Below are 144179 nucleotides of genomic sequence, written 5' to 3' on the forward strand. Positions count from 1 at the left end.
CTGATCACAGATCACCATCATAAATAGAATAATAATGAAAAAGCTTGAAATATCACGAGAATTACCAAAATGTGACACAGAGACAAGGCATGAGCAAACGCTGTTGGAAAAGTGGCACTGAGAGACATGCTTGAGGCAGGATGGCCACAAACCTTTAATTTATAAAATACACAATAGCCGCAAAGCACAATAAAATGAGGGTGCCTGTGTTCAGCAGAACCTCTCCATATTGGCAACTGAGCCCTGAGAAGAGCTGAAAGTGGAACCTAAAGGGCTTGTTAAAGGCTTGTTTCCTTGAGAAACTCCAGGAGACTCTGAAGCACAAGAAGACTGTGCTTTGGTCCATGTATTATGTACTCATCAACTACGTGTTAACTGTTTAATGTAAGGTGGCAAAGTTTAACATCGCAGGGGGAGAGAGGAGGGCCTTCTCTCCACTTGTGCACGGGATACGGTGCCACTGTGGAACACTGAGGACTCCAGAGCAGCACCAATGTGGTGGCGCTTCTAGGCCAGCAGAAGGAGCACCCTCGGGCAATATCACAGCTGGCGGCTGTGGTGACCGTCACGAGACATGTTCTGATGGAGGCAGCGGACGGCCATTTTTTCCAGCAGTACCTCTCACAGAGGATGACCAAAGCAAGAATGAACTAAAAGGGTGGGTAATGTGGTCGCAGGCAGGACTTGTCCTTGTGCCCTTATGAGATGATCTTGAGGGCTTTCTGGGAATTCCTTGCAGGGGTGGGTAAAGACTATACAGGGAGGAAAAGACCCTGCGACAGGAAGATAAGAGCAAAAAGCAAGAAACATGGGCTACATTGAGGAGACCAAATTGATAGGACTTGCTGAAATTTGGATGTGGGCGATCAGGAAAAGGGAAGCCTGCCAGATGGAGCCAAGGCATCTGGTTTACATGGGGTTCCCCCAACGGAGGCGGAGCAATATTGGGATTTACAGCCCATCATTCCAGAAGAAAGTATGTCAGGCATAAAGAGAGACCAAGCCAACAGAGATGACGAGAATGAGGTGTAGCTAATTCACAGTAAGGGGATGGCAACCAAAGGCTAAAAAGCTGTCCAGGCTGTGGGTCAGGAACTGAGTTTCCAGGGCTCCTCATGGGGGCGTGGCTCCTCATGGGGGCGTGGTTTCTCATGTAACCCACACAGCAGGCTCACCCTCCTTTCCCATCACCTTCCACCTGTTCCTCTCTATTGGACCCCTCCCTGCAGTATTCACACATGGCCAAATATCTCCCATATTTAAGACAAAAACTTGCCTTTGACCTCATATCCTTCTCCAGCTACTTCCATCACCTTTTCTCTCCACTCTCCGTAATTGAGCATCTCTAAATTGTGACCTTGAGCTGCTGTCTCCAATTCCTCATCTCCCCACTCACTTCTGGCCTCTGCTCCTCTCACTTCTCCAATATTTCACCACCAATGACTTCTGTGTTGCTAACACCAAGGCGTCCTTTTCCGTCCTTACATTGTTTGACACTGCAGCTCTCATATCTTGGCTTCTGTGATAGCAGAGATTTAGCTGGTGTTAGGGGTCTGAGGGACTTTAGTTTGGATCAACATATGCGACAACACTTTTACCCTGCTCCCTATGCAAATGTGCCACTGAGCAGCGACCCAAAGTGAGGCCCTCTTGAAGCCCAAGTCAATGGCCTTCTGTCCCCAAGCTCTTAAAGTCTTAACCTAAATACAAGCCATAAATCAATGGCTGTTTTCAGTGCCGGTTTTGAACATCCACGGTCATGCATGAATGCTCACTACGCACAAGACAGTGGTCTAATCACCTCACACGACGTGACCAAATTAAATCTCACTGCAAGATTGAAGGCAAAGGGCGACAGTGCTACTGTTATCCCCATTTTATAGATGGGAAGACTGACACAGCTGCTAAGTGCAGAGCTGGGATTAAAAACCAAGGTCGGCTGACCGCAAAGTTCTCACTCCTAACCACAAGGTGGTAGCGTGAGAGGGGCGTCAAGCTGAGTGTGCAGAAGCCGGGCCTGCCCCTCACCTGTTACCCAGTCCAAGGTCAGTACTGCCCAGACTCAATCACTCACACAACACTCCTGGACAGGATTTTTCCAAATTAAGTTTTTTATTAATTTAAAAATCCAGAAATACAGTGACTACATAAATAAGTACCATATTTAGGTACATGTCCTGTGAGAAGAGTGAAAGGGTAATACTGCTATGTTACTCTTGTTTACACGAGTTAACTAGAAAATGGCTATAACTGCTAAATGGTGCTTATGGGCTTTGTTGTTCCGAGTGTTTATGGTATAAATAAATACACAAGAAGAACCACATCCATTCCTCTCTACTAACTGCAGGCGGCTGGGCCTCTTCTCTCTCGGTCCTACTCTGTACGCAACACTGAACACTGGAGGGATTCTACGTTGGCCTCACACAGCGCCATTCTACGTTGGCCTCACACAGCGCCCCAGCTCCTGCTTCACACAGCTTGGCAAAGGTGTGTCCCAGGGCCCGGGGGAAGGAGTCTATCTAGGGAAGCTCCCTGGGTGTTCCCTTAAGGTTGAGCTTTCAGAGAACACCTGGGTGGGAAGGCTTTGCGGTGAGTCATCCGCAAGGGGAAATCACTGCTTTGCTTTAGGATCCGGTGACTCTTTTCCACACTACGGGGAAATTGCCACCTCTGGGAGGAAGGCAGCAGCTACTCAATCACGCCCCCAACCCCCTCCTCCACCAATAAGGCTCTGTGGCCTTTCAGCCCTGGATGTCCTCCTTCCTTCCCTCCCCCCCCAACCCCCGCCCCAGGAGAATGTGTCTAAGAGGCTCGTCCCCTGAAGGCCTGACCACCAGGCCCCTACATCTCTTTTATGAGAATAGATTCCTTTATGCCAGCTTGCCATAAAGACTGGACCTTTTACATTTTTCCCTATTGGTGTCAAATAAGGAAAAAAATTTTCCTCTTACCTATGGTCACAAAGTAGGAAACATGGGACTTCTCGGTCCTTAATATTTAAGTACTCACTAGAGTTCATCCATGCCCCTTCAGAGGAGATAAATCTAGAAGGCAGGCTTGAGATCCCTGCTGTGGAAAAGGTATAGTTTTCCCACAAAGATGATTTCTAAAGCCAGGCCTCAGAATGGATCATCTGGGCTCTGGTATTAGGCTGCAAAGAGACATTTTCGGAGCAGCCTTCTCTGGGATCCACGATTCAGATCCATGGTTGGTGCATGAGGGGAGAATGGTAGGAAGGTTTAGATCATTATCAGAATCCCCATTTCCCCAAATAAGCAATAATTCTCCTAACTGAAGCTCCTGAGGACAGAACCCCTTTGCCAAGTAAAAACCAACTCCCATAAATGGAGAAGAAGGGAAACCACCCTCTTAAGAAGCTTCTAGAATTTTATCATCTAACCGAAATCTGTGGACTAGAGAACTATGACTTCAAGAGACTAAGCGAGGATCGAGCTGTTAATTGGTGAGTTTTGTTGACTTGAAAACATACGGCTGGCCTTGCTGACTTCTATCAACTCCTCTCTTCAATAACTATTTTGTCTTATATGGATTCCATTTCTGAAAAGTTTACCCAATTCTAACTTCTTTATGGAGGCCCCATAGGTTCAGGGAGAAAAGAGAAGTGTGTCATTATGGAAAAGTTCTTTCCCACCTCAAAGTGAAGGCAGCCAGGAAATGGTGTTCCTGCTCTTTCCCAGGGTTGATGCCATCAACAACCATACCACAGACCCAAGGGCACAGGCTTCTGTTCACAATTCCTTATTCATCCTCCAGGGTACCAACCGCCTCCAAGCTACTTCAGAGCCAGGCAAGGGAAAGAAGGGGAGAGTCTACACTGGCCTTGCCTCCGAATGAAGGCTGTAGTTCACTGTGCGTGCGTGTGTGTGTACGTGTGTGTGTGAAGATGGGGAGTTAATTTTTTTAAAACACAAGACATTCTAAAATTTGAAGAGCAGAATTTCATACAAATATTTTCTCTGTACTAAAAAACTCCTACTAAGCAATTCCCTTCTCTTTCTTTCACTGGAATAACTTTCTAGATAGAAACCCGGGGGTCTTGTTTACTCTTTAACCCGTAAAGAAACGTGAAATGCGATTCTCCCAGAAACTAGAGCAGGGTTGTGGTGGCGTTCTAGCCCTCTTCCTACCACAGAGAATTCAAGACTCTTCTAGTCTCTTTGGAGGAGATGTTTAAGGGCTGACACACCACTCCAATAAAGGAGCAAGTTATGCTGTGCATGGCGTGAATAACTGACTGCATTTGAGTTTGGGGTTTTAGGGCACTGTTGATTTAAGCAAAGTAAGCCTGCAGTCCAGCCGCAGCTTGAGTTTTCTTGCTTTACTCTATCCAATACTGTCTGTCTCATCTAACAGTGGCCCTTTTCAGACCTTTCCAGGTACAAAACTTTGACCAAATCTTCAAGCTCCGTTCGGCACACACGACTTGAACACATCTGGCTGATCTGGGCTTCTCCTTCAGTGAAGATCTTCCACTGGCCTAAAAGGCAAACACAGAGTGGCCCAGAGACGTGAGAGGAGGGCAGAGCCAACGAGGTGTAGAACCGATATACCCCACCCTTCCCCACGCACTCACGGACCTGCCAGGGGAGCTGGAAGATGAGCATCACGTGATTTCAGCAAAATAGCCCCTGAAACACTTTTCTGGGGACAGGTACGGAAAATGGGCCACGGAGTCTTCATTTCAACACACAGCATTTGTAAGAATCCCAAGAAGAATACAGAACTGCCTCCTCAGGAGTAAAACCTAAGTATTGGGTTGGCCAAAAAGTTTGTTCGGGTTTTCGTAAGATGTCACAGAAAAACCCGAACAAACTTTTTCCGCCAACCCAGTATTGTTCTTGGGATTTTTACAGTTGACTTAGCATTTGCGAATTGCTCCGCTATCAGGTCGTTAGCTATTAGGTGGCTCACTCGGCAGCTGGTCAAATAAGGCACTTTGGAGACCAGTACTTGGTACATTACTGGGGCTTTGCTTACTCTTTGAGGCCTGAATATTAGTTTGGGTTGCTTGATTATTTACTGCTCTTTTCCCTATTCCTGCCGCCCTTTGTTAAAAACCGCTCCCCTCTGCTTTGTCTTATGCCCACACGCTGGCCTCACACCACCTTCAGCGGCCCTTCCAGCCTCCTATGGCTCCGCAGAGAGTTCCAGCCTCACATCCGCCACGTGATCCCTCTCTGCTCCGGTTGAACACGGCCGCATCCCTTCCGTTCCTTGTCATCCCTGCTCCTGTCCCCCTCCACTCCCTGTTGTCTCTTCCCCCGCCCCCGGAACTGTCCATACTTCCAGCGTGTCCTCACCAACTTCTCTACTCCCCCTCCTGCCATGCTAACTGAGCAAGCGGTTTTGACTGCACACCCGTGCTCAGCACTGGAAACCACCTGATGTCTCTGGACCATCCCTTTCTAACTTTCCTGGTCCCTCAGTGGTAAGATCATCCTTCCCCAGCTATCATCTTGCTCTGTCGAATAGCGTTCCTAACAAAATGTCTACCCTGGATGCCCTCTTCAGCCTTTTCAATCCTGTGCTCATGGTGCTGCAACCTGGAGAATTCTGCGAGTCCAAGGTCAGCGAACGCCTCTTAATCCAGAACCGTTGCTGAACCTCTTTTCTTTCTCTCGCCACAGAAGACCATGCCCCACTTCCTTACGGCCTCCATTTCTCTGCTCCTTTCTCCCTTGGATTCTTCACTTTTCCCTATTCTCTTGGATTCGATGGGAAAGGAGAGATGGGTCGGGCAAGGAAGCAGCTTCTACCAAAGCCCTACGGTGTGCCAGGATCTGACAGGCACACTATATACAGGAGTCAGGCTTGCTCTGCTCTGTCCCCAGGTGACCCTGCGGGATCATCTCATTACCTACGTCCTTCAGAGGCACACATCATCTACCTCCATTATGCACCCTAAGTGCTAACTGTGACAGGAAGACTTTGTTTAAATCATCTTTCAAGTGCCCCAGTGCCTAGCACAGTGCCTGGCCCACAGTATGAACAACTATATGTTCTTTGAAATTAATTGGTAATTTCAAGTCACATTATTGATCCTATAGACTCTGCCTTTTTATTCCTTACAAGAACTTCCAGCTCCTCCATTTGAATTCTCCTACTGTCCAGTTGTCTACCTGTCTCCTGCAGAATGAACAACTGACCTCATCGACGCTATGTCCAGCTGCCTATTGGATAATGCTGCTCATATGGACTTCAAGCATCTTAATCTAAACGTGTTCCAAGTAAAGCTCATTTTTGTCACCAATGCCTGTTCATTCTCCAGAGTTTCCCACTGGTGAATGGCGTTACTATTCACCCAGTCCATAAAGTTGTTAATATTGGAGTCATTCTAAACTCATTTCTCTCTTTGATCCTGATCGTGACGGTTTAACCTCAGCCCCTCACAGGGACCCCTCCTCCCCTGTCTAACCGACTTAATACAGGTTAACAGCTTCCTGTTAGACTATCACCAGCTCTCTCACTAAAAGCCCACCTGCCACTGCATCCAGCAAGTACCACTTTCTAAAAAACAGATCTGAATGCATCGTTCGCTTGCTAAAACCCCCCACTGGGGTTCTCCGGTCTGGAGACCAAGTTCAACTTCTCAGCATGGCATACTGGTCTCTTTAGAATATGGCTTCTCAAAGTAGGTGCTTAATAAATGCATCTGACAGCCGAGAGACATCTTTCCAAAGCCCCATTTTGACGCCACTACACTGTGTGTAAGTTTGCAGCAAGCACCCATGCTCCTTCAGGGCCCTCTAACTACTTCCTACCTCCAACTCTTCTCAGATTTCTGTGCACCCTACGTGGCCTTTGTAATTCTTCCTCACCCACACCCACCCACCCACCTCCACATTTCTTGTTTGCTCCTGTCAAGTCTTCTCTTCGGCTGTACCTTCTCCCTAGACTGATTTCCTGACCTGTTGCCCAGTCACACCCTTCTCTTTCAAAACCCACCTCCTCCCTGAAGCCTTCCCCGACTAAGCCCACCTGGCTCTCATCTCATTGTTCTTTGCAGATTCCCCTGAGCACTTAGGTATTTAACTCTTCAGAAGTATACTAATTCATAATGAAGGCATTTCATGTTCTGTCTCGCCCATTAGAATTCCCTGTGGATAGAAATTCTGTGCCTTTTATTCCTTCAGAAGTGCTTACCCCCCACCCCCGCCACGCAGTGCCTAGCCGGATCTAGTCCCAGGCTCCATCTAGCGTAGAAAGTGGGAGAGCCACAAGTATGCTTGAGTGTCTGAGTGCTTTTAAAGAAACACGACCAACCGGGGCAGTTCCAAACAGTCAAACAGAGCTTTGATACAACACAAGAATCGATATGCAGTCATCTTCTCTCTTTCTCTCTCATCCCCACCACTGAGGACATAGCCTTCCAGATGTGAAGTCTCCACAGATAGACCAGACCTCCCACCCTCTTGAGACTCTGGGTTTAGTCACCCACAGGAGAGAGGGAGAATATCCTCTAATGCTGACATGGACCACTGCTCCTGTTCAGTGAGAGCACGGTGGGTACTTTATTTGGGGCTATGTGACACTGAAAACTGGATGTGTTTTCCAGGGAGGAGTAAAGAGAGTCACGACTTACTCAGGGTTGTCCTGGTCACCAGCTTGAAGTGATGGAGCTCCTCAAACATCCTCTTGGAGATCTTCTCAATATGGAAGTGCTGGAGGATGCCTGGGGCCAAGCACAAAGTGGGGCAGGTGGTCAGGCGCTCTCTATCTGGAACCACCAACCCCTTTTTCTGCTTGGGCTGAGCATATCATCTCACTACTGGGGCTTAGGAGTCTCGAGCGGGGCTGTGTAATGTGCTTAACCAGGAACTTGGACGGCTCGAGGGTTATAATTGACTCCATTTGTTTCCTTGGCTCACTGACCTCCCCCCTGGTTCTCTAGAGGACAGAGATAAGGGAGACAGAGCTGCTGACTGTGGGACCCGCTCCTGGGGAAAGCCACAGAGAATCAAGCATGGATGCCGGATGGAGTTTCTGCAGCCAAAGGCAGTATTAGACATTCTGCCCTTGCCCCTGGTCTGGGTAGACTATGTCCCTGCCAAGCCACCGGGCTACCCTCCTGGCTCGGCAGCGAGAACCAGCAGTGGGTCTTGCAGACAGGTTGTGTAAATGGAGAAGCCATCCTTATTCCTGAACTCACCAGATAGCATATTTTCCTTTGGGAAACAGTCACAGCTCCTTTCACTTTCCCTTATAAAAATGGGCAGAGTGAAGATAACGGGGCTCCCACAGTCTCAACCTTGCCTGAATAGCTTTTATCAGAATAACACGTGAACAACTGAAAACTGCCACTTAAATAATCCTCAAGAGGTCTACAAGGAGCGACGGACATGGAGCCTGGGTTTTCCTCTATCCACTATGCACAGATCTTGATTACCCAGTGCTGTGAACAAGAGCTTACTTAGAGGCGACACTAGCAAGTTGAAAAGCGTCCATGCATTTCTGTGAGGCGAGAGATGTGGGGCGATGGATGCCTAGTGAGGTCACCGCTAAGGAAGCCAACAGAACAGTGCTTAGTCCTGGTGACCAGTTACAGAGGAGCTAGGGAGTTAGGGATGGCAAATCAACATTCCTGGGTCTAGAGCAGAAACAAACAGGGATGAGCCTCATATGTGTGTTCTAGCATATTTTTAAAGGGGTAGAGAGGAACTTGTTCTTTTGAGAAAGAAAGAAGGGAGAGAAGAAAGGCCCACAAAATACTAGAGCAGTTGTTTCTCCAAGGATGGGTCCAAGGGCCACCTGTATCAGCATCACCTTGCTATTTGTTAGAAACACAAATGTTTAGACCCTACCGGAGGCTGACTGAATTCACACTTCTTGGATGGGGCCAGGTAACTGTTGTTTTTTTTTTTAATAAATTTATTTATTTATTTATCTTGGTTGCGTTGGGTCTTCATTGCTGTGCGCGGGCTTTCTCTAGTTGCGGTGAGCGGGGGCTACTCTTTGTTGCAGTGCGCGGGCTTCTCACTGTGGTGGCTTCTCTTGTAGCGGAGCACGGGCTCCAGGCGCGCGGGCTTCAGTAGTTGTGGCACATGGGCTCAGTAGTTGTGGCTCGTGGGCTCTAGAGCGCAGGCTCAGTAGTCGTGGCGCATGGGCTTAGTTGCTCCATGGCATGTGGGATCCTCCCGGACCAGGGATCAAACCCATGTCCCCTGCATTGGCAGGCAGATTCTTAACCACTGTGCCACCAGGGAAGTCCCGGTAACTGTGTTTTAAACCAGCTCCTTGTGTGATGCTGAAACTTACACAAGTTTGAGCACTCTCGAGCCTTATGCGGGAGCCAATTGAAAAAGGATGTGCGTTATTTCCCAATTCCTAGAAAACTTGACCAGACTAGATCAGCCCTAGTCTCGTAGCTATGGGATGGTGTGAACAGCTGCAGGGATGATGGTTTAAATTTGTCTTACTGCAGAGTCCCCAGCATGGTTCGAGAGACTCAGCTGTGCACTGAATGATTGCATTTTCATGTTTGTTGAGCTTCCTCTGGGAAACAATGGTAGACTACAGTTTGGGAGTTTAAAACCCTGGGTGTACATCAGAATCACCTGCAGAGCTTTCCGAACAAACCCTTAAGCCCAAGCCCCACCTGGCCAATTAGTCAGACCCTCTGCAGGTAGGCTCAGGGATTTGGTATTTAAAAACCTTCCCAGACGATTCTGGTGTGCAGCCAGGGTTAAGAAGCACTCCTCCAGCCTTGGTTGTGTGAGAAAGACAACAAAACCCAACAGTCAATACTTACTTTTTAGCCCAGGTCCTGGTTAAAGCTAAAGGCCACAACAGCAACGGTGGGAGTCATATGTTAGTTTCTAAGCAATCGGGAAATCTTCTGACCCAGAGGAACAGGTTGAAGCAAAATGAAGGTGAGTCTTCCATTCCTTCCCTGTGTCCCCCTTACAAAAATATTGACAAGAAATTAATGTCGTCTGGCTCACCCTTTCGAATGGTCCAAACGTGGACCTCTACCTGAGGCGGTCTCTCTGTCTCCAGCGCTATTTTTCTGGTGGTCTCCCCATCCTCCATGAACACAGACTCATACACGGGCATGGTTTCTTCTCCACAAAAGTAGCCTTTGCTGTCAAAGCTTTGGCCAGGAAGTTCTTCTGGAATCAGGAAGCAAGTAGAGATTTGTCATGGTTTTCCAAAACTAGGAGCGAACCTCTGTATTTATGCATCTCTTTGTTCATAGCACCACACAAGCATCAAAAGTGGACAATCTACAAGAACATTCCTACAGAGATAGAAATCCCACCCCTATTTCACTGGCTCAGCTGAGGCTGCCCCTGTAACAGCCACGAAATCACAAAGAAGCACATGACTTTTAAGTCCGCGTGATGACAGAACACTGGCCCCAAAGCTACACTGGATCCACCACCACCGCATGAGAAGTGGATCTTCACAAAGAGGAAGAATGTGACGAGGTACAAATCTGCTGGGCGCTTAAGGGAACACAGCATTTTCGATGCTGGGTCGGGATCATGGTTGGGCTAGCTCAGTGTTGCCAACAGAGACCCAAGGAATGGGCTGACAGAACGCCTCGGTTAGCTTCCCTGACGTCAATTAGGCATACTTAGAAAACATTTATGACGCTCATTTATGTGCGTATACTTGCCCAAAGGATCTATCCAAATTGGCTTGACATTTCTGAACGCTCTTTGATTTGTTTGTAAGCGGAATGCTAATACCGGATCAACACCAGTGCCAAAACCTAGACGTCAGATTAGTCATGTGTATGCTATGCCAAATGAACGGGTGGAAGACACAAAAAAATTGGTCAATCCCTCAACTATGGATCATTTAAAGTATAAACTAACTTGTTGGATTTCAGCTTCCAGGCATAAAGGTACCAGCCCCCTCTTACTCCCCATTCTGCTCCGCCCTCCCCTTTCCTCAGCCCGCTACTGAAAGAAGTTTCCCTTGGTTGGTTATCCGTGACTTAACTTGCTTTGCTGGCCTTGTCATCAGCACCCTCTTCAGCTGTGCACTTAAAGTGTAACACTCAAATCGGGAACAACAAAGACAAGCTGAGGACACCCTGAAAAATTCGGAATATGCGCAGAAGCCGTCTGTAAGCACATCTGATGAAAGCGGTGGGTGTTGAGTGCTTTGGGCCCGTGACTCTAATTAGGGGGATTCATTGTTAGCCAATCAGAGGCACTTGGACTAGAGGTTGTAATCAAATGGCTATTGCGTGTCTCTTGCTGACCTGATTAGCTCTCCCATCCCCACCACCATTTTGGCACCGGAAGGACAAAATCCTGGTCCTCTCTGGACGATTCCAGGTTGGATTACTCAATTCGTAGATTATCCTAGAGTCAAGCTTTCTTTCTCCTTGTGTCTTTCTTTTTAGTTATTTAAGTACTCGGTGGGCTGGTCTTTGTTGGCGATGCATTAGGTGATGAAGGGACTTGCACGAGCACTTTTCAGTAGGTGGAGGGGGGAGGAGGTCATGGAGCATAAAGGAACCTCTATGTATTTAATTACCACCTTTTGAATGAGAGCCGGGTTCCTGTGTTAAATCTTGCCCACCAGCTTAATACTAGCTATAGCTACCATAGCCATATGAAATCCATGATGGCACTGGAAGTACCTATCATACACTACAAGTTCTCCCAGTGTCCTGAAGAGTTATCCTGCCCCACCACCCCTCCCCTCCAAGAACTTAATTTACTCACCAGAAGGGATCTATAAACAACAAGATCCATTAGTGACTCACCCCTGGCTGGCGCATGAAAATATTAAGAGTAAATAAACAGAGCGTGTCTTTCGAACTACCTACTCGGCAACCTCTTCATTCCACATCGTCCACTTCAAGGTGCTTCCTGATCACTGCACGTGAACCTACTTTCATTTCCTTCTGGGGAAGTATGCCATACCTGAAGTAATTTCTGGGCATTCCCACTTCCCACGAGAATGCTCCTGTCCTGAGCCCTCCAGAACTAAGAAATTGAGAAACCACTCCATATGGAAGTGGGGATGACTGATGCAGGAGATGTAATATCCCAGCCCAGGAAACAAACTTGAAGTCTTACCAGGGGCTTTTTATGCTGTAACCCAAAAGGAGTGTGTCATTACGGGAATTCCAGGTATATTGGGGTGGTATGGTGGGGTGGAGAGGTGAGTTGGGGAACCTTCAGGGAGTAGAAGTCCTACACAACCCTGCAGATGGCCACTGACACATGAAGCAAGGCCAGCCTCCACCAGAGCAAAGATGAGAGAGAGAGAGAGAGAGAGAGAGAGGGAGGGAGGGAGGGAGGGAGAGAGGGAGGGAGGGGGAGAGAGAGAGAGAGAGAGAGAGGTGAAACTCACATCCTTTATTTTGGCCTTAGTTTGTTACTGGGGGGCCTGCAATCATTTGTTCTAATGAAACTTTTGGCTGGATCATCAGTGAATTTTATTTGTCTCTTTTCCCTTCTCAACGTGAATAACTGAATTTACCGTTCTTTTTTCTGTCGATCTTCTTCTCCTCTCACTCCTTTCTTCCTTTTCCTCTGTGTCCTGTGTCATTTTCTAAGAGGCTGAGAATGTCATGATCTTCCCTTTCTCACCCCTTCACATCACCCAGAACTCTACTCAAACATCGTTCTTCAGAGAAGCCAACCCTGACCAGCCTTTTGAAAGCACTTCACCCTGCCTGTGCCATTCACTATCGCCTGATCCTGTCTGTTTTCTCTTCTCAGTACTCATCACCACTGAAAATTACCTTATCGGTTTGTGTTCATTGCCTTTCCTCTCCCACTAGAATGTAAAGAGCATTACTGGCAAGTAGCCTGAGTCTGTCTGCTTTATCTCCCTATTCTCAACACCTACAACCATGTCTTGCACACAGAAGGCACATAACATGTGTTTCCAGGTTGCATGCTGCGCGAACAAGTGCACGCCCCTTGAGGATCTGAAGTTGCTGAGTACCCGGGCCTCCGTGGATAGCGACTCTTGTAAGGCAACGTGACTATTGGGAGACTTTCAATTTGCAGACATCCATGTGTGGCTTGCTGAGGGCAGGTGACAGAATGGGACAGACACTCTCTCCTTCCATGTTGCCCAGTAAGTCCTCTATATCTACACGTCTGAGCAGCATGGGAAAGTGGGAAAAGCCACTCTTCCAGAGAAACACATTGTCAATGATTGTTGAAAATTTAGAAAATACACATAAACAAAAAAGAAGAAAATAAGAACTACCCATCATTCAGTCACCCAAAGATGGCCACTGTTACCTTTTGCCATATGCCCTTCCAGTCTTTTTTTTTTTTGGCTAAGCATATTATCAACGTTTTCTCTATTAAAGAGAAGAAAACTGAGGTGTATAAAGTGAAGTGACTTGCCCAGAGTCACAGAAATAGATAATAAAACCAAGGTTTGGAACCCAGGTCACTTCCAGCCCATTGTTTTTTCCAGGCCAGCAGAAAATGTTGACTGATTTAAAAAAAAAAAAGGCAAATCAGTTACTTAAGTGTTGGTTTTGACACACGAGCCTGAGAAAAATACAGTCTGTAGTATTGGGGTGACAGAGTACTGGATTGATGATCCAGCATTCTAGCCCTGGTTCTGCCACTGGTTTTCTGTGTGACCTAGATCATAATATACATATTGTTTTCTAGCTTGAAGATTTTGTACTTAACAGATATATTGCAAGTATGTTTCTGTGCCATTCAATCTTGTTCTATAGTGATTTTTAATGGCTATATAATATGCCACAGTACAGATATACCATAATTTATTTAACCATTTCCATACTGGTAGACTTTCAGTTTGTTTCCAATCATTCACTATTGTAAACAGCACTGCAGCAAAAATCCTTGTTTGTATGTCTCTGTACGTCTCTGATCACTTTCTTTGGATTTCCAGGAGTAGAACTGCTTAGCCAAAGAGTATGAACATAAAGGTTTTAATAAACGCCACCACCTGAAAGGCGATGCCTGTCCTGTGTACTGTGCCCACACCTTTTTGATTCCTTCACTCTTATCTGAATCACGTACAGCAATACAATCCTAACCACACAAAGAAATGGGTTGTGGTCTGAAGGTGTGAGATTCAAACTGGAATATTATATAGTGGGAGGGTTTATCTTACCTGGGTAGTTTAGGTAACTATTAGTTTGTGTACGAAATTATCTTGTTGTATTACTTTTATGATGATAGGCATTAGACCCTTGACAGGAGAGAAAATTGTGTTGGTAGAACTACTTCCAAGTGACACTGAAAGGCCTGGGGATCCAGTGAGGTGGGAGACTTGGAAGTTACAATAGGTCATCATGGCTCGGTGGCTACCATGTTCATATCCTCAGAATGTGCTCTCTCCGTGCCCCTAGTGAGTACATTTCCTCAACAATTTTAATGCCTCAATTCTCCACTCCATATCAGATAGCTCCTGTCCGTCCTACCCACACTCTGCCCCTACTCTGGAAGACGAAGCTTGTAACATTAAGAAAGATTTTGTTTGTGCCATAAATCAGTGCTTCTCAAACTTTAATGTGCATTGCACTCACCTGGGGGACCTTGTTAAAATGCAGATTCTGATGCGGCAGGTCTGGGGTGGGACCTGAGAGTCTGGTTTTCTCACTAGCTCCCAGGTGCTGCCGGTCCATAAACCACACTTTGATTGGCAAAACCATGAACTACCCTGGGCCTACAGCAGTGGTTCCCAAACTTGTCTGCAAATTACTATTATGTGGGGATCTTCTAAAATAGGCCACAACTCAAATCAATTAAATCATAATCTCTGGGGATGAGACACAGGTTATTATTATTTTTTTTTTAGTTTTAAGAGTTTATTTGAGCAAAAATTGGTTCAAATTGGGCAGCATCTAGTCTAACAGATAGAAAGGAGCTCCAAGGAGCTGTACAAAATGAAAGACTTCTACAGGCAGAAGCGAACAGGAACAAGGAAGTTATATTTGGAAAAAAAGTGGATTGGTTATCGCCAGGGCGCTTTCCTTTAAGGGATGGCATGGGTCTACCAGGCAGGCGACCTCACTAGTGCTGATCAGGTGACTCCTGATTGATTGGTGTAGGATTTCATTTCTGGGAGAGTGAAAATTAATTGTCTCGATTTGGTGACATGGGGCTTAGCAAAATTGACTCCATGTTGGGCCTGTTGTCTTGTTTTTAGCAGAAGAGACCACCTGGTCCTCGTTTCCATCCTCTGTCCATCCTGGCATCCTTCCACACTGCCCTCTGGTCCTTGGTGGTCCAGCCACACCGACGGCCTACTCATCCCCGGGCCTGTCTAGTCCTCAGTTGTTGGTCCAAGAGACACAGGTATTTTTAGAAGCTCTCTGGGGGATTCCAATGTGCAGAGAAGTTTGGGAACCATTGGCCTACACGAAAATGCTCAAAACACATATATACTGAATACACTGACGAAGTTCGTGTCTGTCTGCTACTCATGAGGAATTGCCTAAATTGAATAAATGATTTAGCTCTCTGCCTACACTTAAACACATTTGTTTTTTTTAAAAAAATATTTATTTATTTGGCTGTCCCGGGTCTTAGATGTGGCACGCGGGATCTAGTTCCCTGACTAGGGATCGAACCCAGGGCCCCTGCCTTGGGAGCGTGGAGTCTTAACCACTGGACCACCAGGGCAGTCCCTAAAAACATTTGGGTTTTCATCTGTGTTTACAACAGTGCTTTGCAGGTAGATATAAGAAATGATAAACTCATGTGCCTGGAAGTGATTAATTCATTCAGTTCTTGAATGTTAGAGCTGGAAAGACCCTAAGAAATCTACTCTAACCCTCTCGTTTTGCAGAGAAGGAAACTGAGGCTCAGAGAGGTGAAGTGACTTGTTCTAGGTCACACAGGAAACCAGTGGCAGAGCCAGGGCTAGAATGCTTAGATATCAAGCCAGTACTCTGTCACCCCAATACTACGGACTGTATTTTTCTCTAGCTCGTGTGTCAAAACCAACATTTAAGTAACTGATTTGTCTTTTTTTTTTTTTTTTATCAGTCAACATTTTCTGCTGGCCTGGAAAAAACAATGGGCTGGCAGTGACCTGGGTTCCAAACCTTGGTTTTATTATCTATTTCTGTGACTCTGGGCAAGTCACTTCACTTTATACACCTCCGTTTTCTTGTCTTTAATAGAGAAATGATAATATCATTATAGCATTTTAGAATTGGAAGGAAGCTTAGATATCAACTATTCCAAACTTTTCATTGTATAGATGAGGATGATGCAGCCTAGAGAAGATCTGGCATATTTCCAAGGTCACCCAGCAAATTAGTTATTAGGACCAGAACCCACTCTCCTTCCACTATGCCTCACCTGTCTCTAGTCCTATCTGAAAGAGAAAACGAAGGTGATTGTGCTTTGATGAGTTAAACGGTGATATAAACAAAGGGTGCTATTGTCCTTCCTAATAATCACGATAACCTAATTTCTCTACTATTTAGAAAAGCAAGGCTTAAGTTCGGCCCTTAGGGCTACGTGGGACCAAAGGTGTGGAAGACACAAGCAAATCCCCAGCCTGTTTCTGAGAAGTCACTTTCTTCCAAGCAACCATCTTATCAGCCCTTCGAGAGAGGAGCGAACGTAGCTTGTTGTCAGTTATTAGAACTATTACCATTACAATTATATGGCAGGTTGTGGTTATGTTTCTGATACTCAAAGAACATTGAGAATGACTATGTGGGGATCTCAGTCAACCAACGGCAGGGCTTCCAACCAACGCACCTTTTGCCTTTTTACCTGGACACACCTTGCAGCACTTTCCACCTATTTTTTGAGGATACTTGCAGGGGTATCGACTGGGGCAGTGGATTTTCTTGCACTCTTGCTTGGTGACATTACAGGTGCACAGCACACACTCCACAATGCCAAATGCCCGGAGGTTTGGGTGCCAGGACTCGCCGTGGGAATAGGTCTTTCCATTGGAAACACACACTGGAAGAGAACACAGGACTGGGAATTAAAGGCTAGGGAGCGGAAATGGGCCCCGGTGCTCAGAGCCCAAGCCCTGAACCCCTTAAGACATCAAGCATCCTTTGTTCTTGTTGTGCCCGTGGAGGTGTGTTTACAGAGCAGCCTCTGTAACCGAAAAACAGCCTGTGCCTTGCTCTCCTGTCAGCAACTATTCAGGATCTTCAGCAGAGGCCCCACAAGGGCCTGACACATAGTAGGCCATCAAATAGTATGTTTTAAATGGAGGAATGAATGGATGCATGAAAGCAGAGTGCTAGCTGTCCAGGGTGTCTGAGAAGGAACCTCTGCTAGAATGTAGTGTTCAGACCTGTAGTTCCATAGAGGATTGGGACGGCCCAAGTGGATGTGCTTCTAGGCATGAAAATCTCCCAGGAAGGTTTGCTGTCCACGGAGACTAGTTGCAAAAACTACTGGTCTTCTCAAAGGGCCAAGTTTTTCCAGATTCTGAAGCAAATCCATTCAGAATGTCAAATGCTATGAGAATGTGATCTGCTAACACAGATGGGTACGGAGCTCAATGGTGCTGGCTTACTCTCTGGAGTGGGAAGGAAGGTGCTGAGACAAGACTGAGAAGGAAAGGACCCACCCCTCCCGGGTAAGTGGTGAAAGGTAGCCTTTTACGCCTCTAATCTTCTGGCAATGTCCTGTATCCTCATAGTAGCTGCAGAGATTTGGCTACAGCGAATCACTGACTGCTCTAGAGATACCCTTTGGTGGTCTCACATTTGCTGAGTGGAAGAGAAGTCACCGGCTCCATGTTTTCAGGGGGAGGGGTGCGGTTTGCAAGAGCAAGCATCTGGGCTGCAGGCTGAGGGGCCTATGAAGGGAAGGAGTCACAGGAACATCCTTCAGTGCAAACCAACCAAAACCTATCCGGCTTTGACTGTAAGGCACGGAGCTAAGCTCCAGTATAAGACCTGCACAGAGCCGCAAATAGGGAGGTCTGAGAATGAGTTCTCTCTTTTTTGAAAGTGCTGAGACATTCTGGAGATCTCCAGCCATGACGGGGACTGGGTGTGTTTCTCATTATTCCCATCACCTCATCATGCCCAGGGAGACCTGTCGGCATCCCAATCAACAACATCTCTAGGGTGGGTTGTATCACTTAAGGCGGGGCGAGGGTGGGAGGAGTAGCTCCGCTTGGGGCGTTTCTTAGGAACTGACTGATTTGGCTGCAAGACAATGGCCTCAGAAGGATGAATCATTGGGCTATTTCTCTCATCAAATCCACTGGGTCACATTAGGAAATATGGACGATGTCGGCTGCCTTTTCCTGTCCTCTGCAAGAGCTGCTAGAGTACTAGGCCCTCTAACAGGTCAATCCACGTAAAGATTTCCAAGAACCTAAGCCAGAGAAGCTCCTAATCGTACAGTGAGATAGAATAGGGGCTTGAAATCTAAACTGTTGATGGAATCACAGGACAAGATGGACCAGATGTGTTGTTCTCTCTCCCGCCAAGCCCTCTTCTCTCTCCTCCCCAGACAGTGACACACCCTTCTAGACAACGAGATCGTGTGGGGGCAGACTCTGCTTCAAGAAAGTTTAGGCTGGACTCAAGAATGGTGGGGTCCTGCTGCTTCTCCTCTTGAACTCTAGCAAGGGACAAAGTAGATGTATCACAGAAGAACACATTGTTAGCAGGAGGGCTAAGGAGCGGGGCAGGCAGGGCCCCCAGGGTTATATAGCCAGGTCCCCTGTCCCCTAGACATTTGGACTAAGGGAATAATCCAGACTGGGTAAGAGCCTACACTCTGAAGTGCAATAGGGTGAGATCAGCTCTCTAGGGGGAAACACAGCCTTCTCCCCACCAACAAATTCTCAAGATGATTTCGACCATCCAGCTGGGGCGCTGGGAGTCGGAGATCGGGACAAGTGACTCTCCAGTGAACTATAACAGAGAAAGGTCAGGAGAGAACAGCTGCATTCGAATCAATGGGGTCAATGAATAAATGAAAACCAGCTGGGGCTTTTGTAGGACATGGAGAAATCAAGGGATGAGCCTCTGCCCTGAAAATGAAGAGGCCTGTGGAAATTATGGGATTTAGGATTTTCAAAGACCATTTCCCCACACGTTTTTTAAGGCTTTAAAATACTTTCAGAGCAAATGGAATCTATTGAAGGCAATTTAGGATTGAAAACCAAACTGCATCTTTACCTAACTCCTCCTCCTCATTTCATAAATTCATATCAGAATGCCTTGGAATTTCAAAATAATAAATTTCAAATCAAACCCAGATCAATAGTAAATATTTCCAATTCTTCTAATACCTCACCATTTTTTATTAAGAGTTTTATTTTGAATGTTCTTTTTTTAAGCCTGTTAGTTTCAAAAGGAATTTAATTTTTTTATCTGTAATCTGAAATTTACATCTAACTAGTAACAGATGTGATCAACTGGCTTTGGCCTGACCAGCTTTGTTGAGATTTATAGTAGGAGTTCTTTGTAACGGATTGTTTTTCACCCATGTTATTCAATCATTTGGTTTAATAATTTATTACTTTTAACCCATTCAGAGAACTGCCTTTGATTTGTTTTTCCTTTAAAGGAAACAAAACATGTTTGTGGTTTCATAAAAAGGAACCAGCTGAGCTTTTGCTCTGAAGAGCTGGTTGACAGGATGCCTAAAGGAGTAAGAAGCAGTCAATTGTTTGATCGAATTTCTCCTCCCCCCACCACCCCCGACCCCCGCTACTGGCCGGGAGGCGGCGGGGGTGGGGTGCACGCGGTGGCTGGAGAACTCTGTGCAGGAAGGAACGGGCCGTGGACGTGCTTGGCCGAGTGGGTGCTCAGCCAGGAGGTTTCTGGATTTCTCACTGGATTACTCACTTCTAAGCATAATCTCCTCCTATGAATTAGAATCTCGGAGTGGGAAGCCTGGAATAAGCGCCTTTAACAAGAGCGCCAGGAGAAGCTGGGGCAATGAGGGGTGAGAATTGCTATCTCTACGGTTCAGATGAGAGCTTAAGAGGCGTTTAAAGCCGACTACCTCTGAATATTGGGTGTCCTGCTGGAAAACAAACCGCCTTTCGTTCTGTTAAAGCCCCAGCAAACTTTCCCGAATGACCTTCAACCCCCAGAGGCAACGGAGAAAATGCTGGAGGGTGCATCAGGTTCACTGCTTTCTCACCTTCGGTCCTTAATAAGGACAGATACTCCTGAAATATAAACTATGGTCTTTGGACTGTATTTAGGAAAGTCCTAACAGTCCACACTCGCTTGGTAGACCGGATGCTGAGCGATCCACATGGGAATGTCTGATATGTATGGGAGAAAGGGCCCTTTCCCAGCTCTCCAAAGACCAGGGCTGCTGAAGCCCCGACAGGGTGCAGTACCAAAGAAGCACGTCCCTTACCCTGGCCATGCTTGTGTTTGTTATTGATGACGATCTGCACGATGGTTCCTGACGCTTGCTGCGAATCCATGAGCGCTCCCCGGTGACTTCTGGCTCCGGGAAAGCGGGGCAGACCTCCAGCCTGTCGGCTTGGTGGGGGATCATAGTGCGAGCGGTGGTAAGAATGTCTCTGTGAAATGACAAAGGACAAATTCAGCCCCCCCGAATCTACCAATGAGAAGACTGAGACGGACTTAGCTACCTTAGAAGCTGTTTGATCGTTTTTAGTGACGAGCTCTGATCTTAACTGCATGTCCACCAAAACCAACAGAGAAACTGGGATGTGGCGGAAGAACAGCGCTGGCAGCATGCTGAGATTTCTCTCTCTTCTGGCAGGAGACTGGACTAGATTCACAGACAAGCTCCTGAGGGAGAAAAATAGCCCAAAAGGGTGAAGTATCTTTCCTGCTCCCAAGAATCTCACCTTCAGGTTTAAGAATTTACACAGTCACCTGCAAGGCAAGGCAGAGTGTGATAGAGGCCACAGAAGAAGGATAAAATGCTGTGCAAATTAGGACGAGACAGAGAGCTTCTAGTTGGGGAGGGTTTGTGACCTGGGCCATGAAGCATGAGTAGACTTTTTACAGGCAGACTTGGTGAGGAATATTCCAGGCAGAGATTTCCAAGTTGAGAAGGTGTAGCAGAGAACATAGAGTCCATAAAAGGGAACAGCCGAAGGATAACATTCCAAAAGTGGGTTAGAGCCAGATCATGGAGGACTTGCAATGACAGGCTAAGAGGCGAGGACTTTATTTGGTAGGCAACAGAGGTGAGGGTGTAGAAGCCTTTCAGGGATTTATTTTTTTTAAGTATGTAAAAAAATCAGAACTGTGTTTCAAAAGCATTGAGCCCTGACAATGTGTACGGTGAACCGGATAGGAGGAAGAGGTGGGAGGCGAGTCTGGTCTGGATAACAGATACTGAGACTCCAAACGCAGGCAACGGCATGAGGGCACAGAGCAGGGCACAGATACCCCAGACGTTTTATAGACAGAAGAATGGACTGTGCAGGATGGCACTAGAATGTCAGCTCCACAGAGGTGAGGACTTTTGTTGTGTTCACTGCTGTAACTCCAGTGCCTAGAACAGTGCCCAGCATCTAGAAGGTGCTCATCAAAGCCTTGTTGAATGGACGAAGGAAAGCTGCGGTGCCTCATGAAAGTTTAGAGTCTTGTAGTACAGACAACCCCATCATTGCTCTTTCAGCAAGGGTTCAAGACACACGATGAGCCCACTATTCTGCTACCCACCCCTCGCCCAGGAGATGAAGTAGAATGGGGTTAGAGGAGGATGGAACGGATGAAGAATAGAACCTCAAGGCTTAAAGCCCAATAACACTGTGTGTTAGGGGTAAGGGAAGGGGGTGGGTCCCACGAAAGAAGCTTTTGCAGGCAATTACAAAGGAATATCCTTATATTCAGTGATAGAAATAGCAAGGAACATTGAGAAGGTAGTTATGGGATCCCCTGACCCCACCATCCCCTAAAACATTTATTTGAGTTATGTTCCATAGACACACATGTCGCAAACTTAGCTTTGGGAATTATCATTACTCTCCTGGTTAGGGGGCGGGGAGGCATGGGTGAGAGAAGGCGAGAGCGAACAGGAGCTGAAGTAAGAGAAAGAGAACATTATCCTATATCTAAGGAGAGCCTATGCTGGTGCATTGCTATAAAAACTCACACAAACAAGAGTTTGCACCAATTTATTATCGTGCGCACAGACAGGATTCTCAGTGCAAATATTTTTCATTCCCACGATGGCTCATGTGTCTCTTTCTGCCACAGTCACTCACATTCCACAAAGGCCATTACAGATTGTTCTGTCCTTTCTGGAGTTTGGCAAAGTTTTGCCAAAGGAACCCAGAGAGGACAGTTCAGCTGGTGGGTGTCCTACTGATGCTGGAAGGAGGGGGTTCGACGGGGCTAGAATTTGAAAGGGAAGGTAGCTGACCCAGGATAAGCTGCGAGTACAAGGAGTTCTCTGATTCATGAGGGTGAACACGAATTGAAAAGCTGTTCTTCGGTACCGGGGACTCTGATCCTGGACATATGATAAGGGGAGAAAAATGATTCAAGACACACAAAAAAGGAACACAGGGCTTTTGATCAGAGGCCAACCCAGCCCTCCCCAAACCTCATCTAAGTCTTTTATTTTACAGACAGAGAAACTGAGGCCAAGAAGAAAAGGGGTTTTATTTGGGGTGAGAGTGATAGTTGAGCTTTTGGAGACGGCAGGAGAGTGGGAGAGCGGGAAAGGAGAGAGGAAGAGGACGACGTGGGAGAGATCACATCTGCTTAAGCTCAGGGATCCCCAAACATTTGCTTAAAAGCTGCTCCGAAGAAAAATCCTCTCCCATATAGAAGTCTGCTACAGTGTTCACAAGCACACACGCCACTGGTCGCCATCTCGGCTGCACACAGAATCACCTGGGGAGCCGTAAAAACGCTAACCCCACCCCAGGGATTCCGATGGAATTGGTCTGGGGTAAGGCCTGGGCATCAGGATTTTTATATACGCCTCAGGGGACCCTAATTTGAAGCCAAGGTTGAGAATAACTGACATAAAGGATCTTCTGTTTCAGCCCCAGGGTTGGGATGGTGGTGTGTGATTTTGACTTAGGAGTAATGGCTCTTTCAGAGTCGCTCCCCTGAACGGCCAGGGGCCGTTCTGACCTTGGAACTTAGAGCCAAGGAGAAAAAGGCATTAACGCCTTGGAGTTGTAAGTGAAATTGGAGCTTATCTTTAAAACCAGCTGTGAATAGGCTGTTTGAGAGAGCAGGTCAAAACCAGTTAGGTAGAAGCGATCACATGTCTAGGCTTTGTTTTCTTCTGCTCAATATTCTGGTATTATTTGATTTACTGACTTGAAGGACTGACAAATATCTCGGGCTTCTGACATGGCTGTTACACAGTTCTTTCCTGGTGTTGGAAAATCTCCGCCATTGAAGAAGTTACCCAGGAGTTTCTTCTTTACTTGTTCTAAGGTCTAAGATATAAGGGTTTTATCGGCAGAAACAGGAAAACATGAAAGTTTAGAAATGGCCTCAGAAGTGCCTTCCTCGTTTGATCCTACGCTACAGTTCTGCAAGATGTTACCATTGGGGGAAACTGGGTAAAGGGTGCATGCCATCTCTCTGTGTTCTCTCTTACAATTGCAAGTGAATCTACATTTACTCACAAAATTAAAAGTTTAATTTAGAAAATGTCTTCAGAATTCATTCGAATCCACACAGCCATGAGCACATTACACCTTAGTCATGAGTAACCTAGGACTATCCCTGTCTGGGAGATACTCAGGCCAGTTTCCTATCCAGAGCATTGTTCTGAAAATGTGAATGAGACATGGATTTTTATGTGTTTCATATTGTTTCTATGCCAAATTCTTTCACTTTTCTAATGGTAAATCTCTGAGTAATCTATTGGGGGCAAAATCGGAGTTTGGCTATTGTCCAGAACAAAATTATGCTTGCTTTCATGTTTTGGCTTTCCATCCTGTGCCTATTTCTTTCTCCTCACATTCCTCCCCCCCACCCCACCCCACCCCCGCACACTTCCCCCGATGGTACAGGGACCAGTTCATATGAAGTTATGATCTGGGAATCAAACAGAAACCATTTCAGGTTTTTACAAAGTAGTCATCATTAAACCACTGGTTCTCCTTTTTGTGCACTTCGTAAAACTTGGTTAAAATGATGGTTTTGAGCCCACTTGGCAAAATAAACCAATCAGCTGTGTTTCTGTTGACCCGAGGTTGTGATGGTTCCCTAGGAATAGGAACAGTCTACTGAAAGGGACACTCTACTGAATCAGAAATGTGTTTGTTTTTTTCTCCCATGTGGAAAGTTGGGCCTGCAAATGCTTTTCGGAAGGGATTCTCCTACCTTCTAATAAGTTGGAAGAATTTCTCTCTGATTTGGGACAAAGTCCTATGCATTAACATTAAGGAAAAGCCCCCCCCCCACCCCCGCCTTTGCAACACACACACATACATTTCACTCTACCTTCCACGCCCGTTCATTCAACACATATTTATTGGGTGCCAACTATGTGCCAGGTACATACTTTTCTGTTACTACAGATGCTATTTATTATTTAAATCATATCCCGCAATATCTATCCCTTGTAGAACAAAGGAAAATATTTATTTATAATAAAGTGGAACCATCTGGACATTTTGGCCTACCAGGCGCAAATGTTCATTTCTAAAGATAAGTCTTGAACTGCTTTGAAAATCTATAACTCTTTCAAGGCCCTGCCTTCTATATCTGACCTCTTTTGCTACGGGAAGTATCAGATTAAGTCCAGCCCTATGACCAGCAGTTCAGGAAGAACAACGAGGCTGAAAGACAATGATGGAGGTGGGGACAGCATGAGACAAAGTCAAGAAGAAAGACTAATTAATGGCATTACCAGCAAGACCACTGAGGGGCCATAGTGCTTAGTGTTGGGGGCTGAGGCACCCAGCTTAAGGTGACTGAGACCTAACTTTGGCTTAGAATGGCATCTGGTTGACAGCTACTAATTTAGCCACTCTCGACTTCCTACCATGATTAAAAAAAAAAGAATTGGGGCTGAGGAAATTCACAACACAGAACAGGGAGACTGACATCATCTCCCATCAGGATCTGGAAGGAATCTCACTTAGTATAAAGCAGATACACTGCTGGATGGAGAAAGTCTTTCCTCGGGGTCTATGTTAACCCACAAACTGGGAAGCCCACGCTCTCTTGCAGGAGTGCTGCTTTTTTGAGATATCCAGAGTATTATTCTCCACTCCATTCACAAATCCTTCTCCATTCATTTGGAAACAAGAATGTCTAGAAAAGAATATGACTAGACAATAAAACAAATACAAATCCTTTCATCTCCTTGCTGAGGGTGTTGGCAAGCTGGGGGCATGCAGGTCAGAAGTGGCATATGTGATGGCCTTAGCCACACTGTGATGTTGGTATTGATCATTTTATTAGGTCCGGATCAACACCTTCTTCCATACCCTCATGATTCTTGGACCTGACCTATAATTCCATAGACTCTTGCCCTAATATCCAATGTTTGTTGAGAACTAATTTCCAGGGTTTTAAAAATCATTTAAATTTGATTTATTACAAAACTAATTCATGCTCATTGAAAAATATCAAATAATACATAAGATACAAAATTAAAAATCAAACGTTACCTTTCCTCCTGCCCACTTGCACCCCTCTGAGAGTATCACAATTAATATATTGGTATGTGACCTTCTAGATCTTTTCATATGCATTTACTCACATGCACACACAATTTTTACATAAGGAAATGACAGTATAAATTGTATCCTGCACCTTGTTTTGTTTACATACTATATCTTGGCGATCCCTCCACTTTACTACATTTTGACGTACCACATTCTTTTTAACAAATGTATGGTGTCCTATAGATTGGGTGTGTTTAACCAAACCCCTATAGATAGCATTTAGGTTGTCTCCATTTGTCTTGCTTTTATGAAAATAATTCTACGTTGAATGCTCTGTATGCTTCTTTTGTATGAGGGTATGATGAATACCCATTTATTTGCAACGAATGCCTTGGTACATTTTGTACTTCTTGTACACTCTTTTTATTGGATGAAAGATTCTTTAAATTCTATAGTGTTTTACCATTTTCAAAAGTTTCACACTCATGATTTCATACAGTCCCATATGGACTCATATAAAGTCCCTTAATGTGATAGATCCTTTGAACCGGAACATCTTCTTTTTCTGATTTTTAGAGGTTTGAAGTGTTGCTCTATGTAGACATATATTTCTTGGAGGGATTCTCTTTTGTTAATTACTTCAAAATAAAAAGGAATAAGAGACGCTACTACTATACATAAAGAGATGCCCACTCATAAGCCTTATTCTGAGATTAGCACCAAGAAGAGAAATGAGAAGATGTTGCAGGTTGAGAAAGGGAATCTGGCTGCTACCTTTCCTTTCTTCCAGCTGTACGACTGAGAGCCTAAGGCTTAGAGGAGGTTTCTATGGACATGTCCAAGGTACCTGTGCCCAAAGGATGGGCTGACCTACCTTACGATCCCACAGAAGGTCCTCACTGTTGAGGCTGGGGGTGGTGACTTGCCTTCCTTACAGAAGACAAAGATTTGGCAAGTCATCCCGAAAGGGTACCAACTTCTAATCTAGATGAAGGGTGCCTAAGGGCTGGGCTATGATTTCTTCATGTTCATGTCCTGGCCCCAGTTACCAATTATACAATGCACTTAAATGGTTCCAGGTTGGTGATGATGGCATTCACACTTCTGAGGAAAGGGAAGAAAAATGGTGTCAGAGGTGGGCCCTTTTATGGCATTGCTGGGACAGTACCCATGGAGGGAGGGAAGTCTGGCCTGATGCTGTGAAGTATTGAATTATTTGAGCTATTCACACTTACTGCTTCTCTGTTGGCAGGTTGCCTGAAGATATCACCATCAGAATGTTCCCACGACAATTCTCCATCCCCTGTTTATTAAAAAGAAATAAAGAATTATAATACATAGAAGGGGAAAATATTAACCTGTGACCCAGTTAACATTTTGGGTTCTATGATCCCAAGGTTCTTTACATATTTTAGCTGTTGTGGCTGTCCTTCAAACAGCAATGTTGAAAGATTTCTCCCTGGGTGTGCCTCATTTTTCAAGACAACTCCGAAGAAAGTTGCCACTTTCTAAAACAGACCATCCAGCAATTTTACACAGAATTTGGAAAATAAAAGGGAAAATAATCACTTTCCACTGTAATATAGCCATCATTGTCACATTTGCTTATTTTATTCTGAAGATAGTTAAGTCTTTTACAGGTCATATTCAACTTGTGTTTAAACTACCCTTCAAAAGTGAGAGTTTTGAGGATTTAGTCTGTCATGGTTTGTTAAATTCACCATTATGCCTCTGAGAAGTTATGACTTGATCTGAAAGTTAAGGTAAAACTTGCTGTGGCTAAAGTGTTTACATAACCCATATCTTCTATTTTTGTCTGAGACACCTTTCTCTGGGTCTCCACAGCCCACTTTGTGAACAGCGAATCCCTATCGTTGCTGTCTTCCAGACTAACTGCTTTTGGGGGAAGATTTTACTTTCAGCCTTGAGAAAAGCAAACTCACAACAGATATGGACATTCCTCAGCTGATTAAAGATAAAAAATAAGAGGATAATCTCCAAAAATACTGCCTTGTATCATCTATGACCAAACAAGCAGATGGGAAGAGCTCGGTCTTAGAGATATTTGCACCACTCTAAATGAGTACTATTGTGTGTGTGTGTGTGTGTGTGTACCTGGTTGAGGATAACCCAATATCTGTTCAACCATATATTTCATGGGATAACGCGGAATACAAAAATGTATAAACATGAAGAATTTTCTATTCTAATTCATCTCCCAAGCTTTCAAAACCTAACTCTAACTAGTAATGTGTTACTGGTTCAAGTACTGTTACTGGTTTAGGGCTGGAAAAAGACCTCAAGATTAATTTGATACCAATATTATCATCGGGTAGTGACATAAAACATAGCATGGCTTTAACCTCCATGATTCAAAGATCATCTTATGGAAAAAAATTATGAATTTTGAAGATTTAACTATGATTGCTACATTCATCTTCCTAAAACACCACTTTGATTATATAATCGTATCATTTCCTGATCAAACAAAACCCTCAGTGGGTCCCCATCTAAGACTATCTATTATCAGCCCCCACCTCATCTTTACTGAGCACCTACCTCCGACCCAACTCTCTTAGCTACTCTACAATGGGAACCCTTTGACCTCTTTACTCTTCATTGAAACTGTGGCCCCCATTCTTGGTTCCATGTTTTTGCTCATGTTATTTTTCTTCTGAAATTACTTTCCCAGCTCCCACACTCTGTAGCTCCTGTATGACTATAAAAACCATGAAGGTTTTCCTCCTCTACAAAGTCTTCCTCAAGTTCTCTCACATATTTCTGATTGCCTCAAGGATTTAGCATTCTGTAGCCTTAGAGATGTACAGGACTTCAGGCATAATTTTGTCCAACTGTTCCATGTAACAGGTGGAGAAACCAAGGCTCAGAGAGAGCAAGGAGCCATTTACTCACATAGCGAGTTGATGAGAGCTTACAACCCAAATCTCAGATTTCCTGGTTCCCAAATAAGTATGTCTATTCTATAAGAGCAGAGTTTATTATTTGTGTTATTAATGGCTGTATCACCATGATCTATAACGGTGCCTGACACATAATAGTCACTCAATAAATACTCATCAAATGATAGATTTGGGAGGCCTTCTCTTATCACCTATCTAAAATTTCAAATCCCCTCTGATACTTCTTATCCCCCCTCTTTGCTTTTTGATCTTAGGACTCAACAGTATCTTACAGTTTATATATTTTATTTCTTGTCTTCTTTCTCCCACTAAAATTCTCCTATGAGAACGAGGATTTTTGTCTATCATGTTCACTGATGTAACCCGCAGCACCTAGAACAGTGCTGGGCACATAGTACTTATTCAAAATTTCTTGAATGAATGAATACTTAAACAGTTTACAATATTTTCTTCTGTTAAATGTTTCTTGAGCCTGCCTTGTCTCCCGAAAGAGACTGTAAATCCCTTGAAACCAAGGACCATGTCTTAGACCTCCCTCTGTGTCACCTACATCACTGGTTCTCAAAGTGTGGTCTCTGGACCAGCAACATCAGCATAAATTGGGAACTTGTTAGACATGCAAAATTTTGGACCCCACCCCATACCTAGTAAGTCAGAAACTCTGGGGTGGGGGGTCAGTGATCTGGGTACACATCAGGTACTCAGTATATGTACTGAGTTGAACTTCAGTAAAAAATACAGAATTAAGTACTTAGCCAATAGCATACTTGCCTCTTCCTGGTTATTCCATGTCTGAGTAAAGATGGTAGACAAAGATTACACTCAGACTATCTGGAAACCCTGACTAACTTTGTAAGAGTGAAGATGCTTTCACCTTTGTTTATGTCAAAAAATAATGCCCAAGTCATAATGGCCATCATTAAAAAGTCCACAAATACTAAATGTTGGAGAGGGTGTGGAGAAAAGGGAACCCTCTTACGCTGTTGATGGGGATGTAAATTGGTGTAGCCACTATGAAGAACAGTATGGAGGTTCCTCAAAAAGCTAAAAATAGAGTTGCCATATGACCCAGCAATCCCACTTCTGGGTATATACCCAGACAAAACTATGATTCGAAAAGACACATGCACCCCAATGTTCACAGCAGGACTATTTACAATAGCCAAGACACGGAAACAAACTAAATGTCCATCAACAGATGAATGGATAAAAATGATGTGGTACATATATACAATGGAATATTACTCAGCCATAATAAAGAAGGAAATTTGCAGCAACATGGATGGACCTAGAGATTATCATACTAAGTGAAGTAAGTCAGAAAGAGAAGTCTAGACAACTACCATATGATATCACTTATATGTGGAACCTAAAATACAACACGAAACAGAAACAGACTCACAGACACAGAGAACAGACTTGTGGTTGCCAAGAGGGAGGTGAGGTGGGGGAGGGAAAGATTGGGAGTTTGGGATTAGCAGATGCAAAACAGTATACACAGGATGGATAAACAACAAGATCCTACTGTATAGCACAGGGAACCATATTCAATATTCTGTGATAAACCATAATGGAAAGGAGTATGAAAAAGAATATATATATATATATATATATAACTGAGCTGCTTTGCTGCACAGCAGAAATTAACACAACATTGTAAATCAACTATACTTCAACAAAATTTTTTTAAAAGAAAATAATAATGCCCCAAAGTCAGTTAACACACATTGAACACTTCTTGGGTGGAAAACCTGATACTAAGGCAGAAGGAGAAGAGAAATCAGGGCTGGACCCTTGCCCTCAAGACATTTACAACCTGTTTGGAGGGACAGGAAATCAATATAGAAAAGAGCCTAAAAAACACACGCACAGAGTAGCAACTGGAAACACAAATGGAATATACGTGCTTAGGAGATATTGAATGTGTGGAGTGAGCAGTCAGATGTAATCGTGGAAAGCATCCCCAAAGAACTGTTAAGTCATGTTTTTAGAAGTAGATACTGCAGGGTATAAACAGTCGTATGGGCAGAAGGTATTGCCAACTGGAGGGAAAGGCATTTGCAAAGGACCAGAGCTTTGGAAATAGCAAGTCACACAGTGGACACAGCAAGCAAGGTGTGGCTTGAGTGGAAACTTCAGAAGTGAAACAAGAGAAAGGGGGCTGGTGGAGAGATAGAAAGGAAAGGAAGGAGGGTGGGAGGGAGCAAGGGAGGGGGACGGGTTGTTGAGATAACAGGGTGGTAAATAATTCCTGTGTGGACTTCGAAAAGAGGCTGAAGAATTCATATTTGATCCCGTTACCAATTTTTAGGTAGAGGTGCATATGGTATAAATGATATTTGTGGAAGCTTATCCCGGCAAGGGAGTGCTGACTGGTTGGGGAGTAATTGGAATCTGGGAGGCCAACCAGGAAGCTATTGTAGTAACATGTGATAGGCCATGAGAATCTAGATGGAGAAGAAGGGGTGAATCACACTACTGCAGATAACAAGAAAATGATAAGACCCTGACGGAATATTTGATAAAGGAGGAGGAAGGCAAAGGAGAAAGTATAAAATGACTCTAGGGTTGCAATCTGGAGAGCTGGGGAATGGCGCTGCCCTCGACAGTGACTGAGTGGGTATGGACTTGGATTTACTTGTTCCGTTTTAGCTGGCAGTGATGGGTCTAAGCTATGTCCTGAGCCAAATGAAAATATGGGACCAGAGAGAAGATTTGAAACCAGAAAAGATTTGCCAGCAAAATGGCAAAACAAAATGTAAACGCTATAGTGTGTGGTTTCAAGCCTAAGCAAAGTAGCCGAAAGAGAACAAATAACAAAAGAAAAATGAGACAATAGCTCTCCTCATGAAATGCCCTTTTTAAATGCAGATTTAATGATTGGTATTGACATGAAATGTTTATTCAGCATGACCTTCTAAGAAGCTCAATTTATTGCATTTAGACCCTAGAGTCTTAAAAGGGCTTTTAAAGAGTATCTTTAAATACTTAATAGTCCAGACAGAATCTTAAAGCAATACAGAAGCATACAGTCCCTGTTAAATAAGCAGAGAGGCAAGATAGCAAAGCAACGAGGCAAGTCAGTTACTGCACAGACTATTAAATACCCTGTAATACAAGTTCAGATGAATGTGTCATAACCACCTAAGCACTTGCAGACAGTTATGTGTACCTAAATTTGAACTATTTCACTTCATCAAAAACTACTGGAGCCATTACTTCCGTGTGCGTGTGTGTGTGTGTGTGTGTGTGTGTGTGTGTGTGTGTGTGTATTCTCTCAGTATTTTCATTGCCTTTGAGCTTCCAAAGTCTTCAAAATGGCATTCTCTAAGCTTGCATGTTCTATAAGTAGCCACTAAAGGTTTCAACATTTTAGTTATTTTATACATGAACCATAGTTAAACTTGAATTATCTTCTCAGATGTTCACATTAGTGGTTCTTTAGGCTGGGGCAGGGTCTATCTGGAGAGCTGAAAATAGGTTGGTCCGTTTACAATCTTATACCTTATACCTTAGATATTATAACTTAGATATACATACATAAAATACATAAAAGAAAAAAGTAGGCACCAAAGCCCTACAAAAAACCTGTATCTGTGCTTTTTTTCCTGATTCACTGGACAAATTATTTTGAGTGAGAGGAAGCCTCTTTTTTCAGCCAAGTCATTAAAAAAAAAGAAAAAAGAAAAACAATGATTCTAATGGAGACAGATGGATTCTAGCTAATTCCGAGAAGCAACAAGATGTAATTTTAACCAATTTTTAAAACCAAAATGAAAAACAACTCTAGTGTACTGTATGTCAAACAATATTCATTTAACCTTAAAAGCCACATGTGTTGTTTATTCAAACCTCAATTATACTCTGAGTGGTACCCTATGGAGATAGAATGGCTTGGCTTTCTGGTAATGGGAGAAATGGAGAACAAGTATTTGAAAAATGGTCAAGAGCTAGGCTAAAATTCAGACTGTTTATAACTCCCATTGCTCCCATTAATCTCTGGTTGGCCGGAGCAGGTCACAGAAGTAAACCCTGTTCTCTCAAGAAGACTAAGTGTACAATGAGATTATGAGATACCATGAAGATCAACCTCAGACAGCAAAACTACGCCAGCGTGTGGCCACTTCTGAACCACATACAACATCATAAATAGGGTGCCCATAGGTCCTGATTTATCTGGGACAGCCCAGTTTTATGCCCGTTTCTCTGACAGGCATAATTATTAAGATTGCCTCTCTCACTTTCAAAAGTGTCTCGGTTTGGACAATAAATTATATGGTTACTCTAATCATAAGGCAGGTAGAAATTTTAAATGAATCTCCGAGACAGGGGGAAGTGATCTCCGTGACAAGGGAAACTGATCTCTGTATTTTCAGAGGAACAAGTTGAAATCAGCAGAATCAAGGCAAATGGTTAAGGGTTTTTGAGGAAAAGTGGGAGAGGGCAGAGAGGAAGAAACTGATGGTGAAGTCTCCACCTACTACTTGCCAGGTTCCCTGGTGGGCCACTTTACAGCCAGTACTCAATACCCAAGCTGGAGACGAAAGAGGGGATGGAAGCAGATGGCTCTGGGGAGGCTTCCATCAAATATCTACTTCTACAAATTCTGTGGAGAGGGATCAAGCATGCTGAAATTTGAGGGAAGCTTTAAAGAACACTGGTATAAGGATTCGGCATTGGTAGACGTGTGAGCTCCCAATAATGATATATAGTATTGAAGATGCCCTCCAGTGTCTCATAAAGTGGACAGTCAATTTTTTTAGAAAATACCTTGTTGTCAAATAAATCACTTTATTGCCTGGGCTGCCAATACAAGCTCTTAGCATTTTAAACAAAATATCTGCTTGAGAAATACTAAGACACAGACAAGGGAGGTGGGGGGACTCCTGCCCACAGTGGCAAGCCAAATCCAAAGAAGAGTACTAAAGTATCTAGAAAAATCAGAAATGTGTGTTTTTTGAAAAGTGCATTGTGAGAGTGCATATGTTTGCAGGAAGGCATCACGGGAGAGGAAATAAAGCCACTTAGCCAGTGCCCACGACCCACATTCTGCTCTTTCAATGGAGATGTGGTTAAACAGATCCAAGTTCATGGTTAGAAATGGGGTCTTTGCGTCCCAGAGTGGTCCCAATGAATCTGCTGGAAGTGTTGCATATCTGGCCCCTGGGAGCACAGTCATCACAAAGTCTGCTCCTCCCGGTAGCCTCAGAGTTAAGAGTGCCGGAGGTTGCTTCACATCCCCAAGCTGAGAGGCATCATAGTAATAACGGCGAAGAAAACAGCCTGGAGCCAGACTGCGTGGGTCCAAATCCTGGCTCTGCCCCTTCTCACCTGTGTGGCTCTGGGCAAGTGAATGAACCTGTCTGTGCCTCAGTTGATAAAATGGAGACAATAATACATATCCCATAGGGTTGTGAAGAGAAAATGAATTAGAGCTTAGAAGAGCGCCTGGTACACTGTTATGTCAGTGTTAGCTATTATTCCCCCTCCCTCTTCTTCCCATCCTTTCCCTCCACTTCTTCCTTCTTCTCAAGAGTAGCTTACAAAGGGGAAAACCCAACTTAAGGGACCCTCACAAGGGTACTATGCATTTAACAAAGGAAAGCGTCTGTATTAAACAAACAAGTGAAGCCTAGCAGAAAGAGGAAATTTATGCCCACACCTAGAAAAGGAATAATATCATTTCTAAAGTCAGGGTCCTGGAGATACCCAAATAATTAAAACGGTTGCAGAGATTCCTTCAGCTCATTCCTTCTAAACTAATGATTAGACTTCTCATCATTATGCTAGTCCTCTCCTCCTTTTCATCTTTATTTAGAAAAGGAGTTTGTGTTTTAATTAAACCCCTTTTTCTCTCTTGGCTTAAAGTGATGCTTGAGAGGACAGATATCTGCTTCTTTGGGAGGCAGTGCAATTTACATACTCATAAAGTGGAGTGGTAAGACTCCAAGTACCCAAATAAAGTACAGTCCTGTGCTACCACATTCATAAATGGAAAAGAGCAAGCGGGATGGAAAAGGGAAACTCAGTGATCCACCAATGCTTACTGTCTTGTCAACCCGGAAATGAAAAGCAGTCAGTTTAAGGTCCTTCCTCTTTCCACTTTGGCTTCCTGGCCCCATCCAAAGAGGACTGGACTACTTGGTGGGAGAAGGAGACGTGGGTCTGGTTTTAATAGCCAAAGCTAAGGGAAAAGTGGATGTAGCTATTCCAGCAATTTGCTTAAACCAACTGGATAGTTATATCAATTTTCCACTTTGCCTGCGCCATGGAGACCTGGACTTTGTAAGTTCTTACGGTTATAATGTAGATAATATTCAAATATGATTCCTCTGCCTATCACTCTTCTTTCTCTTTTTCCTCTGTTTATACTGTCAGTCAAGAAATCAGATTAATTTCCATAAATGTTGAAGTCTAATTTCATGAAAACTATTCTAATAAGAGTAATGGGCATACCCAGCGGTGTGTTTCTGGGCAGTCGTGGCATCTCTTGAAGTAGTTAGAAGGACAAGGCTGAAAGAAGAGTGGCTTTAACCACCCGTGAAGAAATAATTGCTCTGAAATGCTTCACTGGGAATTTCTTATTTTTATTGTAGAGCCAGACTCATACACACATGAAAAACCCTCCAACCCAGCAACAGGATGGGGCATTATTGACCTTGACAGGATATCCCAGATGGCCAGTTAAGAATCATCACTCTTAATTTGTTAAACTAGTATGAAAGTCAATGCTGTCCCATCCACCGTCTGAGGGGTTTTCTGTCCAAGAAGAAACATTCTAGACATAAAAGACATGCCAGGAAGGAACATGATGACCTCAGAGGGGTGGGAGTCCTGTGATAGTCAGCAAGCATGTGGAGGTGAATTCTGAGTGCAAGGGATGGAAAGAGAACAAAAACCACCTGAAAGTTTCCACAGAAGGAGAAAGCTTCCAGTTGCGGTTTAGAAGAAGAGGAGAGGTAGACAAGGATAGAAAATCCCTAAGATGGTCCCTAAGATGAACATGAATGACTCACTTTTGAAAAGGAATTACTAGTCGTAGTCAGACTCTTCTATAGCTATGAAAAGATTGGAGTGTTTCAATACATTTTGAAGTTTAGGTGACACATACAAAGTAGTGTTTCTCATTAGCAATGTTTCCTTCCTATCATTATGACCAGGAGATGGTAGTGTTTCTGTAGAAAATGTGGGCAAAACCAAAAAGAGCTCTAGACTGATATGTGAGGATCTATATTTGGAGTGTTATTTTCTCTAGTTTCCTGTGATTTTGAAAACTTTGAAAAATTTGGTAGATTTCTGTGATGTTAAAAAAATCAAATATCTCACATACCACTTCCCTCGAGATCTCTGGGTTCCAGCCAAGATGGCGTCTGAGGTGTAATTTTGCTGCTTTTTGGAAAGAGAAATCAAGAGTCTTACATAAAATGGCAGTTGTCTTGAACACTGACAAACTGCCTTTAAACAGTTGCTTCCAGTTTCAGTCACCTTGAAGGAGTTAGCAAAAATATCCCAATTTCATAAAAAGAGATGCAATTTTCATGCTGGGCTCACTGGAGATGTTTTGGAGAAATGGGCTTGGGATGAGTAAATTGTGAGGTCAGTTATTTCTCCTGCCTCCCTCCCTAGCCAGGACTGCACTTGGAGTGCTTGTCAAAAGCTTTTCATAACTGTGGCTCTCTTTCCTTTTAACAAATCCATCACAAGCTATATACTTAATACTATGCTAGGGGAAACAGAGGAAGAAGATGGTCCTTTCCTTATAGAGCTTCCCAGTTGAGGAGCCAAGATCCGTAAAACAGTGAACAGTACAAGAAATATTTTTAAATGCTGTATTCTACAATCAGACCAAGCCCTGAAAGTGGTCAAACAAGGAGACCAATGAGGACGAGAGTGATCAGGTAAGGCTATTTAGAGGAGATGCAATGTCAGCTGGGGTCTTGAAAGATGGGTAGGATCCTAATTGGTAGAAGAGAGGTGGGAAACTATGCCAAGCTTGTGGGGAGTAAGAGTCAAGAGAGGCACACAACAGGAGGTAGGATCAAGATGGCAGCAGAAGAAGATCCTGAACTCACCTCCCATGGGCATACCAAAATTACAGCTACTCACAGAGCAGCCATCTCTGAGAGTGACCTGAAGACTAGCAGAAAAGATTTCCCATAACTAAAGATATAAAGAAGGAACCACAACGAGACAGGTAAGGGGGTGGAGATTCTGTCTAGTTGGGACCCACGCTCCTGGCAAGGTGATCCATAGGTGGGAGGGATATAAACACAAATGTCCTACCCAAGGAGTGAGGGCTCCACATTGGACTCCCCAGCCCAGGGTTCCCACACCAGGAAGACGAGCACTCAAAACATCTGGTTTTGAAAACCAGTGGGGCTTACATTTAGGAGAGCTGGAGGGCTGAAGGAAACTGAGACTCTGCTCTTAAAGGGTGTGTGCAAAAATTCATTCACTCCAAGTACCAGCACAGAGGGAGCAATTTGAAAGGCACCTGGGTCAGACCAACTTGCTGATCTTGGAGAGCCTCCCAGAGGAGCAGAAGACAACTGGGACTCCCCTGGAGACACAGATGCTGGTGGTAGCCCTTACTGTAAGCTCATTCTACTGTGCTGATACTGGCACTGGCAGATACCATTTTGGAATCCTCCCTTTAGCCTCTTAGCGCTGGGGACCGCCCAACCCACCAGTGCACCCATAGCGGTTGTGAGCTACCAGGTTGCACAACCAGCCATGCCTGAGGCCTGCCCTACCCACCAGTGTACCTGCAGCATTAAACACCACCAGATTGCACAGCCAGCCTGGCCAGGGTCCAACCACGCCTACCAGCGCACCAGTAGCAGTTAGCTTTGCCACAACTGCATGTAGCCCATACAGGGGACACCCCTGGATCATCTGGCTCTGGAGACCAGAGAGAACCATGCTGTTGGGTCCCATAAGACATCTTTTACATAAGGTCATTTCTCCAAGATCAGGAGAAAGTCCCTACCTAATACATAGAAATAAACACAGATAATTAGGCAAAATGAGGAGACAAAGGAATATGTTTCAAACAAAAGAACAAGACAAAAACTCAGAAAAAGAGTTAAATAAAATAGAGATAAACAATCTACCTGATAAAGAGTTCAAGGTAATAATCATAAAGATGTGCACTGAACTTGGGAAAAGAATGGAAGAACGCAGTGAGAACTTCAACAAAGAGTTTTAAAATATTAAAAAAAAAAACTATCAGAGCTCAAAACTACTGTGACAAAGCAAGAGAGAGGCATGGACATATATACACTACCAAATGTAAGGTAGATAGCTAGTGGGAAGCAGCCACATAGCACAGGGAGATCAGCTTGGTGCTTTGTGACCACCTGGAGGGGTGGGATAGGGAGGGTGGGAGGGAGGGAGACACAAGAGGGAAGAGATATCGGAACATATGTATATGTATAACTGATTCACTTTGTTATAAAGCAGAAACTAACACACCATTGTAAAGCAATTATACCCCAATAAAGATGTTTAAAAAATACAATAACTGAAATGAAAAATATGCTAGAGGAAATCAAGGGTAAATTAGATGATACAAAAGGATCAGTGACCTGGAAGAAAGAGCAGTAGTAATCAACCTAGCAGAACAGAAAAAGAAAAAACAATTTTTGTAAATGAGGATAGTTTAAGAGACCTTTGTTACAGCTTTAAGTATACTAAAATTCACATTAGAGGGGTCCCAGAAGGAGAAGAGAGTGAGAAAGGGGCAGAAAACTTATTTGAAGACATAATGGCTGAAAACTTCCCTAACCTGGGGAAGGAAACAGATATCCAGGTCCAGGAATCACAGAGAATCTCAAAAATGATGAATCCAATGAGAGCTACACCAAGACATATCATAATTAAAATGGAAAAAGTTAAAGAGAAAATTTTAAAGGTAGCAAAAGAAAAACAACTAGTCACAAGGGAAAGTTATCAGCTGAATTTTTAGCAAAATTTGCAACCCAGAAGTGGGTGGCAAGATATATTTAAAGTGCTGAAAGGAAAAACTTTACCACCAAGAATACTCTTCCTGGCAAGGTTATCATTCAGAATTGAGAGATAAAGCATTTCCCAGACAAGCAAAAACTAAGAGTTCATCATCACTAAACTGGATTTACAAGAAATGTTAAAGAGTCTTCTTTAAGTGGAAAAGAAAAGGCCACAACTAGAAATAAGAAAATACATAAAAGAAAAAAAAATCTCACTGGTAAAAGCAAATATATAGTAAAGACAGTGGATCAGCCACTTAGAAAGCTAGTATGAAGGTTAAAAGACAAAAGTTATAAAATCAACTATAACTAAAATTAGTTAATGGATACACAAAGTAAAAAGATGTAAAATATGACATCAAGAACATAAAACATGGTGGGGACAGTAAAAATGTATTGCTTTTAGAATGCATTGAAACTTAAGTGACTATCAGCTTAAAACAATCTGCTGTATATCTAGATCAATATATAAACCTCATAGTAATGACAAACCAAAAACCTACAATAGATACACAAAAAATAAAGAAAAAGGAACCCAAACACCACACTAAAGAAAATCATCAAAGCACAAGGGAAGAGATTAAAAGAAGAAAGGAACAGAGAGAACTACAAAAACAACGAAAAAAACAATTAACAAAATGGCAATTAAGTACGTACCTATCGATAATTCCTTTAAATGTAAATGGTTTAAATGCTCCAATCAAAATACATAAGGTGTCTGAATGGATGAGAAAATAGAACTCATCTATATGCTTCCTATAAGAGACTCACTTCAAACCTAAAAACACATAGGCTGAAAGTGAAAGAATGGAAAAAAGATATTCCATCCAAATGGAAACAAAAAGAAAGCTGGGGTAGCAATACTCATATAAGATAAAATAGCCTTTAAAACCAAGACTGTAAAAAAAGACAGAAAAGGCATTACGTATTGATAAAGGGGTCAATCCAACAAGAGGATATAACACCCACCAATATTTATGCTCCCAACATAGGAGCACCTGAACATGTAAAACAAATGTTAACAGACAAAAAAGGGAGAAATTGACAGTAATACAATAATAGTAGAGGACTTTAACACCCAATTTACGTCAATGGATAGATCAACCAGACAGAAAATCAATAATGAAACACTAGTGTTAAATAACACTTTAGTCCAGATGCACCTAATAGATATATACAGAACGTTTTATCCCACACCAGCAGAATACACGCTATTTTCAAATGCGCATGGAACATTCTCCAAGAGTGATCACATGCTAGGACACAAAACAAGTCTCAATAAATTTAAGAGGACTGAAATCATACCAAGCATCTTTTCTGACTAAGAGGTATGAAACTAGAAATCAATTAGACAAAGAAAAGTGGAAAAAAACACGAACATGTCGAGGCTAGACAACATGCTACTAAACAAAGAAAATCAAAGAGGAAATTTAAAAATACCTTGAGACAAATGAAACTGACAACACAACTTTCCAAAGTCTATGGGACACTTCAAAAGAAGTTCTAAGAGGTAACTTTATAGTGATACAGGCCTACCTCAAGAAACAAGAAAAATGTCAAATAAACAATCTAACCTTACACCTAAAGGAACTAGAAAACGAGGAACAAAGCCCAAAATTAGTAGAAGGAACGAATAAAGATCAGAGTGGGAATAAATGAAATAGAGACTTAAAAAAATAATAGAAAAGACCAATGAAACTAAGAGCTGGTTCCTTGAAAAGATAAACAAAATTAATAAATCTCAGCCAGACTCATCAAGGAAAAAAAAGAGAGGGCCCAAATAAATAAAATAAGAAAGAAAGAGGCAATGTTACAATTGACACCACAGAAATACAAAAGATCGTAAGAGATTACTGCGAACAATTATATGCCAGCAAATTGGACAACCTAGAAAAAATGGATAAATTCCTAGAGACACAAATCTCCCAAGACTGAATCCGGAAGAAACGGAAAATCTGAACAGACCCATCACTAGCAGTGAAACTGAATCAGTAATCAAAAAACTCCCAACAAACAAAAGTCCAGGACCAGACAGTTTCACAGATGAATTCTACCAAACATGTAAAGAAGACTTAATACCTATCTTCCTCAAACTATTCCAAAAAACTGAAGAGGAAGGAACACTCCCAAATTCATTCTATGAGGCTAGCATTAACCTGACACCAAAACCAGACAAAGACACCACAAGAAAAGAAAATTACAGGTCAATATCCCTGAAGAGCATAGATACAAAAATCCTCAACAAAATACAAAATGCCCACTCTTGCCACTTTTATTCAACATAGTAATGGAAGTCCTAACCACAGCAATAAGACAAGAAAGGGAGACTAAAAACATCCAAATTGGAAGGGAAGAAGTAAAACTGTCACTATTTCCAGATGACATGATACTATAAATAGAAAACCTTAAAGACTCCACCCAGAAACTCTTAGAACTATGGCATTTTTCACAGAACTAGAAAAAATAATCCTAAAACTTGTATGGAACCACAAAAGACCCAGTATAACCAAAGCAATCTTGAGAAAGAAGAACAAAGCTGGAGGCACCACACTCCCAGACTTGAGACTATACTACAAAGCTATAAGTAATCAAAATAGTATGGTACTGGCACAAAAACAGACACATAGATCAATGGAAAAAATAAAGAGTGCAGAAATAAACCCACACTTATATGGGCAATTAGTTTATGACAAAGGAGCCAAGAATATACAGTGGGGAAAGACAGTCTCTTCAATAAATGATGTTGGGAAAACTGGACAGCTACATGCATGAGAATGAAACTGGATCACTTCCTTACACCATATACAAAAGTAAACTCAAAATATATTAAAGACTTAAATTAAGACCTGCTACCATAAAACTCTTAGAAGAAAACATAGGCAGTATGCTCTTTGACATCAGTCTTAGCAATATTTTTTGGATCAGGCAAGGGCAACAAAAGCAAAAATAAACAAATGGGACTACACCAAACTAAAAAGCTTTTGCATAGAGAAGGGAACCATCAACAAAAAGAAAAGGCAAAAAAAAAAAAAAAAAAAAGAAAGAAAAGGCAGCCTACTGAATGGGAGAAGATATTTGCAAATGATATATCTGATATGGGTTTAATATCCAAAATATATAAAGAACTCACATATCTCAATATCAAAAAAAATAATCTGATTAAGAAATGAGCAAGGGACCTGAACAGGCATTTTTCCAAGGAAGACATACAGAAGGCCAACAGATACAGGAAAAGATGCTCAACATCACTAATCATCAGGGAAATGCAAATCAAACCACAACGAGATATTACCTGACACCTGTCAGGATAACTATTATGAAGAAGACAAGAAACAGTATGTGTCGGTGAGGATGTGGAGAAAAGGAAACCCTTGTGCACTGTTGGTGGGAACGTAAACTGGTGCAGCCACTATGGAAAACATATGGAGGTTCCTCAAAAAATTAAAAATAGAACTACCATACAATCCTGCAATTCCACTTGTGGGTATTTATCAGAAGAAAATGAAAACACTAATTAGAAAAGATACATGCCCCCTTATGTTCACTGCAGCATTATTTACAATAGCCAAGATATGGAAACAACTCAAATGTCCATCGACAGGTGAAGAGATAATGAAAACATGATACACACACACACACACACACACATACACAGAGGAATATTATTCAGCCATAAAAAAGAATGAAATCTTGCCATTTGTGACAACACGGATGGACCTTGAGGGCATTTTTCCAAGTGAAACAAGCCAGACAGAGAAAGACAAATGCCATATGATCTATTCTATGTGGAATCTAAAACACAAAACAAACAAAACAAAACAAAACAAAACAGAAGCTGACCCATAGATACAGAGAACAAACTAGTGGTCACCAGAGTGGAGGCGGGGTGGGGTATGGGTGAAATGGACGAAAGGGATGAAGGGGTACAAACTTCCAGTTATAAAATAAATAAGTCACGGAGATATAATATACAACATAGGGAATATAATCAATAATACTGTAATAACTTTGTATGGTGATAGATGGTTACTAAACTTATTGTGGTGATCAATTCATAAAGTGCATAAATGTTGAATTGCTATGTTGTACACTTGAAACATATAATATTTCATGTGAATAAAAAAGAGAGGCACATAACAGGGCTAAAGGTGGGGAGGAACATGGCATATTATAAAAAGAGGAGTGTCAGCCTAGTGGAGAAGGTGTGTGTGTTGGTGTCAGAGAAATGAGGATGGGTAGTGGGTGAAGGAAGGGTCCGACCGTTTGACAGAGGGCCTTTAAAAACAAGCTGCAGAACTGAGATTGGATAATATGGTAAGAAATGGTAGACACTGGCCAACATGATCAAGCAGTTCCTTAAGAAGTGAAGTCTGAACTTGAGTACATGCAGCGGGTGCAGTGTAGGAAGGACAGCATAGATACTCCTGCAACATAGAGTGGCTGGTTTCATGGTGGGATCAGAAGTCAAGGATCCTGGAGGATAGGACTGCCACCAGTTATCCCTCCAACTTTTGAGTCAATCCTCCTACACCCTGCGATGCAGAGAGCAAAGAGGAATATGGTGTGAGCTGAGGCCGGAGAGACGGTCGTCTTCAGAGTCCTCCTTCACCTCTCTGAGTAGATGGACCCCTGTCCATTACTGGCTTTTGTAACACCTTTCCTTTGCAGCATGTGGCACAGTTGCGATTTTATATTTACTTGTCTCGACATTTGATAAATGTCTGTCATTCCCACTAAACTCCGCAAGGACTGGTTCCAGTCCCGGTCTGTTTTGTTTACCACTGTATCTCCGGTACCAGCACAGTGCCAGGTACTCAATGGTTGCTCGACAAATGTTTGCTGAATGAAAGAAGGTAGACATTTATACTTGGGCCTCTCTGAGCCTAGAAAGAGAGAGTGTTCCCCTATGGTTGGGAATGGGTAGGTTGAGGCCTTGATGGGGAAAGGTGGGCAGTGTGGTTACTCTCTTGGGATTATCTGCCTATACCAGTGTGCCACGCATGCCCTCTCTTTCCCTTTAACCCCCTGCAGGAGGAGGGGCTCTTGTCACACTCCTCTGGATGGCTCCCACCAAACAGCATAAGAACCTGGGACTCCAGAGCCAGGCCAACAATGTTAAAATTCTAGCGCTGCCACTTATTACCATGTATCCTTGGGCAAATCACTTAACTTCTCTGCCTCAGTTTCCTCACCTGTAAAATGAGGAAAATAATAGTCCCTACTTTGTTGTGAGGAGCAAATGAGCTTAGACCACTGCTTAGCACAGAGTGACTGCCACATATGTACACTGTCTACCAAATGCAGGCTTGGCTCTCAATACAGCCGATAGCTTACCGAAATATGTCTCCCTTGCCGAGAGCCCAAGAACACAGCCTTCCCTTTGCTTTGGCAAGATAGGAAGAAGACAAGCAGAAATGATCAACGGTGGAGGGAAGCTGGGTGTGGGTTTGGGTGTGAGGCCTGCCTGCCCAGAATGTGGCCGTGGTACAGTCTCTGAAGAGATTTTCTTCTGATAAAGTTTCCCTTAAGGTTCCAGCGGCTGTTTGCACTATGCTTCCAGTCCAGATGAGGTTTGCTGAAATGCCAGCAATGACACACACCCTGCCAACACTCTCCTGACTGTCCTAGCCTCAAAGACATGTCTAAACAACTGAGGCTAGGGTTTAGATTCAACCCATGGCTAAGATTGCTGCCTGACCCAGGAAGAAAGGCACATATTAGTGTTTGGTGACAGTGCAGAGAGCCCGCTTCAATGGGGCCCTTTATATGAAGGTTTGCAAGTTCAGCACTCAAAAAGGTTATTTCTTCTGTGGTATTTTGCCTGCAATTAGGGCAGCCAGCATAGGGGAGAAGTGTGTCTGGGTTGTCTGCTGTATGAGTAATATGCTTATACAAGGTATACCTTTGTTAAAAATGTCATTTCAACAGAAAAAAAAATAACTAGGTGCTTCAGAAATAAGGACTTCAAAGGAGATTCAATCACATTATATACAACTGAAACATATAAAGAAATTAAAGACAGAGAAAAAAGCATCAATTTTATGAAAGTGTAGGATTTAGTCTTTAGAGGGAAAGATGAAAGAGAATGGTTTATTTAGGCTGGAGAAGAGAAGGCAAAGAGGGAACTTAATGAATTGTCAAGTATGTTGAAGGGGCAATACATGATCAATAACAACTAGCTTTTACCCGTTGCTTCTGAAGACATAACAAAAATAAAAGAAATTTAAATTGTGACAAGAGAACCGTTGAGCAGATGGTTAGTCCCAGGATGTGTTGCCATGAGAAGGACTAGAAATATAGTTCTTTATATGGAGATTAAGTAACTAAAAAGGCAAGACTATCAGAGATAGAGAAGGTACAATTCTACTTAACCCCAGGGTAATAAATAGAGTCATTATTATATAAAATATAATAATGATCACTTGTTAAGCAATAACTCTGTATTGGACTTTCTCCTAGCTTCTATGTCATCTCAGTTAATTTTTATCACCTTTCCATAGGTTGTAGATATTATAATTATCATCTTCACACCTGAGAGAACCGAGGTCCTGAATGGTTCAGTGTCTTGCCCAAGGTCACATCACTAGTGGACAGAAGCTCTGCCAGGTCAAATCTATGTCCTTCTGGCTTCAGAGCCTATCTCCTTTGCATTATATTGCCGATTGGATGCAATAATGTCTTTTTGCAGTTTCCTTTCTTTTATTAATTGCTCTTCAGTTTAGATTTCACATTATTTTTCCCCAAGCAAAATCACCTTAGCCCAACAAATGGATTGTAGCAATTATCTGGTTATAGGAGTAACTACGTGTACACCTCTGCTAAGAATGAACTCTCCTGGGTGTGGAGAAAAGGGAACCCTCGTGTACTGTGGATGGGAATGTAAATTGGTGCAGCCACTAGGGAGAGCAGTATGGAGGTTCCTCGGTATATATCTGGAAAAGACAAAAACTCTAATTCGAAAAAACATGTGCACTCCAGTAGCCAAGACATGGAAACAACCCAAGTGCCCATCAACAGAGGATTGGTTTAAAAATATGTGGCATATATATATATATATATACACACACACACACACATATATACAATTCCATTACGTATATGTAATGGAATATTACCCAGCCATAAAAAAGAATGAAATATTGCCATTTGCAGCAACATGGATGGACCTAGAGATTATCATAATAAGTGAAGTAAGTCAGACAGAGAAAGACAAATATTAAATGATATCACTTACCTGCAGAATCTAAAAAAATAATACAAATGAATCTATATACAAAACAGAAACAGACTCACAGACATAGAAAACAAACTTACGGTTACCAGAGGGGAAAGGGGGTGGGGAGGGATAAATTAGGAGTATGAGATTAACAGATACAAACTACTAACATAAAATAGATAAGCAACAAGGATTTACTATATAGTACAGGAAACTATATTCAATATCTTTAATAATAGCCTATAAGGGAAAATAATCTGAAAATTATATATATATATATAAAATATATAACTGAATCACTTTGCTGTACACCCGAAACTAACACAATATTGTAAATCAACTATACTTCAATTTTTAAAAACGGACTCTCTTCCTTTCGGAACAGACTCAAATTAAGTTGGGGCAAAGATTGAGAAAGGAGGCGAGGAACAAAATACCCAGCTTTACTGGCAGAAATGTCACAGCTGTACTGAGGGACAGTACACACACTGTGAGAAACAGGAATGGAAAGATCCAGGGCCTTAGTGAAGCATAAATCAAATTAGGCTGCAACTAAATCCACAGTGACTTGTGAGGGCTGGTACAAACAGCATAGTAAAAAGGATGGGCATGTACGGGTACTACGAATAAGGTAATTTCTTTCTAAAAGGAATATTAATTAGAGTGTGCTAACGTGAGGTAGGGAAGAAAAAACAATGTGGAGGATCGGGAATGACAACAGGTAATTTCCTACTGACCATGAACCAACGGATAGCCAGTACCATCTACTACAGTCAATCAGTAATTCAGAGGAAGAAAAAACACAAATAATATCCTATTTGAGTAGCATCTAATTTGTAGCATCTATTGCCAGTTTTCTGGCAATATTTCCAAGCTAGTGTGCATTCATTCAAATAACACCTACTCTGTGCCCGGTGCAGTGGGGGGAGAAAAGATGAGCCCAAAATAGTTTCTGCCTTACGGAGCTCACCCATTAGTAGTGATGATAAGACGTGGGCACGCATAATAAAAGACAAAATGTGCCCGGGTGATTAACTCTACTGAAGAAGCACAGGTGAGGCCCTGAAGAGTCAGAGAGATGAGGGAGTTTACTCCTAAATGATAGGATTAAAAAAAAAAAGCTTCCTGGAGGAGGTGGCATTCGAACTGGCCTCTGAAGGAGAAGCAGGATTTAGGGGTGGAGAAACTGGAATGAAGGTGGGAATGCAAAGAGACAAAGGCCTTCCCGCTAGTATTTATTCAAATGTAACCTGAGGACTACCTGTGTTAGGATCCGAGGAGGCTGCGTTTGAGCTAGGTCTTCAAGAACTGGCAGGATTTCTACAGGCAGAGATGGAGGAAAAGGATTTTCCAGAGAAAGGCAACATTCCCTCCTCACAGGGTTACTGTACATGTTAGATATAACCTAGGAAGCCGTTTTGTCTCCTTTTCCTCCCAGCCTTATCATGAAATGTCTGCTGTTCATTCACCCCAAACTGGCTTGCCATACGGTTGGAATTAGATGTTCTGACCAATCAGAGATTGACATTGGTTACTCTTCTATTGGCTTACTCAGGTTTCAGACTTTTAATAGGCTCAGTTTAAGTGTACTAAATTCAGATGTAAAGCCATCATTTCAGGCCACTCCCAGTCATCTATGTGGTCTTAGGAATGGTTTCTCAAAGTGAAAGTCTATTGACCACCTGCACCAGAATGGACAATGGGCCCCGTTTAAATGCACATCCCAGGGCCCCTTCCCAAGGCCACCAAAACAATCTCTGCAGTTGTGCTCCAGGGATCTGAATTTCAACAAGTTCTCCAGGTGATTCTGAAGCACACTAAAGTTTGAGAGATATTGAGGGGCAGAGGAGAGAGTAAAGGCACAAAGGTAAGAGAACACAAGAACAATGTGGGTAGAACCTGAGGTGCAAGAATGGAAGAATGTGGGCCTATAAAGGTAACTGGAGGCTAGAGCATGAAAGGCCTTTACTGTCAGAGTCGGGGGTTGACAAGTATGCTGCTGGCAACAGGGAACCATTCATTTTAGTGGCAGAGTGGAGTAGTTAAGAGCCTGGAGTCTGGAGCCAGACTTCCAGGGTTCAAATCTTAGCTCTTTGCCTCACCGGCTATATGACCTTGAACATATCTGGTCCTAGAGGATCCTAGAGGATCCTAACCTCTTTCTGCTTCAGTTTCATCATCTATAAAAAATGTGGATAACAATCATACTCCCCACACAGGGTTGTCATGGGATTAAATGAGTTCATATCTGTCAAGTGCACAGAATTGTGACCGGCATAGAGTAAGCACGATATGTGTCAGCATAAAGCCTTCTGAGTAGGAGTGTAGCACGCTTAAGGCTATCTCTTTGAAAGATTAAGCCGGCAGCAATGTATAGGAGTCAATTACCTATTTGCTACCAGCAAATCCTATAATCTTTTCCCTCTAACTCAGTGGCTCTCAACCTTGGCTGCACGTTGGAATCACCTCCCTCACCACCACCCCCATCCCCAGTCTGGACATAAATTTACCAAAATAATTCCAATATTCATCCATAGCCAAGAACCAATGCTCTAATACACAGTCTTCTCTCAGTATCTGCGAGGAGTTGGTTCCAGGACCTTCATGGATACCAAAATTTGAGGATGTTCAGTCTCTCATATAAAGTTGCATAGTATTTTCATATAGCTTACATGCATCCTCCCACATACTTAAATCATCTCTAGATTACTTATAATACCTAATAGAATGTTAACGCTATATGCATAGTTGGGAATACAACGTAAACACCATGTAAATAGTTACCATCACATGGCAAATTCAAGTTCTGCTGTTTGGAACTCTCTGGATTTATTTTTTTCTCCGATATGTTGGAACCATGGTTGGTTGAATCTGTGGACGTGGCACTTGCAGATATGCGGGGCCTACTGGATTTCAAATTTGTCCAATTTTCGTTACTAGTTCTCACTATATGCGAGACAGTGTCCTAGGTCCTTTTCCTGCATTATCTCATTTAAACCTCACAACCATTTGGAGGTAGGTGGTAACATTACTGTCACTGTAAAGATTGTTAGAAAGGTGAGTACATCCTGTCTCATGATCACCCAGCTAGAAAGTAGCAGGGCTGGGATTAGAATCAAGGCAGCCTGGTTCCAGAGGCCCCCAGTCTGAACCACTACCCTACACTGTGTCCCCAGACCAGAATCCCACTCTCTCATACCAGAGAGACTGCTAAACCCATCCTCCTGGTCTCTCCACTTGTCTTATTTCCTCCCTCCAATCTAGTCTGGACACAAAAACAAGTGAGATCTTTTAACACATCAACTAGATCATGTCTTGCCCTGTGCACAACCTTCCCGTGGGTTCCCAATGCACTTAAAAATGGAAATCCAAATTCCTTCCCGTGGCCTTGAAGGTCCTGCATGGTCTGACTCCTTCCTGTTCACCTCTCCAGTCTCATCGCATGCCAGTTATGACCACAATCACTATATTCCTACCACACTGGTCCCTAGGCTCCTTGAATGCTATAAGCTCTTCCCTGCCTGGACCTTTGAACTTTCTTTTCTTTCTGCCTGGAATGCTCTCCTCCCAGGACCTTTGCATGGATGACTCCTTTTCATCTTTCAAGTCTGAGCTTAAATGTCATCTCAGAGAGGCCTTTCCGACAATTCAACCTAAACGCCTTCACCTCTTATTTTCTATCTTGGTCCTTTGTTTATTTCCTTCACAGTACCCACACTGTTTATATTTAGGTATTTGTTTGCTTGTTTGTTTATTATTTGTCTTCTCAGGTAAAATGTGAGTTCCATAAGAGCAAAGAACATATCCTGGCTGCTATGTATGCCACATACGGTTGTACAGGTTGTGTCCTGCACAAGGGTGCCTCAGCTAAGGAGGTACATTCACAAGGATTTTCTGGTGAAATGGCAGTCAAGTATCTTAAGTAAGGGGATCCTTTCTGTAATTCACATAAAGATGCCATATAGTCTAGCAGTGCCCTGTATGTCTACTATATTTACCATTACGCATCCAGTTTCTAGCACAGTGCCAAGCATATAGTAGACATTCAATAAGCACATTGGATGGAAGGAAAGAAGACAAAATTAGGAGGGAAAGGGGGAAAAGGGGGGGATATAGAGGACTGCTGATAGATTTGGTAATTTGAGAAGAGGCAATAAAAGAGAAACTAAACGTGATTATGTTTGATCTTGGAAACCTAAAGAAAAAAAAATTGGTACTGTCATCAAAGAAATGAAACCCAAAGAAGAAAAAACTGGCTTGAGAAGATGATGATTCCATTTTGGATATAATTTGAGAAGACGATGCTTTCCATTTTGCTTTTATTAAGTTTGTCACCACTTTACTGTGGGATTTAAAAAGTACACCTACAGGGCTTCCCTGGTGGCGCAGTGGTTGAGAGTCCGCCTGCCGATGCAGGGGACACGGGTTCGTACCCCGGTCCGGGAAGATCCCACATGCCGCGGAGCAGCTGGGCCCATGAGCCATGGACGCTGAGCCTGCGCGTCCGGAGCCTGTGCTCCGCAACGGGAGAGGCCACAACAGTGAGAGGCCCGCGTATCGCAAAAAAAAAAAAAAAAAAAAATACACCTACATCTGCCCTGCCTAATCTTCAAAATGGTCACATCAGTGCTTTGGGAGGCCCATTCTTCCTTCTAAGGCTGTGTATGGAAATGCTCTTGTTTTACAATACAATAATGTAGGGGCCAAGCTAGAAGGGATTAAGGAAGGAGAGACAAAGATACTTTCACATTAGATGACTCTCACCCCTCTCCCCCGGCTGCACTCCAGCCCAGTGCAGTCTCTTTCAGGGAGTGACCCTTAAAAGCAGTGCTTTTATTTTTTCCTTTTGTGATTGAAAGCATCCTTAGAATCTAAGGCTACCATAGAAAATTCCCTTTCCCTAGGACACTGGACAGGTATTTTCCTCTTCTAAATCTTGCTACTCAGGATGGCGGGACCTGGGGTCTTGGGAAACAGGATACCTACCTCTGCACACCCGGCAGCAGGAATCAGGAACAGACACTGGGAATGCACAGGTTAACTTGGGGCAAGTCTTGAGACCACAGTACACATTGCCCTCCTGCCAAAGAGGAACAGAATTAAGGTCAGAAGGAGCTGCAGTACATGTAAAGGCTTTAGCTCAGTACCTGGGATGAGTAGGGGCTCAAACGTCCTTCCCCCATGCTCTTCCACAGTCAGTTATATGCACTTCCTAACTTTTATGATGCGTTATATTTTTTCTATTTACTACTTCTCCATGCCAGAGACTAAGTCACAGGAGATGGCAATTCTCATCAGGCATGCTGGTCTAAGATGAAACAAAGTAGTCAGCGTGAGGGCTGCCGTGAGACTCCAACCACCAAATACAGTCTTGCCCCTCTCTTCTCTGTCCATTCTGGTCCCTATCGTGCTTCAGCTGGATGTTGGGGCTTTGGGGGAATGCAGATTTGCACAATAGTGCCTTCCATAACACTCACTAGAGTTCTCCCTTCCAAAACAAGTAGACAAGCTCTTTGGGGTGATACAAAACTATAAAAGATCATCTGAATGGACAGCTCAGTCCAGCACAAGGCGAGGGAGAGGATCAAATGCACTTGCTGGTTATGTTTGTCCTTGCATAATATTCATTCCCTAAAATTCTATGTTCCAAACATCATTCCTTGAGCCTTGATCTTAGTTCTTAGAAGCATACTGTTCTGGAGCTAGGAGCGTTCCTGAAAGGTCATTAGGGAAGCATGGCTACGACCAAATTCTCCCAAACTACTGAGATGCTATATTTTTACTAAAAATCCCTAAGCAAAGAGATTCTTTAGCTTCCCTTGTCAATCCAGTGTTTCATACCCTTTATAGGCGGAAAAGTTGTTTCTACATCTAACTTCATCCCCTCATACTTCAGCTTAAACACCCATTTTACTCCATTTTTCTGGTTCTATTTATTACATTCTCTGGGCCGCACAATTAGATGATGATGTAATCAGTATACCTCATTCATGAAGTATACAATTCTTTTGACAAATAATGTCACAGGAATCATCATGATCAAGCATTTGTCTAGAGACTTTTCTCATTGCAGGGCACCAGGAACTGACTGGTTAGTGGAATATTTCAGAGATGGGAACCGAGAGACACCCCATTTTCTTGTGAATTGGACTGAGTGGCCCCAGATGGTGCCAGTGGCTTTTCCACCCATGGCATTTCCAAGGCTTATCAAATAACTGAGTTCTTCAGATGAAGGCTCTGGTGGTGTAAGTATTGTGAAAAGAAGTACAGATCAAGATTATCAACTCATTTTTGTCCTTTTAAGCAGTGCTAAAGTTTTAAGACCGGGATATGACTGGGTCTGACCTCTTCAACAGAGTTGATCAGGGTTGATTAAGGTCAGGAAGGCTCATGATTTAGATGCGATTCATCTTCCAATCAAGCACCCTACAGTGTAGGCTTAAACTAAAAGTACAAGTATGGAAGCGCTCTTATATTTGGGTAGGGGATAGCAGAGACATTAAGATACAGGGTCTTACCGAACAGCTGCACTGTGTGCATTGGTTGGGTTGCCGGTTCTGAAAGAGCCCTTCAGCCATGAACAGCTCACCGTGTTGGTAAGTGGTCCCGTTGTACTCACACGACTTGCTGGTCACCTTATTGTTCGCTGGGGGTAAGGAGTCTTCTGGGACAGGGTGGAGAAAAACCACACCGAGCATTGGCATCATTGCAAAGAATTTCACAAATCCCAACAGCAGATGGGGCTGTACCACACGGAGAGAGTTAAAAATAGTCCCTAATTCAGTGGCTGATGACTTCGATAATATTAAAGCAGCCAGACAGGAATAACAAGTGACATGTGACTATCCATCCATTCCTTCAAATTTGGGGCATTTATTGAGCACCTACTACGTACCAGGCACTGTGACAGGCACTAAAGAGATATCAGTGAAGAAGGACAAGGCCCCTGCCTTGATGGAGTTAACAGTGTTAGATGAATAAGGTATTAACTTGCCTGGAAGGAGGGAGTCTTTTCTGATAAGGAACCACCTATTATACCCACCTATTATAACTTTAACCCTTCCCATGTTTTATAACACTTGGTATATGCTTGTATGCTTGTTCTAGCCTCTGGAGTCTTTGCTTCTTTTTAGTCTCTCCACCAAGATTGCCCCCTCCTTGCCACTCTTTTCCACCTATTGAAGTCCTGTCTGATTCTGAAGGTTCAGCAAAAGTCCACTTTCCTCCATGAAGTAGTCCCTAACAGCTCCAGCCCACGATCTGCATCTCTCAAAGCATCTGATGTCTGAGGCACACCATTTGGCACTTGAATATTACTGTAACTCATATTTGCGAATTATAGTCACCTAGCCAACAATTTACAAAGAGCTTTCACATACATTATTACAATGGAGCCCCATAAGAACACTGTGAAGCAAGTAAGGCAGATTCTTATTTTCGTTTTTCATTTGAGGGTGACAAGTCTCTGATGTTGAATGACTTATCTGAAGTCACAAAGGTAGTGAGTGATGAAAAAGGGAATTGATATCTGGTCCTCTGTCTCTAAATTCCATTTTTTCCTACCAACCCATATATACATTTGTATATATTGCTTTTCGAAGACTTGGGACTCCGCCTTACACGTGTCTTTCTCCATGGAGTCTGGCACAGGGTTGCCATGTAGCAAAAAGGTCAATGCACTTGGTGAGCTGACTCTAAGTGAATGGTTTCGAGAAGTCTTTTCATTGGGCTTCCTTAAAGTACATGCTGTACACACACATACACACACATATACACACACCAAATATCAGTGAACAAGTGCCCAGGTTAAACTAACCATCAGTGTACAAATTAACAATAGATAATTGTTATTATCTACAAGCAGAGCTTCGAAAGTACATGCTGTGGGATAGTGGAAGAACAGAAGTTAGCGGAGTTGTGGGTTTCATTGGAGGGAGGCTTAAAAAGTTAGACCATCCTGGTAACTCTTCTACATTGTTGGTGGGAATGTAAATTGGTGCAGCCACTAGGGAAAACAGTATGGAGGTTCCTTAAAAAATTAAAAATAGAGTTACCATGTGATCCTGCAATCCCACTCCTGGGCAGATATCCAGAGAAAACTCTAATTTGAAAAGATACATGCACCCCAATGTTCATAGCAGCACTATTTACAATAGCCAAGATATGGAAACAACCCAAGTGCCCATCAACAGACAACTGGTTCAAGAAGATGTAGTATAGGGACTTCCCTGGTGGCGCAGTGGTTAAGAATCTGCCTGATGGGTTCGAGCCCTAGCCCGGGAAGATCCCACATGCCACAGAGCTACTAAGCCCACGAGCCACAACTACTGAGCCCGCGTGCCACAACTACTGAAGCCCATGCACCTAGTGCCCGTGCTCCGTAACAAGAGAAGCCACTGCAATGAGAAGCCCGCTCACCACAACGAAGAGTAGCTCCCGCTCGCCGCAACTTAGAGACAACCGGTGTGCAACAACAAAGACCCAACGCAGTCAAAAATTAATTAATTAATAATTAATTAATTTTAAAAAGATGTGGTATATATTTACAATGGAATATTACTCAGCCATAAAAAGAATTAAATATTGCCATTTGCAGCAAGATGGATGGACCTAGAGATTATCATACTAAGTGAAGTAAGTCAGGCAGAGAAAGACAAATATTATATGGTATTACTTATATGTGGAATCAAAAAAAAATTACTGTACAAATGAATCTATATACAAAACAGGAACAGACTAACAGACATAGAAAACAAATTTATGGTTACCAAAGGGGAAAGGTGGGGGGGAGGGATAAATTAGGAATATGGGATTAACAGATACAAACTACTATACATAAAGTAGATAAACAACAGGAATTATGGTATAACACAAGGAACTATGTTCAATATCTTGTAATAACCTATAATGGAAAATAACCTGAAATATAAATATATATATATATATACACACACACACACACATATATAACTGAATCAATTTGCTGTATACCTGAAAATGACACAATATTGTAAATCAACTATACTTCAATAAAAATTTTTTTAAAAAAGAGACCATTCTTTCTTTCCCATCACTCAAAACTATGATGAAAATGAGTCCATTTTATGGTGGGTAAACTATACCTCAATACAACTGTTTGAAAAAAAACAATGAAATTTTTCTCAGGATCTCATTGGAGTGCATTAATGTACTCAACAAGAGATGGAGAGAAAGCAAAAAAGAAGAAGACAAAACAGAATCAAAGAAAAGGAAACCAATTATGGTTATGCTTAATGCTAATTTTACACAAGAAATTTATCTTAACTTCTTCCTATTATTATTGCATTCTTCTAAGATCCCTAATGGGGTGAGGAGAGAATGATGAAAATGAGGCTACTGATACCTCAAAAGGTTTGGTCCATGTCACACAGCTATTAATAGAAGAGCCAACTAAGAAATATAGTTTTCCTGCCTTGAAGTTTCCTGTTCTTTTCACACAGTGGGTGTCAAAACTGGAGGGCAGAAAGGAAATGAACTCAGTCCCTGGAAGAGATATCTGCATTCTCATGTTTGTTGTATCCTATGTTTATTGCAGCATTATTCACAGTAGCCAAGATATGGAGACAACTTAAGTGTCCATCCCATCCCCTTAAAAGGACATCCTGCCATTTGCAACGACATGGTTGAACCTGAAGGACATTATGCTAAGTGAAGTAAGACAGTTACAGAAAGAAAAAAAACTGCATAATCTCACTTAAACGTGAAATCTAAAAAATTTGAATATATAGAAGCAGAGATTAGAATGGTGGTTACCAGGGGCAGGGAGGTGCGAGAAATGGGGAGATGTTGGTCAAAGGGTACGAGGTTGCAGTTATGTAGGATGAGTAAGTCTAGAGATCTAAAGTATAGCATGATGGCTATAGTTAATAATACTGCATTGTATACTGGAAATTTGCTAAGACAGTAGATTTCAGGTGCTCTCATCACAAAAATAGATGGTAACCAGGCGAGGAGGAGATGATGTTAATTAGCTTAACTGCAGTAATCATTTCAATCTGTGTATGTATATCAAATCAGCATGTTGTATACCTTAAATATATACAATTTTTACTAAAGAAAAGAAAGTTTTTAAAAACTGAGGGGGGCAGCATCACTGAGTCATAATCCCAGCTCAGGTACCCACCTCCCATAACCTTGAACAAGTCACTTTACCTCTTTGGGCCTTGACTTTTCTATCTAAGGATAGGATATGGAACTCAAATCTCCCCTTGCATCTTTGGAGGGCTAACAGCATGCAAGGAACTCCAGAGGCAAGAAAAGCCACCTCAGACTCTACACGCTCCCTTCCCAGATTTTCCAAGGTGGCTGGGCTTCTAACCAACAATCCTTGGAACACATTCTGTGTTCCTGGCCGAAATCTGGCAGAAAATCAGTCTGAAGCAAGGCTGGCTTCAGGAGCCCTCAGGGGAATGCTACAACAGAAGTGACCAGGTTGCATGGCTTCTAGCCTCTGCCATTTCCCATTTCCCATCAAATCCCACACAGCACTCCGAGGAGGAGTGGGGGAAGGACGCTGTCGGGTAAGCAGACCAGCACTCAGCCATCTGACTACAATTGTGTTACCAAAAGGAACTGTTCCTTCTCCTCCATGAGCGATGATCTTATATGTAAGCAGAACTATAATTTCTGGGGTGCTCAGAAAACACTCCCTTATCCTAAATGTCTCTTACCACCTTTTCTCTCATGGATGCCTAAAATGCCATCATTAGAAGTTCATTCTTTTGGATTAGTGATTGCCTTTCGGCAATCAGATTTTATAATCCCCAAACTTCTCTGAGAGGATACACATTGTCAGTAACATCTCAGTGTGAATAACCTTGTGACAGGCTTTCTTCCCCGCTTCAGAGCAACTGGCAAGTTTTACCAAAAAGTCTGTGGTCCTTTCCCACTTCCTTTGATACACCAATCTCTCCCTCCTAGTACTACCCCTCCTCCCACCCTCTGGAACCCAACATCCTCATGCTGGTGGCTCTCTTCTCCACTCTCCCTACCCTCAAATTTCTACTTCCTTAGTGGGCCAGTTCTGGGCTAGTCAGAAAGGCCACTTGTAAGTCAGCTCCCAGTGTTTATGAGATAAATGCAAACCTGTCCAGAGCTCCCAAGTATGGTTGCTAATCTCCTTGACTCCGAGCCCTCCCTTCTTTTGCCATTGCTATTGTTACTCAGGTTCCTATTTTATTCTTGACAGCTGAGCCTGATGCCAGTGTTTCCAGTCTGGTTCTCTCTCATTCTAGTGGTGTAGTCCCAGCACAGCCACAGTCCATTCTGGAGGTGGTGGTGGAGAGGGTAATATGGAGATGAAGGTAGAGGGCTTGGAAGAAGAGGTTATGTTCCCTTTAATTTCCTTGAGACAGACAGACAGACACACACACACACACACACACACACACACACACGAATACTATTCAGCCATAAAAAAGAGAATGAAATCTTGCCATTTGTGACAACATGGATGGACCTTGAGGGCATTATGCTAAGTGAAATAAGTCAGACTGAGAAAGACAAATACTATATGATCTCATTTATACACGGAATCTTAAAAAAAAAAAGCTTGTAGATATAGAGAACAGACTGGTGGTTGCCAGACACGGGGTGGGGGGGTGTTGGGAATGGAATGTACATCATGGTGAGTAGACTTAATAATATTGCACTGCATATTTTAAAGTTGCTAAGAGAATAAATCTTAAGAGTCCTCATCACAAGAAAAAAATTTGTAACTATATATGGGGACAGATGTTAACTAGACTTATTGAGTTGATCATTTTGCAATATAAACAGATATTGAACCATTATGTTGTACACCTGAAACGAATATAATATGTCAATTATACCTCAATTAAAAAAAACGACACCAAGATAACCATTTTTCTTATCAGATTTGCAAAAATCCTAAAGTTTGATTAATAAACTCTCTCAGCAAGGCTGTGGAGAATTGATACAAACACTATGGAGGCAATTTAGCAATATCATTCAATTTTAAAATATATGTATTTTCTGAATGTACATGTATATAACAAAAATTAAAAGGAGGTCCAAGGAAGAGTGTGAGGGATACATTTGTCTTTTAAATAAATGTTTCCAAAGCTTATCATTTCATCTAAAGTGAAAGTAAAAGTTACTCTTTTGACATGGATTCTGTCATAAATATGGCTTTAATATTCTCTCTGCTCATTATATGTAGATATATTTTATTTCTCCAAACCAGTTATAAACTATTTGAGGTTGTAGTTTATGGGCTCTGTTCTTTTCTCCACACCATAGTACCCAGCACAAAGCTAGGTGGAAAGAAGATATTTAACATAAGCCTTAAGAAGAACTAAGGTTTTGAAAACTAATCTACTTTTCATGCTTATACCTGAATTCTATGCGAGAAAATAAAGTTGTTGATGTGGCAAATAAAAAATATATATATGTGTATTTTTGACCCAGCAATCCTACTTTTAAGAATTCACGCTACAGATATACTTGCGTGTGCGTGAAAAATCTAAAAGTTATTCACTGCACCATTGTTCGTGATGGCAAAAGATTGGAAACAACTTCTGTGGCCATCAGTAGACATCTGGTTAAATATGTGGTGCTTCATTAATACAATGAAATAGTCTGTAGTCGTATAAAAGAATGCGTAAGCTCTCTATGCACTAATACAGAAAAACAGATTATTAAATGAAAAAAATCACAAAGTGCAAAATGATTTGGATAATATACTGCCTTTTATGTAAAGAGAATATAATTTTTTAAGAGTACGTATTCATATTTGCTTATATTTTCATAAAGAAAATCTGGAAGGATACATAGGAAAATACTAAAAGTTATAAGGGGAGACTGTGTTTTGAGGAGAAAGGTAAGAATTGAATGGATGTGGGACAGGGGTGAATTAGACATCTTACTGCATACTTTTACATATACCTTTATGAGCGTAAACATATATAATCATATATACACATACACACATATGCATTCATATTCTTGAATGATACAAATGTATTTCCCACTGAAAAATTAAATTTGAAGAGTGTATGTTTAAAAAAAACTCTAACTCAAGGCAAGGGGCTAAACTTGATGACCATTTTGGGTCCCTTCCAACCGTGGAAAATCAATCCTACAGAGCTGGTCATAGAAGCCAGCTCTATTCCTACTAGTGGGACAGACCCTAGCTAGGACTCTTGTGTTCCCAGTGTGACTACAATGAGACGGTTTTCTCTTACAGACACTATTTAGCCCCTTTGGGGAGAGTGGGGGGCTATTACACTGCTCTCTGAAACAAATTGTTTTAAATAAAGTCTGCAAATTTGAGCTGACATCTGGGCCTTGGCCCAGCTAGGAAGAAAGCAGGCAAAGAAGGGTGCTAATGGGAAACCTCCTGTGCTCCTCCAAGGAGGGAAGAACAGCTGGGCACTGCATCCTGGTCAAGCTAGGTCACAGCATACAGCAAGGATGTGACACATCTTGCAGAATTAATGCATCCGAAACAGTGGGTATGTATAGTTTCCCTCCAAGAACCTTGCTCACCCTCTGAGGTCATGTGGGTTCAGGTGAGTTCTTCTTTGGGATGCTCACTGAAATCAAAGGTATTGCTTCAAATGGGTCCATGAGCTAAAGCAATGATGCCTACCATTTAGATTGCTTCCTGTCAGCGCTCCAAACACTATCACTTCTTTTTGCCCTGGGTTGCTCAAAATGATGACTTATCTAGACCTGCTGTCCTTAGGCGGAGACCTATGATTTTCATATCTTCCCCAAACTCTCCTCCTCCATAAAAACTCTGTGTCCCATCACATTGAGGCCTTGATAGGGGAGCTTAGCACTCATCTTATTGACTAATTCATATCACGGTGAGAATGGAAGACAATGTTTGAAAATAGGTTTTTTGTTTTGTTTTTTTTTTTTTAAATATTTATTTATTTATTTATGGCTGTGTTGGGTCTTCGTTTCTGTGCGAGGGCTTTCTCTAGTTGTGGCAAGTGGGGGCCACTCCTCATCGCGGTGCGCAGGCCTCTCACTATTGCATCCTCTCTTGCTGCAGAGTACAGGCTCCAGACGCCGCGCAGGCTCAGTAATTGTGGCTCACGGGACTAGTTGCTCCGCGGCATGTGGGATCTTCCCAGACCAGGGCTTGAACCCATGTCCCCTGCATTGGCAGGCAGATTCTCAACCACTGCGCCACCAGGGAAGCCCTGAAAATAGGTTTTTTTTCTAGATAATTAAATTGTAACTTAGGCCTTTGATGCTTTATCTATAATGAGGTTGTAGAGCACAGGGCAAGGAGTGTGAAACATTCCAGAACTTAAGGCTCAATGTAGGGGCGTTTACTAAAAATACAGCCTCTGAGAGCTGTCCTAGTGGGAGGAAAGGCCTTATTTCAGGGTGTCCGAATTGTGTTCAAATTCCACCTCCACTAGTAATTAGATCCCACTTATTAGCTGAGCAGGTCATTTAACATTCTTGAGCCTCGGTTCACACATCGATAAAATGGGGCTGATAATAGTACCTACCTCACAGGTTGTTGTGAGGATCAAATGAGGTGAGACCCATAACGCGCTCAGCATAGTACCAGACGCATATTAGTGCTCAGTGAATGCTGTTACTGTTACATTACTATTAGCTGTAAAGGATAGAGTTTATGGAAGGCAGAAAGCAGGTTGGGGCTGCCTATTCCTTACAGTGCCTGTTATAGGCTGAATGTTTGTGTCCCCTTCACCAAATTCATATGTTGAAAACCTAATCCCCAATGTGATGGTACTTTGACGTGGGGGTCTTTGGGAGTCGGGGCCCTCATGAATGGGATTAATGCCCTTATAAGAAGAGACAACGGGGAGATGACCTCTGCTCTCAGCCATATGAGGACACAGGATGAAGATGACTATCCACAAGCCAGGAAGTGGTCTCTCACCAGACACCAGATCTGCTGGCACCTTGATCTTGGACTTTCTAGCCCCTAGGACTGTGAGAAATAAATGTTTGTTGTTTAAGCCATTAGTCTATGCTATTTTTGTTACAGCAGCCCAAACTGACTAAGACAACCGTCTTTCACTATCCTGTAGAACTTCTCAAGTATTGCCGGATTCTGAGTGGTGACTAGAGAGTCACTTCTGAGCCCATCACGTTCACTAAGAATCCTTATATAGCTCAACTTCCAGCTGACTCCATTTGCCCTATCCCCCTATCTCAGTGGGGAGCCCACCAGGAGTGATTTCTTTAGCCAAGCAGCTCAGTTCTGGCCAGAGCCATCTATTAAACCTATAGTCTCTGCTTTGGATTTCCTGAGGGTCCCAGAGAGGTGAATTTAGGAGTCAGAAGGGTCACGAGTGTATTTGTGATTGAGTGGTCTTGAAGGGCAAAGAAACCACCTTTCCCACTGCATTTTGGCCATCATTTCCAGCCTCCTCTCCTGTTGCACGCTTTCTAGAGCTGCTAAACAAAAGTCACTGTTGATTGGTTTGAGTTTCATCTTTGTTTTGGTTCAGTATCTGAGCTGTTCTTTGGAAAGCAGTTCATATTTTTCAGTTTAGAATGCTTCTCCCTTTCTCCCCTTCATCTATTTTCCTTCTGTCCACCCTTCACGGCCCAGCTGCAGTGTCACCTCTTCAGGGAAGACTTGTATAACTACTTCTGCACTCAAAGGTCGCTTTGGCGGAAGGGAAGATGATTGGTAGAGCAGACTGCTCGTGCCATGCTAGAGCTTCCAAAGGTGGCAAGTTCACTCTGTCCCTAAACTCTCTTCTTCTTTGCTCTGCCAGAGTGCCTGACATGGCCCCAACTTCAAGCATTAGTTAGAGTAGGGCCCTGCCTTTCCCAGAGGTTTAATAAGTTCATAGTAATGAATACTGAAGGTTGGAGCAGTTCCCCAATAAACAGCAACATCTTGGTAGCGGTGAGGAGAACAAAAACCACAGTGAGATACCACTTTGCACCCACTAGGACAGTTATAGTAAAAAAGAAGATAATAATAAGTGTTGGCAAGGATGTGGAGAAAATGGAACCTTTGTACACTGCTGGTAGGAATGTAAAAATGTCAGATGGTACAGCTGCTGTGCAAAAAAGCTTGGCAGTTCCTCCGAAGTTAAACCTAGAGTTACCATATGAACCAGTAATCCCACTTCTAGTATATACTCAAGAGAACTGAAAGCAGAGACTCAAACAGATCCTTGTACACGAATCTTCAGAGCAGCGTTATTCACAATAGTCAAAAGGCAGAAAGCACCCAGTGTCCATGAGTGGAAGAACTGATAAACAAAATGTGGTGTATCGTACGAAGCAATATAATTCAGTTAGAATGGATGAACCTTGAACACACTATGCTTAGTGAAAGAAGCCAGACACTAAAGGTCACATACTGTATGATTCCATATTCATGAAATATCCACAACAGGCAAATCCCATAGAGACAGAAAGTAGCTCAGCGCACGCCAGGAGCTGAGAGGAGGGGAAAATGGAGCTGACTCCTAGCAGGTATGATGAAAATATTCTGGGGCAGGCCTGGACAAAACGAAGGTGCTGCATACCCTGGTGACAGGGAGGCAGGTGACGAATAGAAAAGTAAATGACAAAGGGAGAACCACAGAGGGGTGGAGGGGGTCGATCCCAATTCATGATCTTGTCCATGGGGTATCCACCCTGGGAGATGGGGTAGGTCTGCCAGACAGCTGAGCTAAAGGAGGGGCGATGGGGGGAGGACCTTCCCGTTTTGAATCTTCAAGAAGACTCTTCAGCACGACTAGTGGCCTCCCTACTCCGACCCCCGGCCCAACCCCTGGTGGGGTCCCGGGCCAGGAAATTCCTGCAGCAGATTCAACAGATCACTCTGCAGCTCAACAGACAGACACAACACTCTGTCCCAACGAAGAAGGTGCCGAGTGAGAGGAAACAGTCATCTGCCAGTCCAGCTGGACAGAAGAGAGGGGAAGAGGGCACTGAAAGCTCACACCCCCGGTGTGATCCCAGCTCGTCCCCTCCTCATCTAGAACCCCTCTGCAGGCTGTGTTTTTTTTTGCGGTACACGGGCCTCTCACTGTTGTGGCCTCTCCCGTTGCGGAGCACAGGCTCTGGACGCGCAGGCCATGGCTCACGGGCCCAGCCGCTCCGCGGCATCTGGGATCTTCCGGACCGGGGCACGAACCCGTGTCCCCTGCATCGGCAGGCGGACTCTCAACCACTGCACCACCAGGGAAGCCCTGCAGGCTGTTTTTCATCCCACTTCCTTTCACGTTTCAACTGCTGTCAGTCAGTAGCTGACCCTGCCTGAAAATGCCACCTTGTCAGGCAGATGAGGAGAAGGATAGCTTGAGGAAAGGCTTTGTGCAAGAGGTGAGCATCCTTCCGCGAGGCAAGGGGTGACAGCAGGCCTGGCACTCGATCTGGGGGAGAAAGGGAGCACATGTATTCTTGGCTGGGTTGGGCCATTGACTTGCTGTGTGATGGGACCGCTGTCCCTTTGCATCTCTGGGCCTCGGTTCCTAAAGAACTTTCTGCATTCGTGAGTACGTGTGTGTATGTTGGGGGTAATCGTTTCACTTGCTTCTACTTTACAGGGACGTGGAAGGAACAAGCCAGATTCTATTTTTTGAAAAGGCCTGGGGAGAAAAGAAGCTACATGCAACGTGGACAATTGATTCTGATTATCTCCAGCTTACCAAGTGCAGTCCGTCTGAAGGCAAAAAGAGATGTATAACTGAGTCTGCTCCAGCGGTCCGGCGTCCAGAGCCTAAAAATCCCATGAGGGTTCTGCCAACTCAGAAAAGACCCCTCAGCCTTTCAGGTAGGAGTTCTAGCCTGGCTGTGTCAGTCACCTGCCTGTGGGCAAGCACCCGGAGCTGAAGCTCTGGGTACGAAGCAGCATCACAGCACGGCCCAGCCAGGGTGATGAAGCACATCTCAGAGACGCATCCCCTCGGCTAAAGAACACTCTACTTTAGACCAGCCGGTCCCCATCCCCACTGTGTCCCTTGCCAGCTCTGCCCTGACTCATGCTAGACCCAACCACGCCCACAGACTACCCTCTGCTTACTCACATCCTACCCAGCCCTCACTAGCCGTCAAACACACTCTGATTCCTTGCAGCAACTCTAATGGTCTGCCTGTCTGTACCCTACAGCCTAGCACCTGCTAACAGGTAGACTGCTTGCCGAGTGATCACCAAGTACAGAGCAGGTGGGGCTTCTGTCTTGACCTGTCTATCTCCTCCTAGCTCTAGCACCGTAACAAAGGGACAAACACCCAAATAGTGACATGTACTCGAATACTGAGGGTCTATTATTAATTTTGTTAAGCGATAAGTGTGCACCGCCAAGAGTGAGGTCCTTCTTCATTTAAGTCCTAGAGAGCTGGAGAGAAATAAATAGGATTCTCGAAAGTGATTCCGAAGTGCATTTTGAGTGTATGAGGGTACGTGCATTCTACTGGGAGGAGGGTCCGTGGGTCCCGTTAGATTCTCAAAGCATTCCATGATCCAGAATAGGTGCCCCCACTACTTGAATACAAGCGAGGAGCCTGTGGGTTCCACCTCAGCATCACCGGATATCCGCAGGCAACTCAGTTCAGTTTCTAGGGATCTAGGGCTAGGCACGCTTATTTTCAGCTTTCTGTGGGCTCAGAGCTGTTACTGGGGAAAGCTTCCCATAATCCAATCTTCATAGGGAACCTCTACGTTCTTTCCTGTCAAAATGTCTTCTTCCACTTTACTGAACAGCTTTATCATCAGCTCCACTATTCAGCTCATGGACCATTCCAATCTCATTACATAAGCCTTCTAGGGTTTCCCATGTATATCTCCAAGAGGAAACTGGAAATGGCCTTCTCTTTTGAGAGATGGAAATGAGGCCTAGAGTTTCCAAGGGGACACCGTTATTTAGTGCCAAAGCCAGGATTCAAACTTAGGTTTCCTAATTTTACACAGAGCCACAAAACCTGAGGGCAAGAGAAACCTGCTAAAATCAAGTCCAACAATTGAGGAAGAAGATAAAACACAAATCCCTTTGTTTTCAGGGGCTAATTCCCAAATCTCGTATGTTCATCTGAACTTGGGTGTGTAGCCGGACAAAAAGAACCCCTTCTGCAGTGGGTCTGATAGGTTTCTCTTATTCTTTTGCTACTACATGATTTTTTTTAATTTTTAATCATCCAACGGTGTAATAAATGGACTTGCAGTTGAGATGAAAATGTTAAATCAATTCTTCTGCATGACGCCTAATTGTTAATGACAGGTTTTGTGGTAGCATGTGTGTCACTCACTGCCTTCCTCTTCTCCCTAAATAAAGAATGAGTTCTACTATTACTTGGTTAGTTCTAATCCTTTGGGAAACAGGCTTTTTTTTTTTTTGAAGGTCAATGACCCTTTGAAATGGACAAATTAGTCACTACCCTCAAGCAGCATTTACAGAAACAATGTGAGGCATCTGGCTGAGACAGTGGGGAGTGCGGTCAAGCATTCCTTTGTATTGCCTACACCAGCATTTCCCAAGTCCGCTCTGCAGAGCACTACTTGTCCACAAGACGCTCTGTGAAAACAAAATTCTGTGCTTCGGATAAAGCTGGGAAAAGATCCACAGTCTCTGTTCACAATATTCCTTTCGGCATGTTAAGAAGGATCTCAGAAATCCCACAGTAAAGAAAGCTGTTTAACTACAACTCAGCATTTTCTCCAACTGACTTTCCTGAGCCACCAGACCTCTTTTTTCTCATCTGTTTAACAGCTATGAACATCCCAGGAACACCCTTTGGGAAGCACTGTCCTATACCACACCCAATAACTAGATATTTTGAGAATCTGTATATTTGCTAGAAAGTACTGAATTCAGGACGCCTCTCCCACTTCCGGTCACTCAACCTTCAGCTGAGACCCAGCTGAATGTTTCTCCTACCCGGCTGCACAGCATCTCCTGCATCTTTTGTTTTCTTTCACGTGCGAGCACTGCAAACCAAGAGAAAACGCCCCGTGTGAAATACTGTAGAGTGCTATTAACTTGAAACATACAGTCTGGCCCTAGGAGTTAGGATTGTTCCTGTATAGGAGGAGAAGCCAGAAGCCAGTGAAGTGATCTGAGCAGTGCAGTTATTCGATGAGATTTACATTTCTGTAAGACTGTTCCGGGATGACTGGAGGAGAGGCCGTGAGCTTGGAGGCAGGTCCTGTCAGGAGGCTAGTGAAAGAGCCTATTGCCATCATATTACAGACTAAAGGAAGAAAAGAGGCATTCAGTACTTGAGGATTAATTGAGAAAACTTATCCCCAAACACGCTTTTTGTTGTGTTTGGAAAAGTGTTAGCAGCAGGCTTCAGAAAGTGGTCCCTGGAGGCCACTGGCAGAGGCTGCAGGGAAGGCGGTGGCAGATGAAGCCTCGGGGCTGCTGGAACATCTGCCATGTCACCGAACTACTAGAGGAAAACAGAAAAGAGCATGTTTCTCCTCCTAGGAAATCTTTTAAGAGCCAAAGCCAAAGTCCCTGCTGGGCAAAGAGGAACTTAGGTAAGCGTACACAATACAGACAACAGAAAGGACATGTTAGGGAATCTAGATTCAAAAGGACTCCACTGCTGACTGCCATAAGGTGGTGACTGTCCCTCAGGAAACAGAGGCACGAATGGTAAAGAAATGTCAAGGATTCATGCAAATTTCCAGTTTGAAATTGGGATTCTTCTTTTGGCAGCCAGGTGCTCATACGATAGCCCCTCTCCTCACTGTAAAGTTATTAGTGGGAAAGGTGATCGTAGGGGTCAGGGATTAAAAAGTAAGTAAGGTTTGTTACCATCTTTGGATTTACCAAGGCTAGAGAAGCAGTATGAGGCTGAATCACTGCTTTGGATCGATAATTCTCAAAAAAGGGACCTCAATTCTCAAGCAGACCACGGTCTCTGGTGGGAGTAATTTCAAGCTCCACCCATCGGCCCACCCTAGATTGGGAATCACTGAACAGAGTGAGAAATGTCACTGATGGGAGTGAGGCATATGTGGACAATTTAGAGGCAGAAAAGAATTGACAGCCACAGTTCCAATAGCTGCAGTAATAGCAGCAATAACATTAGCAACTGATCATTAATGACTCGTGCTTAACACTGTATGTTCACGTTCGTTAGCTCTCTTCTCCCTACGGCCACCCTATGAGGTAGGGGTTGTTATTATCTCCCTTTACAGATGAGGAAACTGTTAGGAAGTGGTCAACCCAGAAGTGGAGCCAAGGTCTTGGGCCCAAGACATGGAGCTGCATGGCATTGCTCTCAAAATCTAGGGTGCATTGTCTGAAACTACAGCTGGGATAAAATGGCCCCCCACACAAAATCTTTTTTGTCACTCTAATTGCTTTTCCTAAGTTCTTCTCACTGTTGCCTCTGAAAAGGAAACCACTCTCTCTCGATCGCACATTCAGGCACACAGAATGTCTAAATCAAATAGAAAGCGGCTGATCAAAAGGAAGTACGCGGCCACCTCACCTCATGTTAGCCTCAAACGGGTGGTCCCTTTTAGAGAATTATTGATCCAAAGCAATGATTCAGCCTCATACTGCTTCTCTAGCCTTGGTAAATCCAAAGATGGTAACAAACCTTACTTACTTTTTAATCCCTGACCCCCCTACGATCACCTTCCCCACTAATAACTTTACAGTGAGGAGAGGGGCCATCGTATGAGCACCTGGCTGCCAAAAGAAGAATCCCAATTTCAAACTGGAAATTTGCATGAATCCTTGACATTTCTTTACCATTCATGCCTCCGTTTCCTGAGGGACAGTCACCACCTTATGGCAGTCAGCAAGTGGAGTCCTTTTGAATCTAGATTCCCTAACATGTCCTTTCTGTTGTCTGTATTGTGTGTGCTTACCTAAGTTCCTCTTTGCCCAGCAGGGATTTGGCTTTGGTGGGTGGGTGGGTGGCACTGTAACCTTGGGTTGCGTCTTCTTGAGAATGGTAGAGAAAGGGGATGTTTAAAAACTGCAGGTGGCCTTATTAGTTACTGGGCCAATGAAATCATCTTGGAACAGAACAATTCCCTCTACAGAACCTGAAAATGGCATCGGATGGCCAGTTCCTCTTCTCACAGACCACCAACCCTCTACTGAGATGTGGTATGGGGACCAGCAGCGTCCCCCCCCCCGCCCAGACCTCATTAATCAGCATCTGCAAATTCCCAGGGATCATGTGGACATTAAAGTTTGAGAGGCACCGCTTTAGGGCTTCCGGTCCTAGAGTTCATTTTCTTCAGAACCTTCAATAAACGCCCTAGAAATGAGGTGCCTTCTCAAAGGTTAATGAGTATCGAGAAGGCTTTTCACTCCCACTTCCGAATGTTTGCGGACGGTGCTTGTTCCTCGCTGCCTCAATCTATGGCCCATGGGGGTACAAATGCAAGCGATCTTAGAACTGTGTTCCCTGCCAACCATAACCTTTGTCTCCAAATCCCATGTCTACAAGAAATGGCAAAATACATATAATTAAAGACCAGGATCCTAAGGCAGTGAAGGGATCTACGCAAAATCACAAATACTTTGGGACTACAGCAGTGGTTCTCGACTGAGGGGAATTTTCCCCCAGGGGACGTCTGGTCATGTCGGGAGACATTTTTCACTGTCATGAGTTTGGGAGGTGCTACTGCATGGAGCAGAGCCCCCCTCCCCACAGCAACCGCCGCAATGTGTTTAGCCACTAAGATGTGGGGATTGTTAGGGCAATTAGCTTATCCTAATTCTTTTGTCTTTACTCCCTCCTCTAAAATCAGGAGCCATAAATTTGATGTTAGCCCATAATTTTGCATTAATATCACCTACTATCACTACGTACAATTCACTTTCCACCTCCCTCTTCCATCTTGACAACTGCTCTCTATAGCACGAAGGGCAGGAACTGCCCAGAATCAATATGCCGAGAACATCCTCTCAGATTCAAATCCCCATTAAAAGCAAACCGAAGTAAAATCAAACCCAGAGGCCTGAGAGGCCCAACTGTTCTCAGACCCACTGCCCGAGGGCAATCAATCCTTGGATCCAAAGGCCTGAAGAACCTGTCCTGACTTTATGCTCATGGCTGGTCTCCACAGCCTTTTAAGGAATGATTACTGTCCCAGTGCTTTAGTTCCTAAGCTATCTCCCCATGTGTCAGTGCCAATGACCAGCAGGATGGAGGGAAGCCAGGCAGGGTTGGGCAAAAGAGACCTTAGGCCAGATCACTTAAGGGCTAGGCAAGGAAGGACATGAAGAAGAAACCTGGGAAGGAGTTCCTGGAGTGTATAGTAGACATTAGGGCTAGTTATCAATATTCCAGCTCTCCTCCTGCCAGGCACACGGCAGCACTGTACTTCCCTGTGCCCTAGAAGTCAAAGCGTGGCCACGTGGCTTGCTCCAGCCAATGATCCATGAGCAGAAGTAATCTGTGTCACTTTTGAGCAGAAGTCCTTAAGATCCAGGGCACAACTTGCTCTGTTCCCTTCCCACGCCACTGGAATTCATCTCCAGATGGCAAGGCTCTGTCAGCCAGGGTCTTCGGATGAGAATGACACGTGCTAAGCTGAGACAGACATGCAGTGTGAGTAGGAATAAACCTTTGTCGGTTCAAGCCACTGAGATCTATAGGTTGTGATTGCATCATAATTCAGCCTGTTCCGATTGTTACAGGATATCCAACATTTGATCAAGAATGGACTTTCATATTCAAACTGGGAAAGATGAAAAATACTCTGATTTTTATATCTCTTCCCCCAAAGAATTGAGGACAAAACAGTAGTCACTTCCCCAAAGTGATACTCGTAGGCCCCCAAGCAGCTGAAACCAGCTCTCCCCTACTAACTGGACTTAGAGTAGGTCTCTCCCCTACTAACTGGACTTAGCCCATTGTGTCTAGAACAGGGATCACGGGCCAAATCTGACCTGCAATTTGTCTTGTAAATAAAGTTTTAGTGGACCATACCCATTCATTTATATATTGTTTGTGGCTGCTTTCGCGCTACAGTGGAAGAGCTGCTGTAACAGAGACTGTATGGTCTGCAAAGCCTGAAATATTTATTATCTGGCCCTTTGCAGAAAAAAAAATTCCCGACCCCTGGTCTAGAAGAAGTCAAATGAAAACGGATCCATGGAGTGTCTGGAAAAGAAATCCAACATGCATTGCCACTCGGAGTGAAGAGTACATACTCTTGGTAGCTACGTAGCCATGAGCATACACAGATCAAGAGTTGGTACTGGCAGGATTTTAATGAGTGCTTCAGGCCTTTTTGGAGATAGAGAAGCAAAGGAAGCCCCGATACAAATGACTTCCAATAAGCACATCTTTATAGTTCTGTTGTTTAGTACCCCCTCTCCCCTAGCATTGGAGTGGGGACAGGATCGGAACAAAGGATATACACAGTATATGTCAGGATTAGTGAACCTGACAGTCCTCAGGATGACTCAGTGGAAAGTTGCTTAAGTGCTGGCTCGAAATGATTCACTGCCTAGAGATTCCATGGCAAGTGAGATGCTTAGGCTACACTGGGCGGTACGGTTTGTCCACCTCCCTGAACTCAGCACAGGGCAAGCGGGCCGGCCCTAAGTGAGGGAGCAGGCTCTTGGAGGGGTTGACGAGGGTCTCAGCCCACTGGACGCAGCGTCTGCTGTGGCCACTGGCTGCCCTCTGGGGGTGGGGGTGTATATGGTGTGGCTGGAATGCTAGGAATTCTGGGCTGGCTTAGCAGGCACTCCAACTGGCTTGGTGTTCTACATGCTCCAAAGACTTTCTCCAGTGTCCTTGGCATCCAATGACTATACTTGGGCTTAAGATTTTTAGGGCTGGGCGGGTCCCTGGAAGCCTTCTGTCTCAGCACTGGATCACTCCTTCTTTAGGTGGTACCAGCGAACGGGCTGGCCATTCCACTGCAGATGGGACGCAGGCCACTTGCTCCCTTCCTTGGCCTGGCTCTGGGCAGGGCTGCCTGGAGGAGCCAGCTGCTTAGCTAAAACTCGGCTTTAGGTGGCTGTGAACAGGTTTTGCTTCAGTTCAGCTATTGCTGAGTTACTGTTGGTGGCTCTGGGTTGGGGGTAAAGGCCTGGGCTGGGAAACAGGGAGAGAAGAAGGGAGATGAGCAGATACTTTGCTTGGACCTATGAGTTAAATTGTCTCCCTTTTCAGCAGTTGATTCTGAAGTTAGTTTGGAGGGGTGTTTTCTCGCCATTTCTAAGGTGATCAGTAAGATATGGGGCCCAAGTCCTACTCGTGGTACCTTTAGTTCTTAGGTGATTGTGTTTGGCCAGAGGAAAAGTGGAGAAGGGACGGAGTCATGCCCGATGTTCCTGGTTACCATGAAGTCTACAGAATTCAGAATGCAGATGGGGCCTGGAGTGCAAGCGTTACATCATTTTCATGAGCCTGCTAGGCAGCTTTGCAAGGTTCTCTGGTCTATACCCGAACACCTGCATAAGCCATGGCCACATCCGCAGAGCAGAGGCCCCGTCTCCCTCGGCTTAGAGAATTCATTCATTCCCCAAACATTTGTCCAGAGCCTACACTGTGTCTTGGCACATGACGAGATAAAGATACTTGGGTTCCAGATTATTTTCAGTTATCAGGGGATTCATCTCAGTTACAAGCAGTGAAGAGAGTGGAAAGGAAGTGGTTATTTGTTCTTCTGAAACTTCTCTGCAAGGGAGATGGTGCAGAAGCACAGTCCAGGAAGCAAGGAGACCTGGGTTCCAGTCTCCCCTAATTATAATGAGCACTGTGGCTTCAGGTAAGTTATAGAGTCTTTCTCAGTCTCCCTGTTTGTCCAATGTGAGGGGAGGGGGCTGGACGAAAAAAGCCTTCAAGATATAATTTTCTGTGGTCATAGAATACGATTCCTGCCCTCAAGAGGTTTAGTTGCAAGACACTGAACAGACAAATGGAAGGTACATACTTAAGTTTAATGCAGCAGAAAAGTATGCAATAAATGGTCTAGAGTCATGCCACCTACTACAGAAGCCACTGGTCACATGTGTCTACTTACATTTACACTTACTGACATTAAATAAAATTTAAAATGCAGTTCCTCAGTCATACCAGTCACATTTCAAGTGTCCAACAACCAAATGTGCCAGTGGCTGCCACATTGGACAGTGCAGACGTAGAATATTTCCATCATTGCAAAAAGTCTTACTGAACGGCACTGGTATAGACAACATGCCCCAAGGATGTCCAGAGAACACAGAACTTCCCCTCCATGACTCCTAGGCCTCGGCTCATTGCATCTGTTTAGGTATGAGAAACGCTGCCCATCGCAGACAGTGGGACTCTGCTCTGGCCACCATGATTGCCCCACTCAGGGTGCTCCACTGACTGCTCCTTTGATCTTTCCCCAGGGCCTCTGGGAAAGCCAGAGCCTCCCGGCCCTCTCATGAAAACTTCCCTATTAAACAGAACTATGAATAATCTAGATAATCCAGCAATTCATGCATCTTTTAGAGCTCCCTGGGCTATGTGCCCAAGAGGTATGGTATGCAGAGTCTGACAGAGCCAGTGCGATCGATCAGTGAAAGTCAGTATTGTACTTATTAGTTGGGAGAAGCGAGCAAGGCCAGCACTGAGGAGAAAGTCCTTACATGCTCCCTCCACAGCACTACTAATAACATGAAAAAAATTATCCAATTTAATCCCAAAGACTGATTTCAAATCAAAACAAAGCAAATAAAGCAAAGCAAAACAAAAGGAACAGCGAGAGAGGCACAAGGGCTCCCCAGGGTTCCTCTAGCTTGTGGATGGGTGTGGGTGTGAGTGAGTGAGTGTGGTGGAGTGTGCACATGAGGGTCACGGCGGTGTGAGGGGGGATGGTGGGGAGGGGAGGCAGGCTTGGAGGCTTCGGGGGTGAGGGCTAGGCGAATGTGCTCTGACTCAGAGGAGGACTCTCCCTCCGCTTGCTTCTCTCAGCGGGGTGAGGAGAATTTCACTTGTGTCAAACAACCTCATGCCCAATTCCTCTGAAGGGGGGCGGGGAGGACAGTGTCTAACACAGAGAGTGTTAATGGCTGCTATTTTAACAATCTAAACTCACTGCCCCAGGGCGCCAGGAGAAACTAAACAGTCTTAACTGCAAAGGGTGCAATTTGAAAAAATCAAATAAATAGCTGAAGGCGCACTCACACTGAACTTGTGCCCAACTCGGTGTCAATCAACAAGTTTCCACTGAATGCTGGACAAGCCACCCCCTCTTCCAAAAAGAACACAGAAAACATTGCAAGTTCAGTTTGGGGGCAGCTGGACGATCTTATGTATCCTGTCCTTCCCAGTTTTTTTTTCCCCCCTTTTGCTCATTCCTTCTTCAGCTAAGACTTTCGTTCCCTCATCCAGCCCCTCCCAAGTTAATTTCTTTCTAATGCGTCTCCCTGGCTCTGGCCCTCAGTGCTATGCTGCTTCCAGTTTGTGTTCCTACACATGAGGACAGACCTGCCAGCCTGGGCCTCCAGGCAGGGCTGCCCCGTCTGCACAGCAACAGCCTCCCACCTGCCACGTGCCCCAAGTGGAGACCGAGAAAACGAATCCAAATGGACAACAAATTATGGCTCCATTTGCCAAAATTTACATTTTGATAAGGCACATGCTGAAAAGTTCTAGTGCTCTAGGCTTAGGATGTGGTCTAGGCACCTGTTTGAAACTAGCCAAACACGGCCACCAAGTCTTAGCGGAAAAGCCTCATCTCCATCCTGGCCAGTGTGTTCCTACTTCCCCAGACTGAACCCTGGCCCTGTACTCTAAGATAATGATGAGAGCTTGCATTTATGGAGGCCTTACTATGGGCTGGGCCCCATGCTAAGAGCCTTACATGTACTAATTCATCTAATCCTCACAACAGTCCCTTGAGGCGGGAACTACTTACCTACCCGCTGGCGCGCGCACACACACAATCTCAGACACGCACCTCACACGCGCGCACACTGGCACTGAGTGCGTGTCCACTCAAAGAAGCCTCTCTGCCGTCTCCTCAGTGCTCGGGTCTTCAAAGCCCCCTCCCCAAAGTCTCTCCACTGACATCTAGAATTCTATCGGTTGTGATTTCTTTTAGTTAAGCGTTCACCGTATCTGTTGATAAAAAGTGAAGCCCCGCCCCCCGGAAGGGGTAACCCAGCCTCCTTCCCACCAGGTGACAGTGACAATGGGAGAGCTGAGTGGTTGGGAGAGAGGGGAGCATGTGGAGGACTGAGAGAGAGGAAAGGGGGTGCAAAAAGATGTCTGGGAGTACTAAACACAAATGTCTCCTCCTCCCAATGTCTGCAGTGGGCTGGGTGTATGTCAAACTCTAGGACATATGAGGTCCTTTGAGACTAGGCCTCCATCAACCTGACCTTTCCAGCCTCTTCCTTCCTGCACAGTCCATATTCACTCCAGTCATGGCCCCTCCACATGCCTTTGTGCATGCCCTCCCCTTCCCCCTTCTCCAACTGGCAAAGTCCCATTCATCTCTCAGAACCCAGCTTGGATGTCAAATGTGGACTCCTCTCTTACGAGCCTGGCTCCCGGCTCTTGTACAGGGTCTCTCTCTCCTGTCTCTGCCTGATGGGCCTTCATCCATACCTCTACTGGGGTACTCATCACATTATGTTGTAATGATTTCGTCATGCCTGTCTCCTCCACTAGATTGTGAGCTCCTTGAGGCAGGGACTCTGAAACCTCAGCACCATACGTGGGACCTGGCCCCAAGCTTGTACTCAGTGAAATGAATGAATGAATGAGTGAATGAATGAATGAGTAGACGTGCACCATCAACTCTGGTTGGGAGGAGACTCCCTTTCCTGGGCTCCTCTGGGTGAGGCTGCTATCCAGTGTTTCTCAACAGGGTCACCACTAGAATTTCGTTGTTCCTAGTCACTTCTTCACTGCACTGTGTTCCTACTCACTGTGAAACATTTAGCATCCCTGGTTCCTCCCACAAAATGCCAAGGACATTCCCCAATCACTGTGATGACCAAAACGGTTCCTCAACATTTCCAAAGCCACGAGGGTGGTAGGGTGATCCTCCCTGGTTGGGAAGCAGCACTACAGCAATGGTTTCTAGCCCTGATCCCGGTGGTCTGAGAGGCCCCCTGCAGTACGGTCATGCTGTGCTCCTGCACAAGGTGCTGGATGACAGGCTCCAGCCAGAATGTGAATTAGTAAGAAAGTGGGGAGTGAAGCAGCCCTGGTCTGCTAACAGGAATTATGGCAGCCTAATCAGCACACAACAGTACAAAGAATCCTGCTCAATGTTTTTACGACTGGGGGCAGCGGGAGGGGTCAGACCTAGCCAAAAAACTGAAAAACCCGTAAAACTTTCAAGGCAGCCCAGAGATTGTTACCTTGTCTCTGAGTCCATTCTCAGCATTGCCCCCATGTTTCTGGCAAGGCTCACTCTACTTTGAAAACATCAGCATTACTGGGCATCACCCTCACTCAGGGCACCTCTGAAAATCTAATTACAAAGAAATAGAAAAGAAAGGCAGAGGTGATGCCATTTATTTTATCCTTCTGCCTGACACTCATTAAACCTGTCACCTGTTTCCTTTAGACACCCCACAGCTTTCTTTTTTTTGCTTATTCCTTTTTTAGTTTTATTTTATAACCATTTAAAAAATGAAGTATAGGGCTTCCCTGGTGGCGCAGTGGTTCAGAGTCCGCCTGCCGATACAGGGGACACGGGTTCGTGCCCCGGTCCGGGAGGATCCCACATGCCACGGAGCGGCTGGGCCCGTGAGCCATGGCCGCTGAGCCTGCGCGTCCGGAGCCTCTGCTCCGCAACGGGAGAGGCCACAGCAGTGAGAGGCCCGCGTACCGCCAAAAAAAAAAAAAAAAAAAAAAAAAAAATGAAGTATAGTTAATTTACAATGTTGTGCTAGTTTCAGGTGTACAGCAAAGTGACTCAGTTTATATATATATATTCTTTTTCAGATTCTTTTCCCTGAGGCTGGAGACATATGGTCAGTGCCTGGGCACGCGGCTGCTGTCATTGGGCTCTACGGGAACAAGTACCGAGTTTCAGGCTTTGCCCGCATTCTCTCTTAGAGTTGCAATCTGGGGACTCAGGATTTAAGTTCTTTCTCTCCCCTGCTGTACACTGCCTTGCATATATATACCTCTTTATACTTTTCAAAGCAATTTCACACATCCACTTGGTTTTCACTGTCAATGCAAACCTTCAGAGAAGGTAGGAATTATCACTCGCATTTTGCAAGTTGAGAAAACAGGCACAAAGACGCTAGCCGGCTCTGTGAAAGTCCCACACTGAATTAGGGGGAGAGCAGGGTTAGACCCCATCTCTTCACTGGCTGTGTGCCTTCCTGCCTCCCCCACCTTGATAGCACAGTACAGCCTCACCTGGGGGGAGGGAAAGCCGTACCCATACAACTGGAGCTCTCTCTCCATCCCAAATGTGGTCCTGATTCTGGAAGCCAAATGGGCCCTCTAGTCAGTGATATAGACCTGAAGCCAGATGGCCTCATCCAGATGCCAACACACTGGTGCACCGTGCAGCTTGGAAGTCAAAGCCCCAAATGCCTTCTCCCTAGTTCCAAGGGCATACATACCCGAAGGACAGAGAGCACACCCTTCTCCAGACTTGGGTATCGCTCTGCTCTGTGCAAAAACAAGCAGACAAAACCCAGACCAAACCAAACCACACAACAAGAAGACCAAAATAATAGAGACAAGTAAACAAAAATAGTAGTCCCCAAACGGCCATATGCACATACACAATCTTCTGCTCGATTGTAACATTTAAAGGTCTTCTGGTCACCTTTTGCCTCCAGTCATAACCACCAAAACAAATGAAAATGTAGTGCCATTTAAAAATATGTTATGCTGGGAAATACAATGGACACACCTAAAACATAAATGTACAGTTGAATCGAGGATTATAAAGCCAACACCCTCGTAACTACCGCACAGGTCAAGAAGGCTCCATCCCTCCCCACTGGAGGTAACCACCATCCTGACTTTTGGGACGATCACTGCCTTGCTTTTCATTAGAGTTTTATTACATTTATGCACCTCCCTCAACAATACAGTTTAGTTCTGCCTGTTTGGAACCTCACGTTAATTGAATCTCATTACATGCATTTGTGCATGTCAGTGCATCTGGCTCTTACTCAGCGTTAAGCCTGAGGTATAATCTACTGACTTTCAAGAGACTTCTGCTCCCCTTATTTAAGCCTGGAAATCGATTTCTTCCTTGTACCTAACTTTTTATGCTGAAGCTCATTTTTGCCCACTCTCCCCATTTGGAGATGGAAGGAGAAAGCTGATTAGCATCCTCTAAGACCCATTTATCTTTCTGACGTTTGTTGAAGTCCCTTTAGTCTTTCTTTCACCAGGCTCAGTAATCACACTTTTCCTTCAACATTGCCTCATAGGTTTGATACTCTAATCCTTTAATAACCTTTCTAATAAAACCATACTGAATAGCTCCAGACATGATTGCCCTCAGAAAGCAATCTCAGAGGAGGCCCTTTCGGAGATGTACTTCTCCAGGTAAAGGGAAACAGGGATACAGTTCTACCCCTATGGGTTTCTCCAAAAGATAACAAAAGCTGCCAGTAATCAGCTCCTAATACATGATGCTCTCTGAAGTTCCCTGGGAAACATTAATAATGAATACGTCTGTCTTTCAAAACCCAGCATTTCACACAGTCATTACTGGCAGTTACTGCTTGTCAGACCTGTCACTGTCAAAGACAATGCGGTCTCTGCAGTCCTCCTCATCCTCTGAAAACTATGCTCAGAAAAGCAACGTTTGCTAGATTCTTCTAAGACCCCTTGGTTATCTCCTGACTTTGCTTTCTCATCTCTACCACCAGCCTCTTCTCAAATTTCTTTTCCATTCTTGTCCCCATTTAAAAAAGAGACATGCTACAACATGGATGAACCTGGAAGACATTCTGCTGAGTGAAATGAACCAGGCACAAAAGGAAATACACTGTATGATTCCATTTATATGAGGTTCCTAGAGGAGTCAAATTCACAGAGACACAAAGTAGAATGGTGGTAGCCAGGAGCTGGGGGAGGGGGAAATGGGGAGTGGTTTATAAGAACGGAGTTTCAGTTTGGGAAGATGAAAAAATTCCCGAGATGGATGGTGGTGATGGCTGTCCAACAATGTATGTGTATTTAATGCCACAGAACTGTACGGTTGAAAGTGATTAAAATGGGAAATTTTGTTATATACACTTTGTTACCATAAAATTTTTTAAAAATAAAAAAGAGATTTTTTAAAAAGAAGGAAGGAAGAGAGGGAGGGAAGAGGGAGGAAGGGAAATAGAGAAAGAAAGCGAGGAAAAAAGCAAGCCACATTTCCCTGCCCGTCTTGTTCCCTAACCCTAACCCCCATTTCTCTCCTATTAAAATAGTAAAGGAATACCGCCTATAAAAGGTAGGGTGGTGAGCGTGGACTCTGGTTTGGCCTTAGATCCCTGAAGGCAGGATCTTGTGAATGTGAAGAATTCAAAGCTGCATGAATTTGCTAAAGGAAAGAAAATCGAGCTTCCAGGGACACTCACCTTATCTCTCTGTTTTAAAAGTAACCTCTACTCCCAAGTTTGAGGTCTTTCTTTTTCTCCCCAATTAAAAAAAAAGCCAACCAACCTTCTTCCTCCCCCTCCTGCAGACAACTTTGATTTATCCCTTTCTTTAAAGATACAGTACATATACATCATAGACTCTCTCCAATTGAGGGAGTATAGCCCTTAAAAAAACAGAAAAAAAAACCCCTGTTTCAGCAGTCACATATCTATTGCTGGACCACTTCCCACTCTCTGGGTCTTAACGTGTATGTGGCGAAGACAAAAGACAACACACCACGATATCTCTAAAATAGACTACTTTATGGCCAAAAAAATGGAGTTCTGTGAGGAGGTAGGTTTTGGAACAGATTTTAATAACTGTCACCCCCAATCTACCAGTTTCTAAAATCACTTTTAGGGAATAGCTGACGGTGTAAAAAATCTAGATACGAAAATCAGAGGAAAATCAGCCTAATAAAGACTGCTATTTATCTTAGAGGCTGCAAATAATCTGGTAAATCTTTTGGGCTATAGTTATTTTGCATCCAAAACCCTGAAGTGAAACCCTTTGGCTCTAGACAACAGATAGCAAGGATATTTGGTTACTTCTGAAACGTATTGGTTTTAAGTTAAGAACCCCAAAGTGAAAAACTTGAGAGAGTTAGCAACTCATCCTAGAAACCACTGTGTCTTCTGCCACGAATACAGAACTTATCCTTGATGTTACAGAGAGGCTCCTCCTTCACCCCTACCCACCCCCCGCCCCTGCCCCTGCATAACTCTTCCAGGTACCCAGGTTAGTGGCCTCAGGATCTTCCCCCACTCACCCCCCATTCACTACCATCAGATTCTGCTTTCTAGATCCTGTGTGCTAGTTAAATTAAAAATGATTAATAAGAGTTATCACCTCCAAAGATAGATGAATTCACCAAGAATCAAAGTCTGAATTCAAAAGATGAAGCTGTAAGATTTTAATAGCATTTCAGGTATCAGGCAACTTGGCAGGGAAGTAGGGTGGGGTGGGAGAAGGGGAGCCTGACACAATGCTGGCTGGACAGGTCACGGGAAACTAAGGTAATCATCTCCTGCTCTGCTTACTCAGAAAGCAGGCCCTGGTTTCTGGATCAGCCCTGCAACCAGGAAGAAAGCTCACTAAAGGACATTTTGCTAATCCTTCCCTTAAAATACCCTAGATGTGACTCTTATTTCAAACTAAGTTGAAAACAGACTAAGCTGAAAACACTGATTTTATTTCAAACTATGTTGATTGCTTTTCCCTTTGAGAGTTTCATTTGTTTATCAACAGAAATTCCTGGGCTAATTCCGAGAAATGCCATTCATTTCTCGCCAACAACAAGTCACAGACAATGGGTGGGGTAGAGGGGTGAGCTCCCCACGGAGGGTCCTTCTTTCTGGACCTGACAGCCAGGGCCTCTGAATGTGGACGATGGCAGAAGAGAAAGGCTCTGGGTGGGAGCTCTGGGAAAGCAGGGAGACCAGCCAGAGGGAAGAGTGAGTACATGTTACTGCAGGGTTGGTCCTGGAGGAGTGTCACATAGGCAAAGTATGTTTCTGGGGGTGCCTGTGCTCCCCATTATCAGAGAAACAATGTTGTCAAGCTGCCCCCGGCTCTCTGCAGATGCACAGGGCCTCGCCCGGGATCTTGCCCAGGACTGCTCTATGCAGACAATGCTCTCACCTCAAGATCTCCCCTGGGCCCTGTTACCATAGTGCCGTCCCCCATCCAAGTGCAACAGAATTACTTGAGGTGCTTGTTTAAAATGCAGAATACCCACTACAGCCCAACGGAATCAGAATTTTTAGTGTAGGGCCCGGCAGTCTGCATTTTATTAAATCCCTTTAAGCACACTAAAGTTTAAGCAACATTCATTTAGGGTCTTGTTCTACAACGGTTGCTACTCTAATGAACTTCTCCAGACTAAGATACTGTATTTACCAATAGCTTATTGCTGTAATATAAACAACTTTTAGAAATTGAATGGCATAACCCAAGACTTCCTAAAACATATATTAAGAACACTAATCCTGCTAATAAGTACTCTACAAAAACCAGGTCCCATGGCTGAATAAGCTTGGAAAATACTTCATCCCATACACTCACTTATAGAGTCACAGTGCACATTAACATACTAAAGGCTCTGCGAAGTCCTGCATTAAAAGAAACCTGTCTAACTTTCTCTAATCCAGAAACCCTCAAGTTTATTTGACCATATAAATGTTTTCTCTAGTTAACCCTATTAATTGTCCCATAAAATTGTGTTCCTTGCAGCAAACTTTGGGAAACAATGTCTTAACCAAGAAGAATGATTGTAATGGTGGAGGTTTCTTAAATATAGCAAGCACGTGGGAGATTTATTTGGGACAAATGGGGCTTTTCAGTATCCCTCAGTGATGTGCCACCTTCTTCACCCTTACATGGGGCCAGCTTTGATTAACGTCCATTGAAAGAGTTCCGCTCTACCATGACAGAAAGCCATAGTTTTCCTAAATGTCTTGTTCTTGTATGGCGTAAGGGCTTCTAGAATGCTAACAGGAAATCACATTCTTTTTAAAAAAGGAACTAAATCCCCAGGGTTTACCAGAGACAAAAATCACCTCACCTGGCAGAAGGCAAGTGGGATGCCACTTTCCTGGAGAAGTTTTAACCCTTTATACTCTGCAGCATTCAAAGACCAAGTGTATGAGGAAAACAATGGAAATAAACCATGGAAGACAGCGAAAGAGGTCTAAGAGGTAAGACGGCAGTCAGTATAGACATGGAGGATCTACTCATCAACGGTGAACATCTCTGTGGCCACCTCTCAATAATCAGTATAAGAATGCTAACAGTGATAATAATAATAATAAAGTAAAACCTCTGCTATCCAGAGACCAACATTCCAGAATCCTCAGGCTTCTGGATAGTTCTAGACCCAGAAAGAGTTTTTATTAATATACCAATCTTTTGGGAATTCCCTGGCAGTCCAGTGGTTAGGACTCTGCGCTCTCACTGCCAAGGGCCTGGGTTCAATCCCTGGTCGGGGAACTAAGATCACTCAAACCATGTGGCACGGCCAACAAAAATAAATAAATAAATACTAATCTTTTGCAGGCAAAGAAATGACCCTTGATCAATCACCTTGTATGCTATGGCTTTTGTAGTTCCCTTACAAAAAAGGGAAGAGAATATGCTAATTAGCTGTTACTATGTAAAAGGAATTGATCTTTTTCAATCAAACGCAGGAGGCAAGTGAATACAGAATTCAGAAAAGAGCAAAAGGAACGAGCAGAGCACAGTGGCGATTAGACATGGATGATGGCAACAGCAGCAGTTAGCAGCAACCATGAGGATGGCAGCAGATACTCAAAGAGATGAATCAAAAGAAGATGGGAGAGATTCCTCAGTAAGTTAAACATAGAATTTCCATATGACTCAGAAGTTCCACTCCTAGGTATATACCCAAAATAATCGAAAACATATGCCCCACGAAAACTTGTACATGAATGTTCATAGCACTATGCACAACAGCCAGAAGGTGGAAACAACTCAAATGCCCATCAACTGATGGATAAACAAAATGTGGTATATCCATACAATGAAATAGTATTCAATCATAAAAAGGAATAAATTACTAATACGTGCTACAACGTGGATAAATCTTAAAAACATTATGTTAAGTGAAAGAAGCCAGATGCAAAAGACCACATATTTTATGGTTTCATTTATGTGAAATGTCCAGAATAGTAAAATCCACAGAAACAGAAAGCAAAGTAGTGGTTGCCGGGGGGCTGGAGCAGGGCAGGGAATGGGGAATGACTGTTTAACCGGCACAGCGTTTCGCTTTGGGGTGGTAAAAAAATTTCAGGAACTAGGCTAGTGGTGATGATTGCAGCAATATTGTGAATGTTCTTAATGCCACTGAATTGTACACTTTAAAATCGTAAGTTTTATGTTATGTGTACTTTACCACAACTAAAAATAGATAAATCTCCCCCTTGAACTTTTGCCCTTAAAAAAACAAACAACTGGAGGGAGCAAAAAAGGCCTGTCTACCTGATTCCTAAAACACTGGAAGTCACAGACATGGAGACAGACATAGTCCTAAAACTAGACTCCCTTTTTATATAAAGGTACCGGAACACAATGTGCAGACAGGCCAGCGATTACAGACCAAAAAACAGATTCAGAGTGGCTGAGTGACTTGCAGCCCTCACTCTAAACTGTCCAAGGCCAAATGCCATATAGCTACCTCCTATCTTACGTAGTCTGTTTCTGCTATAGTATAGATTTGTGTAATCCAAACTTGTTCATATGTGAGTGGTAGATAAGAGAAAGATGTTGGTATAAAACAGAAATTGCATTGGTTCATACATAATTTTCCTTAGCAAATTCATATTTTGTACCATCAAGTGACAGCAACTGAATGCCAAGTACACTAGCACGACTGAAATCAGCGAACCATGAAGGAACACAGTACTCTATCCTATTCCTGTTCACCTCACATTCTCCCTCTTGGCTCAGTTTGGCCGTATGCTCGGTCTTCTAAATGCTTATCACATGATTCTTTCTGATCTTGTGCATTTTTCTCTTGTCTCTATCACTCAGCGGCCTCAACCTTTCCTTAAACCCCCTTCCTTCAAGCTAAAGTCACCATTTTAAAGGATGAAGTCTCTACTGACTGTAACATTCTTTATTAGAAATCTAAGGTGACTTTTTAAACCACACTAGTATTTTACTAGTACAGTTGTTTTATTAGTACTCTAGTTACAAAGTTGCATAAGTTTAGAGTTGTTTGCTCCAATCCTGTTTTTTCCTTAAGCTTGTTATTTTTCAGTGTACAGTTTTGCAGAATGGGAGGATTTTCAGAAAAGCACATATCGCATTATAGCAGAAATGCCTGTATTCACTAGCTAGCTCACTACCCAACTCCTGTTGACAGAGAAATGGCTTAGGGCTTCCAGCATCTCCTTATGGTAGCACACAGACTATAGTGCATCTGTGGAAAGGTTATTTCCTTACCCTGCCTGAAATGTGATAGACTGGGGTGAGGAGTGCCTCTCTTGGCAAAACCACACTGTCACTCTCTCTATTAAAACCATATCATAGAACTAAACCTCTTCATACCTAGCTGAAAAGGAAACACTGGATTAGGTCTCTGGTAAGAGATCAAATCAGATATTTTGGCAAATTTATAACAGCTCTTTAATGACGTGGGAATGTTGGAATACCTCCAAGGGAACCCAAGTTTATTCATTCTGAATAGCAAATTCTTAATGGAATGGCCATTTCAGAAAACTGTTAGTGGGGCTTCCCTGGTGGCACAGTGGATAAGAATCTGCCTGCTGATGCAGGGGACACAGGTTCAATCCCTGGTCCGGGAAGATCACACGTGCCGCGGAGCAACTAAGCCCGTGCGCCACAACTACTGAGCCTGTGCTCTAAAGCCCACGTGCCACAACTACTGAGCCCGTGAGCCACAACTACTGAAGCCCACGGCCTACAGCCCATGCTCTGCAACAAGAGAAGCCACCACAATGAAAAGCCCGCGTACTGCAATGAAGAGTAGCCCCCCGCTCACCGCAGCTAGAGAAAGCCCACATGCAGCAACGAAGACCCAACGCAGGCAAAAATAAATAAAATAAGAATAAAAATAAATTTAAAAAAAGAAAGAAAACTGTTAGATAATATCGTGATTTAGGCTCCTGGTCACTATAAAAGTCGTCTTTTGGTGATAAAAATTATACATAAAGAACAGAAGGAAGCAAGTCATATTCTTTCTCTCCCCCTTGCCCCTCTACCATTCAACTCCCCCAAAAGAGAAGATATGGAATTCCATTCCTACAAATCTTTCATCAGGGACAACAGAGAGTCCTGCTTAGAGACTGGGATGAAGTTAATGACCTTTCTCACTCCTGTGCAGTCTTGACTTTTTCATTCTGAATGTTCTACCTTCCGCATAGCACCAGCCTCTGGACCCAGTAGAGCCCTGTGGTATGTGACCAAGACTTGATCTCTGCCATGGAGGCCTGGGGCAGTGCTGGAGAAAAAGTTTTCACTTGCTCTTCATGGGAATCGGTATCGATTTCTCTCTGGTAATTCTGGAAAAGCAGTCTGCATACTCTGATTTCCACGGGTCAGCAGGAGCTACAGGAGACAATCTCAAGTGCAGGTGAGAACCTTGGAAATTTCAGGGGGTAAGAAGTTTAGAAAGCTAGAGCCCTGGGACACACAGAAACAGATAGGGGGTGAAGTCTCCTCTGTTCCCTCCAATGGAAGATGGGCTCTAAGCATGGCAGGTAGACCCTTCCCACAAAGTCCATCACTACCCAGTAAACACTCCCTGAAGTTGCTACTGCTGTAGGATAGTACGTAAAACCTTGCATATATGCCTTCCTTGTTTGTTTTCCCTTTTTGATATAGAACTTGTTCATCAGCTTGGCTTTAAACATTCTATTTTTCAGTGAAGACGGTTTCATCACAGTGCCTTCCATTGGCTTAAGACAGAACAGTAGAGCCCCTTCCTTTGACCAAACATTCCTGTGGCCCTGAAGGCATGAGTTTCCTCATGTCTAATAATCATTGGGGTGGAAGGAATACAGAGGACTCATCACATCCATTGCCCTGTCTCAAAGCAAAACTGTGCCAACTCTCTCAAATGGGTGGGTAGCTTTTTATTTCCAGAAATATGCAGTAAAGAGACTAAAATCCTCCTTAGTCATTTATTCTAGGATTTAACAACCACTGTGTCCCAAAGTTCTTTCTTTTATCAAACTCCATTCTTCTCTGCTATGGTTTAAACCTGTTTATTCTTGTTTTATCTTCAACAGAAAAAAAAATAGCTGGTTTGCATTCCAGTTCCATATAGCACAGAGAGCACATGAGAAAACGCCCTGCTATTTTCTGAACAAAGAAGAGTGAGAGACGAAATATAAAAGTAAACATAAATAAATAAACAAAACTGCAAAATCATCCTCAGAAACAAAAGTAAACTCTCTATGAAATAAAACACAGGCAAAAGTACAGCAATAAATGGGGGCCAAAGTGATATGGTCCACTGGCAGCTGGGACCAGATATAGACAGTTATATCCAGACAGCTGAGTAAGAACTATGGCCTATAAATGGCTTCCTATGTAAAGCTGGGGACTAGAGTCACACTCCTCACATGTAAACAGGGGCTGACATAGCTCTGCCCACCCAAGGTGGTTCCCTCACATGGACAGATTGCCCAAGATGGGCAGCTGCAGCTGAGGTCCCAATCCAAGGTCATTATCAGGGACTACCCTTGCATAAGAAAACAGAGGTAGAAATAGACCATCTAGATATGAGGAAGCCCAAGGTGGGACACCAACTTATGACCTGGTTTAGTGCTACGTGAACTACAAGGTCTGAAACAATGCTACCACAAGAAAGGAAGGACTTAGGCAAGACAAAAACCCCACGGGTGATGAGTTTTTAAACAAAAATTTCAGAAAACAAGCGGAAATCTGGAACTAAGAAAAGCTATGAAGAAACCCAATGAAAGTGAGAATTCACAGCTGAAAAAAAATGGATATTTGAACAATCAGAAATGGACTTTAAATAAATATTTAAATACCTTAAAGAAACAAATAAGAGAATAAGACCCCAAGAAACAATAACAGGGGTTTATAAAATGGCAATTTGTAGATTTTTATATATCAATAATTCAAAATACAGTTATTGGGGAAAATACAGTTATTAAAAATAAAACAACAAATAAAACCCAACAGATAGTCTATATAGTAAGCATGAAAAAGCTGGAGAAAGAATTCATGAATTGGAGGACAGAGTTGAAGTAATACATCATTATAGGGAGTATTCCAATATATCATTATGGGGAAAAATAAAGGAGACATTAAGAGACTCAGAGTGTAAATTAAATGAGCTGCAATGACATATACCAAAGACAAGATTAAGAATGAACAAAAAGAGAGAAGGAGAGGTAATTTTCACAAAAATAATGACTTAAAATGGAAGAGAAATTTGAGTCCTTTGGCGGAAAAAAAATCATGTGCTGAGCAGGCTAAATAAAAACAAATCATACATCAAAACACCTCATTGTGTGCATCAAAGAAAACAGAATATCTTAAAAGCTAGAAGAAGAAGAAGACGGATTACCTATGAAAGAACTATAATCAAAGAGCAGACTTCTCATCCACAAACAAAGGAAGTCAAGAAACCATTTATTAATATCTTCAAAGTGCTGAGGGAAAATAAACGTGCACCTATAATTTTATACCCAGCCAAATTATCATTCAAAAATGAGGGCAAGGGACTTCCCTGGCAGTCCAGTGGTTAAGACTCTGCACTCCCAACAGGGGGCCCAGGTTCAATCCCTGATCGGGGAACTAGATCCCACATGCATGGCACAACTAAGAGTTCACATGCCACAACTAAGAAGTCTGCATGCCACAACTAAAAAAAAAGATCCTGCCTGCTGCAACTAAAGATCCCGTGTGCCGCAACTAAGACCCAGCACAGCCTAAATAAATAAATAAATATTTTTAAAACATGAGGGCAAAATAAAAACATTTTTGCATATAAGGATTAGGGAACTTCAGTATCACTACCCACAGAAAGAACTGTTAAAGGTTACAGTTAACACGAAAAATGAACTCACAAGGAAGTGACCTGCAAGAACAAGAAGGCAAAGGAAATGAACAGCTGGTTTCTATACTCCATAAAATGGGCTTTTAAAGTCTTAAAGATAATGGTGTTTATTTCTTTCCATTTTATCTTTTCTGGGACTTATGACCTCAATTCTTTTAATACTTTCTTTTTCTCTCAAAAGAACTGCTAGCTTATACTTTCCGTTTTTCTCAGTAATTGCTTCCTGTTATGCAGCTGGGGTAGATGACAGCCATCTTCCACTCTGTGCGCTTCCACCCTATGCTCTGTGTCTGGGCCCTGCCCCAACCTCCTTCCTAGGAAAGAACAATTTCTGCACAGCCATTTAGATCAATTCCTATGACATTAGACCACTTTTAGAGACTTCTGGGATAAGCAGCTTTTATAAGGCTATTTGACAGGCAACCTGCCAGATGAAAAAAAAAGAAAGAATCCTCCCATACTACACCCTTGTAATCCAGTTTAAATAGAAGAAGCAAATAAACACAGACAAGAATGGTACACTTCATTTAGGGATTTATTTTATTTCAAAGAACAACGTTTAGGTTGATGATATGCCAAGTCAGTCTCTCATATCTTGAAGCATATACTATGGTCACCAATACTCAGAATGATAAACCTGTGACATGGCATGATCTTTTGCCATCTGGGAAAGAATCCCAAAGAATCAGAGTGTATTTACCAATGTAAGAAAGTATAAGTTATAAAGGTGGTGACGAAAAGGGCTTGGGGGTTTCTTCTCTATTCTACAAAATCTCCATTCCTGTAACATTTCAGTTAACCGAGTTGTCACTGAACCTCATTCCTAGCCTCATTCCTACCATTTTTGCCCTGACGCTTTTGGTTTCTCTAGTGGTTCTTCATGTTTTTAGGGTCATGAATACCCCTTTAGGAATACCAATAAAGCTATGGATCTCCTCTAAAGGAATTTACACACATACATTGTTACACCAAAAACTGCAAACAATTTTAAAAGGTTTGCTAACCCCCCCAAAGTCCACCCATGGACCCCAACTCTGTCCTCAAGGGAAACAGAATCAACTCACAGGACTACAAAGCTTCTACTACCTAGATGGCAAGATGATCACTTACCTAGGACTGCTGTCAGGCCCATGGGCATTCTCTGAATCATTCTGTGCTTGCATGCCTCTGGTGTGGGAGCCAAGCCCCAGACGTGAACAAAGTGTCACTGAGACAGCCCCTGCCTCAAACACCCTAGACACAAACCATGAAGGTAGACGTTCTAATAGCCTTGGGGAAAAGTCTCTGCCTGCCTTCCCCTTAGCCTTGCTCTGAACAATGTATACATACTAACTGTACAGTCTGGAGCAGGCAGGCAGCTTTATACTGTCATAAACCCCACTGGTTCAGCTCCTTTGATTTTTTGAATAGCCCCTCATCATTTAGAAGCTATGGTCAAATGCAATTCCAGCACTAATTGTGTAGGACACGTGCCTCCATGCTACAACTCCCCTGGTGTCTGCTGCCCATGGCAGGAAGAGGCTGGTTATGGAAGAAAAATCTCTGGGCCACAATTCCCTTCCCCCAGTTGACATCCACCTTCAAATGATTAAAAGCCTACTGAAAATCTGTTACTGGGTACCCAATAACTTATTAGAGCCTTGAAGAGCCCACTTGGGCTATAAACAGTATTTGGAGGCCAGTGCACGCGCTGCCTGAAAGTGTCCTATTGTTATTCCTGTCTGGAAGTTTCCCCTTCTGAAGAATTAGCGGAAAGGGGTGGGTTGGTGGAAGAGGGAGAGCCAGGAAAGAAAGAGGCGAACTGGTTTACCTGGGCAGCGCGGGCAGCAAAGATGAGGAATATGCACGGGAGAGAGGCAATGAAGGCTTGGACATCTGACTCGGCTGCAAAGCACGTTGCCGTTCTGAAAGAGAGAGGCAACAACAACAACAAAATAAATGTTTTTCAAGGTCACTGGGATCATGCCAGTTTGGGAAACAGTCATGCAGGGACTCACCCAGACGGTGAAGAACACAGTCCCGAGAAACTGAATGAAATCAGCATTTTCTTTCCTTTTCTCATCACTAGCGCCTCCGCTGGGTTGGTTGATAGCTTACTGGCATATTTTTCTAAGGATCACTACTGCCCCAGTTTTCAAAGCCTCCCACAATTACTGGGAGGCTTCTTCTGACTTGGCTCTGTGACGTTTCTACCACTCCCCAGTTCTTCACGTCTTTTCCAAGAGCCTAGTGTGATTTCATAATCACCTGTCCAATGTCATGGAAGGAAGGGATTAATGAGCAATAGGTCCCTTGAGCAAGGAGACAGCCCTAGCACATGGACCCTGGATTCCACATAACTCTTCCTTGGTCCTGAAGACTGAGTGCTCCCTCTTCTCACTTCCTTTTCAAGTCAGAATTTTACTGAGAACAAGCTAGAGTTTGGAATTGAACTGATTAGCTAGTATGACTGGGGGAGGGGGCGACTAGGTCCCTGCCTGATTTACAGTGACAAGATCCCTAGCTCTGACAGCTTTCAGCCATTGCTAGAACAAAGGAAGACTTTGGAAATCAATTTTGCATTAACATTTTCCATCTATAATTCATCTGAAGTATGGGCTACTTGTATCCATCAGGGTTTTGTGGGGGAAGAGGGTAATGAAGAGGATGTAGAGAGAAGATGCTTAGCACTTGAGCTATTGGCATTGGGATCACAGTAACATTTTCACTGCCCTGCAGATAGCAAAGCCTCATCCCCCAAGGGTTAGCTGTCCATTTCTAATGCGTTGGGTCAAGAATCTGACACCATCATGCCATACCAGGCAGTTAATCGGTCTCCAGATGCTCTATTTAATAACTGCCCGAGCTAGTTAAAGATGCAGGCTTCTTTTACCCCAATTTGAATCACCTTACCACAAATCTTTTTCTTTTCTCATGTATTTTCTAGAATAAATTTTTGGAGCATTGCGTTTGGAAACACCACAGAGCCTCCTTACGTGTCACACTCCTCAGAGCCAGGTGGTGTCATCTTGAAGCGAGATCACCAAAGCATATCCGAAATCACTGCACCTGGCTGAGGTCTCAACTGATTCCTCCTTAATGCCTTATACTGATTTCTGTTCTAGAGTTAATAGGTTAATAAAAATAATAACCACAATGAGAGTGATGTTATGCAGTTAGCATTTCTCGAATATTGACTGTGACCAAGCACTGTTATAGGGGACTGAGATGGATTAGTGAATTTAATCCTTACCATAACCCTATGAAATAGGGAATACCATTACACCCTTTTAAAGGAGAAGAAGTTGAAGGAATCCCAGAGAGGTTAGATAACTTGCTGAACATAACACAGCTCAGAAGTGGCAGAGCCAGGCTTGGAAACTTGGTCTGTCTTGATTCTAGAGCCCTGTGGCCTGTTAAGACCACCTAATGTTGCCTGAAGGTTAGGTTTCCACATGCTCAAAATTCTGAAAGCCCAAGTTTCTATTCAAATGGCAAAAGAATCAGGCTTGCAAGTGAGTGTTCCTGTTCTACCTGGGCGCTGGCGAGGAGTTGCAGTTCATCCATGAGGTCTCAAGGGAGAGGCTAGTCTTGAAAATTCTTTCTATATGTTCAGAATTCTCAATCCTCAAGGCCTAGTACAAGGCCTCCTTTCCCAACTGGCTTAATGTATTGGTTCTCTACCAGGGGCCACTTTGCTCCCCAAGTAACTTTGGCTATGTCTGGAGACATTTCTGGTTGTCACAGCTGGCGTTGGTGCTACTGGCTTCTAGTGGATAGAGGCCAGGGGTGCCGCTAAATATCCTACAATGCACAGGACAGCTCCCTACAACAAGAAATTATCTGTCCCCAAGAGTCAACAGGGCTGAGGTTGAGAAACCCTGGCCTAGTATATGATGGTAGAGGCTTGTTTGGAAAGGTGCACCATAGCTGTGGTCCTGGGTCAGGGCCATGGCAAGACGGGACTACCTGCTTTGGCTATTGCAAAGATGGCATTTAAGCTGTCCAAATGCCTCTTTGAGTGACTGGACTGGAGCCAAGGCCAAGCCAAGAGAACTCTAATCCTCACAAGGTACAGGCCAGGGTTTCACAACCTCAATCCTAATTACAGTCGTTGGCTGAAATAACGTAAAATACACTCTCCGTATGAACCAGTGTATAATCCGTCCTAATCTCTTCTCTAAAGGCCAGGCTTGAAAGTGGTATTCAAAAATGATACTGTCTCACAATCCAGGCATTATATTGAGCTTTCTCCTCCACTGCACTTTTTCCATGTCCTATATCATTTGGCTAAGAGACCATTAAGTATCCATCTATAGCAAATACTCATCGAGAGCCCGTGAAAATCAAGCCAAAGACAGGAGATGTGTATTTTTCCTTACAATCTGCTTCCTAACTTCTTTTACGTTTTTATCACTCATGCTCCCTGGCCATCTAGGCACTTGAAGGCATCTCTGCATGTCGAGGAGCAAAGTAGGAAGTCAAATGCCATCGGAGATTGTACCTCAGAGCAGATGCAGTTCACGCAGTAAACCAACCCATAAGGTTCCAGGTAAGGATGCCATCTCTCACCCACTCTGTACTTCTTGTCTTGAAACACACAATATGTCTCTGAATCTGTGAGGGAGGAGATAGAATATGCCGGTTAGAAAACACGGACCAATCGCAAAATCCAAAGGCAATCACAGGTTCCATCCATTTTAGTGTACGTCAAGAGAAGAGGCATAGGGAATATTTCTAGAACCCCTATGATGGCTCAGTATTTTACATGCTTTCCTTATTTGATTCTACAATGACCCAGTAAGGTAGGCACTATTAGTCTCATTTTATAGGTGAAGGAAATCAAGAGTCATATAACTAGTGAGTAACTGACATGAGACTCAAACTCAGGTTTGCCTGACAGTGAAGCCAAAATCTTGACTACTGCTATTATAATGGTAAGATAAGGGAGCATGCCGTGTGTCTTTTTGGAAAAGGCTGTGCTACCTTGCTTTAGAAATGGAAGCTAATGTCTGAAATGCTGATCTATCAGAACATTCTCAGAGCTGCCTGCTGGTGGTGTAGAGTGATGAATTAAACACATTGTGTTAGGTCCCTGTAAAAGGCTTTGCTCACACATGCTAACATCATTCCATCATTAAACAAATATTTGGGCATTTGATCTTTGTTAGGCACTATGCTAAGCGCTGGGGATAAAATGCTGAGCAGAAACACACACAGTCCTTGTTCTCATTCAATGTATAGACTTCTTGCTTAAACAATTCTCAATTAACTGAAAGTACTGTCTCCTTCCCCTTTGCTGGAATATAATTTTTGATAGCCACAGCTTATCTTGTACCATAGTTACTTGAGCACATACTGTGTTACTTGTCTTATTTTACATCTCTCATTTCTCCATTAAGGTAAAAGGTCCTCGAATGTAGAAAACATTTATTCTTCACTCTCCATCTATCACATGGCCCAGCACACTGTGGCCAATAACTGTAAGCAACTGACAAATGACTAGTAAATGAATTTCCAAATCATGTGGTTTGTCTTCCAATCCCATCCTCTTCTGTCTCCTGCTTCCCATCATACAAGGTCAAAATAAACTGAGACACCTCTTGTTGCAAACACATTAATTTCCCCACACACTCCCCAGCAGATACTGCCTTGATGATCAAAATGGAAAGAATAAAGAAAAGACAGATAAGCAAGAAACAGGAAGAAGATATCTCCCACAAATAAATGATGAATATAAATACAATGTTAGCATCTGGAATATTTTCCATTCATTCAAATCGATAAGTAAAGGACCAACCAATCCAATAGAAAAATGATCTAAGCACATGAAGAGCAATTTAGAGAAGAAATGAGAGCAGGCAATAAACAGGAAAATATGTTCAACCTCATTAGTAATCAGAGATTCAAATGAAAACTACACTGAGATAAATGTCACTTATTGCTTCAAAGACCCTCTGTGGTCCTTTCCAGCTTCCCACAAGATAAATTCATTTTTACTTTTCAAATCTTTATTTCCAAGTTCTTCAGGACGATGAACTGGGAGTCAGAAAATCTGGGTCTGAATCCTAACTAGCTCTAGTTGTGTGGCATCGAGCAAGTCATTTAACTCTGTCAGTCTCAATTTTCAGCATCTAAGAGACACGGATTACATGTTTCTCAAGCAAATGTTGAAGAATTAGATAAAGCTCTTTGTAAATTATAAAGTGCTACAAAACGTAGAGTGTTATTTTGTAATAATTGATTATTTTCTAATTAGAAAGGTAATGGCTGCTCAGTGTAGAAAATTGGAAAACACAGAAAAAGGAAAAATAAAAATGTAAAAGTATATAGAAAAAAAAGAAACATTCCATTCACACAATTCCAGCACAAGAAGAAACCACTTTTAATATGTTGGTAATTCATACATTGCCTGTGGATTGAAGGAAAAAATCAAAAGAGAAATTAGGAAGTATTTAATAATTTCATAATAATTATAATAATTTAAAGTATCTAGTAATTTAAAAGAAAATAAAAACACAGCATATCAAAATTAGTGGGATTCAACTAAAGAAGTACTTAGAGGGAAATTTATATCACTAAGTACCTATATTAGAAAAGGGGAACAATCTCAAATCAATGCCTTAAGAAACTAGAAAAATGCAGAACAAAATAAACCAAAAGTAAATAGAAGGAATGAATAATAAAAAACAGAAGTCAATGAAATTGAAAACAAAATCAATAGAAAAAAATGAATGAAACCAGAACCTGGTTCTCTAAGACAATCAATAAAATTGATAAACTTCTAGCAAGACTAACAAAGATAAAAAGAGAGAAGATGCAAATTACTAATACAGGGACAAAAGAGAGGTCTTTATTATAGATGCTACAGATATTAAAAGGATAAAAGGGAGATATTATGAATAATTTTATACCAGTTAACATCTTAGATGAAATGGATGAATTATTTGAAAGACACAATTACCAAAGCTCACTCAAGGAAAGATAGATAATCTGAATAGTCCTACATCTTCTAAAGAAAGACAAAATAGCAGCATATCCAAAACAATTTTGAAAAAGAAAGATGTTGGAAGACACACACTATGTTATTTCAAGGCAATATAAAACTAAAATGTTCAAGATAGTGTGGTGTTGGAAAAAGGTTAGACAAATATGCCAATGGAATAGGATGGAGAGTCAAAAAACAGACAAGGACCCACACTTATGGGTCTACTGATTTTCAACAGAGGCTTACCAAAAAACTGAGTAGAAAGTACACAAAGTTCCCATATATCCCCTCTTCACGTCACCCCCACTTTTTCCTGGCATTAAGGTCTTGCATTAGTGTGGTACATTTGTTACAATTAATGAACCGATACTGATATATTAATATTAAAAAAAGTACATAGTTTACATGAGAACTCACTCTTTGCATAGTTCTATGTGTTATGACAAATGTATAATGACATATACCCACCATTATAGTATCATACAGAATAGTTTCACTGCCCTAAATATCCCCTACTCTGCCTATTCATCTTTCCCCCACTCCACTCCCACAACGCCCGAAAACCACTGACTTTTTACTGTCTCTATAGTTTTGTCTTTTCCAAGATGTCATATAGTTGGAATCATAGGGCATGCAGTCTTTTTAGACTGGCTTCTTTCACTTAGCAGTATGCATTTAAGATTCCTCTAAGTCTTTTCATGGCTTGACAGCTCATTTATCTTTGAATAATATTCCATTGTATGGATGTACAGCTTGTTTCTCAATTCACCTGTTGAAGGACGTCTTGGTTGCTTCCAATTTTTGGAAATTGTGAATAAAGCTGCTAAAAACACTTGTGTGCAGGTTTCTGTGTGGCATAAGTTTTCAACTCATTTGCATAATACCTGGGAGTGTGGTTGCTGGATTTTAGAGTAAGGCTACATCTAGCTTTTTAAGAAACTACCAAACTGTCTTCCAAAGTGACTGTACCACCTTGCACTCCCTCGAGCAATGAATGAGAGTTCCTGCTGTCTCCACATTCTAATAGGTGTGCAGTGGTATCTCATTTGTTGTTTGAATTTGCAATTCCCTGATGACATTTGCAATTGAGCATCTTTTCATATACTTGTTTGCCAGGCATGTATCTTCTTTGGTGAGGCATCTGTTTAGCTCTTTTGCCCATTTATTAATTGCATTGTTCATTTTCTTATTGTTGAGTTTTAAGAGTTACTTGTATATTTTCAGTACAAGTCCTCTATCAGAGATGCATTTTGCAAATATTTTCCCTCAGTCTGTGGCTTGTCTTTTCACTCTCTTAACAGTGTCTTTGGCACAGCAGAATTTTTCACTTGTAATAAAGTCCAGTTTATCAACTTTTTCTTTCACGGAGCATACTTTTGTTGTATCTGAAAACTCATTAACAAACCCAAGGTCACCTAGATTTTCTCCTATGTTACTTTCTGGAAGTTTTATAGCTTTGCATTTTAGGTCTCTGATCCACTTTGTAAGTTATTTTTTATGGTCATTTTTTGCATGCAGATGTCTAGTTGTTCCAGTACCATTTGTTGAAAAGAGTATCCTTTTTCCAATGAATTGTCCTTGATCCTTTTGTTGAAGATCAGTTGACTATATTTGTGTGGGTCTATTTCTGGGCTATGCTCCACTGATCCATTTGTCTATTCTTTCAATGACATCACATTGTCTAAATTACTATAGCTTCATAGCAAGGCTTGAAGTTGGGTAGTTTCAGTTCTCTAACTTTGTTGATGTTCTTCAACATTGTGTTGGCAATTTTGGGTCTTTTGCCTTTCCATATAAACTTCAGAGTTACTTTGTTGATTTCCACAAAGTAAATTGCTAGGATTTTGAATGGTATTGTATTGAATCTATAGATCAAGTCATGAATTACTGGTATCTTAACAATACTGAGTATTTCTATCCATGAACATGGAATCTCTTTCCAGTCATTTGATTTCTTTCCTGAGAGTTTTGTAGTTTTCCTCATATAGATCTTATACACATTCTGCTAAATTTATATCTAAGTATTTCATTTTTGGGTGCTAATATAAATGGTATTGTTTTTAATTACAAATTCCAATTGTTCATTGATAGTATATAGGAAAACAATTGACTTTCATATATTAACCTCATATCCTTAAACCTTCCTATAATTGCTTGTTAATTTTAGGAGGGCGTTTTGGTTGATTCTTTGGGATTTTTAAAATAATCATGTCATCTGCTAGCAAAGGTAGTTTTATTTCCTCCTTCCAAATATGTATACACTTTATTTCCATTTCCCACCTTATTGCATTAGTTAGGACTTCCAGTACAACAATGAATAGGAATGGTGAGAGAGGACACCACTGCCTTGTTCTTGATCTTAGGGGCAAAACATACAGCTTCTCTCCATTAAGTGTGGTATTAGCTGTAGATTTTTTTATATATGGTCTTTATGAAGTTGAAGAAGTCCCCCTCTATTTCTCGTTTGCTGTATAGTGTTGGCTTTTGTCAAATGGCTTTTCTGCATCTATTGTTATCATCCTGTAGTTTTTCTTTTTTAGCCTATTGATGTGATGGATTATATTAATTGATTTTTCAATGATGAAACAGCCTTGCATACCTGGAATAAATCCCACTTGACTGGATTTGTCCTGCATTGTTTGATTCAATTTGCTAAAATTTTGTTGAGGATTTGGGCATGGGAGATATTACTCTGCAGTTTTCCTTTCTTATCATGTCTTTGTCTGCTTTTGGTATTAGGGTAATACTGGTCTCATAGAATGAGTCAGAGAATGTTCTCTCTGCTTCTATCTTCTGAAACCGATAGTAGAGTAGTACTGGTATTATTTCTTCCTTAAATGTTTGGTAAAATTCACCAGTACATCATGGCCTGGTGCTTTCTGTTTTGGAAGACGGTTAATTTCTTTAACAAATATAAGCCTATTCAGATTGTCTATTTCTTCTTGTGTGAGTTTTGGTTGGTTGTATCTTCCCAGGTACTGGTAAGTTTCTTCCTAAGTTATCACTATGATGGCATGGAGTTGTTCATAATATTTTTTATTATGCTTTTGGTAGTAGTGATGGCCTTTCTTTCATTTCTGATATTAGTAATTTGTGCCTTCTCTCTCTTTTTCTTAGTTAACCTGACTAGAGGTTTATCTATTTTATTGATCTTTTCAAAGAACCAGTTTTTGATTTCACTGATTTTTCTCTATTGTTTTCCTGGTTCACTTTCATTGATTTCTGCTTTAATTTTTAAAAATTTATTTTCTTCTGCTTACTTTGGGTTTGATTTGCTCTTCTTTTTCTAGTTTTCTAAGGTGGAAGCTTAGATTATTGATATTAGATCCTGTTTTTTTCCCTAATATATTAATTCTATGCTATAAATTTCCCTCTAGGCACTGCTTTCACTATATCCCATGAATTTTTATGAATTATATTTTTATTTTCATATAATACAAAATATTTTGAAACTTCACTTGAGACTTCTTTGACCTATGTGCTATTTGGAAGTATATTGTTTAATCTCTAAATATTTTGAGATTTTACAGGTATCTTCCTGTTATTGATTTTTTAGTTTAATTCCAGTGTGTTCTGAGAGCATACTTTGCATAACTTATATTCTTATGAATTTGTTAAGGTGTGTTTTATGACCCATGAATGTGGTCTATTTCAGTGAATGTCTCATGTGAGCTTGAGAAGAATGTGTATTCTACTGTTGTTGGATGAAATACTCTGTAGATGACAATTAGATCCAGTTGATTGATGGTGTGGTTCAGTTTAACTATACCATTACTGATTTTCTGCCTGCTGGATCCTGTTAATTACTAATAGAGGGGTGTAAAAGTCTCTAATTATAATAGTGGATTTGTCTGTATCTTCTTGCAGTTCTGTCAGTTTTTGCGTCACATATTTTAATGCTCTGTTAGGTATACACATAATTTTCCTTGCTCTGAAGTCTACTTTGTCTGGAAGTAATATAGTTACTCCCACTTTCTTTTGATTAGTACGTGTTAGCATGCTATATCTTTTTCCATCCCTTTACTTTTAATCTATATATATCTTTATATTTAAAGTGTGTTTCTTGTAGACAACATATTGTTGGGTCTTGTATTTTCATAATCCACTTTTTGATAGTCTGTTTTTTAATTGGTGTATATAGACCATTCACATTTAAAGTGATTAAAAAGTTGGATTAAAACTGACCATATTTGTGATTATTTTCTATTCATTTCCCTTGATTTTTTTTCTTTGTGTGTGTGCGTATTCCACTCTTTTTCTGCTTTCTCTGGCTTTATTTGAGCATTTTCTATTATTCTATTTTCTCTCCTCTCTTAGCATATCAATAATACTTATTTTTTAAATTTAGTAGTAGTCCTAGAGTTTACAGTACACATTTACACTAATCTAAATCCACTTTCAAATAACACTATACTGCTTCACAGTTATTGCAGGTACTTAATAGTAGAGTATTCCCAATTCCTCTCTCCCATCCTTTATAAAATCGTTGTCATTCATTTCACTTTTCCATCAACTATAATCACTCAGTACACTGTTGCTATTATTATTTTGAACAAACTTTATTCTGTTAGATCAATAAAGAATGAGAAAAATAAAAGATTTTTTCTGACCTTCATTTATTCCTTCTCTAACACTCTTCCCTTCTTTACATAGAGCTGAGTTTCTAACGTATATTATTTTCCTTTTTCCTGAAGAATTTCTTTTAATATTTCTTGCAAGGCAAGTTGATTGGTGAAAATTTCCTTCAATTTCTGTTTGTCTGAGAAAATCCGTATTTCTCATTGACTTTTGAAGGACAGTGTTGCTGGATACAGAATTCTAGGTTGGTGGATTTTTTCTTTCAACAATTTATTTTTTAAATAAATTTATTTATTTATTTTTGGCTGCATTGGGTCTATAGTTTTCTACAGTTTTAGAAGTTTTAGCCACAACAATCAGGGAAGAAAAAGAAATAAAAGGAATCCAAATCGGAAAAGAAGAGGTAAAGCTGTCACTGTTTGCAAATGACATGATACTATACGTAGAGAATCCTAAAGATGCTACCAGAAAACTACTAGAGCTAATCAATGAATTTGGTAAAGTAGCAGGATATGAAATCAATGTACAGAAATCTCTTGCATTCCTATACACTAATGATGAAAAATCTGAAAGAGAAATTAAGGAAACACTCCCATTTACCACTGCAACAAAAAGAATAAAATACCTAGGAATAAACCTACCTAAGGAGACAAAAGACCTGTATGCAGAAAACTTTAAGACACTGATGAAAGAAATTAAAGAGGATACAAACAGATGGAGAGATATACCATGTTCTTGGATTGGAAGAATCAACATTGTGAAAATGACTATACTACCCAAAGCAACCTACGGATTCAACGCAATCCCTATCCAACTACCAATGGCATTTTTCACAGAACTAGAACAAAAAAATTTCACAGTTTGTATGGAAACACAAAAGACCCCGAATAGCCAAAGTAATCTTGAGAAAGAAAAATGGAGCTGGAGGAATCAGCCTCCCAGACTTCAGTCTATACTACAAAGCTACAGTCATCAAGACAGTATGGTACTGGCACAAAAACAGAAATATAGATCAATGGAACAGGATAGAAAGCCCAGAGATAAACCCACGCACATATGGTCCCCTTATTTTTGATAGAGGAGGCGAGAATATACAATGGAGAAAAGACAGCCTCTTCAATAAGTGGTGCTGGGAAAACTGGACAACTACATGTAAAAGAATGAAATTAGAACACTCCCTAACACCATACACAAAAATAAACTCAAAATGGATTAAAGATGTAAATATAAGGCCAGACACTATAAAACTCTTAGAGGGAAACAAAGGCAGAACACTCTATGACATAAATTCTCTGGCATCTTTCAAGATGTTCTCTTTGTCTTTGATTTTCTGTAGTTTAAATATGATATGCTTAGGTGTAGGTTTTCTCATATTTATCTTGCTTTGTGTTCTCTGAGCTCCCTGGATCTGTGCTTTGCTGTTTGTCATTGCTTTTGGAAAATTCTCAGCCATTATTACTTCAAATATTTCTTTTGTTCCTTTCTCCTCTCCTTCTGGTATTCCTGTTACATACACGTTACACCTTTTGTAATTTTCCCACAGTTCTTGAATATTCTGTTGAATTTTTTAAATTATTTTTTTCAGCTTGGGAAGTTTCTCTTGGCATATCTTTAGCTCACTGATTCTTTCTTCAATCATGCCCAGTGTACTGATGAGCTCATCAAAAGAATTCTTCATTTCTGTTACAGTGTTTTTGATTTCTCACATTTCTTTTTGATTGTTTCTTAGAGTTTTCATCTCTCTCTTTACATCACCCATGTGCTCTTACATTTTGCCTACCTCTTTCATTAGAGTTCTTAGTACCTTAATCTTATTTATTTTAAATTCCAAGTCTGATAATTTCAAAATGTCTGCCATATCTGAGCCTGGTTCTGACGCTTGATTTTTCTCTTCAGATTGATTTTTTTTGTCTTTTAGCATGCCTCGTAACTTTTTGTTGAAAGTCACACACGATGTACTGGGGAAAAGTAACTGAGGTAAGTAGAGCATTAGTGTGAGATTCTATGTTAATCTAGCTAGGAGTTAAGCTAATTTTACTGTTTTTATGTAGCCATGGTGTCAGAGGCTAAAATTTGCCTAATGTCTTTGTTTATCCCCTCCCCCACTGTTTTTGGGTTTCCCTAGTTCTCCTTCTTAAATAGTGTCTAAGGCCTGCAGTCCTTTCAATCTCCTGTTATTATACAGGACTCCAATTGATGTGGTAGTAAATTGTGGGGGAAGGAGAAGTGTTCTATAATCGTATAATTAGCTCTCAGTCTTTTAGTGATCCATGTCCCTGAGCTGTGACCTTCAAAAGTGCTAATTAACTTTGCTCCTCCCCATCAATGTAGGTGAGACAGGACGGTTAGTGGAGTTGGGTATATATTCCTTCTTCCAGGTTGGTTAGGCTCTGATAAAACCCAAATCAGGGACTTCGCTGGTGGTGCAGTGATTAAGAATCCGCCTGCCAATGCAGGGGACACGGGTTCGAGCCCTGGGCTGGGAAGACCCCACATGCCAGGGAGCAACTAAGCCTGTGCACCACAGCTACTGAGCCTGTGCTCTAGAGCCCACAAGACACAACTACTGAGTCCACATGGCACAACTACGGAGTCCACGTGCCACAACTACTGAAGCCCGTGTGCCTAGAGCCCGTGCTCTGCAACAAGAGAAGCCACTGCAAGGAGAAGCCCATGCACCGGAACGAAGAGTAGCCCCCACTTGCCGCAACTAGAGAAAGCCCCCGTGCAGCAACAAAGACCCAATGCAGTCCAAAAAATAAATAAATAAATAAATAAATTTATTAAAGAAAAAAAAATCAGTTAGGCTCTGGTAAAATCACTTCCCTTGAGGCCAGGCCTTAGTTATGGAGAACAAAGAGCTCTGGGCTTATTTCAAAATGGTTACCTTTTCCCTCCTCTCCCTGAAACAGTTAGGAATTTTTCACCAAACCTGAGAACCTGGTGGGGATTCTGGAGATAAAACTCATGAAGAAAGAGTTTTTCTCTACCAAGCTAGAACATGCTCCTTTGCCAGCAATTAGTCAATTACCTGCTAAGTGCTCCTACCAGGATCCAGCAGTGGTAACTGTATTAGCCTGTCTTTCCAGTTTTCAGAGTAAAAAACACAAGGCAGTTTGCCCTGTGACCTCAATTTTCTGATTCATTTAAGAGGAGTTGTTGATTTTCACTTCCTTAAGCTTTTTGCTTATGGGAGTGACAACTTCGAAGCTCTTTACGTGTCAGACCAAAAACTGGAAGTTCTTTCTAGTCTCTAGTCTCTTTTCTGTGCATAAAGGTGTATAAAGTCTTTTATTATAAAATTAACAGCGTATACAATATACTGGGTTGGCCAAAAAGTTCGTCCCGTTTTCCCATTAAAGTTTTCCCGTTATGGGAAAACCCGAACGAACTATTTGGCCAACCCAGTACATTTTGTAAACTACATTCTAAAATTAACACATTGTGGACATTTTTGTGCCATTAAATATTTCCCCCATACCACATGCCTAGTAACATGATTCTCCACTAACACAGTTGAACCATAATTTCTTAACCCATCCCCTATTTGGGGGTATCAAATTGCTTCCTTCTCTTTCTTTTTAAAAAAATTCCATGAAAAATATCCTCGTATATAAGGACTTCCCTGGCAGTCCAGTGGTTCAGGCTCTGCACTTCCACTGCATGGGGCCCGGGTTCGATCCCTGGCCAGGGAACTAAGATCCCACATGCCATGTGGTGTGGCCAAAATATAAATAAATTAAAAATATATATGTTCTTGGATATAAACCAGTGTATGCAATACTGGTTATTTTCTTAATATAAATCCTTAGAAGTAGATTTATTGGGTCAAAGGTTTTCAATGCTTTTAAACTCCTGATCTACATTGTCAAGCTGCCCTCCAGAGATGCTACACTAATTTACTTTCCAATTGCAGTGTGTGAAAATGTCCAACACAGGATATTTTAATTGCTTAAAACTTTTCAAATTTGGTGAGGGAAGTGGAAACAATATTTCTTTTTTTCTTTATCAGGAAGGTTGAATACATATTCATTTCTAGTAAGTATTTTTATTTCCCCTTTTATGATATTACCATTATTATTATTAATATTGTCATATTAAGCTATATTCCTGGACTAAATGCAAGTGCTCAAAACCATTTATTAATTAAAAGAACTCAGAAAAATCAAAATTACTTTGCAGACATAACTTGTATATTTTTCAGCCAAATCTTAGGAATACAATTTTCTTGGTACACACACAAATTAGACTTCTGCTCCATGGTGTTCTAGAATGGAGCAGGAAAGATTTTTAACAATCCCTGCGTCTTTAACTGAGGAGAGACAATCAAGAATTTCCCAAAACAAACATCGAAATGAGGCACCTTTTGCAAACTTCCACATGTTGCTGAGAGGAGAATGACTGTTTCTCTACAATAAATTTATAATGTAAATGACAAACACCTAAGTTATTTGTATTTCATATATACAACTTATCTAGACATTTCAGAAAGAATCTGAATATATGCTTAGAAGCAAATCCATGAAGGAGCCTACTTAAGTGGCATTATTACGCTAGTATAAATTGCCTTACTTGTACGGTTCTTCAGCCACTTATCTTGGATGGAGGTAAGCTAGAAATTACTTTGTCGATTTAAATCCGCATCGCAAAGTAAGATGGAAGCTTGTGTACTATGTATTTGATTCTGGATTATTCTGTCAGAAATAATTAGCTCACTCAGAAGTTGACATCAGATCTACCTACTAAAAATATGAAGTTGGATGAGCTTCCATTATCAGCAATGTGATCTACATGGCTGTGTGATTTATTCCTTTCTTGATGAAAAAGAAATGGGATAATAAAAGATAAGGACCCTTGAAAGATTCAGCAAGCACTAAAATAAGACATGCTGTCAAAATATGGGTTTCAAGTGCATTTACATATTTTTAATACTCACATCCAAATTGTTAAAGATTCTAGCTTGCAGGAAAGTCTGTTTCCAAAGGACCAGTATACAGCAATGCCACAAGGACGGTATTCTTTATATATACCTTTTGAGCAAGTTGCTATCATTTCTCTGAAATATCTTTAAGACAGGTTATTTCATGGACACTATTAAATGGATCCTTTCAGTATACCTGAGCTCACCACTATTCATGAAAACCACAGATAGGGCTTCCCTGGTGGCACAGTGGTTGAGAGTCCGCCTGCCGATGCAGGGGACACGGGTTCGTGCCCCAGTCCGGGAAGATCCCACCTGCCGCGGGGCGGCTGGGCCCGTGAGCCATGGCCGCTGAGCCTGCGCGTCCGGAGCCTGTGCTCCGCAACAGGAGAGGCCACAACAGTGAGAGTCCTGCGTACCGCAAAAAAAAAAAAAACCCACAGATAATTCAAATAACTTGCTTCAGCCAATAGATTCTGTTTGTCCCAAATTCAGCCTCTAAATAGTATTGGTAGACAATGTGTGAAACTGAGTGATTTAAATTTTCCTGCTCCAAATTTGGCTCAAAGGCTAAGGAAGTAGATGATAAATGTAAAAAGGAGCCAAGGAACCAGGTCCTGAAAAACATAGAGCCCGATGAGAATGATGATAATAACGAAAACAACAACAAAATTTGTTGAACACTTCCTATGAGCCAGGCTCTGTTCTAGGGGTTTTACATCCATAAATTCACTAAATTCTCACCACAACCCTACAAGGTAGATCACATTATTAGCTCCATTTTACAGATGCGGAATCTGAGGCACAGGGAGGTTTGGTAACATGCCTAAGTTGACATGACTAGTCAATATATGGAGCTGGAATTCAAACCTAAGTAGTCTGGCCTCAGAGCCAAGGGCTGGAACCACTATAGCATTTTGCCTGTCCTGCTACATTGTTGTAAGGTGCATGTCACCCACTTTTAGAACTTGAAAAATAATGGGCATTCTTGCCTAACTTTTTCTCAAGATACCCTTCCACCCTACCTCTGAGACGCAGCTTTGCTCACCTTTTAAAGAATAAGGTGCTGTCTGTAGTGAAGTCAAGTCATGCTCAAATAGATTATATGAGATGGTACAGCTGGCAGACTGCATTTTGCATTTTTTTGGTATCCCTCTCAATGATAAATCATAAAGTATGAAATAGTGCCCATGCTCTCAAAGGCTATGAAATCTAGTTGGGAAGCCAAGAGTACCCCAGCTAAAGGTTCTTTTTCATTCTCTTTATACCTATCAGCACTTTCCTCATAATACTCACATGGCATTTATCTCATATTACGATACTAGTGTCTCACAAACTATGCATCTTGAGGATGAAAATATCTTACTCAAACACTAACTTCAGAGAGAAACCCGACCATAAATGCAAATATAATGGTCTTCATCAAGTACCTTGGTCCTATTACCTCAGAAACATGGGATTTTGCCAATTATGCCCCAGACAGAAATCCACTTATTCCTGGAAGGAGCAAATTCAGGAACTGAAGGCAGAGACAAGGAGCTAAACAGTAACATCACTGGTGCTATTGAACAATGCTTCTGTAATTACTGACACTGTTTTTTTTCTATTACATAACAAAAGTAAACACTATAATCTTTAAGACATTTTTTTACCGTGGCTGTCCAAGATTGAGCGGATCAATTTTCAGAAACTACGATAAAGTCCATTTCAGCACATGCTTCTAAGTCTGAACTTTTAAAAACTTTTTGCCGTCACCCAGGAGTGAATTTCATGAGTTACACAGCATCATTGACCACACCTAAAGTTCCAGTGTATCATCTTGGACAAGAAGCACAAGTGAGCTGATGTGACTGAAACTGTGATGCCTCGCCAACTTTTAGGAGATACAGGCAAGAAAAGTAAGCTTATCACTTGCCAGTACCTGAGAGATACCAGCTGGAGAATTCATGACTTACCACTAACTCATGGTATCTGTTGAGTAGAACTTGATCCCAAAGGAATTCCAACTAACATTTGAGATGGACCTTCAACCTGCATCATCATAGCTATTTTTCAAATGGTTCAGCTGGCCCTAATTAAAAGTGGCAATCCCTGCTGCTTTAGGGGGCCCTGTTAACAGAAACAATGACGACAAAAAGCAAACAACAGAGATGTGCCATCAACGTTTTGCCCAACCATTACTGTCTGGCACCCAGGACTAGGTCAAAAGGTCAATAACTTCATCACCAGTCTAAAGGCAAGAAAATATTCCCACGAGCTGTCTTCGATAAGAGCTATTACCGTAGACACATCATCATGTAAGTATAACAATAATATTTATTTTATTATAACACATACAGTCAGTAGAAAGGGAGAGATGGATCTTTGCTGTTCATTATATGAGAGGACAAATCAAGTAAACAAATTCCTTAAGAATTTATTTTTTTTAAAAAAAGACTACTATAATAGTGAAGGAAAAATTAAAAGCCCAAGTACTTTCCTTCTGCCATTCATCAAACTTGAAGCAGAATGGAGGAAGGGCAGGATGTAGCAGTTACTACAGAAAAAAAGGGTCCTATCTCTCTAGAAATTGGGTTTCTAGAATTGAAGTCTCAGTCAGATTTCCTCAGGGCTTTAAGACTTCATTTCCAGGCTGTGGAAGCCAATGAAAAAGGAAAGCCAGGAAAAAGCCAAGTTCTTCACTTTGAGTATACAGCTTATTCCTCTTTATCTGGGGGTTAATTACCTTATTCCTATTTGTTGGATCATTCGTCCAAAATCAATTCAACTTAATATATATATTGAGTGGCCTATGCACACCACGGCCTTCCCACTACCTGCCTTTTCTACTAGCTTTTCTATTAGCAGGTGGGCAGACTCAACGAGAAGAAAAGGGTCCATATTTCAAAGAGGTTTGACAGTTGAACAAGGCGACATTATTGGCTAAGTTGAGAAATGGAGATTTTCCATGAAATTTCAATTCATTGTGCCCTTCTATCTCCCATTAACATGGATAACTGGGACTTGATGGTATTCTCATTAGTCTTTACTATGAGGCCATAGGAGATCCTTTTACAGAAAGGCTGTTCAGCTGGTGAAACCTGATCTGAATAATTTTTCTGGCCAAAATCCTCTCTTACTTGTCATCTGGCATAGGACTTTGGGCAAAAATCAAAGCTCTTCTTCGAAGAAAACAAATTGTTTTTTCTATCAGCACCTCAGCTGCACAAGTCTCTGCTAAAAGGGGTTTACTTTCCGCTTGGTCAAGAATTCAAGTTGTGCTCTTGAACTTTTCACAACAGGATCGACTTTGCATGGTCTGCAACTGGCATCTAAAATATTCAGCTTTCGCTTTAGACAACATGAGTTATATCTCCACTACAGGTGCATTTGAGAGAATCAGTCGTTAATTGGCATAGTAAACCAAATTCACTACAAGATAGTGCTTCATTTTTATAAAACAATACGTATGTACAGCTGAGCGTAGAAAAAAACACTAGAAGCCTATATGCCAATTAACCATGATTAACGTAAATGTTGAGATTACCAATGACTTTTGTTTTCCTAATACTTTTATGTACTTCTGAATGTTAAAAAATGAGCATATGGGCCTTCCCTGGTGGCGCAATGGTTAAGAATCCGCCTGCCAACGCAGGGAACACGGGTTTGAGCCCTGGTCCGGGAAGATCGCACATGCCACGAAGCAGCTAAGCCCGTGCACCACAACTACTGAGCCTGCGCTCTAGAGCCCACGAGCCAAAGCTACTGAAGGCCAGGCACCACAGCTACTGAAGCCCGCGCGCCTAGAGCCCACGCTCTGCAACAAGAGAAGCCACTGCAATGAGAAGCCCGCGCCCCGCAAGGAAGAGTGGCCCCTGCTCGCCACAACCAGAGAAAGCCCACGTGCAGCAACAAAGACCCAACAGCCAAAAATAAATAAAGAGTTGCCTCAGGTGTATTTTGTTTTAAAAATGAGCATCTGTTTTTTGTTTTGTTTTGGTTTGGTTTGGTTTTTTTGCGGTACGCGGGCCTCTCACTGTTGTGGCCTCTCCTGTCGCGGAGCACAGGCTCCGGACGCGCAGGCCCAGTGGCCATGGCTCACGGGCCCAGCCACTCCGCGACATGTGGGATCCTCCTGGATTGGGGCACAAACCCGTGTCCCCTGCATCGGCAGGCGGACTCTCAACCACTGCGCCACCAGGGAAGCCCTGAGCATCTGTTTTTAAATAGAAAAAATAACGTTAATATAAACTTTGCTTAGGGCATCTGATAATTGACAATCCAATCTAGTAGACATATTAAACAACCATTTGTATAACATTTATATGTTCTAGCCTTCAATTAACTTATATCATCCAAAGTTAAAATATCTGGGCCACTTTTTCTTAGCACTTACAGAAAGACTTTTACTGAGTTAAAATTTAATACTTGCCCTCTTCCTTTACAGAGGGTTAATAAAGAAATGCCGAACACAATTCTTCTCTCTTCTATGAAATTAAGGTTACAGTTGGTGTCTTTGTACCACCCAGAATGTGCTTCATGCAAACATCCCATCATTAATACTGTTTGAGTAAGTGGGAGGTGGGAAATAAATCTCTATAGATGAAACTATAATTGTCTCTTGCCCACCAATGGAAACTTTCTCTTTCTATCTTTTCAGGAATCATAAGCCAATTTAGAATGTGAATAATGTACCAAAGCAGGTGTTAAGAACATCTACCCTTTCTACTTTCCTCAGATTGCCTCCATTTTTTTCATCTTTTAGAAAGTCATCTTGCAACTATTGTTTCATGTATAACCTGTATCTAATTTTTTTAGAAGTAGGCAGGCTATAAATCTTAAATGAATAAAATACTCTTTGCAACAATCTTGTGTCAATGATAAAAGTCCGGGTATGCTCCAAGTATCTAAAACCAGAGCCTTGGTTTCCCTTGTCCCACCACCCCAACCCCTATTCTGGCATCCTTTAGTTTGCTGTCCAGAAAGCAAGAATTCCTCTCAGTTAGAGAGTAGAGAATCTTTAGTTCAGAGAGAGCATGAATGACTCAACCCATACCACACAGCAAGCAACAGAACTGACCAGAAACCAGGTCCCCTGACTTAAAGCACAGTCCACTCGCCATTAGACTATGAGGACATTCCAATCCTACTGAGAAGTCAGGGAAATCTAAGAAGCGTGGACATAAAGGCACATATTTTTAACCTTCCTCACAAATTTCCTTTGGCTTAGCTTATTTAGGTTCCAGAATAACTTTAGTCCTAGTCTCTGTCTTTTAACTCCCAAATAGTATACTGCCTCTCTTAGGAATTCTGGTTACAAAGTTCTTTACTCACTTACTCGGATCATCTCATGTGTTAAGTGGCTGCCATGTGCAAAGGACTGGGCTTCTCTTCAAGAGAATGCACTGGCTTCCTCAGAGAACTGCTGTAGTGAACAGAACACTGAATTTGGAGACCTGGGTTTTCACTCTGGCACTGCCTTGGACTTACTGTCTGGCCTTGTACAAAGTCACCTGACCTCACTGGGTTTCAAGTTTCTCATCTGAAGATTAAGGGGAGAATATCATTTGGCTTGCAAGAGAGTTACTTGAATCGCTACCACTTATTAAAGACTATGTGCCAGCCACTGTCACAAAGCACTTCATGTGAACAGGCTCATCAGTTCTTCAAATGACCATGTTGATGGTCACTACGCTATTATTTCCCCAACTGTACTGATAAGACCGCTAAAGCTGGAAAGATTAAGCAACGTTCCCAAGGTAAGTAAGAAAGTCATGGAGCTGGGGTTTGTATCTACATGGACTCCAGAGCTTCCATACCCAACCCCACTGGTTCCCCCCCAGTATAAAAAATAATTATGAACATACTTTGAAAAGCATTAAGCTATCTAATTTTAAGGTATTCTTCATTTATTCTACTTCCATCTATTTAAACCCCTAAGATGTCAACGGGTCTACTCTTCTGCTAGCTTCTTTCTCTTGTCAAAAAATCGCCTCGAACGTCCAAGTGAGAATCTAGAGGTGGAAAACTCAAGCCTTTCTGGTTGGCTTTCACAATAAAGAGGCTGGGTAGGCTCCATAAGGCCATGATCCCCATGTTTCAAATTTTCTAAGTATCCTCTTCCTTCCCTTCACTCTTCTGGGGACTCACCCTTCCTGGGAAGTTCAGAGGCCCATTTTCAAGCAAATACAAACGTTGGAAGCTTTTCTCCTGAGGAGAAAAATGAATGAGAATCTAGTCCCTTGGAAGACCCAGCTAACTCACCTTATAAAGCAGGAATGGACGCCATGAAATACACGAACAATTTCTCTCCCCAGGATGACTGCCAGCCTTGGCACAGGCTGGTCCATTTGAAATACATAATTGAATATTCTTAACAACTCAACTCTTCCACCTCACTTTGATCAATAGTTCATTACCTAAGTCAGAATTGCCAAAAGAGGCAAACCCTTCAGCCTGTTTGTCCTATATTTGCATGAATATTAAGCACTGAATGTCATGCTTCTTTGAACATCAAAAGAGCTTCCTGGCCTCTTTTGACTACAACTTTAACAACAGAGCATAATGGAGTTACACAAAGACCTTATCCCGGCTAAAGACCTCAAACCTTGCTGCTTCTGGACAGTAACAAACTTTTATATAAGCCATAAATGGCTCATTCATCCACTGTGATGCACGTTCAGTATTTCCTGGGTTCCTGAACCTGTCTTCCCTCCTGTGAGAGCAAGGGAATTCTGGCTAATTAGCTACTAGTAAGTGGTAGCACCCACTTCGACTTTTCCTTGTGCAAACAGCTTTCTGCAATTAAAGCATTTTCTGCAGACCTCCTCAGACTCTACACCAATTGAGTGAGCATCTTTGACCATAACAGCATCCCCTCTCATTCCACCCTGATGCCTAAAACTGGAGAGCGAACAGGCTACAGAGCATCTGCCTTGACCTAGAAACTTACACTCGAACCAGCCTGTGGAAAATCAAAAACCTTGGCTTCCTTGGGTAAAATGGTATCAGGGAACAAAGAGAGAAGGGAAGCTTTATTAACTTTACACTTACATGTTTCCTGAAGTTTTTCTAGTTTTTTTTTTTAATTAAAAAAACCCCTCTTTTTACTCCTTCCACCCCCATACCTATACCCTTCTCTAGAACTCGACAGTAGAAATATGGGAAACAAGATGTCCTTTTACTTTAAAGGACTTTTACCTGTTGTAAAAGTAGTATTTGCCAATTGTGGAAACTTTGTAATAAGGAGAAGTACAAAAATGAACAAAAGTAACAGTTGTGCACCTACCACCCAGAGATAAAAAGTTAGTTCCCGGGGCTTCCCTGGTGGCGCAGTGGTTGAGAATCTGCCTGCTAATGCAGGGGACACGGGTTCGAGCCCTGGTCTGGGAAGATCCCACATGCCGTGGAGCAACTAGGCCCATGAGCCACAACTACTGAGCCTGCGCATCTGGAGCCTGTGCTCCGCAACGACGGAGGCCGCAACAGCGAGAGGCCCACGCACCGCGATGAAGAGTGGCCCCCGCTTGCCACAACTAGAGAAAGCCCTCGCACAGAAACGAAGACCCAACACAGCCAAAAATAAAAAAATAAATTAATTAAAAGAAGGCTCAACATTTTTAAAAAAAGTTAGTTCCCTATGGCACACCATGCATGAATATAAATTTCAGATAGAACAGAGAATTATGGGTAAAACCCCAAATTATGGAAGCAGTAGAAGAAAATACAAGAATATGGAGTAGGAGGGAATTCCCTCATGCTCCAGTGGTTAGGACTCCTCGCTTCCACCGCAGGGGGCACGGGTTCAATCCCTGGTCAGGGAACTAAGATCCCGCATGCCGCACAGGGCAGCCATAAAGGAAATGAATGACAGATCTGACTACAAGAAAATTTAAAACTTCTGTATGGGAAAATACAACTTATACAAAGTTTAAATCAAATGGCAGACTGGGAAAATAATATGTGAAATACAAAAGTTAATAAAAACATTTGATGTTACGTTAATAAATAAGCTTTTGCAAATCAGTAAGACACGCACCCAAATGAAAGCCAATTCAGTGAAGAAATACAATTGACTTAAAAATAATTGAAAAGATACTCCAGTAATAGGAAAGTATCACAACAAAACTGAGATATTATTTCCCCTATTAAACTGGCCCTAAAATACAAAGATTAATAATACTTTCAGTGAAGGAATTAGAAATGGACATGCATACAAAGATGGTGGAAGCATAAATTGATACATTTTTTGAAGGAAATTTGACAGTTCTTACCAAGATTAAAACTGAACATACACTTTGACCTAACAGTTACTCACCAATACTTGCCTAAGTGCCTTAAGACATCCATTAATGCCTTACTTACAGTAACAGCAAAAACTGGATACAACCTAAATATCTACAAACAGGGACTGGTTAAACAAACCACGGCACACTCATATAATTGGGAACTACGTAGACATTAGAAAGAATATGGTACTGTTACACTGCAATGTTCTAACATGGAAAGATGTCCTGGACACACTGCTGAATAAAAGCAGGTTACAGAAAAATATATATATAATATCCAATTTTTGTAAAAGAAAAAACCCTACAGACGTGTATATATGTTTTTATAACACAGAGAGAAAAGAGTTTGGAAGAACACACAGCAAACTATTAGTAACGGTCATCCCTGGGGAGTGGGATGGGTGTTGAGAGATACAGGTTCTTTATGAAGTTCAGATACTTTCATATCATTTTGTACAATGAATATTATTAATTTTATAATTTAAGAAATTTTAAAATAAGTTAATATAAGCATTTTCAATAAGCAGTGTTTGAATGGTAGCATAATAGTACATTACATGGATAATTTAAGTAACCACTCCCCACTGCTTCTAACTTCCCTTAGAGCTGTAATATAAATCTCTGCGCATGTAGTGTGTGTGTGTGCGTCTGTGTGTGTGTGTGTGTGTGTGTGTGTGTGTATCGAGGCAACATACCTAGGGCATATGCTTTGAGAGTTTCCTTTTAGTGGAGGTAAATTTGCACATGTCTTCGAGACAGTTAGCTTGGGTGTGGCCACAAAGAATGATGCTGAGTGGCTCATTCAGGGAATGACCATGACCTTAGCCTCATTATCTGACTATAAGCCTGAAACACTAGACCGGAACTGGTCCCCTAGGCCATCTGTTACATAATCATTTTGACACCAACTGAATATCAAAGGGGCTTGGGACAGATTCATAAGCAGTAGGAAATGTCAGAGAGTGATAGTTTTGGGGGTCTGTCAATCGTTTTTCAATCATATTTTTCTTTGGTTTGTCAGTTAAGCTCTAAGTTGCATGGACAATATTCCTCAATTCTTCACGAATGTGGAAGGCTTCCCAGAAGAGATGGTCTTCTAACAAACAGTTGCAAGCTTCCCCATGCTGCCAGTAAGTCCATAAGGGAAGTTTCTTCCTAAGAGAGGAAGGATTTTTAAGCCCAGCTGCTTGCGAGTTTAGCTGAGAATGGATGGACAACTTTTCTATCATATCCACTTAAATCAAGGAGGACTTCTGGAAGAGGAGGGTTCTGAGGTCGATTACACATTCAAGTAGAAGGAGAAGGAGGTCCGTTGAGGACTGCAGGAGAAGAGGCTGATCCAAGCTTCCTTAATGATACCGTGTCCTGCTAAACTTCCTGCTGTGCCTCGATCATACTAGGTATCACCACGGATTACTCATGTTTAAAAGCCTAATCAAAAGCACTATCGCTCCCAGGAAGGAGACTCACTTTACTATGAAAATCGTAGCGGGGCAGAAACACAGGTAACAATGGAACAGGTTTGGCATTGTTCTCCCTGTCAGCAAGCCTCATGCCTGATATATTTAACTTATGCTGATAAAGGAGATAAATGTTTAAGTGATGGGCTTCAGATGCTGTTTCAGCTCCTACCAAGCATATTTGCACAGTTCCTTCTCATGAATAAGCTCAGTGGAGCAGAGAATGCCCCTCTTGGACCAGTTCCACTTTGTGCTTCTTTTGATGCAGCCAAAAAGGGGAACTAGAGCGATGGCTTTTCCTTCAAATTTAGGGCCAGGGTCCACCTCAGAGGTGGCTGCAAGTGGCCCAAAGAAGGTGAGGCTCACAGTGGGCAAAGGCAAGCAGAAAGTTCCTAACAAGAGCAGCGGTGTCAACGGTTACTCATAAATCTCCCAAATGTGGCTGTGAAGAGGGTTAATTACTCCCCTTTCCTGCCACTCTGCTTTCTCCAATGTGTCAGCCCATCACACGGATCGCTGACTTTCTAGAAATATTCCCTGGCTTTGCGGGGACGTTCCTTTCAATAAATGGCATCCAATTTGCTCACGGTCCCTGGAATCTCAATTTCCTCAAAGGATTTTTCATCTCAACCCAGTTCATGTGAAGGTTTTTTCCTTCTTCGTTTTTCAGCAGAAGGGAAGAGGCAGAGCCTGCTTTACATTTTTCTTTTTTTTTTCTTTTTCTTTTCGGTGTTATTCTTTTTCATAAACTGAAAACCTTTGCTGAAGAGTCTGAAATTTGGGAAAAAATCCAGCTCATCTGTCAGATATTTCAAGAATTACGTAAAATGGAATGAGATTTGTACAGTTTAGAACAGGAAAAGGAAAATAGGCTAATGTGTCATGTGTCCTATGAGATGAAAACTATATGATAATCAGAAAAACAGCCCCAAATTTAGTTAGCCCGAGTCAAAGCTCTCATTCTTCTACCAACTCACGCATAAACCAGTAACATTCACTTTCTTCTCTTAGAATAATGGCATGTTCACATTTGGGCTAAATCACAATCTCTTCAGATTATAATCACACTTTCAAAGAAATTACAAGAAAGTATCTTGTTTTTTAAACTCAAGACACTTACGTTTTACTTGCTCTGCTTTGCTTCCTTCTAGGAAAAGAAAGAACAGCAACAAGGAGAAGATGTATCTCATGCCTCCCATCTTCCACTTTTTTCTCATTCTGGCCACTGCAAAAGGCAACTTGAAACTTTCGGGGCCCTGGGTACTCAAGCTGTTGGGAAGAAAGCAGAAAAGAAGACTTAGAACAGATCCTCTGGAACTGATGGAGATCCCTGATGCTTAGGCTCCTAACTTGCTGGGGGAAAAGTGCTGGAGAATTTACATAAGTGCAAGCATTGTTTTTCTGCTAAGAAAAGAGAACTTGCCTCTCCTGTCTTGCAAAGACTGCGGGGAGAAATTCAAGCGGATGAACATACATTCCTATCCAACGCTGAGGCTAAATCCTTGCAGGCAAGTCATAGAAAAGTAAAAATAAATTTTGAAATCCTCATTTCTAAGGGAATTAAAGTTGATTTCTCAAGAGATTTTCTTTGGGAGAAAAGGGAAACTGGGGTTTGCAAAATGGCCATTTTGGCAAACAAAAATAATAGGCAGTGACCCAAACAATTTCTGAAATGAAAGTTAACTGATCTTAGCTTCAAGACTACCGTTATTATTAATCCTTCAGGGATGAGGCACGACTGATCAATGTTTCTCCTGTGTCTCCTATGAGATCTATAAGGAAAAACTCTTCCAATGGGTGATTTGAAAATATTTAAATAATTCGAGAAACACCACATTTCAATCTGGGGTTAACATTGGATGGGAACTGAGCTCAACGATCTTTTCAGAGGGTCCAACCTAAATATTGAGTATAGAGAGCTGGATGGAATGCAAGATGATCATTCTGGAGAGCTGAATTGTCTTTGGGCCGTGATGTGGATGCCACAGCTCTTACTTTAAACGCTATGAAGTTGGCCAGGTAATTTAAAATCCATTGTTTCAAATTACGAGTATGTAAGTAACCAAAGAAAAACTGTCCATAGAGAATGTTATGCTATCAGCCAGGCTTTGCAGAACTGGTCTGCCTCTCTACGTCCTCCCTGCTCCTTAAACAAGGATAAATTCTCCTGGGACATGTTCCTAGCCTTCCAAAGACCTGGGTTCTCATGTCTTGGTCCCCTCTGTGAGCTTTTGGTCCAGCTTCAATCACTGGAATGTCTACCTCCGTCCTCTGAGAGTTACCAGGTTCCATTGAAGCAACTCATTTCCACGAACGCTTTAACACAGCTACTCATCCCAGTGAGGTTTCTTCCTGAGCCTACTTTAATAAGCTTATCCCCCAAGCCTCCAAATGAGAAAGATTTTTTTTTAACCGCTGAAATCCAATTTATCACAATCACGTATGGGTCTCGGGGGGGATTTCTGAAACCACGGTTTTCGGGTCTCCCCATGCAAGAACCAACCGGGTTGTTTTTCTTGTACAATGGTTGGGTGATTCGGTGAACAGTAGCATTGCCTCATAATTCAAGCTGGCAAGAAAACGGCTCTTAGAATTTTTTTGCTTTTCTTGGGTCTCAACTAATGGTATGAGCAAAGAGAAAAGTTGGTGACTAGAGAGCAATTAATCTCTTTTGGCGTTCCTGTCATCTGTGTGGCCTCCCCGGCTGGGATGTAGAACATCAGAAAACGAATCTCTTTATAAATAATCACTTTTGATTTACAAGATCCTGAAGTCCTGCCTTTGTATTCTGTGCAGAGCTATAAACCTGGAAGAGTTCCCTCCCCAGGTCTCCGTTCAATTTCTCTTTATCGCTTTAACTTTTTCTTTTGGGGGAGGGGGGCCGTTCAAGACATTTGTTAGGGCTGCAGCAATAAACACCAGCAAGCATTGCTGAGCAAGCATGCCGACTCTTACACTTGCAAAGAGCCAAAATGTCCTTAATTTTTCAAATTACACTTTGACCCAGTTAACTGGAGTTATTTCGGTATTAACTCTCTGTCTGCTTCACACAGGCCGTTGTGCCGTTGAACTGGCACTGGCCCTTTTACAGGTTACTTAGAAATGTAGCCATTGACATATTTTGGGGGCATCCAGGCCCCAACAAGAAAACAACAAAGAAAACAAAATTCTGGGACTAACACTGCAGAGTGGGAGAGGGTGAGTGCGCTTTACAAGAGAACAAGAAACAGGTCAGAACCTAAAGGAATGTATCCATTAAGGTGCCTCACAAAGTTCATTTGCGTCAAGCAAAGGGACCAAGGCTGGGACTGCAAGGCAATCTGGACCATCAAGTGTCAGGGGTCTGTCGGTTCACAGAAGAGGTCTCCTGGGTAGAACAGAATCAGAGACGTTCCCAAAGGAAGGCTAAGGGATGAGCACATGGGCCAGCTCTTCAGGACCCACAGTGTTTCTTTAATCCTGCCGAGAGGCTTCAATGCCCTTGCAATCTCACATTCACTATCATCTGTGGGGCAGCCTCCAGGGTAGCAATCCTCTCTCCAACAAACAATAAGAAGACACTGGATTCTCAGGCCCGTGTCCATCAGCTAAAATCCTCTCCCCGGTCTACCACCCAACAAGAAAAGCTCGGTTCACTGGTGGTAGGTTGTCACTGAAAAATGGCAGCTTCAGGCCAGGGTGTCTCTGGTCTGAGTCGAGATGCCTTCATCGCTGCTATGACTGAAGAACAATGCCCCGTCATTTGGCTTGCAAAACACCTTTGCTATCTATCATTTCATTTTATTCCCCACAACAACCCCACCTTCAAAATGGGCATCCTGGAGCCCAGAGAACTCAATTGCCCATTCTCAGAAAGTTAGTGGCAGGGCCGGCAGGCACCAGAAGCCAGGCTTTCCAGGCCCTACGTTCTGGCAACACTGCGTTGCTCCCCGAGCCTAGCGTCTCCAACCCAGACGCCAGTGGTCCGGGCCGGAAAATGAGGCAGATGTCCAGAGGGAGCATAGAGGAGCCTCTCGACCAGTCCGCCCTGTTTGGTTAACTTGAGCACGTATGAACTACCTACGGGTCCAGGGCACCTCAGCAAGCCAGCAAAAGGCTCGGGACACATGCGATCGCTAAGGGGACCGTAGAAACCCGTTAGGTAGCTACCCAAGTGGCCTCCCCGCAGCTCCAGAGCCTGGAACCACGCAGGCCGAGCGAGAGTGGCGAGTGGTGAGTTCGAATCCGGGGGGCCTCCGACCTGCCTTGGTCTGGCGCCCTGGGCTCCACCTCCAGCCGGGCCGCGGGCAGCTGTGGCGGAGAGCGGGTTAGGGTGGCAGGTCGGGGAAGTTCTGGGCGCCCTGGGGGAAGACGGCCCACCTGTGCAAAGGCTGGAAAGGAAGGGAGGGGAAACGGGCGCCGGACACCGCTCACTTACCTGGCCACCGGCCTCCTCCGTCTTCCACGCGTGCAAGCGCTCCGAGCTCCCCGGGGCGCTCCTCCGAGGACGAGGACTCGCAGGTTGTGGCGAGAGCTGGAGTGCGCGCGAGGGGGGAGGGGGGACTCAAAAGTGGGTGGGAGGAAAAACATCACCGCCCTCACACCACGAGGGAACAGCGGCTCGCTCGGCTCCCGGGGGCAGAGACAAGGCGCGGGCGCGGCGGCCCGGGGCCACCTGCCCGCCCGCCGCCCGCTCCCCACTTGGCCCGAGAGGCCGGCCGCTCGGCGCGGGCGGGAATTCCGCGAGCAAGGAGCCGCTGCAAGCCCGCACCCTTTCTCCGCCCCGGCACCGCCGCTCTCTCCCCGCTCCCCCGACCCGAAAGTTAAGAAATCGGGAGAAAGTGTGAGGCTCAGCCGGCGACTCTCCCATCACGCAGCGCCCACACGGCACCCCCCCTCCTCTGGCTAAGCGAGCGTTGGGGTCTTAAAGGGACCGCACATCTCCTCCCGCCCTTCCACCCCCTCTGCGCTGGATGCACCTAGGAGCTCCCCGCCGCTCGCGCGCGGCCTGAAGACCCCGGCTACCCTCTGACTTCCCCGCTGGAAGCCCGCGACCCCCTCTCCTCCCGCACGACGGCCTCTCTGCGTGCACCTGGCCTGGTCCTGAGCCGGTGCGCGGGACGCAGGATGAGTTGGCCTCGAAAATTATGCCCTAGCAGGCTGCTTATCATTTCCGGGCATCTCCCAGACCCACGTCGCGGCTAATGAAGTGACCAAGCGTTGGTGCCCTTAAAGGCAGGATGGAGGTGGGTGTGTGTGTGGAGGGACAGGAGACGACTTAGAAACCTGCTTTCGCCCACAGAGGGCTCCTAAGCCCCACGGAAAGGGCCTCCGCTAACTGTTAGGTGTCTTGAAGAAAACTTAAGAGTGGCTCACCACAGCCATCACTGTTCTAAGAGTCCTTAGGATTTTGAGTTGGGTCAAGAACCCATCCTTGAAATCACAATAGCGCTGCTGATGCCTTGGTGAGCCTGGGACAGACTAGTCCAAATTTGTGTTTATTCGATGAAGTGTAGTTACAAAGAATTACCAGAATCCTCTAAGGGCCTGAAAGCGTTGCCTCGAGAGACAGTACCCATTTATATTTAAGCCCCTAAATTTAGAGAGAGCTGCAGGGCTTTTTTCGACGTGGAACTGCATAATATGGACACTCCTAACATCTACATGCCACCTTATGGCTTACAGAGCACTTTCATATACATCTTCATTACTTTTTAAACTCTCACAACAAACTGAATGATCTCTGTGTGGCCTCAAGTGTTAAGAGTTGGTGGGGACCCTCTGGACCATTCAGCTCAACCTTTTCCTGTCACAGAAGAAGAAATGGATGGAGGAGGTGGCCGGAGAGGTGATGTATCCAAGGTCACACAGCTAGTAAATGATAGATTTGAGATTCCAGTTCAGATTTCCTGACTTTCAATCCACTACTCTCTGGCTGTTATCTCCAGTCTATAGATGAGGAAACTGATGCTCAGGGAAACTGTAGCTTGCCAAAAAAACTCATATATCAGGAAGAGAGAACAAAGGAAATTTAAAACACGAATAATTGTCCCTGGAAGTTACTTCCTTTTTCTTCCTTCACAAGTGTTAATATCACCCAACTAGCCCCTGAATTGCTGGAGATGATTATTTCACTGTTAACAAAGAAAGGGGGGCCCTTTCTGAAACGTTGCCTTCAGGGCCCAAAATGTCTAGCTCCATCCTGCCGCTTGGGTAGCCATACATTTACATTGCCACATGCATTCAATCTGTGCTGTCCTATATTAGTTTGAACTTGCTGATTTGTTGCCTTATAACTGTTCTCAAGCCATTTAAGGCACTGATGTTTTGTCTCACTGCACTGAGTTCTTCAAGGCCAAGGACTGGTTGTTCAATTTCCTTTGTATCTACATCCCCCAACCCCCATCATCACTCCCAACATGCTGAGAGAGTATTCAGGAAAATGGGTTTCAGGGAACAGCCCGGGACAAACATGGATCTTAGCATTTAAAATCAGACTCACTGAGATTTAAGAGCTCGTCTACTTGGCTACAACCACTGGCTCCCCTTGCTTGATGTAGTACTCTGATTACTGCATAACAAACCATCCCAAAACCTTAAAAGCTTAAAATGATTTATTATGATCGAATGGTTCTTTTCAACTGGGCAGTTTTTGCTCAGGATCTCTTGTACACTTGGCAACTGTATAAGGGGGGTGCTGGAATTCTCTAAAAGGTTCTTCATTCGTGTAAATGCTGGTGGTCCTTGTATTAGTTCCAGTCTTGATTTCTGAATTGGGAACTCCAACATGGGTCCTAACCTAAACTTCCTACCAGATCTTATTCAAGCTAAACTGATGATTATCTCTATGCCTTATTTTTCTCTACTTATTAAATGGAGATTAGAGCATAGATCATCTCATATTCATTCTTTAAAAATGTTTTATTTTGAGATAATCATAGATTTATGTGCAACTGTAAGAAATAATTCAGAGGGATCTCAAATACCCTTCACTCCCAGTAGTAACATCATGCATAACTATAGTACAATATTACAAACAGGAGATTGACATCAATACAATCCATCCACCTTACTCCAATTTCACCAGTTTTATATGCACCCATCTGCCTGTGTGTATAGCTCTGTGAAATTTTTTCACATGTGTAGGTTGATGTGATCATCACCATAGTCAAGATGCTAAACAGTGCCAACACCACAAGGGGCTCTGTTGCTCATCTTCTCTCCTCTTCTTCCTACTCCCTGGCAACCACCAAACTGTTCTCCGTCTCTATAATTTTGTCATTTAAGAATGTTACATGGGGGCTTCCCTGGTGGCGCAGTGGTTGAGAGTCCACCTGCCGATGCAGGGGACGCGGGTTCGTGCCCCAGTCTGGGAAGATCCCACATGCCGCGGAGCAGCTGGGCCCGTGAGCCATGGCCGCTGAGTCTGCGCATCGGAGCCTGTGCTCTGCAGCAGGAGAGGCCACAACAGTGAGAGGCCCGCGTACAGAAAAAAATAATAATAATAGTATTACATGGAATCATACATAGGTAACCTTTTGAAATTGGCTTTTTTTCACTCAACATAAGTCTCTGGAGATCCATTCAAGATGTTCCAGTATCAAGAGTTTGTTCCTTTTACTGCTGAGTAGTATTCCATGGCAAGGCTGTATCACAGCTTGTTTAACCATTCATCTATTGCAGGACATCTGGATTGATTCCAGATTTCGGCAGTTACAAATAAAGGGGCTATGAACATTTGTCAACTGATTTTGCATGAACCTAAGTTTTCATTTCTCTGGAATAAATGCCCTAGAGTATAGTTCCTGGATTGTAAGGTAAGTGCATGTTTAGTTTTGTAAGGACCGCCATATGCTTTTCAGAGTGGCTGTACTATTTACATTCCCACCAGGAATGAATGAGACATCCAGTTTCTCTACATACTTGTCTGCATTTCTTGTTGTCATTATTTTTTATTTTAGCCATTCTGATAGGGGTATAGCGATATATCATTGTGGTTTTAAACTGTATTTCCCTAATGCTTAATGATAGCTACCATCTTTTCGTGTGTTTATTAAACATCTGTATATCCTTTTCAGTGAAATGTCTCTTCATGTATTTTGACATCTTCTAATTGGATAGTTTTCTTACAGTTGAATTTTAGGAGTTTTTTTATATATTTTAGGTACTAATCCTTTGTTGCATACATGGTTTGCAAATACTTTCCCCCAGATTGCAATTTGTCTTTTCATCCTCTTCCCATAGGCTTTTATAGAACAAAGTTTTCAATTTGATGAGGTCCAATCTGTCAGTTTTTCCTCCTATGGATTCTGTTTTGACATTAAGTCTAAGGATGCTTGGCCTAGCCCTAGATCCAAATTTTTTTCCTATATTTTATAGTGCTATAGTTTTAAGTTTTGCATTTAAACCTATGATCCATTCGGAGTTAATTTTATATAAGGTGTGAGATTTAGATCGAGGTTCGCTTTTTTGCCTCTGGATGTCCAATTGCTCCAGCATCATTTTTTAAAAAACTATCCTTCCCTCATTGAAGTGTTTTTACACCTCGGTCAAACATCAGTTGGGTATTGTATGGGTCTGTTTCTGGTTTCTCTCTTTTGTTTCATCGATCTCTGTGTCTATCCGTCCAACAACAGCACCCAGTTTTTATCATTATAGACATTAGTAGGATTAATATCAAGTAGAGTGGTTCCCCCCACTTTATTCTTCCTTTTCAAGATCGTTTTAGCTATTCTGGGTCCCGTACCTTTCTGTATAAATATTAGAATCAGCTCTTCTATGTCTACAATACACCCTTCTCAGATATGGATAGGAATTGCATTAAACCTATAGATCGATTTAGGAAGAATTGACAGCTCTAATCTGTTGAGTCTTCCAATCCATGAACACAATATGTTTCTCCATTTCTGTAGGTCTTTTCTGATTTCATATAGCAATGCTTTCTAGTTTTCAGCGTATAGATTCTGTATGTGTTTTGTTAGATTCATACCTACGTATTTCATTTTCTTTGGAGCAATTGCAAATGTTATTGTGTTTTTAATTTTGGTTTCCAGGGTTCACTGCTAGTATATATTAATGCAATTGATTCTTGTGTGTTGATCTTGTACGCAGCGTGTTGCAGAACACAGTCATTTTATTTTTTTCCAGCTTTATTGTGATTTAATTGACATAGAATATTGTGAGTTTAAGATGTACAACATGATGATTTGATATATGTATATATTGTGAAATGATTACCACAATAATGTTAGTTAACACGTCTATCACCTCACATAATTACATTTTTTTTTGTCTGTGGAGAGAATATTTAAGATCTACTCTCTCAGAAACTTTTAAATATATAATACAATTATATTATATATTTAACTATATGCTAACTATAGTCACCATGCTGTGCGTTAGATCCCCAGGACCTATTTTTCTTATAACTGGACGTTTGTACCCTTTGACCAGCATCTCCTCATTTCCCTCATCCCCCAGTTCCTGGCAACCACCATTGTACTCTCTGTTTCAAAGTTTGGCTTTTTTTTTTTAAAGATACCACATATAAGTGAGATCATACAGTATTTGTCTTTCTCTATCTGACTTATTTCACTTAGCATAATGCCCTCAAGGTCCATCCATGTTGTCAAAAGTGGCAGAAATGAATGTGAAAATGGAGGCATTACAGAACGATTAATGCTGAACAATATTTTGAGAATACATATTTTAGCCTTTTTAAATGCTTCTTATCCCGTTTGAACCTGGAAAACTCTGGTTATTTGATTAACTTTCAAATAAAATAGCAGGACACATAAAGATTAATGAGGAGTATATTATGGTGTATGTTTATTTCTTTATACAGAAAATCAGACCAACCTAAAGTTTGTATTAATCAAATATTTGATTCAATATTTAGAAGTTGACCTTTTAGGACCCTTAAGCTGTATTTAATATGAGCCCCTTTATCACGTGTATGTATTCATGTTTGTTAACTGAGTTTTTGTCTTTGTTGTATTTTCTTCCTGTTGATCATTTCTAAAAAGTGCTATAACACAGAATTGGTTGTCATTAGTGCGATTCGTCTAATATTTCCGTCTTTCTTCCTTTCAGGTTCATGGTAGAACTTTACCCCCCTTCCTGCTATGGGACTGAGCATGACCAACTGATTTGCTTTGGCCATTGAAATCTTAGGAAAAGCGATGCGTTACTTCAGGATGGAAACCAGGAGCTAGTGCATAACAAGCTGCCCCGTTCCCTGCCCACTACCACAGGAATCATGGATGCATATACTGAAATGAAGCCTGAGTTTCTGAGTGACTAAGATGAGCAAAGCCCCCATCAGAATTATTTTGGGAGTCTAAAGTGAGTGATAAATGGAACTTTGTGTATTAAGCTTGTGAGATTTGGAGGTGCTTCTTTTTGCAGCATAATCTGACCAATCCTGACTGCTGATACCACCAGTAAAAACAATTCTGTTTCCTCATACTTTATGAAAACCAGAAAAGTAAACAGAGTAGCTTATAGAATCTTGGAAATAGAATTAATAGAAGCCATTATTTTTTGGTTCAATATGTTCCTTCTTAGTTAAGCTGTCTGTCACTTTCCGTTTATGCCTTTCAGTTACTGTACCAAAAAAAATAACCCAAGATATTTTTTATTTGTGCTATATCTGAATAGTATTTTAAGGAAATGATTTTCCTTTGAACTGATTTTAAGATGTTTGTGGGAGCATTTTATGTGATTCTCTTCCCAAAGGAGCACATCTCCAGATTTATCATAAAGGCCAATGAAAAAGCAAAATTTGGTTTATGGAAAATTTCGGGAACATACTTATTTTAAAAATTGAGGTAAACTCATTATACTGTGCAGGATTATAGTAAATATCTAAAAGATGAAAGGAAGTGTATTCCTTGATTCAAAATTGTAGCGTGCTCGCAATAACCGTGAATGAGTCAAATGGGCAGAGCATAAAACACATTCACTTCTGACTGAGGATTTTTCACGTAGTTTTTTGTTTGTTTTTTGCGGTACGGACGGGCCCAGCCACTCCGCGGCATGTGGGATCTTCCTGGACCGGGGCACGAACCCGCGTCCCCTGCGTCGGCAGGTGGACTCTCAACCACTGCGCCACCAGGGAAGCCCTTTCACGTAGTTTAACTACATTTTCAAGCAGTCTCACAAAGGTATGTAAACTTTGTTAACTAGGGACATTGTAAAAACAAACTGGAGATCTAGTATGTCCAAGTGTTATACTGTGCATAGAAAATGCAATATGGCGGAATAGAAACTGCTTCCCTAGAAGCTCTATTGCTATAGAGCATTTAATCACTTTAAATTGCATCTGCTTAGATAGCTTACTATAGGGCCTCAAGGTACCCACAGCTCTTTAGAACTGCCATGAACTTCCCACAGTATTTGCCTTTATTCCAAAGCTAGGTAGCAGAGCATCCACTATTATTCTTCAGCAGAACCAACAGAAGTGCCTGTCTCATTGTCTTAACCATGGTTTTAGAATCAAGCATTCCTGAGTTTGAGTCCCAACAAGTCATATAACTTTTCCGAGTCTGTTTCCTTCTATGTAAAAGGAGGATGATGGTAATGCTGCCGTGGAGGTTCAGTGGCCTAATATATGGGGAGAGTCTGGCTCAGTGCCTGACATATAGTAGATGCCTGTTAGTTCTTTCCATCCTCACTTTTCCTTCCTGCCCCCATTCCTTAGGCCAAATGTGAGAGCTTTTGCACACTCAGTAAAGTCCTTTATTAGCCAGTCAAACTTCAGTTTCCCTGTCTTTAGAAGAGAGTGGAGAGAAAAGCAGGAAGAGAAAACCAATAATTAGCCCAATTTTCCACCCTTTTCTTCTAGGCAGGGAGTAAGTTGGGGCATTGGGGAGTAGAGTGCCAACCCGCCTTTAAGTAGAACAGTCAAGAGACTGATGCCAAAATGGAAGTCACTCTGTTTTCACACACATGTGCATCAGCACCGGGTAAGGTCCTGGTGCCGGGAGAACATCATAAAATATTAGATGCAGATTTGGGCCTAACATCCTCTTCTCCATCTTCATGGCACATGGACTAGAAAACAAGACACAAGCCAGAGTAGAATCGTGAGAAGCCACCTGGATATTCTCACATTCAAATTCCCTGATCTTTCAGTTCTCAAGGAAAGAAAGTTTGTTTCTCATTAGGAAATGATGCTGACAACTCAGCATCAGCGTTATAACCCAGGGAATAAGAGCAGGAAACAGAGGATCTAGAGAGCAAAGATGGCAAACTGCTGACCCAAAGGCAGACAAGAGCCTGCACACATGTTTTGCTTGGACTGAACAGGGATTTTTTTTCAAAATTTGAATTGGTTCCAAACAATCTTTAATGTTTATTATTAGGAGATTTCACACAAAAACCTTGATTTCCAGTTCCTCTTGAAAAATTAGAATTGCTGGCAACACTGGGCTGACATCGCTGCCTAGTAACATAGGCTGGAACAGAGGAGTGGCTGCTGCTTTTATATAGCATATGTGCCCATCAATTGCTACAGTCCCCACCACGCCTTACTGTGTCCCTTTTGTTACCCTCAGGCCTGCTTTACTCATTCAGATTACCCTTCTAGCTTCTAGGGCCATTTGAATTTGAACCATGGTGTACAGTCATAACTGTCTAACAAGTGGCTCTCTAGGGAGAAAAATAATCCTGATTCATAGCAATTTCCAATTTCTGATATAGAAATATCCCCAACATGGCTGATTTCAAACTACCAGTATGTCGTCACTTAACGCAGAGCTGGTAAGAGATGCGCGCAATTGCCTCTCCCGAGCTGGTGAGACCTGGTACCAGAACACCACTCGAATCCACTTTAAAAAGGTTCAGCAAAGTAAGTGGGATGGTCAGGGGTGTGAGCCAGGAGATCTTATTCACAGGCTAAGAGTCAGAAATCAACGAGAAAAAGTCAGATTCAACACCTGACATGGAACCCATCATTAAGTCAACACTACTTCCTTGTTCCCTACCTCTTTTTAAAAATCCCACAGGCCAATTATCCAGTTTGGGGGCATGGGTAATGTGCGAGGGAGGTGTGGACTGATGAAGGGTTGGCACTAGCTTGACGAGGTCAGGTGACAAACTACAGGCCCCCTGACCGTGCTGCTGAGTCCTGCCTGTCAGCCGAATACTACGCTCCTTTTCTCCCTATGAGAAGGGAGGGGACAAGGGAGAGCAGTGAGCTGCCTATTTAGAAGCCAAGTTGGGAGTGAAATGGAAATAGCCTGTGAATTACATCCAGAAATCTCTTCTCACACTAGAACTGCAGGGCTGCTGACCTCAAATGCAGATGGCAAAGACCACAAGTAGGGACATCCTCTTCTCACATCCCATACTGGAAAATGACTGAGTGTACGTAGAACAGTATTCTAGAAGGTGAAAACTCTACAGCACCTTTGGGACAACTTAGTCCAAATCTGATTAACTTACACAGGGAGAAACTGAGGTCCGGGGAGGGGGCAGGGGGTGAGTAAGTGGCTCAACCGTGTCTGGAAGCCTGGCTTTCTGACAGCCAGCCTCAGACTTTTTTTCTACCTCATACTGCGTCTCAAGGAGTTAAAAAGTGGACGCTTCAGTCCACAAATGGGTTGTGTTGCCAAACCAGCAACATGAATAATATTTTTTGACTGAATCAACTGTCTGTTTAGGCATCATGTAGACACAGTCAAACACTCATCTCCAGTTTTCCCTGTGTTTGGATGGTTTTAAAACCTAACAGAGAATCTGCACGCCCAGGGAGTTTTGCCAAGAAAATCTGAAAATCTAAACAGCCACTCTCACATTGGCCCTGTAACCAAGTGTCCGAATCTTTTTTTTTTTTTCCTTTTTCATATTAGAGAAAATATGTTCTTGCCACAAGAGAAGCAGCATCAGAACCTGGATGGATCCTTGAACTGAGAATTAGGATTCTTGGCTCTGGTCCTGACTTTGCTTTGGATGGGTCACATCCTGACCTCCCTGTGGGCCTCAGTTTCCCCATCTGTTCCTTCACGCTCTAGCAGTCTTTGACTGTAAAATCATATTCCAGGTGCCCAGTCACTAAGCTTGTTGGCCCCTTCCAACCTGTGTTTCTGTGGCCACAGAGCATTCTAGAACCCAAGTGCCAGAGACATTGCCGAGCCTCTGAAATCCTGCAAGACTTGCTTGTTGGGCTTATTCTCCACAGCAGCTAATTTACATACGCAGCCCCAATGTCTATACTCATTAGGGACCCCCTCATCTCGCTGCCTTTGAATTTTCCCGGTAACCTCTCAGTCATAAAAGCTGCCTGTAATCGAAAAAAAAAAATCTCCAAGAATCATATCTTTAAAAATAAAAAGCCTAAACCCAAATGAACCTTTTACTAGATTATGGGCTCCAGTGCTTATTCCTCAGGGGACTCTTGTGAAATCAGAGACAAAAACTTGAGAACAATCAGACAAAGAGAAATGTCAAACGAAGGTTTGGGTTTATTTAATTTTAGTGTTTTCAAATCCACCCTGGGTTGAGGGGAGGGTGGAAGAAGCAAAGAGAAACCCCCTCCCAGCTGCAAAGTCCACGTGCTCAGCCATGCTTTTCTGTCACTTAGAGTTCAGCTTTCCCCAATATTAATGGAACTTAAGCCAAACAAGAGTTCCTTTTATGCTTTCTCCCCCCCCCCTCCGTGCTTGCTAAGTCCTGTGCAAACTTGCCACAGTTCCCAAGCACACAGCTGTGAAATGATCAGGGCTGGACTAATGCCAGTACAAACCAATTTATTGGGGTCCTGAAATTAACTAAAACCTAGAAAGCCTGATTAATTGTGGCACAGCACAGCAAGCAGCATTCAGGGGGGAGGCCAGCAGGCCACAGCACACACGGGGACTCTGTCCTGCCCCTTGATTGACACGACGCATAAAGAAGAGTTCCTTCTGTGGACGGGGCTGTGCTGCTCTCACTACTTATTCATCCATAACCAAAATATCATTGAGTCCAGCAGGGAAAATGGTAGTTAGTGGGTCTTAGCTACCTATGGAATCAGCCAATCCCATAATGGTAGTGCTTAGGATTAATTTCATTTAATTTAATTATCATCTTCTGGCCGCCCATTTGACAAGCTCGACTTTTTTTCAAAACAACAGGGACTAAATACGCCTTCGGAGAGTCATCGTTGAGAGCTAGTGTTACTGCCATTTCTTGGAACACCTTACCACATAAGACAAGGAGAAGGAGAGTGAATCTAGGGCAAATCATCAAGGTCAAAAAAGATATTGGTGTGCCCTACAGACCAGTGCTTTTCTTCTCAGTTCCAGTGCAAAGCAATAGCTGACCACTGCATTGCAAAAAGAGTCCTCCTGTATTGGGGAGGGGGGGATAAATTAGGAGTTTGGGGTGAGCAGATACAAACTACTATATATCAAATACATAAACAACAAGGATCTTGTAATAAACTATAATGGAAAAGAATCTGAAAAAATATATATATACACATACATAACTGAATATATATATTATATATAACTGAATCGCTTTACTGTACAGTAGAAACTAACACAATATTATAAATCAACTTCAATTAAAGTTGATTTAAATATAAAGTTCAGGGCTTCCCTGGTGGCGCAGTGGTTGAGAGTCCGCCTGCCGATGCAGGGGACACGGGTTCGTGCCCCGGTCCGGGAAGATCCCACAGGCCGCGGAGCGGCTGGGCCCGTGAGCCACGGCCGCTGAGCCTGCGCGTCCAGAGCCTGTGCTCTGCAATGGGAGAGGCCACAACAGTGAGAGGCCCACGTACCGCAAAAATAAATAAATAAATAAATAAATAAATAAATATATATATATATAAAATTCAATTAAATATATTTCAATTAAAAATAAAAATGATAAAAGACTCCTTATCTAAAAGTAGTAAGTACAATGTCAAGACTCCTGAGGTGTTTGCGAGTGGAAGCTCTTGAAGGCGGAGGCAGTGGCAGCAGGGAGACTTCTCAACCTTGGGAACAAGGCATTGCTGTAAAGTGCTCGCTTGTCAGCACGTAGGGGGTTTCCCCTTCTGCCCAGCTGTCTTAGAGCCCTGGTGTGGGCACAGTTGTCTAACATGTAAGCTTCTAGAGTGCCAGACCCACCTCTGGCTGGTTCTCTTTGTCAGCCCCAGGCCTAAAGCCTGCCCTGAGTACATCCAGGCTGACTGAACAGTACGCTCTGATGCAGTTGTACCATTGTTAAAGCACTGAAAGAGTTCCTTGCCATTGGGTAAAGCGCTGCTGTCTCAAGCTTCCCCAGGTGTCCCCTGCAGCCTCCACTGCTCCTGCCCCTCCCCTGGGACCCTCGAGCATTCCCCACGATCCATAGCTAAAGAGTTAATGGCTGACACAGCAGAAGGCCTTCAGTACCCTGTGCCCATGGGCCTCTGGCATCTTCTCTAGTTGTTTATTACCCAAACTGGACCAGAAAGTAACTCTTTTGGAAATCACCCTAAGTACATCACAAAACGATACCTTCATTGCTGGTGGTGATGAGGAGAAACTTACTGATAAAAGCACCCCAGGATCTTCATGAGAAAGACACCAAGAATCTGTCTCATTCCTCACGGCAGCCCTGAAGCCGTGAGCACTGGCATTGCCGCAGGTTCCCTGGGTAGAGAGCATGGCATCTAGTAAAGGGCTGGCAGGAAGTGGGTGTGCAGGAAGTGTGCAGGGAAGCAGGTAATTCCGGCTGCTGAGGAAGTTGCTCTCGCCACTCTCCTTGGCCGTGATCTTCCTTAAGGATAGGCCAGCTCTGGGAGATTGAAATCTCCCCATGGGAATAATCATTATTATTAATAATCAGAACACTACCTACAATTTATTAGGTACTCACTGTGTGTTGGACATGATGCTAAGCCCTTTCCCATGTATTCTTTTGAATGTATTTCGAATGATTTACATGGATTCGTTTACATGTATTATAAATGGCCTCGGAACAGCACTATGAGGTAGGTGTTATTATTGTCATCTCATCTTTTACAAATCGGAAGGTCACATACATAGTAAGGAGTACAGCCAGGACTCAGATTCACGGCTGCCGAGTCTAAGACCCATGCCCTTACCCGCTCACTATCCCACCAGTCTGTGACTCCATGTGTTCAAGACTGCAGGCCACATGCCTACACAGGTCTTGGTTTGAATTACTGCCTCTATTTTCCTTTTCCCCACACTCTCTGATAGTGAATCCTCTGGCTCGCCTATCCCTAGATTCCTCACTCACCACCTCCCCATCTTCATGGTGTTTCACAGGCAAATAAATAGAATAGGCAGGGAGCCAAAAATTATACACTGAGTCCTAAAAAAAATAAATAGACCCACCTTCTCTCTTTAGAGGTTGGATTCGAAGAAGAGGGCTGTCTGATTATATTCATGACCCTAGAAACCATTCTCAAGCAGAGACAGCCAAGCCAATAATATTTAGAAAAATAACAAAAATTGACTGTATTTAGCTCTGCAGAGGAATCCTGCTGCTTATTCATGGTTAAATATTAACATCTCAGCTGTTTCTGGCCATCTGAGTGACAGGCCATAGATGTGGATAAATGACCTTCTACAAACGCAATCTGGCTGTCAGCTTCTTAGAAAAAAATAAGAGTTATCTTCATATTAAGAGTTAGTGAAACCAGGGGACGTTAGCTGTATCTAGTGCATTCAAAGTCCAAAGAAGCCCATATGAAAGTTAAGTTACAGATGGTTGGAGCTCAAAGGAATGTATAGATGGCACCTCCTTCCCTTGTATTGCAGATGAGGAAGTGCAGACCCAGAGAAGGAAAGACACATGTCCAAAGTCACACAGTGAGTTACTGTCAGGGTCTAGCCATCACCCTTATTTTATATGAATGAGACTGAGGCCCAGAGATTTGTCAAAGGCCACAAGGCCAGTTATGGTGAAAAGCCTGGGCTAATCAATATGTTTTGCCTCCGTATCTCATATTCCCAGATATCCAAAGGGATTGACTAGATAGCTTATACATGCAGGGGGTTCTTATCTCAGGCCACGAGCTCAGTTGTGTAGGAAATGTAATTTTCTTAAATCTTCCATAACGAAACCTCATTTCTACATCAAGTCTTCCTTCAGGCAGGTAGTAGACTCTCAATCTTAGTCACTTCTGGTCCTCTAGATCATTTCTGGCCCCTCTTCTTTCTTCTAAGTTGTATGTAAGCTCTGAAGAGTTTCGAATTTGCCCAGAATGGCGTTGGAAAGATACGGGGGCTGGGGGCTGGCGGTGGAGATGCTGGCATCTACTTGCACCTGTAGCATCTTCTCTGGTCCTTGGCTCTAGATTCAAGCAGGCCACTGTTGCACTGGCCTTTCTTCTCCACCACAGGGCTTCCCCAGTTCCAGCTCTCCCTCAACCACTTCCATGCCCCTCGAGCCCATGGGACACAGGACATCCCCCCGTCTCTTTGGAGTTGCAAGAAATTCAATGGGGCTGCCTCAGACCCATCTGTAGACATTTTTTCCAATTCCACATAATCTGGACTATGGTGAGCTACAGGACCAGACTCCTCTCGGGTTCCCTAAACTAGCTCGGAAGTTCATGGCTCCTCCTGCCCCCAGGATCCCTCCCAGTGAAGTGTCAGACACGGAACCCTCACTCGGGGCTCGTTATGCTGACTCATTCCCACTTTCCTTGCTGCCTCTCTGACTACCCCATTTGGAAGATCTTTACATTGATGTAGGAGTGCAGAAGACTCTTTTCCCCACATCCTCTGTTTAATGCCCAGAGACTCAGGCTAAGGGATAAGGAAACTCAAAGCCTGTCGCTCTCAAATGATTATCTCTGCTATAAGTTTGTTGCCGTTTAATATTTTTTAATGAGTCCTCAGGTTCACAGAAATGGATTCATCATCATCCTTGCTTTAAGAGGATGTGTTCCACACATGACCCTCTTTGACTTAACTAGTTATTTAGTTTTCATAATTGTAATAGACACCCCAAACAACCCCACTCAAAACAAAAGCTAGAAATTTAGAACCTTAATAATAACCTACATCTAACCGTGTGTTCCTTCCCCCACCACACCCCTGCACCCCCCTGCCAACCCTACCTGATGTAACCATGATCCTGAATCCCATGCTCATCGTGCTTTTGCTTTCATGTTGATTTAACGTTAATACATTTACATGTCTTACAGAAAGTACTTCTTAATTTTTAAAACCATGGTTGTCTTTAATTCTATGAAAAGGGTATCATGTCTTATGAAAATCGTCTTGGACTTTGTTTTTTTCACCTAACGTCATATTGCTAACTTCATCAACATTGTCGTGCATGACTCTAGATCATTTATTTTGATGGCTGTACAATGTTCCACCACATGAACATATCACAGCTTACTCATCCAGACTCACATGGACAGGCATTTGGTTTGTTTCTATGTGAACTTTAAAAGCCAACACTTGACTCTTTCCTTTCTCCCGTTATTTATGCTGTGATGGCCCTACTCTGAAGCAACGGATGCTGATGCTGAGTGAATCAGCCTGAATAGGACACAGGTAATGGAATAACAGGAAACGCCTAGAAGGAAAACGTAACTTTGGTTAATATATCAAAAATTATGTAGATGCAAACTCGAAGGCTTTTTACCTAATTAGTCCCTAAGCATGGCATTCGTTGGTCAAAAGGAGCAGTCCGAGGGGGAGAGCAGAGTGGGGATGGTTCCTTGCAGCTGAGCCCAGGTACTGAAAGAGCATCTCAAAGAACTTGTTTTGTAGGAACAGAGTCTTTATAGTAAAAATACAGTATATCACTTAGCCTATTTCCTCCTCCTCTTTCTCCTGATTAGTTTTGCTTAGAAGTCAGGATAGGTGGGGTGGAGAAAATTTAAGAGAGAATGTGGTTCCTGGCTCAGCATTACCATGAGTATCCTTTAGTCATGTTTTAGATTATCTCCCCATTTACTAAAGAACGTTGACTCTGCTGAAGTTAACACCACCATTAGTGCCAAAGCAACCCAATCTAGATTTCTTAACATAGTTCCCTTTCTCTGTCACAATTAGGTACCTCATGATACTGACAAGTGCCACTTAGAGGCAAAATGCTGAAAACGAAGAATTTTACTGGAGATTCAGGGTATGAAGTGTGTTTATAAGAAGAAGGAAGGTGGTTTATAAGTTTACAAAATTATTTAAAGGTGGGATTTGCTTTGAGGATCTTCTTTCCTCTCAGTCTATGGCTTATGAACTGATTTAGGGAAAAGATCAGGCAGCTTGTTGGGAGGGAGGGGTGCGTGATACTCACTGTTTATCTTCTTTAACCAGTGGGTAGCCAGCTGTTGATTTCTACTCCTTTAATTTAACTTCTAATGTCAATACAAAGCTTATTCTTCAGACTGACACCATGTGCTTACAGCTCCAAGAAGCACTTGCTGGCAACTATGATCGATGTTTCAAAGGAGAAAGAAAGGTTGAAAATTATTTGGGGATACTGTTTTTTATTCACCCCCCACCAACATGGGAGTTACCAAAAAAATAAAGGAAAAAGTAGAAATATGCTACTGATAATGATTAAAAAATACAAAAAAAAAGATTAAAAAATACATATGGTTCTGGGTGAGATATACTGCAGATTAATTTCAAAGTTACTGTACCTTTTAAAAGCACAGTCTTTTAAACACTTTTTATTATTTTAAGTATATACATACATATATATATATATATATATATATATATATATATATTTTTTTTACTACCCCATTTCTCCAGGACTCACTTCTCCCGTTAGGTGTCACAAGAAAACAGATAATATATATTTCATGCCCTCCATGGACATCACTTATCTTTTTTTTTTTAACTTTAGTACAACTCTCTTTATTAGCTGTATTTTTGTATATTTCTTCCCATTGATATTTTAAGTATATTTTAATACACTTTTTATTTTGGAATAATTTTATATTTACAGAAGAGTTGCAAAGACAACGCAGAGAGTTCCCATATACCTTTCACTCAGTTTCCCCTAATGTCAACATCTTACACAACTATAGCACATTTTCCAAAATTAAGAGATTAATGTTATTGGTATATTACTCTTAACTAAACTCCAGCCTTTATTCGGATTTCACCAGTCTTTCCACTAATAGCCTTTTTGGGTTCCAGGCTTCCATCAGGATACAACATCACAATTCAGAAACTGTACTTTAAATGGGAAGAACCAACCAATTAGAGAGACAGTTGAGAGAAAGCCCATCATGCCTAAAGCAATTAGTTATTAGATTTTGCAGTTGCATGAGTTTCTGAGGGAATGACAGTAGGGAAGGGCAGGTGGTGGGAGGCTGGGAAGAAGAATTAATTAATTAAAGGAGGCTTTTTTTCATATTTTATTTGTTATTATTAAAGAGCTCTAAGCCTCATGCAAATGGAGAAGGAGCCACGACTGCTATCAAGAATACAAAAGAACACAAAGACCCCCAAAATGAACCCAAACTGCACCTGACTCTCAGAGCACCCGTCTCTCATTTCTGCCTACCCTGACTCTACTCCCAAACCGGTTAACAATATTTTCTTAACAGCAAAAAGATTTCTTTTATTGGGATATCTCCATCTTATCTTAGCAGGGAAATAAATATCAGGAAATCTCCATCTCAGTAGCCATGTGAGAGAGAAAAGAAATCACCATCAACTCAAGAATAAGAAACCAAAATATATGTATCTTTCAGTCTGTAACACCCCCGATTAGGCCCGAATACAAAGTTTCTTTTTTTCTCCCTCTCTTACCCACCTTCCCTTCTTTCCCTTTCTTCTATCCTTTTTCTCTTTTTTCCTTTCCTCTGTCTCTCATTTTCTTGTTCTTCCCTTCTATCTTTGGGTCTTTAAAGGAGACTTTTTTAAAAAAGATTTATTTATTAAATAAATGTGCCGGGTCTCAACTGCGGCATGCAGGCGGGATCTAGTTCCCCGATCAGGGATCAAACCCAGTCCCCCTGCATTGGGAGCGTGGAATCTTAGCCACTGGACCACCAGGGAAGTCCCCTAAAGGAGGCTTTTATAAGAGTCAAATAATTTTGTACAGTTTTGTCAGAAGGACTTTTTCTTTCCCTGAGGCTCGCCATGATGGCCAGGTTCAGGAAAATGTGTAAAGTAGTCATGGTGTAAGGAGGCACTGTGGTTTAGAGAAATTTTCCTAATTTTAGCAGTTAGGAAATTTGGGTTCTAGTCTAAACACTATCACTAGACACTTCTGTGACCTTCTGGACTTCACTAACTGGCTCTCTGCCTCCGTTTCCTTATCTATAAAATGGGAGGAGAGTTTTACTTAACTCATCTCAAGGAGGTGTTTTGAGAAGCAAATGAGATAATGCGTGTGAAAATTCCTTTGGGGCAAAGGGGACAAAAAGCACTATTCATATGCAAGGTGCACTTATTAATAAGAATAAGAATGTGATTATGTGCAAATCAGAGTGAGCTGATTTTCCATCAAGAACGATTCTGAAAGCTGAAGGTTGGCATTCTTGGTTTCATTCAAAATGTCTCCAGCTTTCTGGGTTCTTTGTGCTTGGATGACAAATTGATTGTGACCTATTGAGACTCAGATGTTTCCATTTCCAAAAGTAAGGCATCAGTTTTTAAAAAATGAAAAGGAAAGCAAAATTGGGCTTCGTCTTCCCCGTCACCCAAGGAGCTGGCTGAGAAGTGAAAAATTAAATCAAAGACATGTTTTGACTATGCGTAACCAAGCAAAGAGCTCCAAGTGACTTTGTCATTGTATTGACTAGATCTTCTGGTTGTTTGGGCGTCATAAGGGCAGTCTCAGAAGCAATTTTATATCAATTTTCCTATTTGTGTACCAGTTGGGTTTTGACACATCAAGGACACTGCGCCCCCAAGAATTCCCACTGAAAGTGGACTCCCCGTTGCCAAAATATATTTGACGTCAGATAGATTTCAACTGAATTGAAAATACTCTAATTACAGTAAAACGTTTGGTCTTTACTCTGTACTTCCTTGGTCTTATCTCTTTTCCAGAAATGTTAACAATTTGATCCATTTTTCAGCTGCTTCAGAAACATAAATAAAAATGCTGACTATATCATTCTCACCATTTTCCTGCCCTCCAATGCTCCTGAAAAGTACGTGTGGTGTCTGTGTTACAGCTCATATGTGCCAAAGAAAAAAAAATTCTGCTGATGGGCTCTAGATATGTGTTAATAAGCAGCTCAACCTGGCTCCAATTGGAATTCCTTCGTACATTAAAAAATATTTACGCAGCATCTAATATTTATTAGGTAGTAGAGTTCCTTAAACCTCAAATAAATGCATATGTACTTGAATGATGGTTATTGAATAATGATAATTATAATAGTAATATGTGCCAACATTGAGCTAAGTATGCTTTATTTCGTTTACTCTCACAAGTCAAAGAAGTTGGCTTCTGATACCTCGTTCCAGTTAGGTCAGATGTTCATTCAACCTGGACATCTAAATTAGGAACTCTTATCCTAATGGTTTTGAGCTACCTTGACTATTTTGTTTCTTCACATTTGCAAAGCACACCTTTTCTTCTTTGTTGGAAAGTTTAAATTAAGGAATCAATTTATTTTACAGTTATGGGGCTATTCAGTATTTGGGGTTTTTTGTTGGGTCTTTCTTTTAGTTTTTATTTTATTGTGATAAGAACACTTAGATGAGATCTACCTTCTTAACACATTTTTAAGTGCACAATACAATATTGTTAACTATAGACACAAAGTTGTACAGCAAATGTCTAGAATGTGCTCATCTTGCGTTACTAAAACTTTACACCCATAGATTAGGAAGTCCTAGGAACTCCCCATTTATTCCTCCCCACCACTCCTATCAATCACTGTTCTGCTCTCTGCTTCTATGAGTTTGACTATTCTAGATACTTCATATAAGTTAAATCATACAAAACATACTTCGACCCATTTTGCAGATAGTCTTATCACTTTAACGAATTATCTCACTTGAGGCTCATGAGTCCCATTAGGAAACTGAGGCTCAGGAAAGTTGAGTAGCTTGCCCAAAGTCATGCAGCTTGTAAATGGAGCCTGTTGTACTCCAGCACCCATGCCTTTAACCACTTTGATAACTGCCTTGATCCAAAAATAGAAGGAGATTCTAGGTTTGAGCTAGTTCATTCAGTAAAGATCAAATGTCACCAATAAAAAACTTACCCTCTACTTTCTTTCATTCATTCATCCTTTCAACAAGTACTTATTGGGCACCAGCTATGTGCCAAGCATTGTTATAGGCTGTGGAGAGCATCCGTCAGCAAAACAGGAAAGAATGGACAAAAATCTCTGCCTTCGTGAGGCACACATTTTAGTGGCAGGAGGGGAGATAAATAATAGACAAGATAAATAAGCAAATATGTACCATGTTGGATGGTAATATATACTGTATTAGATCAAGCAGAGAGGGAGATAGGGAATGCATATGAGGAGGGTTGGGTGAGGTTTGCTATTCTAGGATAACCTTATTGAGAAGGTGACAGTTGAAGAGGCCAAGAAAGTGAGCCATGCGGATATCTAGGAGAAGAGTGTTCCAAGTAGAAGGAGCAGCAAGTTCAAAGGCCCTAACATGGGGCAGTACCTTGTGTGGTCAAGGAACAGCAAGGAGACTGGTGTGGCTGGAGAGGATAGAGTGAGGGGGAGAGCAGTAGGGAGATGAGGTCAAAGAGGGAACAGGGCCAAATCCTGAAGGGCTTTGAATGTCATAACCAGGATGTTGGTTTTAACTATGAGGGAGATGGTGAACTGTTGGAGGATTTTGAGCAGAGTAGTGTTATCTGATTCGTGTTTTCATAGGGTCACTATGGTTCCTATGTTAAGAATATACTTATGGTGGGCCAGGACAGAAGCAAGGACATCAGTTAGAATCCTACTGTAATAATTCATGAAAGATATGATGATGACTTGGGCCAATGTGGCAGAGTGGTAAGAAGTGGTCAGGTTCTCAATCAGCTTCAAAGGTAGAGTTGACATAACTTTCTGATAGATCGGATGTTAGGGGAAACCCCAAGGTTTTGGATCTTAGCAGAAGGAATAAAGAGTTGCCATTTACTGAGATGTGAAAGACTACAGTTAGAGCAGGGAGGAATATGAGGAACTGAGTTTGGACGTGTTAAGTTTAAAATACCTAACTGACATGAAAGTGTGGAAGTCAAATAGGTAGTTGGAGTCACCGCTGTTTCGATGGTATATAAAATTAACACCCTGGATGAGATCCTCTAAGGAACAAGTGTAGATAGAGAAGAGAAGAGGTACTAGGACTGAGCCCTGGGCACTCCAACATTTAGAGGACAGGAAGATGAGGAGAAATCCACATAGGAGACTGAGAAGAAGTGGCCATAGCGGTAAAAGGATAAAGAAGTGAGTGTAGCATCCTCGAACCCAAGTGAGAAAAGTATTTTAAGGAAGAGTGAGTGACCATCTGTGAAAAAGTGTGCTGAGGGGTCGAGTAAGATGAGAACTGAGAATTAATCCTTGGATTTAATAATATAGATGAGTGACATCACCAGTGAGTGGTCTTGATCAGAGCAGTTTTGGAGAAGTAGTGGAAGCCAATGCCTTATTAGAACAGGAGGAAGGGAATGGGGGACTGAGAGTACATACGATCCTTTCCAAGGAATTTTTCTATAAGGGGGAAAAATAGGGCCATAGCTGGAGGGAGAAGTGGAGTCATGAAGAGGTGTTTTGGTTTAAAGATGGGAGAAATAGCATGTCTTATGCTGTTAGGAAAGATCCAGTAGAGAGAAATTTCTTAGCGTCCTCATCTATCAGGTGTTACTAGTTTGTGACATTTGTATCAAGCCATGTGCAGTGGTTCTCAAGCTTTGCTGTGTGTGAGAAAAAAATCCCAATGCCCAGACCGATTAAATCAGAACCTCTGGAGTTGGGGCTTAGCAATTAGCGTGTGTGTGTTTGGGGAGCTAGGTCCTCTGTTAGGTGATTCAAGGGACTGTAGAAAAGCCATTTGCCCCCATCTAGCTTCTCTCCCATCCACTAGATCTTCAGGGTTAAGTCAATGTCCTGTACAGTTGCAAAGGAGATAAAATAATGTGGCGTTATCAATCTTAACAGCTTAGAGGAAACTGTTCCAAACCCTTGCCAGTGTGACAGCTAGTGTAATACACGATCTGGCAGAGATGAGACAGCACAGATAATTTTTGCTTGGGGCTGGAAAGAATAATTCCTCATTTCTCATTCTTTTGATGGTACATTATGATTTTAGTTGTTCTTTCTGAGTCAGAAATGCCCTTTGCTTTTGCAAGCAGAACATTGCATAGGTGGTAGAGCAGCAGGCACTGCCCACCCAAACTACAGTGCCTTCTCAGGGTTCAGGATAGGAAGCTGAGGCTTGAGGTCTCTGCCCTTTCCCCCTTGCTGCTAGGAATATGGACATACTAATAGATACACAGTCCTACAGCGGCCTTTAAGGAAGCCACATTCAAGGCCCAATACACTGTGTGACCTGAGAGATCTAAACCAGTTGCTATGGAAGCAAGGAGAAAGGAGCCATTAATTCTAACAGGAATACTTCATTCACATATTAATTCAAGAAACCTTTACTAAGCACCTATTAGGTGTCAGGTACTATTCTAGGCATTAAGAATAATCAGTGAACAAAACATGCCTTTGTGAAACTTATATTCCAATTGAGGAAGACAGAAAATAAACACAATTCGTGAGGTAAATTTAATTACTGTCTTCAAATTTTCACCCTCCTTCTATCTATACTTTTTGCCATGTAACTCTATAGTTCCTCCTACTAGATATAAAGTATATTATTGGTCTATAGTATCCCATTTATGTTGATTTTGGCCATGAGACTTGCTTTTGCCAATGGGATATTGGTGGAGGTGATGTGAACACAGGCTTGTGCAGTTGGGCTTGCTTTCTTGTGCTTTTGCCATAAGCTTGAGAAAGATAAGCCCCGGGTAGCCTGCTGGTCCAAAGATGAGAGGCAAGTGAAGGAGAATTAGACCCAAATTGCAGTTTGCAGCCAACCCACAGTCAACCAACAAATACATGATTGAGGGTAAATGATTGTTGTTTTAAGCCACTGAGATTTGGGATGGTTTGTTAACATACAATTATTCGGCAACACTTGACTGATATGTCTTACATATATAAAACTTCATATATACATATGAATACACACACATATATACACACACACACACATGTATGTATAGGTATGTTAGAAGATGCTGAGTGCCATGGAAAAAAATTAAAAGTGGAAGTGGAAGGGAAATCAGTGCTGGGGTCAAGGGGTGATTTGCATTATTAAATAGGGTGAGTGTGACAAAAGAAGAATGAGGGGTGGGGAAAGTAATGGAGCATAAGGACCACAGTGAGACCAGATCTTGCTGGGCCTTGCAGGCCATTGAAAAGGCTTTGATTAGCTCTTTCTTCAAGAAGTCCTATTTTCCAAATAAAGTGTTATTTCGAGACCACTTTCTGAGCACTAAAAATGCTTATTACTACTGGATTGGTCATTGTGTATTTTGTTTAAGTAAACTACCCTGTGAGTTTATACTGGTCATTCTAATTCATACTCTGGATGACATGGGGTTTTATTAACCTCTTCTACTTTACATCTATATCTCCCTTTTCCCACACTGAGTATCCTCGTTGTCAAGGACAGCAGTGTTGATAGAATTGGAATATCACTCAAATATTCATTTGCTTTGTTCCACATTACATGCAAAGCTGAAATGTACACATATTTTGGCCCAGCAATTCTAATTCTAGGTATTTATTCTTAGAATAAAGCTCTTCTATGTGCATAAAATAGGCGTGTATCAGGATATCCATTGTGATCTATTTCATAAAAGAGGGAAAAAAGTGAAAACAACCTGAATGTCCATCAGTAGGGTAATAGGCAAAAAAATCTTGGTGCAGCCATAATATGTAATAATATGCAGCAGGATAAAAATATTCAGGGTATTATTAAGGGGGAAAAGTGAGTTGTAGAATAACAATAATGGCTAGCACTTACTGAGGGCTTAATATATGTTAGACGTTGTCCCAAGTACTTTATATGTATTAATTATTACCATCATTGCAACCCTGCCTATGAGGTAGGCAATATCATTATCCCCACTTCACAGATAATAAAACTGAGGCACAGAATATTTGAGGAAATTCTCTACGGTTACATAAGTGGTAAGTGCTAAAATGGGGATTTGAATTCAGGCAGTTTGACACTAGAACCTATGCTCTTAACCTCCATATTATACCACCTATATCATTTACACAAGTAAGCCCCCAATTTTTATATTAGTATATATACATATATATTTTACTTCATAGAGAAAGATGTGTATCAAACTGGTAGAGGTGGTTACCTTGCGGTAGGGTAGTGAGATGAGGAAGGCCAAGAGGGACCTTCGCTCTGTCTATATGATTTGAAATTTTAATAAGGAAAGTAAAGAATATAGCCATGCATTATTTCTGTAACTTAAAATATTTTTGGAGAAACTAAGAGGTTCTACTTCTGGTAATGACCAACTAAACCTCTAGTGGACCAACCCTCCTGAAGATAAAAATATAAACTCTGGACAAAATTTGAAAAACAAGTCCATCAAGAGACTAGAATGCAGTAGAATGCAGGCAGATTCTGGAGGGTGGGTCAATACTTGGTCCAAGAGAGTGGCAAAGGATGTTCCTTTTTTCAGCTTCTTGCTGAGGGCAGGCCATCATCCTTTCTGTATTGAGCCAACTAATGCTCAGATAGAAAACTGGCAGGTTTTCTGGACTGAGTAACCACAAGGTAGAGTTTGGGGCATCCACAGCTGCTGGAAAGTGTGGGAAGACTCTCAGAAAGGAAAGCAGCAAAGAGGAGAAGGTACAACTTCTGTGTATAAATTCTTCCCAAATCTCTCTTGACCTCTGAACTTTAGAGGTGCAGAGTGGACTCCAAGAAGTTCAGCTAAGGATAAAAGAATTGATCTGAGATCAAGCTGCCACCCAGGAGTCAGAGTTTGTAGTTGAAGTCCAACCAATTTAATTGCCTGTTAAAACAAAAATATCAACATTCCTCAAGGAAATATAACATTAACCAGAGTTCCCACAATATAACATTCATGAAGCCCAGGTTACAATCCAAAACTATGTGATAGATGCAGTATCAGGAAAATATGACCCATTCTCTAGAGAAAAAACCTTCAGTGAAGACCAACTCTGAAATGACTCATACTGAAATTAGCAAGCAAGGGCTTTTAAGCAGCTATTGTAACTATGCTCAATGAAGGAAAATATACCTAAAATGAATGCCAAGATTGGGAATCTCAGCAGAGAAATAGAAACTATAAATGAAAAATTTTAGACTGAAAAATACAATACCAAACAATTTTTTAAAATAGTAAATGGGCTTAAGAGCAGAGTGTAGATGACAAAGGAAAGACTCAGTGAACTTGAAGATTGAGCCATAGAAACTATCCAGTCTGAAGAAAAAAGAAACAAATGAAGAAAAAAAAATACCCAAACTAATATGTAACGCCAGGGATCAGTAGGATGATATCAAAAGGTCTAACTTGTGTGTAACTGGAGTTCCAGAAGGAAAGGAGAGGGAGAATGAAACAGGGAAAAAACTTTTTTGAAGAAATAAGGGCTTAAGGGGCTTCCCTGGTGGTGCAGTGGTTAAGAATCCACCTGCCAATGAAGGGGACAGGGGTTCGAGCCCTGGTCCAGGAAGATCCCACATGCCACGGAGCAACTAAGCCCGTGCACCACGGCTACTGAGCCTGTGCTTTAGAGCCTGCAAGTCACAACTACTGAGCCCGTGTGCCACAACTACTGAAGCCCACATGCCTAGAGCCCATGCTCCACAATAAGAGAAGCCACTGCAATGAGAAGCCCATGCACCACAGCGAAGAATAGCTCCCCCTTGCTGCAACTAGAGAAAGCCAGCATGCAGCAATGAAGACCCAATGCAGCCATAAATAAATAAATAAATAAATATTTTTAAAAAAAGAAAGAAGGGCGAAAATATCTAAAGTTTGGTGAAGGATATACATTTACAGATTCAGGAATCTCAGTGAACCCAAGAAGGATATATACAAAGAAAGCCATGCCTAGGAAAATCATAGTGAAACTGATTGGGATCAAAGATAAAGAGAAAAGCTTGAAAACAGGCAAAGAAAATGTTACATTATATAGGGCAGTGGTCCCCAACTGTTTTTTGGCACCAGGAACCAGTTTTGTGGAAGACAATTTTTCCTCGGAAGGGGGAGCAGTGGGATGGTTCAGGCAGTAATGCAAGCGATGGGGAGCGATGGGGAGTAGCTGCTCACCTCTTGCTGTGCTGGCTCGGCTCCTAACAGGCTGTGAACCGATAGTGGTCTGCGGCCCAGGGGTGGGGGACTCCTGATATAGGGGACTAGTGATTCAAATAATCTAGAAATGATCCAGATGTTGGAATTAGCAGGAAAAAAATGGAGTGCAGCAGACAGTTGAATAATATCTTTAAAGTGCTAAAAGGAAAAAAGAACTCTTAACCTAGAATTCTATATCCAGAGAAATTATCCATCAAGAATGAAAGTGAAATGAAAATAGTTTTACACAGAAGAAAACGAAGAGACTTTGTGTCCAGCAAATCTGTACTACAAGAAATTATAAAAGGAGTCGCCTGAAGGGAAATGATACCAGATGAAAACTGGAATCTTCGGGAAGGAATGAAGAGTTTCAGAAATGCTAAATATGTAGTAAATGTAAAAACTATTTCCCTCTTAATTTCTTTAAAATACATATAATCGTTTAAAGCAAAGACTATAACATTATTGTGCTGGATTTAAAATGTATGGGGTAATAATGTGTCTGACAACTATAGCACACAGATGGGAATTGAGGTCAATTGACTTAAACAACTGACACAGTTCTATATTTTATATGAAAAGATAAAAGATTAAGTACACAATGAAAAGTTAAGGATGTATATTATAATCCCCAGAGCAATCACTAAAAGAGTAATACAATGAAGTATAACTAAAATGCAAATAAGTGGATTTTAATTTAGAATGGCATTCTAAAAAAATATTCAGTGACACAGCAAACATAATCCCATCTGGCATTTTGTAGAAATGTACAAGCTAATTCTAAAAATTTATTTCAAAATTCAAAGGACCTAGATTTCCAAAGCAATCTTTAAAAGAACAAAGTCAGAAAACTTAATACACTTGACTTAAACGTTTACTGTAAATACTGTAATCAAGACCATATGGTATTGACATAAGGATTGACAAATAGAGCAATGGAACAAAATACA

General features: G+C 42.3%; 1 protein-coding gene across 4 annotated transcripts; it reads right to left on the minus strand.

Annotated features, from left to right (window-relative positions):
- Positions 1–2806: 2806 nt before the first annotated feature.
- Positions 2807–117926, minus strand: CHRDL1 (chordin like 1). Of its 4 annotated transcripts, none has more exons than XM_079911090.1 (12): positions 117395–117926; positions 114098–114246; positions 91268–91380; positions 88595–88688; positions 52184–52326; positions 50652–50745; positions 26757–26824; positions 20307–20475; positions 16719–16913; positions 9963–10130; positions 7604–7693; positions 2807–4498 (listed from the first exon to the last, which is right to left on the minus strand). In XM_079911090.1, the coding sequence occupies exons 1-12, from the start codon at positions 117544–117546 to the stop codon at positions 4368–4370; spliced, it is 1566 nt and encodes a 521-aa protein (XP_079767216.1). In that variant the 5' UTR covers positions 117547–117926; the 3' UTR covers positions 2807–4367. The 4 variants fall into 4 exon arrangements, with proteins under 4 accessions (XP_079767216.1, XP_079767214.1, XP_079767215.1 ...); XM_079911088.1 differs by having other exon boundaries at positions 16704–16913; XM_079911089.1 differs by having other exon boundaries at positions 52184–52329.
- Between the last annotated feature and the right edge of the window lie 26253 nt (positions 117927–144179).

The sequence above is a fragment of the Stenella coeruleoalba genome (genome assembly GCF_951394435.1).
Source record: "Stenella coeruleoalba genome assembly, chromosome: X".
Lineage (NCBI taxonomy): Eukaryota > Metazoa > Chordata > Mammalia > Artiodactyla > Delphinidae > Stenella > Stenella coeruleoalba.

Coding starts and splice junctions, on each gene's coding strand:
- CHRDL1 (XM_079911087.1), bottom strand. CDS start 117,546: ATGTTTTTCCTCCCACCCACTTTTGAGTCCCCCCTCCCCCCTCGCGCG. Junction 88,689..91,267: donor TGAACTGCATCTGCTCTGAG/GTACAATCTCCG, acceptor TCTCTCTTTCAG/AACGGCAACGTGCTTTGCAG. Junction 52,330..88,594: donor TTGCTGCCCGCGCTGCCCAG/GTAAACCAGTTC, acceptor ACCCTGTCCCAG/AAGACTCCTTACCCCCAGCG.